At 40.5% G+C, this 144,179-nt stretch overlaps 6 protein-coding genes across 10 annotated transcripts; 3 read left to right on the top strand and 3 right to left on the bottom strand.

The window, feature by feature from the left end:
• The first annotated feature begins 41,275 nt into the window (after positions 1-41,275).
• exoc2 (exocyst complex component 2) lies at positions 41,276-88,016 on the top strand. The gene is made up of 28 exons (XM_067512672.1): positions 41,276-41,344; positions 52,003-52,160; positions 54,114-54,290; positions 55,996-56,122; positions 57,870-57,983; positions 59,057-59,181; positions 65,013-65,093; positions 66,063-66,208; positions 69,539-69,620; positions 69,791-69,893; positions 71,434-71,552; positions 75,221-75,322; positions 75,726-75,850; positions 76,455-76,523; positions 76,655-76,812; positions 76,936-77,057; positions 78,138-78,199; positions 78,442-78,522; positions 79,128-79,187; positions 79,721-79,782; positions 79,865-79,934; positions 81,241-81,357; positions 83,199-83,340; positions 85,018-85,073; positions 85,168-85,290; positions 85,492-85,553; positions 85,877-85,936; positions 86,059-88,016. Exons 2-28 carry the CDS (start codon positions 52,043-52,045, stop codon positions 86,150-86,152), a joined length of 2,757 nt encoding a protein of 918 aa, XP_067368773.1. The 5' UTR covers positions 41,276-41,344; positions 52,003-52,042; the 3' UTR covers positions 86,153-88,016.
• A 3,959-nt stretch (positions 88,017-91,975) lies between these two features.
• Positions 91,976-98,413, bottom strand: LOC137131431 (interferon regulatory factor 4-like). Of its 2 annotated transcripts, XM_067512673.1 has the most exons (9): positions 98,261-98,413; positions 97,905-98,104; positions 97,161-97,347; positions 96,912-96,988; positions 96,257-96,395; positions 96,067-96,168; positions 94,704-95,081; positions 93,820-93,932; positions 91,976-92,900 (listed from the first exon to the last, which is right to left on the bottom strand). In XM_067512673.1, the coding sequence occupies exons 2-9, from the start codon at positions 98,100-98,102 to the stop codon at positions 92,739-92,741; spliced, it is 1,356 nt and encodes a 451-aa protein (XP_067368774.1). In that variant the 5' UTR covers positions 98,103-98,104; positions 98,261-98,413; the 3' UTR covers positions 91,976-92,738. The 2 variants fall into 2 exon arrangements, with proteins under 2 accessions (XP_067368774.1, XP_067368775.1); XM_067512674.1 differs by having other exon boundaries at positions 97,905-98,387.
• Positions 98,414-99,480: 1,067 nt separating this feature from the next.
• LOC137131432 (dual specificity protein phosphatase 22-B-like) lies at positions 99,481-108,648 on the bottom strand. Of its 2 annotated transcripts, none has more exons than XM_067512676.1 (7): positions 108,458-108,648; positions 108,329-108,362; positions 106,459-106,544; positions 104,188-104,237; positions 103,646-103,720; positions 102,857-103,028; positions 99,481-100,074 (listed from the first exon to the last, which is right to left on the bottom strand). In XM_067512676.1, the coding sequence occupies exons 1-7, from the start codon at positions 108,476-108,478 to the stop codon at positions 99,931-99,933; spliced, it is 582 nt and encodes a 193-aa protein (XP_067368777.1). In that variant the 5' UTR covers positions 108,479-108,648; the 3' UTR covers positions 99,481-99,930. The 2 variants fall into 2 exon arrangements, with proteins under 2 accessions (XP_067368777.1, XP_067368778.1); XM_067512677.1 differs by having other exon boundaries at positions 106,459-106,541; positions 108,458-108,647.
• Positions 108,649-114,200: 5,552 nt separating this feature from the next.
• Positions 114,201-117,390, top strand: bphl (biphenyl hydrolase like). Of its 2 annotated transcripts, none has more exons than XM_067513932.1 (7): positions 114,201-114,500; positions 115,668-115,771; positions 115,892-116,058; positions 116,410-116,566; positions 116,667-116,798; positions 116,948-117,071; positions 117,170-117,390. In XM_067513932.1, the coding sequence occupies exons 1-7, from the start codon at positions 114,412-114,414 to the stop codon at positions 117,258-117,260; spliced, it is 864 nt and encodes a 287-aa protein (XP_067370033.1). In that variant the 5' UTR covers positions 114,201-114,411; the 3' UTR covers positions 117,261-117,390. The 2 variants fall into 2 exon arrangements, with proteins under 2 accessions (XP_067370033.1, XP_067370034.1); XM_067513933.1 differs by having other exon boundaries at positions 114,203-114,500; positions 116,413-116,566.
• Positions 117,391-118,129: 739 nt separating this feature from the next.
• On the top strand, positions 118,130-119,963 carry psmg4 (proteasome (prosome, macropain) assembly chaperone 4). The gene is made up of 3 exons (XM_067513934.1): positions 118,130-118,397; positions 119,198-119,273; positions 119,604-119,963. Exons 1-3 carry the CDS (start codon positions 118,221-118,223, stop codon positions 119,723-119,725), a joined length of 375 nt encoding a protein of 124 aa, XP_067370035.1. The 5' UTR covers positions 118,130-118,220; the 3' UTR covers positions 119,726-119,963.
• Positions 119,845-139,889, bottom strand: LOC137131976 (solute carrier family 22 member 23). 2 transcript variants are annotated; one of them, XM_067513921.1, is made up of 10 exons: positions 138,079-139,889; positions 136,557-136,660; positions 132,192-132,346; positions 126,599-126,785; positions 126,252-126,379; positions 125,090-125,192; positions 124,639-124,865; positions 123,620-123,652; positions 123,413-123,536; positions 119,845-121,715 (listed from the first exon to the last, which is right to left on the bottom strand). In XM_067513921.1, the coding sequence occupies exons 1-10, from the start codon at positions 138,505-138,507 to the stop codon at positions 121,295-121,297; spliced, it is 1,911 nt and encodes a 636-aa protein (XP_067370022.1). In that variant the 5' UTR covers positions 138,508-139,889; the 3' UTR covers positions 119,845-121,294. The 2 variants fall into 2 exon arrangements, with proteins under 2 accessions (XP_067370022.1, XP_067370023.1); XM_067513922.1 differs by lacking the exons at positions 136,557-136,660; positions 138,079-139,889 and adding an exon at positions 136,312-136,550.
• Positions 139,890-144,179: the final 4,290 nt, after the last annotated feature.

Raw genomic sequence — 144,179 nt, 5'->3', positions numbered from 1 at the left:
TAAACCAACAACCTGTCTGCTAGACCCTATTCCAACTAAGCTGCTCAAGGAAGCTTTACCCTTAATAGATACGTTCATATTAGATATCATCAATCTATCTTTAGAAACAGGCTATGTACCACAGGCCTATAAGGTAGCTGTAATTAAACCATTACTTAAAAAACCCTGTCTTGACCCAGGTGTTTTAGCCAATTACAGACCAATATCTAATCTCCCCTTTATTTCTAAAATAATTGAAAAAGTAGTCGCAAAACAATTATGTGATCACCTTCATAGGAATAATTTGTATGAAGAGTTTCAGTCAGGATTTAGAGTTCATCATAGTACAGAAACAGCACTGGTAAAAGTCACCAACGATCTTCTCATGGCCTCAGATAATGGACTCATCTCTATACTTGTTCTGTTAGATCTTAGTGCCGCATTTGATACCATTGATAATAACATTTTATTACTGAGACTGGAACATGAAATTGGAATTACAGGAACTGCACTAGGTTGGTTTAAATCCTATCTGTCTGATAGATTTCAATTTGTTCATGTTAATGATGAATCCTCCATGCACACAAAGGTTAGCTATGGAGTTCCACAAGGCTCTGTGTTAGGACCAATACTTTTTACTTTATATATGTCTCCTTTAGGCAACATTATTAGAAAACACTCCATAAATTTCCACTGTTATGCTGATGATACCTAGCTATATTTATCTATGGAACCAGATGAAAATAATCAGTTAATAAAGCTTCAAGCATGCCTACAAGACATAAAGGCCTGGATGTCCCACAATTTTTTACTTTTAAACTCAGACAAAACTGAAGTCATAGTATTTGGGCCCAAAAAATATCAGAGATATGATGTCCAACCATATTGTTACCCTAGATGGCATAAGTCTGGCCTCCAGTACTACTGCAAGGAACCTTGGAGTTATTTTTGATCAGGATCTGTCCTTTAAGTCACATATAAAACAAATCTCTAGAACAGCCTTCTTCCACCTACGGAACATTGCCAAAATTAGGAGCATACTGTCTCAAAGTGATGCCGAAAAACTGGTCCATGCATTTGTTACTTCTAGGTTGGACTACTGTAATTCCCTACTTTCAGGATGCCCCAGTAACTCCCTAAAGAGCCTGCAATTAATCCAAAATGCTGCAGCAAGAGTGCTGACTGGAACTAGCAAGAGAGATCATATTTCACCTTCACTAGCTTCTCTCCATTGGCTTCCCATTAAATTTAGAATAGAATTTAAAACCCTGCTTCTTACATATAAAGCTCTGAATGGTCAGGCTCCATCATATATAGAAGACCTCATAGTACCATATCATCCCAGTAGACCACTTCGCTCTCAGAATGCAGGCCTACTTGTGGTTCCCAGAATTTCCAAAAGTAGAATGGGAGGTAGAGCCTTTAGCTATCAAGCTCCTCTCTTGTGGAACCAGCTCCCAGTTCAGATTCGGGAAGCAGACACCCTCTCTACTTTTAAGTCTAAGCTTAAAACCTTCCTCTTTAATAAAGCATATAGTTAGTTATAGTTATGCTGCCATAGGCTTAGACTGCTGGGGGACCCACCCCCCAATGCACTGAGCTCCTTTCCTCCTCTTGACCATCTCTCCTCTCCTCTCACCCCGCAATTCTCACCACTGTATGTCATTAACTCTGTGTGTTCTCTCCCGTAGTTGTCTTTGTCCTCCTCTGTCCCCTTCTCTCTGTCCCTTTCTGCAGGTGTCCCCCGGCTTTGAAGCTGTGTGTCTTCCAGCGTGAAGCTACTGATCCTACCAATCTGCCAGATGTTTTGTTGTTGCTTTTGTTGCTCTGTTCTTTTCTCTCTCCCCTTTCCACTCACCCCAACCGGTCGAGGCAGATGGCCGTCCACCCTGAGCCTGGTTCTGCTGGAGGTTTCTTCCGTTAAAGGGAGTTTTTCCTCTCCACTGTTGCCTATGGCTTGCTCCAGGGGGAATTGTTGGGTTCTCTTTATATATCTTTATAATCTTGACTTTATTCTGTAAAGTGCCCTGAGATGACTTTGTTGTGAATTGGCGCTATATAAATAAAGTTGAATTGAATTGAATTGAATTAAATACAGTCAGTGGTGATGTGATGTGTAGCAGTCGCCTTTTTATTTAGGTGGAGCAGGAGGGCTGTGGCCTCAAAGCTTCCTGCTGTATTTACAATCTGTCAAACAGCTAGAGGGTCCCTTGCCTCACATTCTTTCCTAAGAGCCTCTGATTGGAGTGTGAATGTGTGTACATCGACTGTTCGATTTAGCTGCACACTGACATGTTGGCAGGGCATTAAACGTTTAGCATACGCTCTGCTGTATGGCACACTCCCATCACCTGTGTTAGCTTTCATAATGATTTTCATACCACACAGATCCCTCATGACTTTTCTCATTTCAGAGGTTGTTGGTGTGTTTGTGTGTGTGTATGTGTGTGAGAAACTACCACAACGTAATGTTGACGGTTTATTTCCATGATTTTGGTGCAAACTTTTGTCTTACCAAATCACTTGACTAATGTCCTGTAGATCCACATTCATTTTCTTATTTTTAACATCTCCTGCATCTGGCCCTTTGACTGCTTCACTTCCTTTACCGCATTTTATTTCCAATCCTGCTGATCTCTGCTCACTATTGTGTGTCCACCTTGTGTCCCACAAGCAGCTCTGCGAAAGATACATTCCTAGTGCTTTCGATGGAAGCTGCTGCTACCACACCTCTGAAAAATGTTTAACTTACCAATCAGGTAAATGCTTTCTTCATTCCACCCCCAGATGTAGCCTGGTATGACCTGCTGGGCTTTTGTCCTGTTAACAGGCGCTGAATGGGAAAAACAAATATATACATATGGTTTAATTATGAGGAAGAAATAATGTATTTTTAAAAACTAAAGCAGCTGCAAATTTCTGGGTTTTGTCTAAAGGCTACAACCAAGTAGGAAATACAATATACACAATGAAAACAAACCTTCACTCCACCAATGACAGATTTCTGAGTTTCGGGGTTGTGTTGACCAAGACATTTACATTTACATTTTACATTTAGTCATTTAGCAGACACTTTTATGCTAAGCGACTTACACATGAGGTACAAGGCAGCAAAAAGTCAAGGAGAAAAACATCAAAGCAAAGTCCTATGAGAAAAGTATTTCAATTTCATGAGATGCAAGTGCAAGAAAGAACAGAGAAAAAATGTTTTATTAAATAGATCTAAGTGCATAGAAAAGTATGGAAGAGTTCTGTCTTTAGAAGTTTTTTGATTCTTGGGAGTAGGTTTGCTGAACTTGCAGAGTTTGGTAGCTCGTTCCACCAGCATGGGATCATTGAGCTGAAGAGTTTTGCTTGGTGTCTTCTTTGCGGTGCTGGAACCACCAGCACCGTTGGCAGACCCCAGCGGACGGGAAGGATTGTAGACCTGAATGAGGGAGTTGAGGTAAGTAGGAGCTGTTGAGGTGTTCCCCCTGCAGGCGAGAGACAGAGCTTTGAACCTGATGTGAGCAGCTACAGGAAGCAAGTGTAGAGATCTGAAGAGTGGCGTGACATGAGTCATTTTTGGCTGATTAAAAATGAGGCATGCTGCTCTATTTTGGATCATCTGCAAGGGTTTGATTGTGGATACCGGTAACCCCATTAACAAAGCGTTTCAGTAATCAAGACGAGATATGACCAACGCCTTTGCAATGAGTTGGGGTGTATATTCCATGAGATAGGGTCTGATCTTTCTCATGTACTGACTAAAAACATCATGAAAAATGCAAACAAGCCCAGAACAGTTTAAATGTAATAATTTTAGATTTAGTCATTTAGCAGACGCTTTTATCCAAAGTGACTTACAAGTGAGGTACAAGGCAGCAAAAATCTAAGTCAACGAGAAAACCTCAAAGCAAAGTCCTATCAGAAAAGTGTTCACAGTTCATGAGATGAAAGTGCAAGAAAGTTTATGTGTCTCTATCCCTCATGGTTACTGCCAGTACTCTGATAGATTTGAATGCCATCTTTCAACATCCCTGAAACTCATGTGTGATAGCTCCCAGGCTACAGTCAATCACCTGATAGGGTCTTTACCTGACAAGATAAAAGGTCCAAGGTCAGTGACAGACCACTTGTGTCCTAACGGAGCCTCAGGGATCCAACTCTGTGAAAGAACAGCACAGCAATCAAACACACAGATCACCCAAACAAGTCTACAGATAGGTGCCCTTAAAACACACACACACTGTTTGACACGTCCACATTACCTCCTCAGAGCTTGTTTGTCCCTAACCTCTGCATGTCTCAGTAAACAGTATTTTGAAGTCAGTGTGAATGAAGAAGTTTATGCTCCTGTCGCTCGTTCTGTTAATGCCCCACACTTTCAATACATATTTATCTAACTGCAAAACACACACACACACCGTGTGTATACACACACCAAGCCTGTGCACAGATTACCTCTCATCTCTGTCAATGGGAGGCTTTCCCCTCTGATTTTCAGGACCTTTTTTGGGCTTTTAAGTAAACTAATCTTTGAGCAAATACCACAGTCTGTTTCTGAAGTCTGCACATAATGAAAAGTCTTAATACATGTGAATAAGAGCAAACACACTCTGCAAGAGGCTCGCTGGAAGTCTGGGATCAAAGCTTCAGGGCACAAAGGCAGAGATTTAGCATGTTAGAGAGATCGTCACTCTTTCACAGCCAAGTATTGTCTCTGTGTTTCTCTCCTCGAGTTCTTTGAATTCTTTCTGTGTAAAACTCGTATTGTTATCCGTGGGTTTTACCGCCACAAATCGTGTACTTAAACTTCTCTGCTCTGCCTTTCAGACTCTTCTCTATTGAGGGAGCGATTGAAAAAAGAAGGAAGAAAGAGCTGGAGAACATCAAACAGAAAGACATTTTGGGATGGTGTTTTTCTGTTCGGTTATTGTCGACACACCTGATCGGGTGCAGTGTGTCTGAGCCGCCTGCAAACACCTGTTTTCTCTGCTTGTGTTTCAAGTGGTTGATGGGCTCAGTTGCCATGTATACTGGGCGTGTTCCAGGTGTATTTGTACAAGATGCAGAGTTTCTGTGGGCATAAGTAGGATCTCTGCTTGTCCCCGCTCCACTTTTCCTCATGAGACCGTTTGATGGTTTTGGCAAAGGTGATGCATCAGTGTGTCACCGTGCATCCTCATGCAGAGTGGAGGCATTGCACAACTCACACTTTAGTGTGAGTTTAAATTATTTTGTTTCCAAGGTAGCAGCCCTGGAGTCACCTCCCACATCACACTTAAACAAACCATCTGTTTATCAATGTTTACCAATCTGTACTAGCCCTGTGCTTAATTTGATTGAGTTTGATTCATTAGAGATGATTACACATCGGCTCCATCCACTCGTATCTGATAAGGGGCTGCGCTGTAGATCGTACGTTCATTTGTCTGCAGTAATCGCTCCTCCGCCCCGTCACAGCGTGTGGGAGGATTAAACCACGGTGGTATTTGTACAACACACCTGTGCAAAGCAGGTTACACATTACCAGTGTGAGATTGTGTGACTAATTGTTAATACTAATACCTGCTAAACATAATCTTGACTGTTTTTGTTATCTGAGGGTTTAATTTTACACAGAAAGGCCTGATTTTCTCCAGTTGAAATGGCTCCACTCAAGGAGCCAAACAAAAAGAAATTGACTTTGGGGCAGATTAAAGTGATTGCAGGCTCGCTGTTCTGCTGCCAAGTGACTGAACTCCATCTCTGCAGTGTTTTTCAAGTCGGAGTCTGAGCTGCGCTGAACTGCTACCATTGTGACATCACAACCAACCATGTAATTGAACCAGTCAGGAGAACTCTGACTGTGGTCTGCTGAGGGCGTACGGAGTGGCACAGAGCACACATCACTTCTGAAGAGTTTGCACTAGCTAACAGTATCTGCACTACGACCACTGTGCTAAAGGTAAACTCCAGTTAAGTTTTAAAAACAGAGACTGTAGCGCTCTGGAACATTTACAGATCACAATATAACCAGTGCCGGTGCAGGCACACAGTTGAACTAGGAAATGACCCAGAGCAGCACTTTGGTGAGGGCGGCAAAGTTTGGCTGAAGCTGAACCAGCTGATTATAAAACGTGTTATAGTGTGTGATTTGTAAAGGAGGTCAATGTTTGGAAAAATGACACTGGAGTTCTTGCACAGAGCTGCCGTGTTGTTTGTATATGCATTTGCTAAATGGCCACATATTACATCATGCACACTTTAACATTGTGCCAACTGTTTTCAGCCGTTGTAGTTCTCTGTACAATGTTGCTCTTTTTAAACCTTCAGCTGCATCATAAAAGAATGTGCATTACCCACAGCCACTCATGAACATTGCAAATGTTATATTAATAGTTTGTGTATGAACCTGCCTCAGTGAGTGGAATTTGGGTGCTTTGTACAGAATCTAAACATCTTTAGATGAACAAAGTGTCACAGATACTGTTCCAATAAGCTTAATATGCACAATATTTATTAAGATGAGTGAATAATGCAAGCTCGTGTCTGTGTGGAGTTTGCATGTTGTCCTTGTGTTTGTGTTGGTTTCCTCCCAAGTCCAAAAACATTCATCTTAGGTTAACTAGTGACTTTAAATTGTCTGTAGATGTGAATGTCAGTGTGAAGAGTTGTCTGTCTGTGTGTCTTTCTGTGTTGGCCCTGAAACAGCCTGGAGACCTGTTCAGGGTGGACCAAGCCTCTCATCCAGTGACAGCTGGGACAGAGTCAAGCCCCCCACGACCCTGAACAGGATAAGTGGTTGCAGATAATGGATGGATAGTTATATGTAACCCAGATGTCTGAGACACTTTTCTATTTAAGTCAAAAGTGAAAGAGTTTACTGGAAGTTCTTCCTGCTTTTCTCTTTTGTCTTTGTTAATCTTCCTTCTTTTAAATGTTTTGGCAGTACATCATCCCCTAATCAGCTGTATGATAAACAAGGCCTAGCTGTAAATTAAAAATTTATACCCGAAGCTTTTCTGCTTCTTTTGACAGGGTTCGATAAAGAACTGAACAAATGTGAGTGGCAAACTGTTGAGCTTTCCATATGTGTGCCCCCACCTGCATCTCTTTAAATTCACAATTTTCACCAGAGCTTGGCAGAGCAGCTGGAGCTTCCCGGCACATGAGAACTTGTTGTTTTTCAGAGGTCAGGCTAAAGGATGCAGGGGAAGGTATGATGAGGCTGTGATTGTTGCAGCATGCCAGAGGAGGTCATGAACCAAATTGGGAATATTTTAGTCTGCTTCACCTGTCTGTTGTTATGTCAGTGCTACTCTGTGTTATTTCTGCTTGTCAATCAACAGGCTTTCAACACTAACAGACCTTTTGAACTTTTCCACCCTAGGGGCCCTGAGTTCTTTGGTTATACTTTGTGCCCCTTAAAAGCCTTTAGGTGATTTAACATGTTTAGAGTTTTATAGAAGATTAAAACATAAATGCACATAAAGTTGCAATACATAATATGTTTCAATATGCATGTGGACACCTCCCATGACTCACTGAGCCATACTGGCATCAGTGCAGAGATGTTTGCTTCTATAGATTTTTTTAGTAAGGCTCAGGCTTGTAAGTGAGGGCCAAACCCTGTGCATCACATCCAGAAGTGAAAGCGCACACAGTGTGTATCTATGAGACATCATGTCTTTGACACAGCGTCGGCATATGTAACATCAGGTGGATTCAATTTGAACCCTCATGCTGCAGCTCAATGGTAAATAGTCGCTTATGTAGCGCTTTTGTCCAAAGCACTTTACAATGTTGATTCCAATTCACACACTCACACACCGATGGCGGTGGCTGCCATGCAAGGTGCTCATGGGACCCACCGGGAGCAACTTGGGGTTCAGTGTCTTGCCCAAGGACACTTTGACATGTAGCCAGGAGCGGGGATTGAACCACTTACCCTGTGGTCCATGGTCAACTGCCTTACCAACTGAGCAGGGTGGTCGTGATCAGGTGCACCTACTGTTCTGGTTTAGATGGGTGCAGAAAATCTCTCTGGAGTGGAATATGATTATGACAGTGACACTAAAACATTCACATCACTGGTCTCATCGCTCCAAAACAACAGCTCAACAAATGTAAAGAGATGACGAGAAGTTCCATTGTTGTGCGACAGACTAGAATATTAGGAAAATTTATCAGTGTCCACTGTGGACAGAAGATTAAGTGACACTGCATTTTGCAGAGATTCACTGAGAAACACTAAAGGAGAAACTTTTCATACGTATAAAGTTGCTTTAAACATAGTCATTTTTGTGCTGATAAAAATACCGCGTCAGGCTGTTGTGGCTCCACTGTTCCTTTACTTTTACTTCCTGGATCTTAACACCAACAGTTACACAGATACACACTGCAGAATGGTTACAGATATATTTAATATTTACATTGTTTATTACAACTAAGGATTTAATTTATCCACTTTGGGCCACTTTAATATTCATTATAAAAACAACTGACTGTGAGGATCCAACAACAGAGTCCATTAGGAAAACAGTACATGTGGTCAGACAGGTTCAGAGCAGGTTCCTGGTTAGTTGTGTATTGTTATGTTAAACCACTTCTTTGGAAACAAAAGCAAAAGTGAATGTACAAACTGTCCATTAGATGCTGCAGAAATGTTTTCAGGAGTTAGCGCGCACTGTTTCACAGTAAGACTGTACTGGGAAAAATCTATAAATTCATTATTAATAAAGACACATCTGAAACCTAGTTGGCTCCTGGATGAAGCACTGGCACAGCCTGCAGATTTGCCTTTAGTTTCCTTTTAAATACATTTCTGATTCTTCCTCTAATTAGCCACATACACCATGTGTATTGCTGCTCAGGTGATCATGACTCGTGGAAAAAATGGGCAGTTTTGATCAAACAAGATCCATGTTGTGAAGCAAAACAATGTTCTAACACTGAACACAATTAAGCCCTGAACTCAGGTGGTGCTGTGGAAAACCATTAAAGGACACTAATGCACAGAAAGCCAGATTAATGGAGAATGCCACGCTTAGGGAAATGAAAAGGAACTCCTGCTTTGTGAAACCAAGGTGTTTGTTTATGTCTATTTATATTTTATTTCATTGAAATTGCTGCTCATTATTCCCCTGAACATTAATTTCCTCGCTTCCCTGTGGCTGTAGGTTGGCACCTCTATATGGCTCATTGCCCTTTGTTTGCACCTGAGCTGCCAGGTTACATCAGACATTCAGACAAACACACACACTCACGCTCGCTGGCAAAAATGCAACTGGGCTGGCGTGCAGCAATGGGTTATGACATGCCTGCGTTTTATATATGCGTTTATTTGCCAAGGAAGACTCCAAGTTTCACCCTGATGCAGAGTGAGAACTCTCCCATGGGTTCACAAAGGGTTCGCCAGCCGACAACTCTGTGTGTGTATGTTTAGAAGCCTATGTGTGCGTTTGTGTCTGTGTGCGCATATAAACAGGTGAGCCACAGGGTGATTATGTTGTCAACTGCTGCTGAGTCATACACATCTCCACCAAGTTAATTAGAGGTGGCAGAGCATACCTGGGTTTTCACACACACATAAATACACGTGTACACACACGTATGCAACCACGTACAACACAAGAAATTACAGAGAGGTAGACAAATGATATATATAAATAAACTTGCGTGCCATCCTTTGGTCTGCACTCGACACCTTGATGGAGTTTGACAGTGTCGTCCATGGAGCATGTGTGTACACCTGCAGCGCTGCATGCCTGGGTGTCAGTGTTTCCCAGGAAAACCCCAGGACTTCTTCTTTAAACCAATTCCTGGTCTAAGCATGGACCTTCTAAGAAACAAAACATCTGTTTATTGTGCCGCCATGTAATGCCCCATAATAAATAGAAACTCTTTTAATGTCAAGATAATCTATGCTTTATTTAGCAAACACTTCTATGTTACGAAGGCCCTTACAGGAGTTTGTCTTGGTATCAACTGAGTGGTTTGAAGCATCAACCATCTGCAAATAAGCTCATTTATGTTCAAATGTATGGCTAGTGTTATTCTGTGTTTCTAATTCTGTCCACAAATGCTGAAGACAATTTTAGAAGGAATGTTCAGCGATCAATTATTATTGATCGCATTTCCAGATGTTAAAAGTTTTACAGAATGGCAGTTGTATGACACCACTGTGCATGATGAGTTTTTGTGTAATGTTTTTTCGCTGTTTCATTCTCTATGTACTGCCTTTAAGACTTTACTGATTTAAAACAGCTTTTGTTAGAATTCTGTTAATATTTGTTACCGTAACATGCTGCAATAACTCTCAACTTGGCCTTTAATCTTGTATATAAATAACATTGTAGTTGAGCCTGTTAAGGCTCTTACCAATAAACCAGGCACTGTCAAATTTACTGTTGACAGTTAAACTCAGACAACTCTATTGGCTCCCAGTCCATCTCTGCATTGCCTTTAAGATTTTACTTCTCATATCCATAACCTCTCACACCCAAACCTGTCAGACCTCCTTCAGTCATATACACACTCACACTCCCGACATTCATCCTCAGCTCACCTCCTGCTCACTCCACACACTCGCCTGTCTGCTATGGGGGCTAGAGCATTCAGTGGCTCTGCCCCCCATCTCTGGAATTCCCTCCCATCAGACCTTCCATCCATAGACATGGGGATAGCCCCATGTTCAAATCCCGACTTTAAACTCACTCTTTCTATCTTTTCCACCTAAACTCAATAATCAAAACATTCTACTCTTTTTAAACAGTTTATTTCATGTTGTTTTTTTTTCTACTACTATCGCTAATCTGTTTGTCGCTTTATCCTGTATCTGTAAGGTGACCTTGAGTGTTGAGAAAGGCGCCTATAAATAAAATTATTATTGTTATTATTGTTATTAAACACACTGAGTGCTTTTTTAACTTATTTAACAAGAACAATGCATATTATTTAATATTAAAATTTCTGAAAACATTTGCAAAAAGTTACATACAGTGTCATGAAATAGAAAACAAAGCTGTAATTTAATCATCACACAATAATCATTAGTCATTACATCACACAATGATTAAAATCATACATGCTCACTAATACTGATTAAAGAAAAAATGTTAATAAAATTACATTTGCAGAAAAAGAGGAAAACTGTCATTGTGTGTTTCGATTTGTTGAAGTCCCAAAAAATAATGCAGTTAAAAAGCAAAAAGCTCTGCACCAGAACAACAAAGCTACACACGTGGACTGTCAAATCAAAAACAGAAATTTAAAACATCTAAAAGGGTTTCATTTGGCATCTACCAGGAAATCATAGTCTAACTGCATATAAATTAAGGTGAATCATACTGAAATATGAAATAACATCAGCAGCCCATGTGCTGCATGGTCATTAAAAATACATGAAACCTTTTAGCCTCCACCACTGTCTCTGGACCTGCTTCAAATAACCTCCTCAGGCCACAGTTTCACCAGTAGTAGCAGGTTACATGATTTCAGCTCTTTGTCTATTACTGGTGATTAAAAAACAGGGTTTACAGTTTCCAGCAAAGGCAGTTTACCCCCTCCCCCAATTTAACTGCTGTGTCACAATAATTCCCTTAAGACGCCCACAATGGCCTGTGGGCATTTTGTCACAGACGCAAAGTCACACCTCTGAAGAAAATGCCGGACGTTTACGTCTGTGGTTCCTGTGGTGTGTGAGGATGTGTGGCGTTGATTCCTCACGTGCACTAATGCGCACACAAGGTAATCATTAAATATGAGCTGGATGCCAAAAATAAACACAAACTCAGACACAGTGTCACAACCCTGTTAGGACTGGACTGATTTAATTACCTGTAGACTACAGCACAGTCAGTTATCGTCTTCACACACAGCAGCTGCTGAAGGTTCTTCATGTTTCAGACTATTTAATGCAACTTCTCCTCATCCTAAATGATATTATTAGCACTGCAAAACCTCTGTGGGAGGAAGTCGGGATGGAGACCACTGTTATATAGTGCTATATAGGTCTGCACCTATTTAGCACTTTTCTTTCTATTGGCACTCAAAGTGCTCAGACATCACTCCTGTCTCCACAACAATGATCATCTCAGCAGAGCAGGTGAGGAGAGAGCTATGCAGACTTCACCCCACAAAGGCTGCAGGTCCTGAAGGAGTAAGCCCCAGGGTACTGAAAGCCTGTGACTCACAGCTATGTGGAGCTAACGTAAGCCCGCCGCTAGAGAGGGTGTCTGAGGGGTGGAAAGTATCATGCCTGGTGCCAGGAGACTAAGTGGCCCACCCCAATATCCCCATACACCACAGATCTATGGCCTGTATACCCCTGACTCCGGGTAAAACTTGGTTCTGCCACCTTCAGACATTTTCCGATGGTTGTTGGATGTATCCAGGGTGGAGATATCACAGAGTATTAACAAGTGTTGGACAGTTTTGTTACCTGTTGTGAGCACAGTCATCTCCAGCTCAACATCTGGAAAACAAAGGAACTGGTAGTGGACTTAAGGAAGTCCAGGACTGCTGTCAATTCTCTCTCCATATGGGGAAAGGGGGTGGAGATGGTTTCAGAGTACAAATGCCTGGGTGTCCATCTGGACAATAAACAGGAAAAAACAGAGCAGGCTGTATTTTCTAAGGTGACTAAGCTCCTTCAAGGTCTGCAGCATCATGCTTCGGATGTTATATGACTATGTGGTACCCAGCTCCATCTTCTATGCTGTGGTTTGCTGGGGCAGCAATATGAAGGTGGCAGACAGTAACAGACTGGACAAACTGATAAGGAGGGAGAATCTGGACCTTCTGCATGTTGTGGCTGAGAGGAGAATGTCGTCCAAACTCCTCTTAATCCTGGACAATGTACTCAGTGTACTCAAACAGCCTCCACAGTCATCAGCTTACAATTCAATAGATAAAGAGAGAATAGCAAGATTTGCATCATGTATGTGCAGCCGACAAATCTGCATCAACTGTGTGATCCTATGAAGTAAATATGGACTAAAATCTCTACAGAATAATTCCTGCATTGCGCTGATTCCATGCCATGAAGAGAGACAAAGGGGGGTACAAACCAGAACTAGCCACCTAAAAAAGTGTTAGGTGAGTATATATTTAGTTGTGTCTTCTGTGTTTGCAGCATTTTTTCTAAATGCATTTGTGATGTCACATTGGTGACAATTCTCTAAGCTTTAATAAACAACTGAAGCTGTACCACAAGCTCGAGGCTTTAAAATCCGTCCACTCTCCTCTGCCCTGCTCTGCTCCACCACCCTCTGCTCAGCACTTCATGTATTATTCACTTAAACTACAGTAAATAAAAGCTGTAAACTGACTAATCAAGAAGAAAGTGTTGAAATTCTCCTGTGATTAAAAGGAAAAATGTATTTTCAGTTCATTTTCCAACTCTAGTTGCTGTGACATGATAATGTTAATTATAGCAATACAGCATATTTGAATCCTGCATTTGCTGTATATATATATATATCTCAATGAGAGTCTGCTGGCGACTAAAAGGCAAAATATCCCTAAACGGTTCTATAATGGCTGCGTTTTGAATTGTAAACTAAAGCGAGGCAAAGCTCTGTTTCACATTTCACATGTTCACTTAAAAGATGCATTTTTCATAACTCCTTGACGTAGCTTTTCCCTGAGTGTGGATGGAAATACAGAGAACAGTCCACCTAAAATGTAAACAGCAGTTTCTCATTTCTCTGCCTTAATTTCAATGTAAACCAAACCAATGGCTTCCTCTGCTCGCGCACAAACCACCAAACTTGATGGTTTCTTGGTGTTCCTTGCCCCGGGCCACCCATTTGGCACATCGACCTACACTGTGTGGCTCATTACTGGAGGTCCCACATTGAAAAAGAGGCAAACAACAGTACAGTAATGGTCTTTTTTTATGGGGGCATTTAAGATTTTTGCCTGTGGAAAGCACAAAGCTCTTCAGTGATCAGTCGATGACTTTTGCTTGCTTCAAATTGGAAGGTTCCAATGAATATGTTAAGGTTGTTGGTAGGATGAAAATCCCACACTGGACTCCTGTAGTTAAATTTGGCCCTTTACTTCCTCTCCATACTTCTTAAGTAAATAAGTACTTTCTCACTGACTATAACTTGTCAAGGGCTGAACCTGAAAATATAAACCACATTATCAATGGCTTTACAACCTTTTGTCTGTCTTTAGACCCTTGAACAGAGTAAAGAAAAACTTCTCCAAAGGGTAAAAAATGGAAGAGACCTCAGGAGAAAGAGGGGAGGGACCGGCCTTGCTCCAGCAAACATGACCTCCTCCCCACCATAAAAACCTGAAAGGAGTCAGGTCAAACTTTCACCTGTGTGTGTTTGTCTCATAATCAATCTGCTCTTTGTGATGAAGCTTCTTCTTTGACTCAGAAAGCTGCATTCAAACGAATCATGCAACGCTGCTAATATGCTATCATGTTACTCCTCTCACTTCATCAAGGTCAGAATGATTTACAGGTCACTGGGTAAACTTCACCTGTCAAAGTTCTTTCAGATTGAACTTATGTGGATTTATTTGGTCACTGACATTGCTATTTTAAATTACAGCCTTTTCTCACAAATCTACTCAGCTTTCACCTTCTGATTTCTGCCCTCAGCTCCAGATAATAGCACCTAAATCTCTCTGGGGACAGAGTATGTGAGACACACTGCTAGATGTGACCCACTTCACACAGCAGCACAAAGACCAGGATGTGGCCTCTTTCCTCACCTACCTGCTCATAAGAGAGTAAATCCACAATGCTTACTGCTTAAACTGCCCAGTGCTGCTAGAATATTTTATTCCCAGCTGTCATCTTGGGGTGCAGATCCAGCACACGCAATTTTCACCAGTCTTTATCATTCATTAACAGTGGCTGTCACTTCTATTTGCACAGATAACAGGATCAATAAACAATGACAATTCAATGTCTTGTAAAAATGACAAAATAAACTGATGGCTGCTGTGACTTTCGGCCATGTTTGATCTGCCAAGCTCCAAAACAAACTGTCCCTGTATTACACAGCTATAAAGCAATCAGCCAGCGATAGCAAGAGCTCTATTATCAGCTTATTGAGCAATACTTTCCCCCACTGTGTCTATTGCCACTGTCTTGGTGTTTGATGTTTTCTCCTTGATTTAGATTTTTGTTTCCTTGTACCTCACTTGTAAGTCGCTTTGAATAAAAAAGCGTCTGTTAAAGGACTAAATGTAAAATGTAAATATAAATGTGTTAACCAATGATGGAATTGACACTGTAAAGCCACACACACACACACACTCACATACACACACACACACACACACACACACACACACACACACACACACACACACACACACACACAGAATAGCTACTGGTTGTGATAAGCTCAGAGTGAAGTGGCTGTTGATTTATATTGAGGTTCACTGGTGGTATTACACAGAAGACAGAATAAATGCTCCTTTATGTGTAAATTTGTTATTTACAAATTTGATTGTTAATTACTTCAGTTGGGTTAAAAGATCAACAACAGTTTAATACGAATTATAAAATAAGGAGAAATGTGTCTTAACTTCTTTGGTTTCTTTCTAGAAACAGTTTATAAAACAGTCTTATACTAAAAAAACTGCTCTGAATGCAGCAACGATATGTGTCAGTATTATCAATTAAGGATGATAAATGGTTTTAATGACCATCTGTAAAGACATTAGCCTGTCGCCACACATGACAAAGGTCACAATTTTATCAAAATCTGTTATACTACTTTACAACAACAGTTTGCCCAGCCAAAAGTCCAACAAAACACCAACAATTAGGCCAGATGTAGCGGTTTGAAGTGTTATATAATTTCTTATTTGCTTAAACAGGAGGAAATGATGCACATTTATATTGTGTTGTGTTTGGTTTTCATTCTGCTGACATGTATCTAAAACTTGGAGGCCAGCAGTGGGTTTTTTCCAGCAGATGTATTGACTGTAACAATATCATACAATCATATCTCCTTTTCTGTGTTTTGCTGAAGTTTAACATGCAGGGAAACCCCCTCCCCCCATGTGACGCGCTGCAGGAGATGCAGTACTGTGAAGCTAAGTGATGGATGGACGGATGGAAGTCACATCCATTTGACAAAAACAGTCTTGTTCCAGTTCTTGATTCAGCACAAACTCTCAAACTGTGATTAGGTGTTAAACAAACATGCACCCAAAAACCACACTTGGTTTGTCTGATGATAACCAGAGAAATTAGACATCCCAAATTTTGTTACCTTAAAAGCTGAGCTAATGATTAAGTCAAAGCAACTTGACCTTGGTCAGTTAAGGTGCGGGTGGGGTCTGATGCAAATTGTTCTTAACTGACTGTGACTGAACTCACAGACAGCTCTCGATCAGGTGATTCATTTTTTGAGAGTGTGCTGTTGTTTATCATTAACCAAACTACCACAATTTAATAATATTTATAAGTTTGTGTTTCATGATGCTGCCTCCGCCTGGGCCAATGTTCGCTGCACAGTATGTACATGTACAAGCAAACAAACATGTACATCATCGACATGCCAACACCAATATAACCTGTCAAGCTGACCAAACAGCCACCGCCAGAGTTCCACTAGTAGCAGTGTTGTATGACACACTGCAGAGAACAGGCTGATGATGGCCGACAGTCGGCTCGGTGTCTCGGCCCTGAGGGTTTCAACACCTAGATTCTTATGTGTAGTTAGTTCTGTCCTTGAACATCTCAATAAAATGTAACTATTATTCAAGGTCACAAAAATGTAAATAAACAACTTGAGCAAGAGTGAGATTACAAAATTCATTCACAACCTCTGGTTCCAGAGATTAGCAGCAAGGCAAATATTTGGAGGATGATTCATGCCAGTTGAGCTGTGTGGATCCTGGTGTAACCTCAGCACCTGCTTAAATCCTTGTGTTGTAAAGTGTACAGCCAGGTTAGTCACACCGCCGAAGCACCTGACCATAAATCCCAGGTGTGTGGACATATACATCAACTCTTTGCCTGTATTTTAACAGCAGGAACCCTCTGTAGGTCCAGTTCTGGCTCCTGGGCTTCAGGTCTAAAATGCCAGAATTTCCCTTGTTCCTTGAATAATGAAACTTGTACATCATTGTACAATGGGAAATATGAGGAATGGCCACAAATTACATGGGCAGGCAGCAAACAGCCACATGACATTTATGCAGCACTGGCATGTCTTTTGTCCATTTAGGTAAAGAGATATATTTTTTACGTTCCAAGGTTGCAGCACTGGGTGGTGTTCTGGCCTCGAGGTTCTCTTTAACCTCCTCTGAAGCTGTTTTGTCCCAGCTCAAAACAATGAGTTAGTCAGATCCTGACTAACACAAGTGCTTCAACATCTGTCTGTCCATACTGTTGTCTGGGAGGTGGATTAATGAAGCTGGGATACTCCCAGCTTTCACAATGCCTGGCGAGATAATAAATAGGAACAACTCAGCAGCAGAAGAAGAAAACGCATTGTTAGCATCCAGCGGCAGCCAAGCTTTAAGAGTCACTGAACTCTGAAACTTTACTCAGGAGCTCCACACAAACACAGGTGCTTGATTAACCAGTCACAGTGGTTGCACTCACTCAAAATGTCCTTCCCATGTGCCGGCCTGGCACTGCTGTGACAGACTGCACTTTGTCTGGACTAAAGCTACTGCAGTATCACTGGAGTAAGCGGGGTTTTTACTTTGAAAATATTTGAATGATCCACGGTAAAAAAATAAGCTGAAGTTGGTATCAACAGGAAGCTTCTAATAATTTCTCTATATTTGGAGCTAGTTGTCTTTTTGTTGTAAGAACGGATAAAAGATTAATGATCCCTGTGAAGAAATTGGGACCTTCTTATTGTAAATATACAAGGATGGTTTTTAGAGTTTATGAGGGTGCATGATGGCAGCAACAACAAAGAGCCAGTTCCCAGCCTTTGTCATTTTAATATGACTCGTAGCGTGTTGGGGTTTAGACTTTGAGAACACATTTCACTCCTTGTCACCGCTGTTGTCTGTTTCCCCTCTTGCTGACTTCTGTTTATGCAGAGGCTTCATCTGCTCCTCACAAAGGAGAGCTGCTCGTGGCATTCTCTATGTTAATGGCTCTCTCTTTGTGTGTGCACTGCACATGTCGATAACTCCCAGCTTTAATCTAAGCCCGTGTCTTGAGAGCGGAACATTCCCGGTGGCGTGCGTGCCAGGATTAGCCGCAAGGGTCGCTGTAACGGAGCCTAATCTACAGCAGGCCTGTTCTTCAGCAACTCGCTGCTTTGAATGCATCTCAATGCAAACACAATACAGGTGCTAGATGGCCCCGCTCTGCATTTGCATGGCATTATGAGCTTTCACAATAAGAGGCAGGTTTTTGAGTGGCATGTAGCTTGTCATGCATTCCCCCAAACCAGCAGGTGTTTGACTGCCTCTGGTGCTTTCTGGACGGCTAAGAGTGAGATATCAAATGAGAAGGCTGTTTATCTGCACCAGCGATCCCTTTCAGGACTGGATTTAGTGATATAATGCACAAACACATGCTCAATCTCCTGCTAACAACAGGTAAGGTCAGCCCTCCTGTGTTAGCAGCAGCAGATAGACCTGATTAATGACTGCAGATACACTTCTTATTCTGCACACTGTGGCACTTTCCTCATTCCTTTGTTTACCCAGTCACTCAAACACATGAAGATCAGGTGGAGGTGCATGGTTGTTTCCCTCCTCTCTCACGGATTGACTGAGGACCAGACGTTCCCTGCTCCCCTCTCCTGTAGGTGAACCAAGGGAGCTGCTCTTGTGTGTGGGTGTTTTACATTGTTCACATGTTAGGTGTATCTCAGGGCATCTGCAGTGTGAAACCCAGGCTGACAAACAGAAAGTCACCCGAGAAATGACTGGTATCAAGACTGTTTACTTCTTTCTTCAAGTAAAAGTTACATTGAAAAGATACTTCCAGTGCTGCACCAAACTTTACTTAAGTACTCATTGAGGCAAAAGTCAACAGCTTTCAATTTATCCCTTCAGAAGTCTCCACAGCAGAATGTGTTCTGCACGTTAATTTGGCATGGGTTTTAATGCCTGATGCCCTTCCTGCCACAACTCTCCCATTTTATCCAGGCTCAGGACCAGCACCAAGGTGGCTGGGCAGGGCCACGACTGGTGGGGTGGATTTGAAACCCATGGCCTTGTGCATTCCAACCAATGCTCTACCACTGAGCCACCAGGTTTGTGAAAACAGTTCCCTGTGCAATCCACAAATGTGAACACAATCCAGAAACGCTGCAATCTTCTCTGGGCCAAAGCTCATTTAAAATGGTCAGAGACAAAATAGACCAAACCAAAACTGTTCTGTGGTCAGATGAAGCAAAATTTTAAATACTTTTTCGTAAACCATTGACACTGTGTCCTGCAGACTAAAGAGGAGAGGGTCCGTCCAGCTTGTTATCAGCAGACAGTTAAAAAGCCTGCATCTCTGATGGTATGGGGGGGCATTAGTGCCTATGCTGCGGGAAGCTTATACATCTGGAAAGACATCAATGCTGAAAAGTACATAGAGGTTTTAGAGCCACATATTCTCCATCTAGACATCACAACAGCATGGCTTCACAGGAAAGGGTCCGGGTGCTGAACTGGCCTATCTGCAGTTCAGACCTTTCAACAATAGAAAACATTTGGTGCATCATAAAACAAAAAATCCAGCAACAAAGGCCCAGGACTGTTGAGCAGCTAGAATCCTGCATCAGAAAGAATGGAACAACATTCCTCTGCTAAAACTCCAGCAACTGGTTTCCTCACTTCCTGGACATTTACAGACAGTTGTTAAAAAAAGAGAGGATGATACACAATGGCAAACATTACCCTCTTACAACTTTTGTGAGATGTTTTGATGCCATCAAATTCTGAATGAACTAATATTTTCCATGAAATGATGAAATGTCTCTCTTTCAATAGCCGATATGTTCTATTGTGAATAAAATATGAGTTGATCCAAATAATTGCATTCTGTTTTTATTTACATTTTACACATCGTCACAAATATTCGTCACAACTATATTGTAATTGGGGTTGTATATTTTTTAATTAGTTGTGTAACTAATGTAAGTAATGAAACATACTCTGTTTTACCTTAAAGAAAACATTCTGTTATAGCATTGATATAATTTAAATTAAGTAGCATTTTTGATTGTGGGTAAAATATGAGCAGATCTTCCAGCTCTGAATCCTTTATTCACATATCTACTACATCATTTTAAAATAAACAATCAATTGTACTAAAAGTCAAAGTCTTTATTATCAAGAGGAAAAAAGGCAAATGTAGGAGGAAGGAACAGTTCTAAAAGCCTGTTATATCAGCTCATCACATACTTTAAGGGCTCAGATGAATCTACTGTACTACTATCATTTATGTAGCTCATGTTTGACTGTAGTAACAGCTATGTAATGTTGTCAAAAGATTTGTGTAACCCTGTGTCTGATGGAGGCTGAAAGCTGAATCGGGGAAGTAAACAGACAAGCAGAAAAGCTGCAGGGCAGGGACGGAGGAGAAACAAGCAGAGAGAAGTTTTCGACACGTCTACAGCAGCTGGCTCTGCCAGTCACGCCATTCTGCGTGGGTTTACCGACGAGCATTACTTCACCTGCTCTGTGGTTGCCCAGTCACACAGCAAAAACACAAACACTTTTTCTTATTGTGTCATATCGTGCTGTCACTATCTGTTGGTAAAGAAATTCGCTGAGAGGTATGTTTTTACAAAGCCATGTTTCTAAAAACCTCTAAAACAAAGAGAAGTCATTAAAGATTCTGTTTTTGAAGTAGTGTTTAGTAGTATTTAGAAATACTGAATACTACTGCCTAACCCAACATTCTGTGTGTGTGTGTGTGTGTTTTTTGATTTTCAATACAGTATCTTATTAATGCCCCATAATGTATTGATAAGGATTAATATGGATTAACCACTTGTCATTATATAAATTGATTAAAAACTGATCATTTATTTTTCCATATTGAGCTGACAGGTAACCTGACTCTTATACTTTTACATGAGGTTTTCTTTTTCATAATTTGTTTGACCTACGATTGTTGAATCAATCTGGAATCCATTTGTTAATTTATACTACAAACAGCAATACATTCAGTACTATTAAAAAACACAGTTTTCCCAGTGAAGTACTTGTTGTTAAAAGGCAACTTTACACATTTTCAACTGCACTGTAAATGTACATGAATGCTAAACTTCCCTCTGACTTCCCTATATGTAAATATTTCCCTGCTTCTTGATGAAAAATGCTTGCAGATGACATCACCCAGACGGGTTTTTCATCATTAGAAGTTTAGACAATGTCATGTGGAAAAGCACTGGAAAAGTAAGTTGACCATGATTACAAACTCCATGGCGTGAGCAACGAGATGACAAAATCTGAACTGAAGGTTCCTCCAAGTGATTTCATCTGGAGGCATTTTTTTAGATAGAAGATAGATGTACTACCCAAACTGGAACCAAACAAACCAAGTTAAATATCAGTGAAAGTAAATTTTACAGCACATCAAAGCAAACGTTTGTACTTTGAATAAAGTATTTGAAATGGTACTTCTACTTGTAGTCGGTGGAATTTGTTTTCAGACAATTACCTATTGCACTATTACCTGGTAATCAGGGATCAGGATCTTTGTAATTGTAAGTTTTGTGTCTGTTGTGATGTGTCCTTGATCAAAGAGGTTTGGTACGTGAGGGACAGCTGGCAACACTAGAGGATGGGACAAATAAACCATGTGGTCCAGCCTCTTATTCCCAGTTTTTTAGTTCCATTTTGTTTACATCATGTAATATTTAGTAACCTTTAAAATGGAGCATGATTACTACTGTTATTATTTTAAAAACGCGTGAAAGAAAAATTATCCAGTAGTGTTCACTTGGACAATTCACTCTTAGTATTTAAATTATCAAAAGTCTATTTTGGAATATAATAAATGCAAACACACGGCACATGAACAGTCTGTTCATGCTGAAAAGGTGTTCATATCTGAATGTTTTTCATGAATAACGTGTTCCTGTTTTTTCCTTGTCTACAGTATGAGACTTACCACCATACTACTGAACATGTGAAAAATTATTGGTAGTTATCAAAAAACATTTTTATTTGTTGAATTGATTGATCAAATGCAGAATCCGAGATGCTGCACACCCAGACACGTAGCATTTTATTCTTTTGGCACATGACAAGAAAGAGGTAAAAATAGACAGGCTTACTTTACAGGCCGAGGCCTCAGGGTATGTGGCGGTTTGAGTATACACACACACACACACACACACACACACACACACATATAAAGTGACATTACCAACAAAGGCTGCCTGAGGGCACATGACTGTCACACAATCCAGCTCCTGATTGACTTCTGACTTGTCGTGCCGTGTCACATTGCCCAGGCTGTTATATAAATTATCAGCATTATATTAAAAAACAACACATGTGAGAAGGGGCTGTGTCACCCGTGTCATCCATATCACCCTTTCACTATCACGCTAACTTGCGTAAATGAATGTCACCCAACACAAACGGAGTCCGTGGGGAATCTGTGAGGCGTCATGAGAGCACTTTTTCAGTATCATGTTCATATTGTTCACATTTGCGCACACTGCACTATGTGCTTTAGGTGTTATGTGTCGTATTTTGTATCACAAAGTGTAAGCAGTGACTTGACTTTAGGCCTCAGTGCATGCGTATAGCTAAAGTGGAACAGAGGAATTTTCTGCTAAATCGCTGTGAATGTTGATGCGTTTGCTGCTGAGCATAGACTGAAATGAAATCTGTTTCTTGGGCCCTTCCAGCATTTTCAGAGATGGACCAAATGAGTCACTTTCATTAGCTCTTCCTGAGGACTTTTGTAGCTTTACTTTGTAGCCGTAGTCTGTTCAAAGTGTGATTTAAAAGTGTTTTTATTTCAAACCCGCTTCCTAACAAGAGCTGGATTCACCAGTTGGTTGACCTGAAAATCCATCTCCACCCAACGGAGACGTCGTTTTTGAACGTATGTCTGCAGAGAGCCATACTTCCAGCTTTAAGTCCTTCTAAGGGTTTTGCTGTCTGTAGAGATCAGTGAGTTCATGACCAGCTAGTGTTTGGCCATGAAAACAACAGGAGCAGACCATCACAAACATGAAGCTAATTTTTCTTATTGATGGCAATGAAGTTTTTAAAAATTTATTGTGTTAGTATTTTGTCCAAAGTAAATGTTATTCTCAATATAAAAAAAAACAAACAAAGAAAAAAAAAACACCACAACACGATTGCACTGCTCTGATTTATTGTTTGGAGCTTTTTGTTTTTATTTTATGGACTAAGTAACAGAAGGAGATGCCGTGATCTGTGAACTTCTTTGGTTTGTGTGGCGATGCTAATTTACATTCCACCTACAGGTGTGTGTCTATGTACGGGCTCCCATGTGTCCTTAAGTAGTCTCTCTGTATGTGAACACTGCTGGCATCAGTCAGGAAATGGAACATTTCTCCAGCAGAAGTCTTTCATAATCAGTGTGAAGCCTCAGGGTTAGGCGGCAAAAAGAGCTGTTTCTCTGTAGGTTATCCCCACCTAGATGGAAATATGTTTGCAAGTGATCGTATCTAGTAAGTATGACACAATGAAAACCCACCGTGTGTAGATGCAGATACACAGTGGTCATCTTAAAAAGTTGAGTACTGTTGAGCAACTTGAAAGAATATTTTTTTTATTTGGTAAATAGTCACTTATATAGCGCTTTTATCCAAAGCACTTTAGAATGTTGATTCCCATTCACCAAAAAATGATCACATGTTTACTGCTATGCAAGGTGCTCACATGACCCAAAGGGAGCAATTTGGGGGTTCAGTGTCTTGCCCAAGGACACTTGTAGCCGGGAGCAGGGATCGAACCACTGACCCTGTGGTCCATGGATGACTGCCTTTACCAACTGAGCTACAGCCGCTTCTTATTTGGGAGTTACTGAGCTTTGGCTGTAATTATAAAGAACAGACGTCTATGTCTTTTTTTTGTTTTGTAGTTGTTATAATTTACCCAATGATTGTTGGTACTGAACCAGAGATGTTTGAGCTTCAGGATTTAGTCTCAGTTTTAGATTTTTTTCTCCAGCCTCTTTGTTTTTTATGTTACATTTTCATCACAACTCTAAACTCCCTCTCTCCTTTCAAAATTGTGACATCAATCATGTGATATTTCTGTCAAAATAAGAACATGTTTGGCTCATAACAACAAGATTATTTTCTCATTTCACGGTTTGGGCTCAAATTTAACTTTATTCTTTATTGTAATTTGATTTATTCTTGTCTTATAAGACACACAAATTATAAATCTTATACTAATTTCAATAATTTTGAAAACTTTTGTTACAGTGGTGTGTGTCTTTTGTGTTCCAGTGCTTTACAGACACGTGGCAGTAATAACACTTTTACAACCTAATAAAAATTCCCAAGTATAAACCATTCATCTTATTTTCTGGTCCTGAACACTATTCTAACATCTGTCAACATGTGATCATTTTGGCTTCTTTGAAATCCTGGTAATTAATTAGATTTAAAAAGAGTTTCCGAAGGCAAAGACAAACATGAAGCTAAGTGAAGCTGAAAAGCAGAAGGATTTGGTTCAGCGTTTGTCCAGGTAGCATGAAGACTTTAGACTGAGTTCATCCTCTACCTTCAAGCCCCTGGACTTTCGCCAAGCCGGGGTGAACTCGGTAATACCATTAGTGCAGGGTGTGTTTGCACACTGTCCAATTTTCTGCTTTGTGTGAATGACTCAGTAGTCACATTAAAATAAATGAGATGACAGCTTTACGGTCGCCAAATAAAGATTAAAATATTGATGAAATGTGGCCAACAGAAACTCAGATGAACCAAAGATCACTTTTTTGTGTGTTGTCATGAATACCTGATCAAAGTTTGAAAAGCGAGTACATTTGTATTGCACAACCACACATGGATTTTGGTTTGGATTCAGTTTGTATGTTACAGCTCAGTGCAGAGAATAGTTTATATGTGACCATAGTGTGAGAACAATGGCAGATAAGCTTAGGGGCAGAGCTGTTTCTTGTTTCTAGGTGTGAACACACCCACCTATCAACAATCAGAACTGTGTGAACGAGATAAGTCGAATGCATTACCAACTCAGGTGTGTAACCATTCAACATGTGTAACACCTGGACTGATAAGTTGCTCCACAGTTTACCTACTAAAATCTTCAGACAAAGACCCAGAGATGGAAATGGTGTCGTTATCAGCATGTGAAATGACAGCCATTTTATTCCAGAGGCAGTTGATAGAGTGTTTTCCATACGGCCGGCATTCCTTAAATACCCTTTGACCCTAATTCATTAGTTTAGCACAGTTTTCTTACTGCTTTGCTCCTGGCTGCACCTGTAAAGGCCACTGACATTTCTTCCTTTTAACCTGATGGACAACTACTTGATCTTTGCTCCATATGGAGAGACAGATTCTTCAAATGTGGTGCATCTAATTTTTTACGTGACGTCTGTCTTTGTCTTTGGCCCACACTGAAACCATTTGAAGTAGTTGTCAGGCCTATAAGTAAATAACAGCCACGTGTCTCTGTGAGTTCCTTTATTCTGTGCTAAACGTTCGCATGACGGTTGGTTGCAGGGAGTGGATGACTGCTCATTTGTATATGATGCACACAAGCCTACTGTTAATGTCAGACCTATACTATCAGTGGGAGACATCTCACCTGTACAAATTCAAATACACGTGTAACGGCTCATGTAAACATGCAACAACTATCACCTGTTGCTCCGAGGACCACATGCATCTGACCGCCTCTTTCCATGGCTGCCCAGAGTGCCGAGGCTGTGTTTATGTTGGGCAGCATGGAGAAGTGATTATATGGATTAGATTCAAAGCAATGGAAATCTGGATAAATAACGAGAAAAACAGCACTGAGGCGGGATGGATTCTTGCAGAAGAGAAACTGAAAAAGAAGTGCTGGGAGTTGGGCGTGCTGCTCAGTGCTGCAGGTTTGCATACATGTATTGTAGTGAGAGAGTGTGCCTGTGCATGCTTGCATGAGCCACGGTGCTGGAATGCTGGCCCCGGGCTCGCAGCAGCTCACAGCTTTAACTTCTGTAAACAAACTAATAGCAGGAGGCTGCAGGACCACACAGCCTCTCTGGAGAAACACTGAGTGCAGCCTTCAGTCGCACACTGCTGCTTCTCGTGACGGTGGACTGATGTTTTTACTGATTCACAGTGAAAGAGGTGTACTGCCTTTGAATATAACATATAGCTCACGATGTGATGTCCTTCCTTTGTGCATTGAAGAAAAAAAATGGATTCCACTGACTGTTTTATGCTCTGATCAAAACTGCTGCAACATTGTCATAGAGGTTTGTTTGACACGATGTACATCATGTGAAACAGTTCAGTTTCAAAAGATACAATGTGACCACAAGGAGCAATGTATGACTGAAAACACGAACAAATCAACTTAAATTGGTGATAAAATTACTAAATTCATTGAGAAAAAGACTTAAAATAGACTCAAAATGACTAAATGCACACACAAAGGTATTCAAAATAGACATGAAATCACCTTAAACACTCAAAATGATCAAAAGAATGGATACAAAAGGTCCAAAATCAAATGATGAAACACAGACACATAACTTAATTTAGACACAGTACATCTCAAAATAGATACAAAATGACTACAAACTGACACAAAATATTCCAAAGCTAATGAAAAGTTACCACAAAAACACCACCAAATGAGGGCGGGGGGCCCTTACCCTGTCTGTGCCCAGGGGCCCGTTTTCTCTGAATCTCTCCGTGGCTCTGTAGAAAAAGGCAAATTTGCGTTTTTCTAACTGCGCACAGGAAGTAGTAACCTGCGTCCTTATGTACTGTTTATCTGTGCAGGTGACAGCTTTTCCTCATCAGGCAAAAATAAACCCGATTAATGCTTGTATTCAGAGAGCTGAAATGTTTTCCAAAATTGTCATTCCACTGAAAGTGGTTCATTGACCGCAATCGCCAAAAGGTTTTTCAGGCCTCTTTGGCCCAAACAGCATGAGCATCAGTGTCTCATTTTCTGGCTGGGCTGGCTGACTTCCTGCTGGCTCGCCGCACACATGAACAAAAGTCATTGACTGATACTTTCCGCTGCATTTTGGACCTAATGGCTCAAATTCTGATTTTCAAAGTCAGAGTGAGAGAAAAATGTGTTTATCATTTTATGGCAAATTATTTTGGTATGATTGTATTTGGGGAAAAAATCGATGGTTGTCACATGAGCTACACATCTGACTGTGATTCACCAAAACCATTGTGAGTGAATGAGAAGGTGTCAGCTTGAAGTACTCAGCCCATTTTCTAAGTAGAAGTATCAGTAACACAGTGTGGAAATAATCTGTTTTCAAATTGGTACTAAAATAAAAGTACTCAGTAACACATTATTTTACAGATAATTTCCTGGAAATCTTCCTATAGCATTCTTAATGTTAGCTGCTGTTTGTCTGTTACCAGAAGTTTGACATCTAAAACCCAGTTCATGCTCCAAAACCTTCACCCACTCAGCAGCCAGACTGACAAATGCAGAATTTCCACCAACTGGACATGAAAAATGTTTAACACAGTTTACATCAGATTAAGTATTTCTGAATAATATGTGAAGACAATCTGCTGATTAACTGTATATAATGAATATTTTTTGGAGTTTTGTTGAGTTTTCTAGAGATTAATTTCTGATATGCAGAATGTCCCCGTTCAAATCAGTGAAATCTAAATACATCCAATTAATGATGCACTCCAGTGTTGATTTAACAGCCTCCCTCTGTCTGATGTGATCACGTGATTTCAAACAATATGAAATTTTGAAATATATGAAAATTGAGACTTTATGTAGCTGCTGTGCAGCTTTAGAAAGTGTGAGAAAATGTAGAGTCAAAATCACATATTTACCTTTGAAATGTAGAGATGTCAAAGTGTGAAATAGCAGAAAATCGTAATACTCATGTATAATTGAAATACCTAAAAGATTTATGTAAGTATACATACAATACAAAACCAAAGTAAATGTGTTATATTACAAAACTGCCTATTTGCAGTATTCAGGCTGTTTCTTTATTACAGTAAGAGGTGGATATGTGCTGAAGTTTGCTCTGTCTGTGTATGTTGGCATTCTTCATGGGTGATGAAGCTCCAACATTTATATGCTGTCGTACCTGCAACTTAAGGAAACTACAAGCTCATTTTCATATGTCATTGGAAAAATCCTGAGCCACCTGTGACAATAACTGCTACATTGACAACACAGTTTATCCATCCACTTCATTCCTATTTTGAACTAAAATGAGTTTACATTTCGATTTATTACCTTAATTTTTAACCCCACGTTGGAGCCGATTCTACTCTGTCCTACAGTGAGGACTTGGCACCACAGAATTCAGGTGTCTTATATATTTTATCAGCGCAGGTGTGGACACAGTCATGTTTGTCCCCAGAGTAAGTAAAAACAAATAGGAACTATGAAAGAGAACTGTAACATTTAAGGATGAATTGTGAGGGTTTTGGAAACAATCCTTAAACAGTACATTTAGAGTATTTTATTACTGTTATTATTATTGTAGATAAAATAGCACAGTTATTCCATGTATTCTAATTTTGCAGATTACCAAATAATAAAATGGTTGGTCTGTGATTGTCTTTCACCATGCTGCTTTCTTGTTTTGTTTTATGGCTTCATGTTGAAAATGAAAGTCTGCTGTTCTTTGATAATTCTGCAGTACATGTGAAGAAGTACTGCATATAAATCCAGGTTGATCCCAGGTCAAAAGCGAGCAGCCCACTGAGGTGTCAGCCTGTCTCAGTCCTGCCTTTGTTTGGCTTCCAGATAACAATCCAACTGTCAGCTCATTATGAGCTGAAACAGGTTGGATGACATGTTACATCCAAGGAACCTCCCTATGCACTCGCCTTCACAGCCATCACACGCTATGGACAGCCTTCAGGTGTCGAAAGATCTCGTCACTGTGTGAGTGTGTTTGTGTAAACTAAGCGCTTACAGTTACACCTACACAAATCAAGGGACTTCTCTTTGTTTATGGGTGTGTGTGTGTGTGTGTGTGTGTGAACCCATGATGGATGTGCATTGAGGAAATCGTTCATCTTTAATGATTCTGTGATTGTTGCACTTATGCAATGCATTAACCAATGCAAATGCATCACATTCTATTTCCTGCTACATTAAAAGGGGCTTGGAAGTGTGTGTGTGTGTGTGTGTGTGTGTGTGTGTGTGTGTGTGTGTTTGGGGGGGGGCTGATGGTAATTACATGTCGTGTTGCAGATTGATCTTTGGGCTTCCTACAGTATCTTTTCCTGCCCTATCACGCAGACCCTGTGCACACATTCTCAGGGTTTTGCTGGTTTCAGGTCTTCAAAGCAGAGATGACATTATGTAACTGAACTGTTCACTTCGAATCTCTTTTGCTTTGCTTGTCTTCTGTCTCACTGCATTTCAGAAGGTCAAATCAAAGCTGAGTAGAGGAGTAAAATGCTTGAAATGATGAAACAACAAACCGTTTTACAGTCTTCCCAGTCGACCCTCAGATCTTTGAAGTGAACTCTTTAAGCATCCTCCTCCAGGACAGATGTAACGGTAAAATCATAATATGCAAAATTTATCAATTATCCAATCCAGTTGTTCTGTCCTGGAGCTGCTGGATGCTTTCACAGCTGTTGCTGGACCAGGGCATGGTTCCTGTGGACAGCTCACAGATAGAGCTGACATATAGAGACACTGACACAGTGCATTCACCAGTCAACCAGACTGCATGTCTTTGGACTGTGGAAGCAAACCCACACGGACAAACTCCACATAGAAAGGCAGCAGCCAGCCAGACTGGAGTAGAAGCATGGAACTTCTGACTGTGAGGTGTCAGAGCTGATAGCGGAGCACCTACAAGAAAGAAAATGGGAAGGTGTGTTTGCCCCTTTTTAAAAACCCATTGGATCCATCACAGTGTTTGCAGAAAACCAGTGAAAATTGTGCTGATCTGATCCATCAAGTCCTCTTTGTCAGACTGACAGTATTGACATACATTTAATAATTTCACTGACACTTTTCACAAAGCAGCTAAACAAGGAAAGAACACACAAGAGTGAGAACTGAGGGTTCAGTGTCTGACCTGACCAGACTTTGTAGTTCAGAGAAGCTGGGGATCGCCTTGCTGAGCCACCAACATCTAGACCTCAGGGTTTCTCTCGGTCTCCTACTTTCACTCAGCATGTCCAACTGTCAAAGTCTTTGGTGACTTCATAGACGTTCTAACGAACGTCCCTTTGATCCCTGCTTATAAGCAGAATCACCCAAATGACACTGTAACGCGTAATGAGGAGAGATAGAATGGAGGCAGGAATAATCCAAGGCTGCCGCCTTTCTCCCACAGTCCAAAGACATGCAGTCAGGTTAACTGGTGACTGCACTGTGTCTCTATATGTCAGCCCTATTTTCACAGCAGATTTCTTCACTTGTTATATGCACTGGTTATGAATGACATTAGCAGTGGTTCTGATCTTTGCTGGTGTCCCTCTAAGCTGTGACGATGCAACAAAAAAATAAATAATAAAATAAGAGCTAAAATGAGTTTTGTGTGGTTCAGGTTAAGCTCGCGAGCTCAGGGTCACCGCAACAGATCATTGGTCATCACTTTTATTTGGCATATTTTTACTGCAGATGCCCTCACTGACAGAACCCTCTTCAGGACCTGGGAGGTTTGGGGGTTCGGTGGGCTCAAACGGCTGACCCTACGGTCCAGATAAGGCTTAGAGAAGGCTTAGGCTTAGATGAAGAGTTTTTACAAACTATGCATTGTTTCAGATTAAAGTTCACTCTTACAGTATTTCTCTATGAGCAACCTTTTTTTCATACCTAAGTGTTTATCATTTCCTATGAGTAAAGTGTGAAGTGTTTTGGAGCATCTTCAATGATGGATCGTAATCCTCCTTATCCCAAAGGACGACTGGCAGCATCACAAACACCTGTTTGCCGTTGATTTCAGACTGAGGTTAGCACTGTTCAATTGTAGAGAAGAGTCTCTTTCTCAGTTCACCGACCAAGGTGTTTTTCTGGCTGCAGAGACGTCACAGCAGATTAGTTTAGAGATCCACTGCTGCTGGGACTTGTCCCATTATGCAATAAAGCCGGCGATTCTATCCCCATCCTAAGAAGAAAGGTTGAATGAAAAAGGGTCATTTGTCATTTGCAGTTGTGTTTCTGCACAGGGCATATTAGTGCTTGGGTGTGACACTTCAGTTTGACAGTCACTCACAGTTGAGTACTAATTTAGCAACTTGGTAAACAGCTCTGAACTATAAATCACATCTGCCTTTGTTTGCCATAATTGGATTATTCATGCTAACATTAATCACCTGTTGTGATGAAGAGCATTTCAGGATCTCATTCCTTGTGTGCGTTTGTCCGTAGTGTATGTGAGTCACTTTGCACATTTGTATTGTTGTATCACCAGGTGATTTTATTTCCATCCACCTACTTCTCTAATAAACACTAGCACACACACCTCCCATATTGTCTCCAAATATTACTATAAATCTGTATCCCCCCCTTCCTCCACATCATAATTAACTTTTGAGTTGTTTCCCTCTTTTCACATTTACAACTCTGTGACCAGAATAAATAAAAACCACAGCATCCATAAAGTCCCTGGTGGCTCAGTGTCAAACACAGGAAAGCAAACCTCTCCTTATTGTTCCTGACTTCTATTGAAGTTGATCTTAAACTTCCATCCTGTGGCGCATTTGTTCTGTTTAACACTGTAGAGAAAAGCTTTGAAGTATTTTAGCTCAAAACACAGAAGGGAAGAAAAAAATGTAAAGAATTAAAAACAATAATTGACAGCTCTTTAAATTAATGAGCAGCTTTTTGCAGCTCTTGTCTAAATGTTGTAAATGTATGATTGCTAACAGAGCTGTGGTCCGTGTTTTTACGATGGCCTTCTGCTGCTACAGGTGTGACTAAGAACCTGCTGACACAAAAAACATACTGAACATGTCACGACTCATGTGTGACAGGAGCACAGTCTCCAAAAAGTAAAAAATGACTGGTTTAAAAAAATGCTATGCTAGTTTTGAATTGTTAAACCTGAAGAATCAACACACACCGTGTTTCTGAGGAGCACTGAATGTAAACAATGTAAAGGTCGACACAAGTTCAGCATGTCGAGAAACTCTTGGACTCACAGACCTCAGAGTTTGCCCAAGTGATCGTTATCCAAAATATTTATACATTTAGTAAGTAAATCGTTTTTTGTGTGTCCAGGCACAAATTACCTTTCATATTAAAAAATGCAGACAAACATTATTCGTTTTTATCACCACCTCTGACATTTGTATTTTCAGTTTTATATTATGACTTCTTTTTAGTCATTATTCATTCAGCTGAAGGACATGTAATTCACTTTAGGCTTCATCGTTCTGGTGTAATGACTGTCTATCAGAGCCTGTTCCCTCTCCATCAACCCAGCACCATCCGCATCAAGGCCCAGTTTTATGCATCCCTGGTGGATCTCTGATTGTCTACTATTGTTAGTTGGGCACTCACCCTATAAAACTCCTGAATCCAAGAGTGGACACAGGATGTCAAAGTCTGGACAAATGATTCTTCTGCACTTGCGTTCACTTGCATGTTCACCTTCTGTAAATTTGGTGGGTCACACTGAAATCCAGAGGCCGAATGATGTTTGGAAACTTTATGAAAATGCTTTGTCTTTTTTCCCAAATCAGTTCAGATAACCTGAGATTAACCTGCCCGATCATCTGACTGCTGCTTTTCTTTGCCTCAGTTGACTTTCCATTCATTACTTTGTTGAACAGAGTTATCAGAATGGATAGAAATGGAATAAAAACTACAAAAATAAATAAATAAATAATAGATTCCAGACGCAGTAAACCCAAATTAACCTTTAATCAACCAAATATTCCAAGAAAAGATCTCCACTAAGAGAGTGGGAGCAGCCACCCTGAACCTTTTTCCCAGCAGTGTGGAGACACATCATTGACAAACTGAGTCAAGTCTAAACAACATAATCCCATTATGTAATTATTTTTTGATCACACGCACACACGCATAGTGATTGACATGAACTCAGATGCCTAAGTTGCACATGTGAAAACACACATAAGGCCACACACACACATGGTAACGGTGCATTGCTCCAGGCTTCTGCTCCAATGTCTGACAGGTCGTGGGAGGATCAAAGTTCAGACTTTGAATGCACCGCAAAGGAAAACAACACGAGAGAGGGAATCAGGGAAGAACTGATACAGAGACAAAGCCTTGATAAAGTCCATCAGGATTTATATTACGAGGAAAAAGGAGGGGGATGATTTACAGAACAGTCTGGGTGGGGATGCCACCAGAGTTTTACAGAGGCAAGAAAATAAGAGATTATATTTGTAGTTAGAGAAACAGTTTGTGCTGCATCAAGCCAGTCAGGTAGAAAATGGAGCTCTCTTCACACCCCCTTCTTCTTCTTGGCGAGGGAAGCAGGATGTCTTTCATGCAGTTCAACTGAGGGATCAAAGTTGAGGGTCTACTCTGCTGAAACTCACATCCATTTGCTCTGCTGCACACTCCACGCTCTTCCAACATACACAACCCTATAGTTCCCCTTTCACCCCCCCAACACACACACCATCATCCTCCAATGAATTACTCACATGCTATTTTCCCTTCCTGTATGCCACACTGCCTCATCCACTTAACACAGGAAATCTCTGACCTCCTCCAGCACACCAATAGAAAGTGAACAATCTCCACATTAACACTGTGACATATTAAACTTTAACCTGCTCTATTTGTACCATGCTGGATGTCAGACCTTCTCAGAAGTCACTTTCACACATGTGCTGTGCATATAACATAAAACTGGTGTTTTTGTTGCTTAAATAACCTGTTCACAACAGTGACACTGTGCTCTGTGCTTCAAAGAGCAGCCTGTGTTTAGTTTCCTCTCTGTGTCTTCTTCCTCACTGTTTTTACTACAAACAGCTTCTCTGCTTCCACTCCCCTCCCACCCACACACACACACACACACACACACACACACACACACACACACACACACACACACTGTAATGTATACACATACAGTATTTGTGTACACATATACACATACTCTCAACCGTATGTATTTATGCGTCCAAAATAAAAGAGGATTTTTTTACTCTGAGTTAAAGCCACATCACTTACAAGTATAACGTGTTGTGTTTTGGACACAAAACACAACAAGGGTGCAAAAAAAAGCTTTTCTTTTCTTTCTATTGTGTACATGTAATATTTCATTCAGTATATTGAATATTCTACAGATTAACTTGTGGTTTCGTGTAGCTAACATCTGCATGTCTCTATAAATGTGTATTGACTGTGAAGCACAGGTGATCACATGTTCCCAGTTGGCTTTGCTAAAGTATATCTTTATCATCATATTGATGAATGAAATTAGCACTTATCAGATTAACAAGATCACCCACTTAAAGCTTTAAATTTGTTTATACTATATGATACCCTGTAATGTCTTACCAAAAGACTGAAATGTGTCTATGTTTGCTGTCACATGCGTTATTTAAGATTTAAATGAAAATTTGCCAGTTTAAGCCTTTGTGAACTTTAGCTTCTTTAGTATCAAATCATATTTTTATATCTGTACATACAGTATCAAAAAAAGTAGTACTTAGTATGGTGCAAAGTCAGGGACACAGGGACAGGCAAAAAATCGAACAATGTCCAGCATTTATTATTATTATTTATTACGTATTTACAGTTTGGGGGTTTCTTTTTTGATGCGGTTTATACTTTTACGATGTGGTCACACATTACTGTTGTAAGCATGGATGGATTCCTGTTTAGGTCAAGAGGGACCCCAGAGGTCGCACAGCTTTCCAGCCACAGTTCATATTTCTTGTTTGGATGAGCTTCATTAAAAGACATATGAGAGAAGTGGAATGGCTTCAAAATAATGAAAATCCAACACTAAGGAAAAGGTGACCAAAAACTGACACTAACGGGGCAGAAAAAAGCTGAAAATGCCTAATAATCTGCAAACATTTGTCAGTCATTTTTCCATTGTCTTTTCCATGTTTTTTTCCTCCTCTCCCATTCACATCCATCTGTTGCTCACCTCCACAACCGACACCACAAAGAAGAGGTTGACTGCACATATAACATTCTTGGGCGCCCCCCTCTGGGCTGTAGCTGCATTTCCTTTTCTGGAAATGCTTTGCAGAAAAAACAGAGAAAATCCTAAGGATATACAAAGACTGCCAGTTATGGCCTGGATCCTTACTGTCATCATTTTGACAAAGGAAATGAAGACATATTATTAAATCATAGTTCAGAAAGCCAATATGCTGCACATTAAGTCCAGTTAATATTTACTGAGGCCAACCAAGTTCCTCAAGAGTGTGTTAAATCCTCACAAGCCAATCCAAACCCATGTGTGGCATTAAGTGGGCTTGTACAAGTTAAGACCCCCTCTTCCTTTCACACAGTGGAAAGTAAGATTTTATTTTATTTTAACTATGTGTCATGTGGTCTTTTTAATCCCTTGCATTTCTTTTTTAATCCGTTAGTTACGTTAATATATTTAAATAAATCCATTAATGTTCCAATTTCTGTATAGTATTACCTCTGTGCTCACTTGTTTGGGTTTATGAGATTTATTCAAATCCTCTGTGTTTGCATTTATTTTGTCATGGGGCAGATATAATTACAGAGAGGCTTTATAATTAAAAGCACCGTATAGACATAACAAAAGCTTAGATATAAAACAATGCAATACACACTCAGCCAGGTGTTCCAAACTTCTTCATCTTTGCAAAGAAAACTCTTGCAAGATATTCTCTCCCTTTTAAATGAAGCGATGCAGCTACAATAGGAATGGCTCACAAAAGGATGCAATCTTGCTAATAAAAATGTGGGAGACTTACAACAACCGGCAACAAAACATCTGATCAATGACAACAGAAAACCGAGCCTGAGTGTAACACATCATCTGGGTGGGTAGATCATTTTATTATTCTTCCTCCTGATTGCGATTGGCTCAGGCCCATCAAAACAACATCCAACTCCCCAAGTTGTAACCAAGTCCACCTGTTTTTGTAGACAAACAGTTCTGAACATACTCCGACCTATCAGATCTCATCAAAGACTGAGCTGCAGCGTGCACTGATGGCTTCAGCTGTTTCCTGTCAGCGTTTCTCACTGGAGGGGGATGAACATGCAATGGTAAATCACAAGGAAGTATTACAGTACACAAGAGCTTTTGTGTCACAGGAAGTCATCTTGGCTCTACGGTCTGGTTCAGCACCTTTATGTTTTAACTTTCTAAACTTTTCCCAGAGAGTCTTTCCCCACAGTGGTCCAAGTCAATCCTGTCTATGCCTCCTGAGACACAGTAGTCTGTTGTCTTGCCTGGGGGAGCAAAGGGGGTGGTGTTATGAGAAGGAAGGGAACATGTTATGTTAACCTGGCTGGTAAAAGCCTGAACATATTTGTGTAAATGCCTCTTTATACCCTCTCACGCCCACTCTTTCTCTTCAAATTTAACTGGTAATTCTCTCATCTTCCCTGATAATGGAAATTACTGATATTCATATCCGTCTCCGTACCCCTAATGAACTGTTGTATCGTCTTCATATTTTCTTCATTTGCTGTGTCAAAGCCCTTCATGTGATTTCATGACATGAATCAGGTACAGAAATGCGAAAAATTAAACAATATTTAAATGGTTTTCCACCTCAGCACAAGCTGTAAACATATCACCTCATAAAGCTAATAGAGGTGAGAGGTGCCAACATTTCCTCACTTATTTACCCAACAGGGAGACATGGAGTAAAATTATTAATCATACACAGACCTACAGTATACCGGTAAGCTGAAGCAAACCAAGCTGTTTGTAGAACAAACAAAGAATAATGATCTGCTGCAGCTTAAAAGAGGAGTGTTGAGAGTAGTAAGACGGAATCAAACAGTTCTTTTGGTCACTGAGGTTTTGTGCTGTATGTGGCAAAGTTGCAGGTGATTAAACTAAATTGGGTGAATGTGAAGTAGAGTGAAAGGCTTTGGCTACTGCTGAGTAGAAAAGTGCTGTGTAAGTCCAGAGCATTTAAACTAAAACCATAAGATGATAGATGCCAAAAACACTGCAGGCTCAAGGTTAAAGGGACACTGACTTTAATTTGTATCAGTTTAATAATGTTGTATGTTTAATGCCTGTTTATTGTTATGCCACTAAAGTATAATTTTATGATCATTTTTAGACATTTTTGTCGGAAGATTAGTTGTATTTGTGTAGCCATCATTATTTAAAAAGAAATCAACCACCTGCACTGTAGGTGTTAAAGAAAAAACTAAAAATGATTGCCTAGTACTGAAGACATGGACCTGGTGTTTTCTGCCCCTGATTCCCAGCTTTCTGTGGAAATACTTTCTACCGAAGAAACTGTCTCTGAAAGCCGTGGAAGCTGTAATGATCAGCTGTGGCAAGTTGTTAAATCCATTTAATCAATAACTGTACTTAAGTACATGTTTGAGTTATGTGTAGCCTACTTTACACAGTTAAGTTACTTGTACTTTTAATCCACTACAATTCACAGGAGAATGTTGTACTTTTACTTCATTCACGTTTATTTTACAGCTTTAATTCATTTTTGCAGATGTGGATTCTTTTAAAATTATATTAATAGATGATAGTGTAATATAATGAATTTCCAAATAATTTCAATTCTGTTCCACACCAAAGGTAACATACAGCTTTGACCCTTTACCTTTATTATAAATGTGCCGTTTGCTCCTTGGCCATTTTTTCACCTTTGAGACTTTGTGAAACAAATGTGGACTTGTTATTAACGGCATCAAATTCATTGGCATTTCCTTTGTGACATAGTTGTACTTTTGTACTTCAAGTAAATTTAGAGGATACACTGTACTTCAGCTGGAGTAAACCATTTGAAATGTAATTTAGACAAGTACTTGCACTTAAACTTGAGTTTAGAGTTTGTCACCTCTGGTAAAGAGTGTACTGAGAAGTAAATGTTCTTTTTTCAAATCTTTATTGCCGGTCATTTGATTTGGTGTGGTAGCAACAATGCAGACACAATGCAGACACCTTGAAACAACAACACTCAAGGTAAGTGAGGTAAGAGTTTTGGGTGAACAGACTCATTAAGATCATGTAACCATATTATCATAGATGTAATTTTTTTTAGCACCTTTGTTGTAAAATCTTTCCTGTCCCCCCACCTTCATCTCTCCCTTCATCTCTTAGTTATGTTATTCAGCCTCTGTGTCAAGCAATGTGTCAGCACTCCGGCTGAAAGGCTCTCTGTTCCCCTAAACTCTCCCTCTTCTATTGTGTTCATCTGGACGCTTTTCCAAGCTAAGCCTGGCACAGGCTTGGATTTCCGGAGCCCAAAATGTGAGCCCGAGGAATTGGAATCCTCCGGGAAAGGGCAGCAGCAGGAGACACAGCGCCACTCAGAAGCAAAACAAACCTAAATATCAGAGGTTTATTTAAAATCTCCTTGTCTTATATTAACAGCAGCGCTACAGGCTAATGATTAGCCAAGCGTAGGTCAAGGGTTCCTAAGCCTCACTTAATTTCCCTTGGAATCCCTATTCTGTGTGTTTTATGAGATGCAACATATAGGCAGGGATTGGATTCATGCTCAGTCATTAAAATATATCATTGCTCATTTAAAAGTTTTACAAACTGACTAAACTAAAGCTATGGGAGAGGTGTGGTTTGAGTAAATAGAGCAGTATTTCACTTGCCTGGGCCACTTTTTCTAATAAATTGCAGCTTTTTGTTGGCACACTGAGGCACATATGTAGATATTATTCTATTCAATGGGCTTTGCAAAGAATTGAGACCTGCTCAGGTTATGGTAGTGTCAGCTCTGAGCACATGATTTCATTACAGCCATCTCTGACATTGAGGGATTTATAATTGTTTGATGTCCTACAGTTGAAATGCCCTACACAGGAAGGAAGTGCTCACCCACTGGTCGCCTGCTATATCTTCAGGAGCTCTATGGGAGGGAGGGAGGATTTCAGGGCAATATTTACAGTGACCTTTCCTCCCACTGGCCAGAGGCCCATGGGAAAAAATTAGAAGAAGACAAACAATGAACAATAGAGTTCAGGGATGAGCAATGGTACCAACTCAGCATGTGCCATTACGGGATGTGTACTGGAGAGGATTCAGGGGGTCACAGAAAGGATCAAGGCTTGAGCAGCGCCCAAATGAGCACCTGGGACACCTGCAGAGAAATGTGTGCTATTAAAAACCATCCAACACACTTTTCTCACGAATTTAAAATACTATCCACAGGGGGTATAGCAGTTTGAAAAAAAAAAACAATTCAGTGTTTGGAGAAATAAAAATCGTCTTTTTATGTCTTTCTTATAAAAATGACGCCACAGCCAGCAGCTAGTTGGTCTGGCACGGATCAGCTGGTGAAGAAATTATGCACCACTTAACAGATTAAACTAACAAGATAAGATATGTCATTTAGAGATGTTATCGTGATAACAACATGATAGTTGTTTCACCTTGATTCAAGTGTTTATCGAAATGTAAGGTAACCAGCGGTATGTCAGCATACGACCAAAATGTTTAAATAACCTCTTGACTGAAAATGGCTCTGCAAATGTGATCTATGATATCTAACCTTAAATCTTTTTTAAGAATACTGATCTAAGAATATATGGATTTGTCATAGCAGGATACTTGTAGTGGATGCAATTTATCTCTGATTTCAACATTCACTAGGTGGTGTGATTTGGACTGATGTCCTCATTCACTGGCAGAGACTGAACCACTGAGACCAAGATCAAAATCTTCCACCGTCTGTGCTTTGAGTTCATGTTTATATAGACAAACAGCCACCATGTGCATCTGCATCTGTGCAAACTCCCAAGTCACAGTTTGATCCTCAATTACCGGATTACCCTCTCTGATTGGACAATAAGGTTTCCCTGGGGAGTGGGCCCTGCCTTATCACAGAAATTCTTTCTGCCCTGCACAATTTGGTGAGATAAATGTAATGGTATCTTGGTGTTCAAATGTGTGCCTGGGTGGTCCCCGTTGCCTTTCTAATGGTGCTGCGCCTTTCCCAGAACAAGTGGAAATACCTCAGTGATGCACCGTGAAAAGAGAGATGAGGAAAGAAGCAAGGCTCCCACTGGGTTTTACAGTTCTTATACAGGACACTTCAGAGGGGCATGCATGCAGACTTATAATGCTGCATCTTAGATGAAAGTACCAATATTAAGACTGCATAGAAGAATGCTTACACAATCGTCTTTAAAAAGGACCTTCAAAACAGTGGTGCGCAATCAACAATCCATCAAACCAGCTGTTATTGTGGCAAATTAAAAATGGAAACAAAAGTAATTTGGCCAGAGCATGGCTCACTCCATCAGAGAGTATTAAGCAACATTAAATGCTTACTGGGCCCTAGAGCTACAGGAAGTATCCTTCAAATGAAATGAAATGGAAGACCCACAGCATAAAAATAATCAGGTGCCTTAAATTTTACTTACACAGCATTTAGAAAATGTGGTTGAATTGAGATAAAGTATAACAGAAGGGTAACAAAGTGAGTGGTAGGAAGAAGTACATTTACTCCTTAACTGTGCATTTTTGGACTTCCCTTAAGCATATAATTACAAATATTTATTTGAACGTATTAGATACTTAGATAAGTAAAAGTACTTCTCAAGCAAAGTGTTTTTTATGATAGGCTAATAATGATATTTACTAATGTAAGCAACATTTTATTGTTGTAGCTGCTTGAGATGAAAATGTTAAATGCTTGTACGCTGCTGGGTAGTATAATTTATAGCAATACATTATATTTTGTACGCTGATTGTATGTTTTGGTAATAAATAACAATAACAATAACATGACACAGGTAGCACTGATATTTAATTTTCTGCATGTCACTATTTAACCAATAACTTTTTCTATCTTATGTCCCAGCTTGTTTTTTGCTTTAAGAACTTCCTTTCAAATCATACAGATCCATCAAAGCATTATTAACTAGGACGTGTAAATCAAACCGCATAGTGATAAATCCGTAAACTAGATGCACAGCCTATGATTGAGAAACAGTTGTAAGACATAATAATTAGGCGTGTAATTAGTTAGTAAAAATGTCTGCGACAAATACATTTACAGTTTCTTAAATCACTCCGACATGAATTAATGAATACATTGCCGACTGTGAACTCTTTCGTTTACTTTACTTTGAAAGTTGTACTAAAAAACGGAAACCGGAAGTAGTCAGTGGGCTGAAGGAAGCGGGCGTTGCAATTCAGCTGCTGTAAACTGTAAGTTACCGTTCCTTTTTAAATTAATGTTCTCCTAAAATACCTAAGTAGAATCAACGTAGTTGGGAAATGAGAGCCATGGATGTAAGCGAGCTGTAAGGTCACTGCGAATGCAAATGGAAGCGTCTTTTAACTCTTCCGATACAGCAAATTGGCTTGCTAGCTTGTCAGTTTAGCTAACGTTAGCTATCAAATTTGTCAACAAAGTAGAAATTATTTCTTTAAATTGCTAAACGGTTGGTATGTGGCGACGAGCGTCTGCAACGTTTGTTATTGACAGCATTAATATAAACTGCTGACAGATGCGGCGACTGTTGTTATTTGCATTTAGTAGCTGCAATACGATTAGCCTCACCAAACTATTGAAATATCCGTCCACTACTTTGTTGCAGTTTTCTGTAGCATGACATGTTTTAATTTGGTAATATAATGAATTTTGGTTAATTATGCGCCTTAACTGTAAGGTTAACCTTGTTGTCCTTATAAGCTGCAGTTTTATTTCTCAAATGCTTTGTGCTTCTCTCTATCTTTTTCTAATTTTGTGTATATATTGCTTGTCCTCAGGTAGCTAATCGACCATTTTTTAATTTGCATGTAATTTAATTCAATTTAATTCATTTCAGTTCAATTCAACTTTATTTATATAGCAGTCATCGCAAGGCACTTTACATAATAAAGTCCAGACTACACAAGTATGTAGAGGCAACCCAACAAATCCCCCTTGAGCAACTCTTAGGCAACAGTGGATAGGAAAAACTCCCTTTAACGGAAGAAACCTACAGCAGAACCAAGCTCAGGGTGGGCGGCCATCTGCCTTGACTGGTTGTGGTGAGTGGAAAGTGAAGTAGGAAAAGAAAACAGCAACAACAAAACATTATACAGGTTGGTAGGATGAGTAGCTGCACACTGGAAACACACAGCTCCAAAGCCAAGGACACCTGCAAGAAGGGACAGAGAGAGGGAGACAGAGGGGGAGAAGCACAACTACAGGAGAGAGAAGACACAAAATTAATAGCATGCAGTGGTGACAAATAAATGTATAGAGAGAAAGAGGAGAGGAGCTCATTGCACTTGCGGGAGTCCCCCAACACTCTAAACCTATAGCATCTTAAGTAGGAGCTAGTACAGGTTAACCGAGCACTTTTAACTATTTACCAGCAAACTCTCCAAAACTATGTCCTAGTTATGCTGCATAGTAATCCACCTGTTAAAAAATATTTTGCCTATTAAAGTATGGTATTCCCTCCAAATCCAAGATCTACAGAACAAACACCTCCTTCATCCCTACATATCACCCTGAATACATCCTTCACTTTAGGTGAAAGGTGTGAAATAGTCTTGTGTGATAACTTCAAGGGCTGTTTGCATGAAAGAACCTGGAGTATCAGTATTACTTATTAATTTTCTTGTGGGATGATTTTTCGCTCAACTTTTATAAATACAGCACAAAAACAGATTAAGCAACCACTTTTAACACAGAATTAATGCTTGGTTAATAGGCAGCCTATTAAAGAAAATGTGCTGAAATTAACAACTTATTAGTACTTGGATAACCTTTAATGTGTACAGATGGGAACAAATAGAAAAGAAAGAAATGGACTCACGTGGCTCAGAAAGGCAGCCTTGCATTGATTGGAAAATACTTGATGAAAATAAACATCAGTATAGTTAAAGTGAGATTTTTAAATCAAATGTTGTTAATATTACTCTTTGCATATGACACATTTCTGGTTTATATATAGAGTAATATCCAATAGTCTGAATTTTCCATTGAGCAGCTTCATTACAAGTAAAACTGTTTTCAGTGTTTTCTCACTGCCATGTCTTTGCCATACACGGATGGTTGATTATCCGTACTGAACCAAGATATTTGTTTATCAATGCCGTCCCCTCCTTTTTGGCTTCAGTCCTATTCTTCAGAATTGATTTTGTTATTTTTACTGTAAAATATTTTAAGTCTGCTTATTTAGGCTATGTGAAAGTGTCACCTCTCCCTTTCCCCCACAAACACATGCTTATCTGTCGTAGGTCATTTTAAGAGGCATAACTATATGTAACAATTAAGCTTGTATTTTAAGCAGCCATAGAAGTGGATTGAGCTCAATATTGCATATGTAGGACTTACTGTTTAAGAGATTGTTTTTCAAAACACAATACGCAAATTATGTTAACTATTGATATAATTATTACAGGCTATATAAATTGTTTTAAAATAGAGAAAAGGACTTGTCAAATTACCTAAAACTCCAGGAGCTCTATTCAAATTGCTTGTTTTATTTGAGCAACAAACTCTAAAACTCAAAGTTTGCTGTCATATTTGACAAACAAGCTGCAAATATGAGAAGCCCTGAAGTGGGCTTTAATTTTGTGTTTGTATTAATAAGGTCATAACAAGCCTGTACTACTCTGAAATCTAGAAAGCACAGTTCCAGCTGTCATTGCACATTCTTATTTTCTAGTAGTTCTATAAGACATATTTAATAAACCTAAAGACCCTCTGGTTGTGATATAAACACTTTCCTCACCTCCAGTGTTTCCAGGCTAAGCATTTATAATCCCTACTCCTGTGTGTCTTTATCAAATACCATGTGTGTTTGTTCATCTGATTGATTGTATGAAAGAGTGAATGAGATAAATTTATTGACAAGTTGTCCACAGGCATGTGCTATGTCACAGGAATATGTTGTCATTGAGCTCATCCATCACTTGTGTTGACATCTAAGATAGCAAGTCCACTAAGCTTACAGACCTATGTGTATCAGTTCTCTTTCTCTTCCACACAGTAAGCACTACTGAGCTGGGGGATGACAGGGGCAAGGCTATGTTGATCCATTTCCTGCCCCCCTTCCAATGCTCTAATTGAAAAATTTGGGTGGCCCTGCTTGTTTGTTTTGGTGGAATGTGGTGGGTTGTGTTTTTGAGGCTTTTCCTCAGCATTGCTACTCCGTAGACCTCGGGGTGAATCGAGCGACTGGAGTCAGGCCACGCATTGTTTGTGAAGCAGCATTTTTCTCTTACCCCTGTCTGCTCTCTGCAGTCAACCCCACCTGGTAGCCTCCATCCTGCTGACAGGCTTGCTGGGCCACTGGTTTTCACAGTATGGTTTCTATGACCCAGTCAGACCTGGACAGACAGAGGAGCTTTGGGCTGGGAAAACAGATAGCAAGACAAATCGAAGAAGACAGGCTTAGAATGATAGGAGTCAGTTTATTTAGTGCATTTTAACACTTATTGAAAAGAACAAATTTAATAGCTGCAATTCATTTGCAACTATTTTGATAATAAGTGAATTTTAATTGTTTCCTCTTTTTCCTCATTGAATTTCTCTGTGTGAGGATGGACTGATTTTATTTTATTTTATTTTTTTTTTAATAAAATGACTTATTAGGCACATAATTGGCAGTGCAATTGTAGTTGAGCGATCTTCAACACTTTTGTATTAACTGTATTTTGGCTTTGAGAAGTATGAAAGTTCTTGTTTAATTATTATTTTCTGACATTTTGTAGATTAAAACGAAGATCAGAAATATCTGTAGATTAATCACTAATCAAAACAATAGCTGAAGTCCTAGTTGATTATATAATTTGTACAGTACTCGGCACCAATTTAGTTCATAATTTATTTTTTACTGACCAAGGAAAAATCGAATACAATATTTTTTTGTTACAGCCTTTCAAAGGTGAACATTATTATTTTTTTCTCTGTTTAATCATTATAAATTAAACATCTTTTTGGATTGTTACTTAAACAAAACATGCTATGTCTAAATGGAGTCTTGGAACGTGTGAAGGGCATTTTGTGAGTAATCAATATTGTAATCTTTAATTGCAATAAATGAAAGTGCTGATTTGTACTGTAAGCAGTGGTCTTGTTATAATTCATAACAGTATGTGACTGTGGCTGGTTCTCACGCTGCTGATGTACTTTTTATGTAAAGCAGCTGGGACAGCAGTAAAATAGCCTCACTCATAAAGGTTCAAATCTCTCCATTTCGCCATGTCACTGGGCAAAGCCGCCTGTCTCCAGCCTCTTTATCCTCTGAAAACATCTTCCTGCATTTGCGGACCCATAGTTTCTATTTCAGTTTATTGTTTTAGGATTTTTAGATGGGAAATTGGGAACTTCACTTCGTTAGGCCTAAGTCTGAAAAACACTTGAGACTGACAAACAAACAAACAGGCAGCCCTAAAGATAACAAACCCTGCGGGCAGACATCATGATGGCAGGATTGTGAGCCAGAGGCACACATCTGATCATTCTTTGCCATTTCTCTGTCATGAAAGAGTCTCCATGGCTGCTGGGATCTGCTGCATGCTGACTCATTTTAAAAGCACTTCATGACTGGACAGTGGTCGCAGCATCTGATTTCAAACAGAACCTGCACAGCGCATCATATGAACATATAATCAGTTTATATGACACATGACAATTGATATATTTTATGGTTAATTTTTGGCTACTAGCTTCATTGCCCTAATATATTTTGGAGGCATGTGGTTGCCCTGGTGTGAACGAATACTGAGGACGATTGTTCAAAACTCCACCCAGCCGTGTGATCAGAGCAGTCATCTCAGGCACAGCGATGTTTGGCCACTCTGTGCATTCAGAGAATTTGGGGGGGATCTTTGATGGAGTCTGGTGTTTGTGTAATGTTGGGGAGTATGGAGTGAAATGGTATTAGTGTGAGGAGGACAGCCATTTCTGAGCCGCTGGTGTAGTGAGTTGATGGCTCTGATGGGTAATGAAGGGGGTCGGGGGTGATGAGCTGTCTAAATGGGTCCCTTTGTGCCCCCTAAACCCATCACACTCACACACATATGCACACACCCTTGCCAATCATTGACATATGTGAGTTACGTTTGAGCTCAGAACAGCAACTGATCTAAGGTATGAAGGCCTCCTTCACTAGATAGTTTGTGTGTGTGTGTGGTGGATAAGGTACTGTGGATGGATTCCCATATCTGTAATGATTGTTATGTTATAATTATTCTGACGATTGTCTTGTTTATGTTGTCCGATAAAAGTTAGCCAAAGGTCAAAATTCGGAGGGGTTGTTGTGTGACATTGACTCTCACATTTAAATCCCAACAGTTGGTTTTGGTAAAAACTTTTTTTCTTTTTTTTTTATAGTTTAGTATAGTTTTTTTTTTATTTTTATTTTTTGTTTTTTTTTTGTTATTAGTAGAGAACAAGAGGGACAGGAATTACCCTCTCAGTTGAACCAGAGTTATTGCAACCAATGGCTTGAGTGAGAGATTGTAGCAGTACAAACTCAATTTAGGTGACTGTGTAAGGTTTTACCTTAAAAATACTCCAAGCAAAAGGTTTTTTTAATTTTTGCTCAAATTAAAGTACATGCTGTATAATTTATTTACAAGTACAAATAAACAGACTCTCAAAGGTGAAAGTTGTGGCAAAGAAACGTTATGGTTATTGCAACCAATGGCTTGAGTGAGAGATTGTAGCAGTACAAACTCAATTTAGGTGACTGTGTAAGTTTTTACCTTAAAAATACTCCAAGCAAAAGGTTTTTTTAATTTTTGCTCAAATTAAAGTACATGCTGTATAATTTATTTACAAGTACAAATAAACAGACTCTCAAAGGTGAAAGTTGTGGCAAAGAAACGTTATGGTTATTAATGAAAAAGTTCCACAGTTACCTCATATCAAAAACGGCACAGCTGGTAAAGTTATATTACAATTATTTTATTAAAATTAATTATTACAATTAAATGTCATAGTCGTCACACTTTGTGAAAGCCCCAAGTGATCTCATTCCTAATCTCAGTCTTAATTTGTCTAACCAACAGTCTAAAACTTTAAATTTCTGAACATACAATTATAAATTTGGAGAATGCAGATGTTTTGCATTTTTATGTTTTAAATGTTATAAATGGTTGTTAGATATTTTTACTAAGAACTACTTACTACTTCAACAGTTTATGTACTGCTTATGTGCTGTCACTGTATTTCTAAACCCTCCTTTTAATCCAGCCGTGGCCATAAACTCTTCAAAAATGACTTTTATAACTGAATTTTCAGAAAAATAGTGTCCCAGTGTGAGGGTGACCTTAGCACAGACAAACCTAGTCCAAACATAATTGAGGATTATTAATCCCTGCTCCTAAATGCGTTTGACCCAAATAGTCCCATAGGTGAGAAAGCACAATGACCAGTAATGGTGTGATGATTTTTGTGATGTTAGTTATTAAATTATTGAGCTGCCATGTGGAAAAGAGCAGCAGTATGAATAATAATCATAATAATGTTTTGGAAAGTAACAGAAATGTTGTGTAAAATAATTTTTATTATTTATATTATCCAAAGATACATTTAGATTAATACAAGGGAAATTACTACTTCCATCTCCTGAACTGACAGTAAAATATCCTATAGTCCTGAAGACCTATTCTATTTTTTTAACTTTTATAAAAGACAAACCCATTGCTGCCATCTAGCCCAGACCCCTCAGCATAGCATTTTTAGGTTATAGTTATCAAAATAAAATGGTATCATGTGACATAAAAGATTTGTTTAGACCTTTAATGAGAAGCTTGGGTACTCCAGCACAGCGCCAAAGAAGGGTTGCCACTTGTTAGCAGGGCTGGAATAGGATTCCAAGCCTCTGACTTCCACAGCTACCACACAGATTAGAGCCAACCCTGCTGTTTGTTAGTCAGCTTCCAAGGAAAACAAACCCGCCTTTTTAGCCTTGTTACCAGAGAGAGGTTGGGGCTGGTGGCTAATATCATCATTGTTGGAAGACATCTTAGAGAGAGGGAAAGAGGCAAATCGGCAAATCAGATTCTTTGTTGACCTTGATTAAATGTGGCCTGCATAGTAAGACATGACTAGACACATATTGGAAGAAAGTGGGGTATAATCTAATAGGGATCCTCTGATGCCCCCTAGAGGTTAACACCTTTATCCCTCCTGTGGAAAATGCTGTCTTCCTCATAGGTTTCCACTTGAACTGCTTAGAAACCTCTTCTTTTGTTTTCTACTTCATATTCCTTTAAGGAAAAATTTGTTCACAGTTAGTCCCCAGCCTGTATAAAGTTATAGTTTCTATTACCTAGTTTGCAGGGTATTTGTGATGGTGCATGCCACGAGACTTGTGCAAGATTACCCTTAGTTTCTGTGTGCAAGTGTGTGTTTGTGCACATGTGTGCGTGCACACTAGTGTTATAGAGAGGAGTCTGGGCAGTGTTCCCGTGTCCATGCACAGCCCCCGGAGTAAAGTAAACACAGCGGCTCTTTTCTCATCCCAGCCGTCAGCAGGCTCTCCCCAGGCCCGCGCCAGAGACCACACACCCAGACCACACACACACACACAAACACACACACATTCACACACATACACGCTCATACATACACACACTGCCCAGACCTCTTCGCGGATCCTTCCACATACTCGCACACACAAAGACCACACAACACCAGCTCGGGCCGCTCGCACGCAACCTAGCTGAGCTGTCATTCTGCCCTGGGTGTGTGTGTGTGCGTGTAAGAGGGCAGGTTAGCTGTATGTTTGTGCACGTGCATTTCCAAGATGGGATGTTGGGGGAGGTAAGATAGAAACACTCCTGAAAGCAGAATCAGAATTGCGAAAAAATAAAGATCCCAGTCTTCTGCCAGTCACCACTCCCACTCTAAACATGTGGGATTGATGAAGGGTATACCAAGCTCTTGTTTTAGGCCTGTTAACCTCTTATCTTCTTCATGTTAGATCCATAGCCCCTCCATTTCCTCTGACAAGCACGGGGCAGCAGCAACAACATGAGGTAAATCCCGTTGGAGTTTACTCATTAACTTGAGGAAGTCAAGGCAATGGAGGCAGTAGGCTGTGGTAGAAAAGTTTCTCAGAAAGGGTCCTACTTGTGATGGTTTGTAGGTCAAGAAATGTGCTGGTTTCCCACTGCTGCTTAGGTCTGACCTCTAAGTATTAATGGGCCAAATATTTATAGTTGATAAATAATATCCTGGTGGTACTTAATCTGGGTTGAGGAAGTTTTCATGTGATTAGTATTCAAATGATTAATCTCTCAGATGATTTGTCAATTACTCATTAAAAATGTACTGACTGATTAATCCAAGAAGCTTTTGTATCTTTGTAATTAATGAAATTTAAAATAAAATGCATTGTGTGACCTAAGAGTTTTAAAACTAAAGCTCAGCTCTTTTATTCCGCTCTTCTCATTTAAGAATATATAAACAATACTCCAAGATCGTTACACTTGTTTTTAACTATCCCCTTTTTAATGTAGGGCACTGCATATAAATACTGTCATTATGAATGTTTGAAATTGTTTGATTTGTTTAAATGTTTTTATTTGTAGGTCTTTTGTTTTTGGTGCCTCTTAACCAGGCCGCTATTGTCAATAAGAATTGATTCTCAATTTACTCACCTAGTTAAACAAATGAAAAATAAATAAATAAATAGATAAAACCATGATGACGGTAATAATTGTTTCATATCACCATCTTTAATTAGATGGTTTTTACTTTATATACAATGGTGCTTAATGCCAGCTTGCATCAGGCTTCTTTAGGTTTTATGATTGATTAATCTTATGATTGCTTTCTTTATAATGAGTTGAATTGAATATTTTTAGTATATAAAATGACAGAAAATAATACAATATTTTTGTCTGATTTTGCTTGCATCAAAACCCGAAAACTTTGGAAACCTGAAAGTAGGTAATATTTCTAATATATAGTTAAAAGGGGACATAAATGATTAATGAATTAAATTAGCTTCCTGCCAACTAATTATTTCAGCTGTGTCTTGAAAGTGATGGTTTAGGGTTCAAGTTCAGGGGGTAATGCAAGATGTGTCAATTAGGGAATTTTGTTTTAATTGATTTAAAATGTTGACTTAAATTAGTTTAATGGAATAATTTTTAAATCAAGCTCAATTAAATTTAATTTAGCTTTATAAGAATTCAGTTTCCAGTATATTTAACATCCTTTTTTAAGGTATCCCTATTGGGTCCTGATTCCCTGAACACAAAACATTAGATTCATTATTCAAGTAATAAGTAAGAATAGACTCCACCTTTTTTCAAATGTAAGGATTTTCATAATTTTCTGACATTTTAGATCATTGTTAACCAAATTTATATACTGATTTTCTCCTGTTGTTTGACCCAAACTATCAATCTGACGATTACCTTTAGGATTTTTTGATTGACATGTTTGAACATGTAACATTTTGTAAACTAAACAATTTGTTAATTAATAAAAAATTCAAATTTCCTCACATTGCTTGATGATGAAAAGAATCTTAAAATGCAGTCATAAACATGCATTCCAGCGGTGTATAAATGCATTGGCTGCTGTAGAGCTTGAAAGTCTTGTTACAGGAAAGTCTCTCTAACAATGTTCTGTTCTGTCAGTTTTGATTTCCTTTGATATTAGAATCCCTGTTGGCTCTGCACCTCAGTTGTGCGCATACACCTAATTAGTGACCATATTATTGTGTGAAGGGTTACCACCGTGAACGTGTTGCAGGAACAGACTGTGTGAACTCCGGCATTGTTTGTGCAGAATGTGTTTTGGCTGTGGCGCAAAAGGGCGGAAGCCTCACTCACGCTGTATAGATTGGTCAGCTTTTTGAAACTTGTCTGTAATTTATTAGCAAACATCTGTGCTGCTGAAATACATACTTGCAGGTTTTTCACTTGGAATCTTTCTGTCTTTTCCTTTTGCACAGCCCCAACATGAACTGATTTGTATGGGTGCTCCTTCTCGGGTACCATAATCTGTACTGTATTGTGTGGGTTTATGTGGAATGATTGGGGAGGCCAGGTTTATTTATCCTTTGCTGTGAGGTTTACATTCTTCCTTTCCTCCCTGCTCTATGTCTGCTCCCTCATTCTTGGCTCCCTTTTCTATTTTTCCTAATATCTGAGAGATAACTGCTGCAATGCATACATTGTTTGAAGACCTACTGGGTGGGAAATTAACAGCCAAATGTTGCTCATTTTTTGCTGTCCCCAGTCATTTTCACATCTGGCCACTGGTGGCTAGCATTAAAAACACACACACACACACACACACACACACACACACACACACACACACACACACACACATATACATATATATAAAAGATTTCATTTAAATAGAGTTAGGTGTTTAATGGTATCATGTTAATATTAACATAGATTTTTTTTAATATCTAAAAGACCTGAAAGCAGTAAATGTTAGTAAATTAACCCTAATTTATACTGCAGTAATTAGCTATATCTTTGTAAGCTACCAGAACAAATGTATGTTCGTTTTTTAACTTAACAATAAGTTTTATTTTCTCTAAAGATTTAAAATAATGACCCATGTGCATTACATATTATTAGAGTTCTTTAATTTGCTTCATAATTAAAGGTATAAAGTAAAGAAAAAGAAAGACAAGGAAGCAAAAAATTGTCAGACTCCACAATTTATAATCCACAAATTTATATAGGCTGTTTATACAGACACACACACACACACAGTAAAAATGTAATCTGTTCATTCTAGCTGTGACTTGTTCATTTTTAGAAGTCCTCTTTTATGTTAACTGAACTTACATTTTGTGTTAGTCACAGAGTGAGTCCCCTTTATGTACATCTCTATGTGCTTGTTTTATTTGTTTTGCTTTTCTCTCATTGTCCAGGCGCGGATTGATCCAGTGTTCCTGTCTACCTCAGGCCACCATGTCTCGTGCCCGACAGCCCCCGTTAGTCACGGGCATCTCGCCCAAGGAGGGTGCGGCTTGGACCAAAGTTACCATCCGTGGAGAAAACCTGGGTACAGGCCCAGCTGACCTCATCGGTAATAGTTTCGTAACCACACAACTATCCACACAGGCACCTCTCTCCGTAACATTTTGCCATTTTTATGTTTGTTTAAAAAAATATTTAACTAAAAATATTAAAAAAAAAAACTCTTTATTTCATGGAGAATAGGGGTATCTAAGTTTATTCTGGAAGCGTTTCACAGGCTTCCCCTTGTTCTTTGTTAATGAAATATTAAATACAGTAAGTACATAAATGAATCAAGATATGTAAATATTTCATTTGATAATCATGCACATATAAAAATATACAAGATGTCAGCACAACATGTAATTAACGTTTGATTGTTTAAACGTATATATTAATTGATTTTGCCTTCACATTTAAATGTCGGAGTCACCTCTGTTAACTACTGTAATAAGGATACTGATATTTAGTAAATTAGAAATATATATTAAACATATTTATTTGTTTGTTTGTTTGTTTTGACATGTAGAGTATTTGTCACCTAAACCATATTAACATGATTTTATTAACCTTTCCATCAACAAACCACTGCAGCCCCTTTTTTAAACACGGTGCTCAACAGTTTGTTTTTGTATATAAGATACGTAAGTGGACAGGATGCCAGGAGTTTCTTTTTTCTCCATCTTTGGAATAAGAACTTCATCACTGCTTAGGTTTTACTATTAGAAACATTTTTATCTTAATTCAGGCTTTTTTATCTATACTGTTTTAAAATATCTATATGTTTTGCATCGTAACAACTTTAAGTGTAAATGAACAAAATTATATTGACACAAAGCAATTAATTCATGTTTTTACTGTTTAATTTTGCAGTTTAATTTAGATATGTTCTTTTGAGTTACTTTTAGCCTTTCTTTTAATTTATGTGAACACACTAAAATGATAACCCCACATCCTTGGGGTATAAGCAATTCTGTAGCAAAAGCACATTGATCTAAAAAAAAAATTAACCAAAAAAAATAACAGACCTACCAAACACTAAGTTATTTTACTGTTTTGTGAATTAAGTTAACTTCTGTTGATAGTCCGTTTGTCAGCAATCTCTGCAACACACTAAAAACACAATTTTCTGTTATAAATATTTACATTACTGTATGCCTAATTTGGGAACCTCAGCATGCATTGGTGTAAAAATAAAATTGTTGTCAGATTTTCAATAGCCACACATTTATAATGGGTATGAGCATGGCAGTTTTTCTATGCTGATTCTTTATGTTCACAAGTTCTTCATCTACTCTTTTTTTTCAATGGAGGTGGAGAAAGTGGTGGTGTATGAAGCCTGTCCAAAGGACTTGCAACTGCCCCTCAATTTGGAAGCCATGCTCTGGCCAGTGATACCGGTCTATTCCTGACCATGAATGTCCCTGGGGCCTAGAATTAGACGATTAGATATGCACAAATGTTAGTGCTTATGTATTAATACAAAGTGGCCTGTAGAGATGCAAACAGCTGCAGGAAATGGGGCTCTAATTGGCATATTATTCACGGTTTAATGGGCTATTTGTTGATCAGCTCTAGCAGCCTTTAAAGTTGTTTGGTTGTACACACATGAAGCTTTCTGAATTCCCTCAGCTGGAAATGTCACAATAATCCTTGCATCTGCCTTTCAGTATTCGAATACTTTTCAAGAAGGTTTAAAAAGAGGATGAAAAATGTAGAGCCAGAGTTCACACTGTGCCACTAATGAGGCACTTAGAACTGTAGTGACACAAGTTAGTTTAAAGGAGCTGAGTGATAGGAAGGAAGGTCATGGCCACCCACACCCTTCATGACCCCAACTTGAACTTTGAACCCTGGTGACAGTTTTACTAAACTTGCTGAAAAGCGGCAATTCAGTCTGAGTGTTACTCGCTCGTTAGAGATGTGTCCATGTGTGTCTGTTCTACACTTTGTTTATTTATGCTGTCACAGTGTGTCTATATCTCTAACCTGTTTCACCCTCTACCCCTCTTTTCTGCCTAAGGCCTGTCGATCTGCGGCCATAACTGCCTGCTGACAGCAGAATGGATGTCAGCGAGCAAAATAGTATGCCGCGTGGGTCCTGCCAAAGATGAAAAGGGCGAGATCATTGTCACCACAAAGTCTGGTGGTCTTGGCACCTCCACAGTCTCCTTCAAACTTCTAAGACCAGAGAGGATCGGTAAGGCTCAGATGACAATAAAACTGGTGTGACAATGGTAAATAGTGAAGTGTGCCTATTGCAGTGTCCCAGATCCAACAGTGACTTCTTGAAATAGATTTGTTTAAGCAACAACTCAAACCTAATAGATATTACACTTGACAATCATGTAAAACAAAGAAAAGCATACAGTCTCGGAACTTAATTTAATGAAACCATGGGTTTTGTTCATAGGCAAACCTAAGTTCGTTAAAAACTCTGCCGCACCACTTTGAGTTTAAAAAAAAAAGTTTAACACGAGAAAATTGAGAAAAGCACTGTCCAAAAAATGTTATATACAGCATAGATGCCGGATTTGCATAAGTAAACTACACAACCAACAGGCTGTCAACAATGAGCGCAATCATATTGCAAATTTACAATTAGTTGATAGAAATAATAGATAGATAAAAATTTAAGGTACAATGATCTGCTGGGGAGATCTCAGCCAGGCACCAAAACCTACAGATGAGTAGGTACCAACATGGGAGACATGCAGAGAGAGAAAAGAAAGTATGCAAAAAGCAAAGATCACACATTAGCTGCTGGGACTTATACAATATGCGTCCATCTTGAATGGATCCTAATCAAAGTCAAAAGATTTGGCCCATTTCTAGAATTTAGGCTGGTGGTTGTTTCTATTTTAACTATTGATTACGTAATGTTATTACCTAACTGTGTTCACTGCAGCCATGTCTTCCCTATGCCAAAACACAAGCTAGCCAGTGTCAGTGCGCAAATGCATGAAATGTGATACACTATATACACTACTATACAGTAGTGTTATACGATGGTCCACCTCTCTGTATGCTTATGAGCCCAGCCTATGTATTTAGGGAAAAACACCCTTAAACTCAATTTGGGGTGTCCATGAACAGGTCTCTGAAAGCGGCTACACACTCTGAAGGAAGGATGTAAATCTTAAAAGCAGCTGTGTTGGGAAGTGAGCTGAGCTGCTCTACTGACCAGTCAGAAACAGATTGAGTCAGATGCTTAGATCGTGGCCTCCCAAGAGTTAAAAGAATGAATAGAAATAAATCAGCTCTAATTTTCAAATTTTCTTTTTTCTATCAGACGTTATATTTACATTAAAAAATAGAGTACAAAACCTTAATTTTACATTGATAAATAAAAACACAGTTTAAAAATTTTAATTCAGTATTCTTAGTTCAGAACTAGAAAATGGAACTGATAAGCATTAAACAGAAAAACAGTTTAATAATACCTCCTGTAATTGATAAAACATAAATAAAAACAATGTTTGTTTTTTTTATGCTGCGCACATATAGTCAGATTGGTCAACGTATTTATCTGTATTGCTTTTGTTTTTCTTTTGTAATAATTTTACCAAACAGAAAATCCAAATTAGCTTGTATTTCATCCATTTAAAAGTAATGATTTGAGCTTTCTTGGACACTCACATGCAATTAACGCTGAATGTTTAGAGTAGTGTATGTAATTCAAAAGTAAAACAGGTAAGATATGTAAAGTAAGGTTCAGGAAGTATATCATTAAGGAAGTACTAAATTTAAGAAGTGCCGAGCCAAGTGTTTCTCTTATGATGTTGGGTTTATTTGATGTGCATGTTTGCAGGTTTGTGATAGAAGTGTGTGTGTGTGGGCACACATCTGGAACGTGTTGTCGAGCTCAGTGATTTGTGTCTCGCCTGTCCTGCCCTGTGCTGCAGGTATACTGGACCAGTCTGCTGTGTGGGTGGACGAGATGAACTATTACGACATGAGGACTGACCGCAACAAAGGCATCTCCCCACTCTCCCTGCGACCCAGCAATCCACTGGGCATCGACACAGACAAGTATGGAACACAGAACATAAGAATACACACGCTCAAATCGCTCAACACAATCACACCACCATAAACACAAGCACTCCAGTCAGTGACTCATAGTTTACATCCCTAAACAGAAACAAACTCTCCTCATATGCAGGCGTTTGAAATATTATGCCAACACAGCAATGGCTGAACAGCCTCTAACCGCTGTACACAAGGAGTGGAAACAAAATAACTGTGTACAGAACAGGCATGATGTCGATAGAAAGGGATTTGGGAAGAAGTAAAGCAGCGACCCACACAAATGTACATGTACTGCTCCATAGCAGGCAGAGTGGTGCTGCCTCCCACGCTCCTGGAAGCGAGTGCAGAGTTTGTAATGTATAGTTTGTGTTGTCAGGTTCTGGCATTTCTGGCTCAGTGTTTGTTTGGTTAAGAGGGGCCAGGGCAAGTGACCGCTCGTGGCTAGAGTGAAGACCCCCATAAAAAGGTTATACTATTCACTCCCCTCCTAGGGTTTCATTAATCATTCATTATACATAGTCTACACAATTCCCATTGACAGAAGTGTACGAACGTACACAAAAGCGTGTTTTGTTTGTTAAAAAGCATCACTCTGTTGTCTGTTCTATTAGAGTGATTCTGTAAATCTTTGTGTTGTGATGTCACTTATTCACACACTTGTTATTGATAGTTAAAAACGAGAAACTGATTGAACTACTACTAGTATAGATATTAGCTTGCTAATAAGTAACATTACAATTTACATTTGGACATTAGGCAAATACTTTTATCCAAAGCGACTTACAAGTGAGGTACAAAGAAACAAAAAGTTTACATCTAGGAGAAAACATTACAGCTCACTGCTTTCAGAATACATTTTTATATTGTAAGATAAGAGAGGATTTAAGTGCAAAGTAATCCTGAAAAAACTGCCGTATACAATTACATACCATTTGCCAAAGGTCAGTAATGAAATTGTAGCTTTGGGTAGTTTGATATTGAATACAATTTGAACTTTATGCACAGTTATTGTGTTACTTATTTTATGTTTGCTAATTTTATAATATTTTAAAATTTTTATTTGTGAATATGTGGAGCATACAAATATACACAATACAGACCTTTGAACAAGCACAGGCTACTCTATTGCTTCTTCTGGGTTTATGTTATTGATTGCTGGCTGGTTGCACAGGACTATAGATGTTTCCTTGCAACCAAATAATATTGCCAAATCATTTTTTTCAAGTATTCTTTTTGATATATGTATCAACTGTATACATTTGTATGGCTATTCTGATCTCTACTGTCTGTCTGTTGGCTTTTGTGTGTATGCTACAGAAGAGGGGGTGGGTTGGTTAAGATGGGGGGAAGGGTTGCTTTGGTTTGTGTAGGCCACGGGTTATTAGTAGAGATCAAGCATTCCTAATGAGTACTGGGTCCTCCAGGGACACCCAGGCGTCACACACTGCACTTCCCACGCCAAGCTCTCCTAGCCTGCATACTTCTTGGCTGCACACTGCCCCCTGCTGGAAAACCTCAAGCCAACGTCACGCTAAAAATGTCTCTTACCTTGTACACAGGTCTTTAGCTAACTACTTACATTTTTTTAACAATACATGTCGTATATGTATATATTATTCTTTTTGCTTTGTTTTGTTTTTTGTTTCAGAGTTATGACAGGGTGATCCTTATTTTTTCTCCCTCTCTACTGTTACAGTACATCTTTTCATACAAATGAGTTTTTCTCTGTTCATCTTTCCTTGCCCAGAGGCAAAATCCCCCAGAAAGACCTCGAACTTATATTTCCAGGGATGAGTGGAGACTTCACCAGTGAGAACTTCTCAGCCACTTGGTACATCATAGAAAACCATGCAGGCTCCAGGTAGGCCCTTTTGTTATCGCTGGAAAGGGGTTGGAGGTACAAAGCAAAACATTAAAAAAGGATGGAAATCCCAGTGAAAATATTTCAATTTACAGACCCACCAAGCATAATGTTGTCCTCAGATGAAGGAACTAGACAAAAGATATGGGAGACAGAGGGTGAGGGTGGAGTGTAAAATTGCTAGCCAAGTTGCTTATTCTATTGGCTAGGCACTCTAACATTAAAGGGATCCTGGCACGTCCTAGAACTGTTGCTGGAAACAGGGCTTGAAACCGGGCTTGTACATTTACAGTACCTCTTCTTGCTGGCTGGAGTGATATGTAGCAAAAGAAGGTGGCAATGACTTAATGTAAAAAGAAAGTGATGCCTTGTTTTTTGACTTCTATTTTGAAGATACATTCTTTTGGTGGATTCACACTATGCTGGTTAGTTGGTTCTTCACGGGAATGTGTATGAGGCAGTACCCAAAAGGGCTGGGGCCAGTTGCAGTCATGTCAGGGCAGACAACTATTTTATTTTGGACTCTCCTGGCTTCCTCTCCCCCTGCATAGCCTTCCAGTAACCCGGGCCCCAAAGATCCAGCATGACCAGGGGCCTCTGTTTGGACCTCGCTGGGTGATTGTTTCTTCCTGCTGAGGAAACCTCATTCAGGACACTGACACACAGACACACGTACTTACTTTGGCCAACAGATGTGTGTGTTCAAAAAGTTTCTCTGCCCAGACATATGCCCCTGTGTGTTGTGCTGCATATTGATAAGCAGTATAGTTAGACATTTGACAACAAGTTAGCAATATAATAATGTAATGTAGAACTGAAATAACTCTTCAGTCAGTTAGTTTTAGAAATGTTGATAAATCACAAATGTAATAATTAATTGACATTTGTTGCTTCTGGCTCTTTAAATATGAAAATTCGCTTCTTTGTGTGTTTTTCCATATTGTGATTTGAACACCTCTCTTTGGCCTATAGAAGAATGAATTGGGCATTTCCTGACAATTTACTGTCTGAACAATTAATCAGATGCCTGAACAAATTGCAGCTTTATTGTAATAGCATGTTTTTCCCCACAGTTTTGAACAGTTGAAGATTGCAGCCAGCAATCTTAAAAAGCAGGCTACTAAGAAGAATGAAGGGAGTTTGGCCTATGTGAAAGGAGGCCTCAGTACGTTCTTTGAGGCCCAGGACGCTCTAGCAGGTGAGAGGGATTAACAAATTTTTGCGTGCTGTGTAATTGCACCACACTGTCTACAGTTAATTAGCAAACTTCCAAATCATCACTCTTCATCTCCACTCAGAAAAGCGTTAGATTTTTTTGGGAAGTGTGAGTCTTGAATTTTTTTTCCCTTGTCCACATGCGGTTTGCAGCAGTTGATTAAAGAGGCTCATTTGGACGCAGTGTGAAACCTTCCATTTTGTACTACAGTTACACCAGCCAACTACAACACTGCTAATTCACCTTCATCAAAATGAGATCAGCTCTCACCTGTCACATACAGTCTCCTAAGAACCTGAAAGTGGACACACACACACACACACACACACACACACACACCCCCACACACACAGAGAAACACTGACATTAAGGTTCCAAAACGATTTCAAGGTAGCAAAGAAGCAAAGACTGACTGCTGTCGCTTTGCCAGGTACCTCAAATCAATTGTTCGCTTCATCATTCATACTTTTGTCTGTTTACTCTCTGCTCCCACCATAACCGCTCAGTTACTTCCCCTTACTATTTATACGTACACTTTTCTGCCTCCATCATTATTATTATTGCTTTCCGTATGTTTGTGCCCCGGTTGGGAGAGAAGCAATGTTTTCATTGTTAGTGGCTGAATCTAAATAAACGAAGCAGCCCAACACAATGCAGCCCAGAGTATTAGGACTGATAGTGCTGATAACAGACCCAGTATGACCAATAGGAACAATGCATAGTCATTCTCACGTTCAAACTGAGCGTGCCTACTGTGTGCCCACTGCCCCAATGGGAAATGTACAGTCTCCAGAAGTGGAGGAAGCAGTGCACCGTGGATGGACTTGAATGACCTGTGAACCACAAGGGCATGCTGATGCTTTATATAGTATATAGGTAAATTGCTCCAAATTGCTCCGTTATTTTCTATTTTCTTTTAAAGAGGTGACTTCCGACTGAAACATGATAGCTGGATTTTGCATGCTTTCCACAATTCTAGATGTATTGCCAAATGCTTATTGAAAAATGCATAAATCACTAAACAAAACCAACAAACATGAAAAATATAGACATAAGTTGTTGTTGACCTTTCGGCTTATCCCGTGAGTTCTTGGTCGCGACTGGGGATCATTTTTGCCCGCATGTTGATTTGCACAGTTTTTATGCCGGATGCCCTTCTTGACGCAACAATCCCAAATTTGGACCGGCACTGCACAGCTGAGGATGGTAATGGGCTGTTGGGGGTTCAGTGTTTTTCCCAGGGACACATATATTCGACATACAGCCGAGTCCGGGAATCGAGCCAGTGACCCTGTGCTCCGTGGATGCATAGGATACAATTATCAGTTCAATTCAAATCTTTAAAGCAGTTTCTTTTACAAAACCGGTTAATCATAGATAAACTCACTCTTTATGTGGAATGTTTTAATGGTGAGCCTGCAAAGAATTTACCTGCCCTGCAGCAGGAGGCAGCTGGAATTATTGAAAAAGTTCTAAAAGCTATACTATATACTTTCTGTTGGTTAAAAACTTGTGAACATATTGAAGCATTTATCTAGCCAGATATTTCCCCCAAAACTCGGTGTAAACTAAAGCTGAGCACAGAGGTGAGTTAATATAACAGAAGCCTTGGCCTGAAACACATCTTAAACCTAATCTTGATAAAGTGTTTGTTTGCAGCATCTTTACCAAAACAACTTTGTAAGTAACCTTCAAAGGTGCTGAGTTAATATTTACAGAGTGTGTGACCTCGCACAAGAGACCAGAAAATAAAACTTTTAAACATACTTTTATAAAACTCTGTTTGGCTTGTCCATGTGTCTTTTTAAATCTGGCTAGCAGACATTTCTTTATGACAAAGCATTTTAGTACAAGTCACGATTTTCCGTTAAAGACTGACTGACTCTACAACACTACAAGCAAACATGAAAATATGTCCTACATTATTAACGGTAAACCTACGACTGTGACACACGTTTTAATGCTTATTTTCAAATGTAATTTTTAAAAACTGTGTCCTCTCTGTCCACATTGTGACATTTCATTATGTCACATATTCAACAACAACTTCACCAGCATAACTTAAAAGTTCATTTTTAAACTTTTTGACTCCAGTCTTCTCATCATGACTCATTACAGCACTAAACATCCTTTCTCAGCCAAGACTTGGCTCTCTGTCATAAAAACTGAAGCGGTAGCCCAGAATGGATAGTTCAAGTGAAGATATTGTATATGCTAGGTGTGGTCAGCCAAACCAACATACCAGTCGGCATGCTGCTAGCAGCCAGCCAGCTTCAGACAGCTCTGCTAAAGCTCACTGCCAGGCCTAGTTAGCACAGCTGTCTGAGTAACTGTGAATCCTTTCTTTGTCTCTCAGCAGCGTTTGGCAGGTCTCTGTTGCTCTGAGTTGGTCCAAATGAACTTCACCTGAGATGTAACTATGAGTATTTAAAAGAAATTAGCTGGGAAAAAAGAAATGAATAGGGTGGCTATGTGTTCTGCTTGTTCAGAATTTCAGTATTTGAAGTTGCTGTAATGCTTCCAGCCTTCTCAGTCACCATCGAGAAGTTTTTGTCTTCTCTCATGTTTATTTTCAGTGGTGCAAGCATGTCAGATTTGGATACTTTACTGATGACTTTAGTAGAAGTATGGAGTTTCTAATGCAACCGTACTTCGGCAAAGTAGAAACGAGAGAGATGCCAAATCTGCAAAAAGAATTGAAATAAAAATATCTTTAGAGAAAACAGCAGGACTCTGACTTCAATATCTGTAAGTTTTTTTTGTCCCCACTAATAGACTGATAATTGCTCTCCAGTGTATGAAAACAACATCCCATGTATCTTTTTAATGAACTATGAAATGTGTGCTTTAGCAAAGTGTTTAGAGTTATGCATCTGCAAACTAACTCTTATTAATTGCACGGCTGTTTAAGTTAGTTAGCTAATGTCAGTTTTAATATGCTGCAGGCAGCATATTAAACTTGCGGTGAATTTTACAGATTAGTAAGGTATGATTAGGTTTCATGGCCTTGTAAAATTTGCATGGTGTAAGAAATAAACTGGACCCAGATAAGCATTGTTAATAATTTCCTTTCTTCAGAAGCACTTATTCAAATGGCACTATTAGCGATTAAAATCGTAACCACTGAATTAGTATAGGAGCCAATGATGACATTATTAACAGGACTCTTATTGACTAGATTGACCAATCTACATAATATAGCAGTTTGTTTTTTGTCCATCTCACTGTGAAGATTTGTATTTCATTACTACATTTGTAAGGTTATTATAAGTAAATAATAATAATATCTTTCTTGTCATATTTTAGCACTATACTGTAGTAATTTATTGTGTTCCTTTTACATAAATATTACATAATATTTACATAATATTTATATAGTAATAATTAAATTTTAGCAAATGGACTAAGGATTTTGGTGTACGAACTGCATCTGCAGATATGTTGAGTTGAGGTATAAGATTTTGGGAGAAAGAACTATAACTGGTGCATTGACATATAAAAGGAAAATAAGGTTCACTGCTTAAAGGAAATATATCAAAGTAGGTGCAGGTTTTAAGTAAACAAGAACATAGACTAACACATTTAAGAAGGAAGAGAGAAGAGTCAGTCATAAATAGGATGCTAAGAGTGGATAATACTAAATGTTGTTTATTAGAGTGTAAATTGAACTCTAGTTCTGGTTAAAGTGATGCCATACTGCTGTACCTGATATTTTGACCCAGTGTGATTCACTCACATAGATGTCACTAAATAATCTTCTAGGCATAAGCGATTTTTATCTTTGTCATGGTGCCCTGTAGTTATGGGGGTGGAAAGTTGGAGTGATGTTATAGGACCAACATGGGGATTTTTTAAAATAACATAGTTTAGCATCTATATTTGACATTTATGAAGTTTCATGGGTTTAGTAGTGGCCATTTTAATCTAGTTCAACAAGTCTCATCCAGTCATTTTTGCTTACTTCATTGTTTTTTGTTTGTAAAATGTTACTTGTTTGCTGAAGGGATTTTTGCAGCGAGGATACAAGTGGTTCTGTAAACACTCCACGTGAACAACCCCAGACTGGTGAAAGAAATGGAAAGTTTTGGCTATGGCGACTGTTTGGTAACGGAGCCTCAGTGACGAATTGAGCTTCTGAGATAGAGCCACGCCAGCTGATTGACTGACTGACATTCTATAAGGGGGTCCAGGGTTTTTTCTACGAAAGTGTTGAAATTTGAGGTTTTTCATTGTTTTGTGAAAAGGAAGTCTCCCAGTGATGCAGGAAACGGAACGGCTACCATGTTCCAAAAATGCCAGATTCCCAGGGCCTATTCCCTGAGCCCCCAGCCCCGGCAGGAGTCAAAACATCTCCAGCTTTAGAATCCAGGGACACTGTATTTTTATTCTTATTCTTTTTTTTCTCTTTCCTCAATGGTTCCAGGAAGTTAAGCGGGAGCTGCAGCTCTTCCTCAAGTCCTGTCTGTTATCCGGACGCTGGCTTAGTGTTTAGGTTAGCCGTGACGTCATCAGCTCTTCAGTGTGTGACAGATGCAGAGGACACACAGCTGCCAACAGGGCATGTGGAGTGTGGAGATGTGAAGCAGACGTGTGCGTGTTTTTGTGTGTGTGTGTGTCTTTCTGCGCGTTCGGCCCATCAATCCTTTTCTCTCTCATATACACTCCCACGTCTAGATGTTTTTGTCCAAACTTGCATCTGGCCTTATTCTCTGCTCAAGGAGAGGTCCAGAAAAGGGCCAGCACTGTCTGTACTGATTACGCACTGGCATGTTGGAACATTGTGTTTGAGGAATACCTCAGTCTCTGCCTTGAGGCTTCTGTCTGTCAAAATGGACCCACATATTTATTTACAGAGCTCTCCCCCTTCACTTTGCCTCCCACTCCCTCTGCTGTGTCTAAGCTCTAACAACCAGCATTTGTAGTAGAACTGTGAGAGAAAAAGTAAGGCAAAGACAGTATAGGCAAGATGTTTATCCTTTTTCTTTTTTTTTTTTTATTAATGTTTTTATCTCCTATTGCATTCTTGGTGCATATTTAAATGACTCCACAAGTCTGTATGAGATAATCTCCTAAATCTTCTCCACCTCTCTTTCTCTCTGAAGCCACACTGCAGCTCTCAGAGCCTTGCCCACTACTATACACCATTTATTTATTCACGGGGGTAGACACACAACTCACTGAGCCTCTTTTTCTCTCTCGCTCTTTTCCCCTCATTCCATTTTCAAATTCTCTCTCCCGCGTAATGTTCTTCATGCTAAGTGATGAATACAAGCCATCAAAGAATTCCTCCCTCCCCCTGTAGCAGTCATTTTTGGTATCCAGACCTCCAGCTCTGTTCTCCCAAATGTTATTGTTCAGACAGTCGAAACATTTTAGATTCACATTACCTCCAGGTCAAAGGGCTACAAATGTCCCAAGACCACAAAGCTGTGCTGTTAATGGCTTTTAGTTAGGTGAATTGATCCAATGCAGTCCCCAATACGACGAGGTCAGCTCCTTGTTGCGTGGGAACTGGCAGAAGGGGGTATGAATTCCAAACGCAGCATCTGTAGGTGGAGAACAGACGAGGTTATCTCCCATCTACTACTGGGTTAGAGCCTGTTTATTGTTTTACCTTGAGTTCCTGACGTTGAAAATGTTCCTGTCCCTGGGAATTGCACATTGGGTACTCTGTAAAGAAGAGAACCTTAAGATTATTTTCTGGTTTTCCACATTTCTTAAAAGATCTGTGTTCATGCAGATCTTTATTTTTTCTGTGATTACACTGTATTTTGTCCCCAAACATAAAATCCTTTTACACTTTTGTGTCGCAGCCATCCACCAGAGACTGGAGTCTGATGGCACAGAGAGAGTGGAGGGATCGATGACCCAGCGCCTAGAAAACATCCTCAACAGTAAGAATCTTTTTATTTGGAGACCAGCCGAAAGACCAGCCATCTTGCTTTATGAGAAGATGGTGTTGGCATTTTAGTTTTTTAAATTATAAAATTTTAAATCTTTACAAAATGTATTTTTAATAAGTAGCACAATTTTGGGTATTTGCTGTTATCTTACTTATTACATTATAAGTTTTCAGAGTAAATTGGCGGAAATAAAGTTACTGCCAACCTTTAGTACCCAACGGACAACAACATACAGTAGTACACTGTTATCAGAACAGATTTGCAAAGTCCAGTCACCTTTGTGTGTCTTCCTCCAAGCAGATCCCTTAGCAGATCATGAGTTCCCACCCTTTCATTTCATACATGATAATGTGACTGCTCTAATGGAGGGTCAATGAGCAGGTCCTTTTCCCTGAGTCTAGAGTAAATAAACCTCCCAACCGGATGTAGCTTTCATCCCCACAACTTCAGTCTTGAGGGCCCACGGCCTCCTGGGCACAGACCACCATTTACCCCCCAAAACCCACGCAGCACCAGTCTCCCAATCACAAACGGGAATCTTAGCTTCATGACAACTCAGATTGGTGAATGAAATATGTGAAAAATTCCTCTGTTCTGTTTCATGCTGTTTTTCCTTTAGGGATTTTGTTTTGGGGGCGTGGGGTTTTGTTTTGATTAGAAGAACTTGGGTTTTTCCTATTTGAAGGCACATCCGAGGCCACCCACGAAGCCATTTAGTTGGGCAAAGGTTCCACAAAGTTGTATGACAAAGATGTAGCTGTCACTTTCTCCTTAGCAGCTCTCTTTCTACTTGTGGTGGACTCTCATACAGAGCAGGAATGTAACTAGAGCCAGCAATAAAAGGGAAATGTGGTATCAGTATTTATTTATATAGTATTCCAGTTTCTCATTTTCTCCTGTTTCTTTACTCTCATTCCTTTTCTTTCTCTCTCTCTCTCTCTCTCTCTTTCTCTATCATAGGAGCGAGTGACACAGCAGATGCCCTTTTCCAGGAGGTCTTGGGGCGGAAAGACAAAGCTGACTCCACACGCAATGCACTCAATGTTCTGCAACGTTTCAAGTTTCTCTTCAACTTGCCACTTAACATTGAACGTAATATCCAAAAGGTATTATTCACGCATTTCCATACATGTGATAAACACAGCAACAATAGACGCCAGCATTTATACTGTATTAATTTTAACTGTGTATATCATACAAAGTAACTCTGATTCAGCCCAGCTTTTGTCCTACTTGTAAAGCTTTCATATGACTTCTAAAATGTGTGTAATCAGATTTTAGATCATTCATCAAGAGAGAAACATTTTCATTACTCTTTGTTCTACAGTATGCACTTAACAGCCTCCCTATTAGTGTTATTTGGTTATTATAAAACCCAAGTAAGTTATTGCCCCATGTCATTAGCCCATGTCGTTAACACCATGTGCAAATCTTACCTTATCTAATCTAAAATCTTATATCTGATGCTCACTGTTGGACTTGTTACTCGGAAGTTGTTGTTACTTATCTCTCTGTTCAAAAGAAATATTACTTTGCTTATTAGTCCCTGTCAAAAGAAACTTGTCACATTAAGTTTTTTTTCCGTCCGAAAGACACATTTAACAGAAAATAGAGGTGGAGTGACGCACCAATGTAATCGGTCGCGAAAATACGTATCATGCCTTGCAAGCAGGGCTCCAAATTAATGGTGTCCCGTTGTCCCGGGGACAGTAAAAAGTGCACCTGGGACACAAAGTTTCGGGATCTGGGACAGTTTGGAAACAATAAAGAAAATGAGCTCAAAGTGCATGCATTTAGTTTTTAAAGGTTAAGTACTTCACGAAGAAATACATCTTTGTGTTCTGACATAATTTCATATGAATTCTTCAAAATACCACTAGATTTGTGAACCAGAAACTAAACATGTCGAGCAGATTCTTCTCAAGCGAGGGCGGAGCTCAGCCAAGTGTCCCTGTCTGCAGCAGAGGCAGCCGACTCGGGTAAAGTCAAAGTGACTTTTTAATTCGAGTGGACAGCATTAGTGTTCCTTTAGGTACCAGCGTAAAAATGCTCTGTAAATTAACGATCTATTAGAGGAAATGATCAAAACACCTGTTAAATGATTAGAAACCTGGAGAAAATCCATCCACTCATAGGTGCACTACAACAAGCTCTGTGGTTAATTTCTAACTGCTGCAAACATGTTAGTTTACATCCACCTAAAGCTGGAAGTGAGAAAAAGCTGGATGTTCAACTTTTTATGCATCATGCTCAAAGAATGTGTCACTATCACAATTCAGACTTCAATTTTGATTCAATTAATTGTTCTATTAATTGAAAAATAGCTTAATTGGAAAACAATCTATAGATTAATTGACTGATTAATTAAAAAAATTATTGCTATATTAATCAACAAAAAAACCCTAAGAATAAATAATAGCAGCTTTATTGTCATCATTGCATACATATACATGTTACAGTGAAAGTAGTCCGGTGGATTTAACTCATCCTCCTGGGGGGAGCAGTGGGCACCCACAGGCAGGGAATGGGGAGTTAGTACTGACACACATGGTGCATGGGCTGGAATTTAATCTGGAGGACTTCTGTATCCCTGCCTGATGTTCTACCCGTTGAGCTTTACTTGTGCATTTCAAGAGGTTTAAGGCCATTACCACTACCTGAATACAACCTAAATGTTACTATTGGTGATTTTTCTTTACTCCCAGTGCGAGAAACTAGAAACTATGGATATGCTTTTTATACAATCTGATGCTTTTCTACCCTTTTAATGTTGTTACATTATATCACATCTTTTTTGTGATATTCTACAGCAGCATCTGCATTGTAACTCATTTCAAGAGTAAAACATGAACTGCTGGTAAAATCCTGAAGACAGATGGAAATAAAGTCAGCTTGCACAGAATTAATTTACCATGGAAATCCAAGGTCTTCCACAGGTAGAATGGTGACTTCTAACCAACGTAGAGTTCCGTGTAAGAGCGTGTGTGCTTCCGTTGTGGCATTCGTTTTTCATTTGTACCTGATTTATTGAGGTAAACACAGTGGATGGCAGTACACACATCCACTATATAATTTGCTTTATTTGATAAAATCCCCAACAGTGTAATGTTAATTATGAAAACAAAAACACCAAGAGCCCAGTTTATGTTCATTATGAGTTTTTTTTTTCCCCCCTTCCTTTTGGCCTATCCCGTGAGTTCAGGGTTGCCACAGCGGATCATTGTCCGCATGTTGATTTGGCTCAGTTTTTATGCCGGATGACACAGTCTGACGCAACCCTGCCATATTTTTACTGGGGTGGGACCAGGACTGCGCAGCTGGGGAGGGGAATGGGCTGTTGGGGATTCAGTGTCTTGGCCAGACATATAGCCGTAACCCGGGATCGAATCACTCACCTTGTGGTCTGTGGACGACTGCCTTACTAACTGAGCTACAGCTACCCCCATGCTCATGTTTGTCACTCCTCCTATCCACAGAAGTCTACAGACGATGATTTTCAATGTCAGGAAACAGTTGGAGAAGTGGTTGTTATAAGCACACAAACTTCACATGAGGAAGAAATGTGTTTAGGCTACGGCTACGGGCTAATATATCGTTTATCCCAATTTATCCCTAACATGTAATTTTTCTGTGAGTGCTCACCATTTCATGGGATTGGCTCCTATACATGTTACAATAATTTTCTTATGACCTTTCATTCTGACAAAATCTGTACTGTGAACATTGTAGGAACTTCCATCTTTGTGGTGACAACAAAGCAACATTGTAATGGGAGAGAGAAACTAGCATTATTACTGAAAATTTATATGTAACGTTTTACACTGTTATTTGCTAGGAAAAGTAATATTTTTAATATTTTTCTGATGCTTATGACAACGACTTTGAATAATAATTAACAGTTTTTCATTCATAAATTAATTGTATCTTCAGTAATCTCTATACAGACAATAAAACCAACATTGAATAGGCTCTGCTCACATTTATTATCTGTCACCCTACAACCTCTGTCCAAAATTAAACACGCTTTGACCAACAAGCTAATCCATGTTGCAGACGGAGAACGCTAAACGTTATCGTTTAAACACAGTGGTAACTGTTGAGACTGTAGGTTTTGCGTCCGCCCTGTCCATGTCCAAACCAGTTGTGATTGTTTTAGAAATGAACATCGGGTATTTGAGTTTCTGGGATTTTTTTTTTTTTGCTGCTTTAAATTACAAGTTAAAGGACATTCTTCAGCACATTGCTGTGCAATCATTGAGTGTTATTTCAAAGTTGAAGAGCTTTTTTTTCTATTTCTCTTTCTTTTCTCAATATGTGCAGCCTATTTGGTTAAGGTTTTGATGGATGTCATCCAGAGGGTGGAGCTAGAGAATCTGAAATACACAAAGTGTGTCATGATTGATAAGTTTTTTAAAAAAAACAACTTTTCTTTCCAGGGGGATTATGATGTGGTGATCAATGATTATGAGAAAGCCAAATCTCTTTTTGGCAATACTGAGGTTCCAGTTTTTAAAAAAGGTAAACTTTTTTTTTTTCTTTTTCCCCCTGATTTGTTGGGTTTTTAATTTCAACAAATTAATAAAAGTAATTGAAATACAGTGTAACTGCATATCAAACTTAAAAGGTTTCTAAAAATTGATTGTTGCCATTGTGAATAATGTTATTTTATGTACCTCTTTTTTGTGTAGTGTATGCTGAGGTAGAGACAAGAATCACATCTCTGAGGAGTCTCTTAATGGAGAAATTGCTGCAGACACCATCAACACTTCATGACCAGAAGAGATACATCAGGTCTCTTTGCAGTTGTTATAGTTTAGATTTCAGTCTCTTTGTATGTCTTACTTACACCGCTATTTGTTGTTACACATCTTTATATTTTGCATGTTTTTGGTTTTCATCTTTATGTATCATACAGTCTGGAATCATCAAATATAAAGTCCTGACATCACTTTCATACTCTGTCAGTATACCTAATTTCCTTTCTGTGATGTCTGTCTGTCATTGCTTAGCAGAATAACATCCTACATCTATGCTCTTCTGTCTTCCTTTCACTTTTCTATGAATGCTCACAACAAAGCTTTTCAGCTTTCTGTTGTCCCACTTATGTTCCTGTTTTTCTCTCTCCCTTGCCTTTCTTTTCCAGATTTTTTTTTCCTTTTCTTTCCCCCCTTCATCCATCTGTTCTTTCATACTTGTGGTCTTTCCCGATTTATTATTGTTAAGACCAACCTGTCAGGATCACAGAGACCAGCTCTCAACCACATGGCAACATCTTTCATCCTGCTGCATTAGGCACAGCTCTGAACGCCCACTCAGCTCCTGTTTATTCTTGCTGTAAATGGTGGGAGCTTTGTGTCTGTGTGTCTGTGAGAGAGTTTTGCTCAGACTTTTGAAAGATGCCACCTAATGAGAAACAAACGAGCGTCTGGGACATAGGATGACACTAGAGGGATTCAGGCCACAGCGCAGAGAGTGAGTCATCTGAGATCGTACTGGTCAGTGAGTGATGTCCAGGACATAAAGTCCTGGGAGAAGAATCATTAAGGGTAGAGATGGTTACACTGATGAAATCCTAATCCAGGGAAACAGGGTCAATTTAATTTTTATTTTGAATGCATAGAGTACATCCTTCTGCATCTACATTTACCTGTTTGTCACTAACAAGTATCTCATCTCTTTGCCACTTTGACTAAAGATTTTCCACTAGTTTTTTCATGTGGATGAATTTATTTATTTTCTGGACACAATCACATTTCTGGATTTTGTGTCAAAATACAATATCTTTTAAATTATTCTGATTAACCTCACATACCATAAGCCCATACCAGTGTGTGAGAGTTGTTGATAAACTTTACTACATCTATCGTTAAACATCTTTTATCCTTTATAAATCCTTTTATAAAAGATTAGCTGTCTGTCTTTTTTGCTGCTTCCACTGGAGGGTGCCAATGTCTGAAATTATAATTATTGTTTTGTTAACCGAGAATTTTATATCTCTGTTTTATATTTATGTTCTGTTGAAGATTTATTGTTTAATAGGTTTTTACTGTACTTTTAATTAGCAGATACACATTACACATGTATTTTCCTGCTGGACACAAGGTCATGTATTAACATGGAAATTATGTGAATTTGTTAACTCCTGCATTATATGTTTTTCAAGGTGTTTTTTTCTTTTACTTTACCACCTATCTGTCAAAATCCTATCATGATAACATTTATAGAATTTGCACTTGCAAAGCAGCCAACACTTTGCAAAATAGGTGTGTGTTTTCCTCTATGTAATTTCTGAATATTAATTTTCATGCATCTTGCGACATGCACCTTATAGATACCTGTCTGACCTACACGCTCCTGGTGACCCAGCATGGCAGTGCATCGAGGCTCAGCACAAGTGGATCCAGAAGCTCATGTTTGACTGCAAAAAGGAGTTCATCAGTGGCCAGAGAGGTGACTAACACTCACATGTCCAAGCTGAGGGAAAAGCCCCTATTTAACATTTCCAATCAAGCGGCTGGTGGATGTCACATGGGTCTGAAGGTAGTTGAGAGAAGAGAGAGCCAGCTGCCTCTCTGTTGTACCAGCTCTCTGCATTCCCCTCTCCTTCACCGCCCTCCCCTGCCTGTTCGAGGCCCACATGTTTATTTTTTCATGAACGTATGAATAAGATGAAAGTGAGGGAGCATTGGCTTTGGGTTTTTGGTTTCAGAGCTTGACATGTTACTGCACACACAAACTGTCGTTCTCCCTCACACACAACTTCACAGATGGATTGGAACAATTAACCCCAATTAAGCCGTTCCTCTGTTAAATCAGCTTGCAGAAAAATGTGGATGTGAAACCATCAACTCAGGAAGAACAGCAATTCGCTAACCATGCTTAGACACACGCATTCATTCCTACACCCATACTTACACATAGGCACCCACACAAATACATTGTGAGTGGGTGGCTGCTTCACATAGTGCAGCTGGAACATAAACATGTCTAATGCTAAGGGTAACAGTGGTTTCCGGGGCTAGGGCTTGATGGATCTGGGGGTTGGTTTGTTCCCTGGCTCTCCACACTTAAATATCATCCTAGTTATCATGTCAGGGATGTCCCCTTTTCAGTCTACTGATCCCTTCACCAGCAGGGCAATATGTGGCTGAGGGTTGCATGCAAATTATGAGCAACTCAGCTACTTTGACAATTGCTGGTTTGCAAGAAATGTAGAGAATTGTATCATTGTCACGGTCTTCCAAAATATGAATATGAATTTTTGAGATGTCTGAGCTCAGTTTGGGGTTAGCCAATAGAATCTACCTGGTTAAGGTTAAAAAAAATTATCTTGTTTTTAATTTAAAAGACAGCAAACGTGACTAACTAAAGTTGTGGGACTAAAGTTGTGGTCGCTAGTGTCGGGATCCTACGTCTTCGCCTGCCACATAGAGTGGACAGTCTTTTTTAGCACAACCACAAAGGTCACATGCAAGGAAAATATAGATGTAGGTTGTTTTAAAGGTACCCTGTGGAGTTTCCTAAGAAATTCGCACAATTCTTTTTCAATTTGTGAATTCTCTTCTTATCTAACCAGCTTGTTGTAATGTAATGTTTTGTCTTGTTCACTTAATTTTTAAACATTTTGAATTCTTCTGATTTCTGTCATTTCTGGTTTTGTTGTTTTCTGTCTCCTGCCCTTCTGCTGTCTTACTGTCTGCCTCTTCCCCTCACACACACCTGACAGCTATTTACCATCCTCGGTCTTCGCTATTCACCTCTGGCCCAAATACGAAACCAGTGCCTCCTGAAACATCCCTCCGGCAAAACACCCTTAAACATCCACCATCATGAAACCACATTCAGTACATTCCCCTGACCACCTCTTTCCCCCCTGCCTCCCACTCATATCTCTCCTCATGGTCATGTGACCAGGATTCCCCTTACTTGCACCTCACAGCCAGTCCCTCGGATGACAGCCTCCTCATATCACATTTACCACTGTGATGCATTTAGAAGCAGCCTTTTATGTTATTGTCAGCATAACACGTGGCAGGGATTATCCCTCTGGAATAGGTCTGCCATTTTTATTTATTTATTTATTCAGAATATGAGGCTACAGGTCGTTTTAGTGTAGTTATGACTCTGTTAATTACCCTAGAAATTGCCTTGAATGTGAAATAGTCCCATCTATCTTTGCTGGAACAAAATCCTCAAACTGGAGTTCCCTTGCAAAGAAGCTTAGTGCTGCAAGTTGCTTCCGTATGTCTAAACACTCCCCTTGTGCCCTGGTGCTGCAATCTGACTCTGCTGATTTACTTATAAACTGCGGTACTCTTATTTCCTGAACAGTTTTTCATCTGCCAATGTCAATACAATTAGCAGGAAATTTTGTTCGTATGAAAATAGGTTTGTCAGTGAACAATTACATGAATTTCTCGTGTTCATGCATTTGACTAGGAAACATGCGGTTGTGATTTTAGGCTCAGCCAGTACAACTCTAGCAGCAATGTGTTCATCACATTTAGTACACTACACTTCAGTTAGTTTCAGATAGTTGTTCAGTATCTGTGGTGGGTGTTTTTTTTTGTTTGTTTTGTTTTCCAAGAAGTCAAGGAACTCTCAATTTTTATGCTTATTTAGGTCTGTTTTAAAAGGTACAAATACAAGGTGCAAATGCAAAGCAAAATTTAAAATACAGCAAGAACTACTGCTATTTTAGAGGGTCTCTGGTGCTCATTTGTTGAATACAAATTAGTATTTAATTTCATTTTTTTATTTCTTAACAGATTTATTTTTTTACCCATATTTGTTTACTATAAAATATGGTGATAGGTGCTTTGTAGAAGATGAGTATTTTAAACTCTTTTGCCTGAGCATTTTACTTCATTTGAACAAGACTTTGTAAGGTGTGTGTGTAATGTCAGGGTCAGTGATCTCTTGGGGAACCGGAAGTCAGAGAACCTGCAGAGAAGCCTCAGACGAGATGAGGAGGAAGTGAGCAGAAGTTACAGACATTGTCTCAATATATTTAACACACACACACAAGCGTGCACAACAGATACTAAAAAAGACAAGCAAAAAAATATATAGCTGCAATACCTGCCCTTCATAATGTATAGGCACATTCTTATTTAAACTGTCACACACACATGTTCCTGTGCATTTTGTGGAGTTTGACGCTTTGTCCACCCAGTGGATCCACAGCAGCTCTCATTTCTGTAAAAGAGAGGAAAATGTCACAGAGAATGAGTCTGCACAGCTTTATATCGTTTGTGTGTGTCTGTGAGAAGGTGTACGTGATGTGAGAAACCTTTGTCTGTTTACAGATAATCTGACTCAATTGAAAATTTCCTTACATTTTCTAGACTGGATGGGTTGTGTTATATGTACAGCGTTGTCGACCGCATTTGCTCCTCTGCTTGGGGATTTCTCAATACCTGCTTACACTACATTCAGCCAGTGACTCACCGGTATGCCTCTATGTGTGTCAGACATATGTTTTGGAAATGTGGCCATCCATCCTCCTTCGTTTAGACAAACTACATGTAGGCGTATTGCAGCGTTGCACAAACTTGTTTCATTTTCATTGTAGTAAATTCGATCCCCTTTCAGCACTGTGGTGTTTCACTTTCATTCCTGTTCAACTTTCACCCCTTCTTCTCTTATCCTTAAGATATCTCAAAGTGTAATTGCACTAAAGTATCTCACTATCTGAGATACAACTCCAGGACTTTCTCATTCTTTGCTGCACCACAGCTCCCTGTTGCCATCTAGTGGAGCTCTGGGGCTTTCTCTAAGGTTTGATATAACTGAAGCCCTGTGTGGCCCATGTAAACCGATTTTACCTCAGCTCTCACAAAGCCCCACAGCTCAGTTACCTCACCCTGGAAACAACAGGACATTCTCTTAGCTGTGGGCTAGGGCAGAGATGGATCCCAACAAAAATAAAGAGAGGCAAAGAGTTCCGAGGAAGGATTGTTTGGTGTGAAAGCCTGCTGAGCTTATTGAGGAATGTGGAATTATGAAAATGCCTTATTTGATATCTCCAGTTTATGGTTCATCTCCCCCCTTGGCTTACTTGTCATCTCTTGCCTTCCCTCCCCTCCTTTCATTATGTCTGACCGTGGCTGTTGAAGCTCTGGACCTGGAGGGGGATACCCGTCCATCAGCTCTCGGCAGGCTCAGCCACACTACGTCTTTGAAGAGAGGGGGCAGCCTGCGAACACCGAGACCTAGCAGTGAGTACCACATTGCTTTACGGATGCTCCCACACGTTCGGTGTCTGGGAGGGGCTTCCCTTGCCTGAGGTAGTCTCTTATTGTGCATTTGTTTGTTTGTGAGTGTGACACTTTTGCCATTTACAGTGAGAAGGGGATTCACATATAAGAGTGTAAAGGAATTGTGGTGAATCTCTTTACATCAGGCGATGCGCTAACAGCACAAACAGAAAACAGCCTGCTGTGCCAGGAAGTTCAGCAGGTTATTCTTTGAATAACATGTGTTGTTATATTTTATACTCAGTGGCATGTGCTATGATATGTCGTCTACTACTATTTCTAAGTCTCCCATAAAATTGTATTACAGCTTTAGATGACAATGTGGAGAGAGGGAGTTTTTGTCATGTGTGTATCTTTGTTCCAGCCTGGCGCATAGAAACCCCACAGCAGGTGCAGTTTGTGGAGAAGCTGTCAGATGTGGTAATTGGTCAGCTGCCCAACTTCTGGAAGCTTTGGATCTCTTATGTTAATGGAAGTCTTTTTAGTGAGGTAAAAATACCTGAAAGGTCCATGCAGTCAGAAGACAAATACACAATATAGTCAACCAGTCATTTCACTTAAATGTTTCACTATGTTTTCTCACTTTCCTCAAGTGGTTATAAATAGATTTTTTTGCCTAAGTTTTGAGAAATGCTTCTCTGAGAACTTTGTAACTGTCCCAATAAAATTGAAGTGAATTCTCTTGTGGTTGTCAGAGTGAAACAAAGCAGATATCCAGAAATCAATGGCACCACATCCTTTTAGAAACAAAATTCCTCTTATTGCTCACTACAGCTAAACAACACACAGACACATTTTTTTCACACATAATGCAGTGAAGGTACTGTAGTATATTATTTTCTGCAAAATACTTAAGTTATGGTCAATTAACATTGATGGTCCATACACTTGTTAATGAACAGTTAGCAATAAAACACAACATCAAAACATTAGAAATTGAGGTGATATGCTCGACATTGTCCCTGCTAAAAGCCATAAAAGCTGTAGCTGTAGCTTTGGCACTTTGGCATTATATTTTCGCATCATGGAGTAGTTTTACACTCTCTTTGAGTTGTCTACCAATGAAATTAAGAACAAATGTTTTCATTTGCAGACTGGAGAGAAATCTGGGCAAGTGGAGAAATCCAAGAAGAATGCCAGACAGAGACAGAATGACTTTAAAGTAAGTAGCTTTTCTGACACTTTTTATATGTTGTGCTTTTGTTGTTTGTATTTCTATTTTTAGCCAACAGTTTTCTTTTTAAATAGATGCCATAACTGCTGTTTTACGCACATGCTGTATGTTTTTTTTAGAAAATTATCGAGGATTTGAACAATCGACTTGTGAAGCTTATTCGGGGGGCAATCCTTCCCACTACTCTACCGCAGAATGACAGGAATGACTATGGAGGCTGGGAGACCAAAACTGATCTGTCTGGAGCTTGGCTTACACAAATAATACATACTGTCAGGTTTGGCTTGTTGGTTTTATCTCACTGATAATGTGCTAGAATGTTTGACTAGTGGCTATTTTAGTGACTGTTCTCTGTCCTTTTCTTTCTCTCATGTGCTTTCCTCCTCTGTCTCTCACCCAGGGGTTGTTATGAGGCTCTATCGGCATTGGAGATTCCAAACGATTTGCTGCAGGCGATCCAGGATCTACTGCTTGAATTGAGAGTTCACTGCATCATGATGACTCTGCTGCACACCACTGAAGGTGAGGCCAAGATTGTTGGAAGATGGATGCTAGCGCGTGTTGTTTCTGTTGTAAATTTCTAAAATATCAGTTTAAAGATGTTGTAGCCATAGGCACACAAAGTTTTATTGATTTCTTGTATACAGAGCTTTTACAAGTGTCTTTTTCTTAACAAAAAAAGTGATTTTAAATATGTAGAATCAGTGTGTTAGTATTATTTATACTACTAAAGATATGTGGAGGTAGGCGTTAGAGCAACAGGAATATATTGTAAAAGAGTACTGTAGTTATCAACGCAAACATATTTTTTGCGTTGATAGCAAGTTTAATTGGAACTGTCATTCTGAAATCACAGTTTGATTTGCGTCCGTTGGAGCTTGTATTGTATCATTTCCTGTTAGTTAAAAAGGAAAAGGGACACAATTTCTTGCATACTAACTGCAAAAACAGTACACTAAAATAAATACTTAAATGACACATGTATACACATTGTATGTAGCATAGAACTGGGAACAAGCAAATATTTGTATTTTATTAAATGTGAAACTTCCTTCTTGGGAGGACCGGACAAAGGGCAAGATTACAATTCTTCAGAATGTAAAAATTAATAATACAAACAAAGAATAATATGAAAAGCAGCTAAACTGTCTCAAGTCTCCTCGACACAGGGGGGATAAAAATGTCACTTGTAGGCACAAGGTTTTCTTGGTGGTCAGTATCCGTAATGGTCACCTTAACCTCATATAACTTCTAGGGTAGTAATGGAGAAAGTGTTATGAGACCAAAACCAGACATGCTCAGTTTCATTTGTGGTTAGACATGGTCATTTTGAGAAGAGTGACTACTTTTCACTTAACTCTCCCCCACACTCACACTTAAATTGTGGTCTGGGGAGAAGGAATGTGATTTTATATCACATTGTGGTTTACCCTCAGAAACTCTTTATTCTGTTTATATTTTCATTTTAATAACCTTGTATGAAACTGATCATACTTCATATACAGAAATGATTTTTGTTTTTGTTTTGGAGTTCAATAGACTGCAGAGAGCTTTCAAGTAATTGCCCTTTCAATTCAAATGTTGTGCCTTTTGTGCAATTAGATATCAAGAGGCTTGCTGAGAAGGAGGACTGGGTTGTAGATAATGAGGGAATCACCAGCCTGGTAAGGATATGTTATTGCATCAAGCAGTGCTTCATGGTTCATAATGAAAAAAATCAGTTTTACCTTTTTAGTAGGCAGCGCAGATGTGTAGGCATTTTTCTTGTGGTGTTGTTTAAAATGAATTGTTTTAACCCATGTTGTGTCAACAGTTGCTATTTCTTTAAAGGGAAAATTGTAAGACGTTGTTATTGTGCAGTCCGTGTAAATGATTTTGTGTTTCTGATGTTGGTCTGTATTTGCAGCCTTCACAGTTCGAACAGTGTATGGTCCAGATGTTACAGTCGCTTAAAGAGCCCCTGGAAATCAAACCTGGAGAAATGAATGTAAGAGAATCCCCTGCAGTAGTTGTGGTGCAAACCATAATTGCAAAATGATTTGATATAATTTGTGTTTAGTGTTTTCAGGGGCATCTCTGCATCAAGTGCTCCATATTAAAAGGTTAGCTGTCATAGGCACACTAGCCAATTACAGGTATTGATAAAATGTCATAGGTCAGAGGTTACTGCACTGTAATTACACACATTTAAGCTGTGACAATTGCAGAGGATAGATTTTCTTAATGCATTAATCAAAAACAAGCCACATGAAATCACATCAGATCATCAGGTTCTCTGAGTTGCAGCTGCAGTTACGAATACTGACACTGTAAAGAGATGAACAATTTACACTTTATGTGGTCAGTAAACTCATTTGGATTTCCACAGAAGGAGAGTCATCATGATTAATTGTAATGATTAGATAACAGTTATGATAAGAACTTTTAAATGTAATCTTGTAGCCCTATAATTATTAGTTAATTTATTTTTCACTCAGTTCAACTCAGTGTAGTCAGCTCTGATACAAACAGTGTAAAACAGATTGTTGTACAAAAAGTCTGCATGTATTATTTAGGCAAAACTGATGCATTATCTTGTGTCATTTTCTTTAGGTGTTGCAGATAGAGCAGGTTCAGGATCAGGCTGCAGAGCTGAGTGTGAACATCATGAGGGTAAGGTCACTGAGCCTTCCGCCAAAATGACAAATTGTATGCCACCAGGGATGTTTTAAAAAATAATGTCAGATTACAATGTCCGAAACAGTATGTAGGACTAGTGCATAGACTTGTGAGAAGCCAGCTGTATGGCCAAAGTTTGTTCATTAGTGTCCTACATTTTCAAGGTATGAAAGGGCCCAAGTTTTTATGAGTTAGCATCTTAGTTTTTCAGTCAGTCTTTTTATGTATGTAGTTTTATGTACGTCATCCCCCACACTGTGACATGTAGTGGACTTGCAGGACCTTTGTTATTGCATTGTGTAGCAACCTGAGAAACACTGTAAAAAACTCTTCATTGTTGAGACATCTTCTATACAGTATTGTCCCTTGCAGTCACCTGTTTGACTCGTGCCTAATATCTAAACTCAGAGTCAACTAAGTGGATGTATAATGTGGATAACAAATGAATGCGACAATTAACTAATCGTTTTTTTTTTTTGTTTGTTTGTTTGATTTGCCTTGCAATGATGTCCATGGATTCAACTCAGGTTTTCATCAAATGCTTGGAGAAACTGAGCACGACGACTGATGGGGTCGTTGACACATCTCAGTATGTTTTTCTATGACTTTTTTGGATTTACATTCTTGATAAAAGTTTGTTTAAAAGACATGATAAAATCTCCTGTGTGCAGCAACATGGCAGTCGACTTGACCTCTCCAGATCGTTTTGTCAGTGTTCAAGAGGGCTTCAGTCCAACATCTGTAAGCATGATTTTTTTTTTTTTTTTTGTTTGGGGTTAATACACCTGAAATCATACATCTGGTGCCTGCTAGCATCACCAAAGCGTGGGCTCTCCTCTACACAACAAGACAAACATGTGTCTCACTCATTTAAACCACGAAATGTTATCAGGCTGTTTCCTGGTTGTGGACAAGAAGCAGATATGTCCTCATTTCCTGTAACTTGTTTGAGGTACTAGTGAAGGGGGTTAAGTGCAGGGGAGGAGGAGGATGAGGAGGAAGAAGAGCTCGTTGTAGTGTGCTTCTGGTAAAGGGAAATAGAGCAAGGTGCAGAAGGGGTTTCCCCAGCCCCAAATATGAGAAGCAGGGTTTAGGCAGCCCGATACGCCGAAGTGAAGCTGACCAAAGTTAAGAATGGTGTCACTCTTGTTATAAAGTTGTGTTTATCAGTATATACAAACCACCTGACTGATTTTAGAGAACATCTGCCCAGTGAAGCCTCTTATCTTGTTTGTAGGTCTGTAGTCTTGGTTAATAAGCATGTAAAAAAACAAATTGATGCAAATGACAAAATCAAATTTTGTCAAACTGTAGGCTAACCAATCTTTCATTGCTCCAGTCCCTATTTGTGTGCTCATGCTTATTAACCGGTATGTATTATTGTGTGTTTATGTTTTTGTCTTTTGTTTGTTTGTTTGTTAGTTTTAGTCCCTGGAAGTTTAAAAAGTTAGGATTCTTTAATTAAGACTTTTTAGGCAAATTAGGAGATTTTACACAAACGGTGTCCTCGGTGTCCTCTGTCCTCAAGGTCGTTTAAGAAAAGGAGAACATTTTATGAAACTGGGCATGAACTTTACAAAGTGGGGTAATTTTATTAAAAGTAACCAACAAATATTTTGAACAGAGAAATATTTAGAAAAGTGGAAACATTTTAAGTATTAAAAATATAAATGTTTTAGAAAAAATAGGATATTTTTGGGAAAATATCTCTTACTGAAAACCAAAAACATTTTGATAAGGATGGAAGTGGAAGGGCACTTTGACAAAACATTTTAGGAAAGTGAGAACATATTTGGTAAGTGGGGAGTGTTTGAGACAGTAGAGAAAGATTTGGAAAGCTACAGCGGCTCATTTTTAAAAGCAAGGACATTTCTGTAAAGTGAGCACATTTTTGTTGTCTTTTCATGTCTTCAAAGTGAAGACTAAATCTCCCTGGTCCTTACTTTGAGGTAAGACATTTGGGGTGTTTTTTTACAGTAGACAGCAGTGAATGTGCCATGTTTTTTAGAGACATCCTAAGTGTCAAAAAAAATTTTTGTGTATGTAGGAGCAGCGTCTGCTGATCATTCTCAGTAACTGCCAATACCTGGAGAGACACACCTTCCTGAACCTGGCCAATCACTTTGAGAAACATGGCTTTACAGGGACAGAAAAGATCACACGAGTAAGTACCACATTTCTTACCATTTGGTTACTACAGCTGTGAATTGTAAGGACTTCAGATAAAAAAGGCAGTACTCAGCTCTGTCTCACACGGTTGATGAGAAGTGTCTTGTCATTAACAAAGCTGAGCAGAGATGCTGAATGTCCCTTATATTCTTCTGAGCAGAGAAATGACTGTTTTCTTCATAAAATAATAATAGTAAAGGTTATTTTTTTGAAAGATCAGTTGCACATTGAAGTCTTGTCTCTTCTTCACACATACACACTGACACACTCACTGAGCTGCACACAATGACTAATGGCTGAATCACAAAGCAGAGAAGTATTCGGTTAGTTTTCCAGTAAAAACAGGTGATTGTTTTTCTTTGAAAGATTGATTTAGTCTGCTTGTGTTGTTTCTTTAATATTTAGAAAGCAGAGTGGGTAGAAAATTTGTCTAGATTTATATCTTCAGATATTAACATAGCGATGAACATGACTATAAGAAATAAGAATTCCCCTCTTATACATTAACCACACAAGTGTCTAACTGGTGTAGTAATGCCCTCAAACATTACCACTGTAAAATGTACAAACTACTGTAAATGTCGTGAACACTAAAGCAGTTACATGTTATATTCTGAATAAAAGTTTCTTTCAGCTTTTTTTGATGGCATAAGTACGTAATATCCTAGACAAAAATTTTATATAATAAATACTAATGTTGAGTGGAGTCATGTGTCATGATACCATATTAGTTGTTTTATAAAGGTTGAGCAGTTGATTTTGAGATGCACCATCTAATTTATATCATTGTAAATTGAGGATCTTTAGGTGATGACAAAAAGCAATTTGGAAACATCACCCTGTGAAATTGTGCCCCTTTGTTTCCATGAAGGGATGTGCATGTTCAGTACTGTTTAGGGATGTAAAAAGAGAACGGGATTCAGCAGACTTGGCTGCCTTCTTTTGTTGCTCCATGGTCCAGTTGTGATACTCACAGGCCAACATGGGTCGGACCAGACTGCAGCTCCATTTACATCAAAGTGCAATGCACTGTGTGTTTTGATACCATTCTAGCAAAACCAACATTACCTTTTTTTGGTACTTTTTGCTACTATAGCTATTCTGCTGGATCAGAATACATGGACAAGACCTTCACTTCCTTCCGCATCCAAAAGTCGAAGTTGCTTCACATCCACATACGCTTGCCCATGTTTCCTGCTTCCAACACAAACTGCTCACCTGCCCTCTAATACATCCCACCTACCACCACATGCCGTTGTAACAAGATGATGTTATTCTTTTCAACTGTCAGTGGTCATAAGGTTATGGCTTATCACTGTAGATATCATGAGACATTCAAGAGATATAAAACTGTATATACGGTGGGCCTGAAAGTTTGTGCACAGAGGGGGAATCGCCCACAGCAATAAGTGTGAATGCATCTGATACTGAAAGTCTCCTGATGTGTCCTGCATGCATGAAAGAGCAACTCTGGACATTAACCAGAGTTCATGTGAGAAAACTGCTATAGATGTTCACATACTTTTGCTGCACACAAATAATAATGATTGTATACTTTCCTTAAGCAAATAACTTTAATAACTAACAATTTGTTTCATATTCGTTAGATTGAGTTTTCTTTGATGCAGAAATAGAGACATTTCTGAAGCATTTGCAACCTTTCAAGAACCATTAAATTCACAGTATATTCTTAAATTGGCGTACAAAACTTTTGTGTCTGTTGATGTATGTGTCCTGCTTAGGGTCACAGATGCCAATGAAACAGTATTATGTACCAAACTTTTTATGTACTAATCCAATGTTCTGTGGTTACATGATCTGTCCTTGAAACGCCAGGTCAGTGTGGATACTGTGCGGGATCTGGACAGGAAACTGTTTGAAGCCTATATCGAGAGAAGAGCTGACCCGATTGCAGGCTCTCTTGAACCTGGTATCTATGCTGGATACTTTGACTGGAGAGACTGCCAAACACCCACAGGTATCAAAGAGCAGAGGCACATTCAGTACATTTTCCTTATATGTCACAATGATAAAACCTGGGATGTCAGGGTTGGACAACTAGGGGTGGGTCCACCCACATTAACCACTAACTGACCCCAGCATTGTCATGAAATGCCTCTGACAGACCTGTGTGATCTGGGTTGTTGTGGTTCCTATGTGTCATGTGTAAAGTACAAGTCTTTGTTGGATTACTGTAAAGACTAATGAGATCATTCTATTTGTCCCCCGTTTAAGATCTCGTGACATTTTGGTTTAGCTGTGGGGGGTTGCAGCAATGTGTGTGTAGATGAGTTCAGTTGGACTTTTTGCTCACCAGATGCACTACAATCCCAGGTGAAACTTAAGTGCATATATGTGGTTTACCTTAGCACAGGATGTGAAGCAACATGTGTGAGATCTAAGTTAATTTTCAGAAGGCCAGCAGATTATTACTTAGTTTTAAAAGGCAGCATTGATCGAAAGTTGGGCCTTTCTCTGGTTTGTTCCTGTCGGTGAGAGTTTGTGCGTTGGGCTGTATGTGAAAGAGGAACATTTTGGACAGTAAACCACAGTTCTAGGATATGATACTTTCACTTGTTGCACTTTCTGTATGCGACTCGTGTTAGCGTGTGGGTGCTGCAAGGCATTAAAAATTCAGTTTCAGTGTGTTGTTGCTTCTTCATGTTGTTTTACTGTTAGAGTTTACTAAATGTTGTATTTATACTTCCAAGAAGAACATTAACTATGGTCTCTACTGATCCTTCTGGCTGCACCGAGCTGTGTGTCTGGAGTATTCCTTTACATTGGTTTCTGTTGCTCTAAGACCCTTTATAGAGTCAAATGAACAATGATCATTAAGCAGAATGAGTAATGATTTTTCTCACTTAGTCACATTTCAACACAAATGATGCTGGTTCTGATCAGTTGTTAATCATCAACACTATGGACATTTCACAGAAACGTTACCTACCTGCTTTGATCAGTTATGGTGTTTATTCTAAGTGTAGCTCGTTAAATAAAACATGACAACACTAATGTAGGCAGCTCAGCTCCGGTTAAGACCTACAGTACAAAGACTAGTCTGCTGACTTATTTAATTTCAGTGTGCTGGTTCTCTACAATCGTGGATAATTAAATGTTGGGTGCTTTTGTTGGTGAACTGGTATTTTTTGCAGTGATTTCGACATTCAGAGCTGCGTATCCTGCGAGGTGCCACTACAATTCCAGGGTTTCAGTACAATTTATTTATTTTTTATTATTATTTCAATACTTTTACTTTAGGAATGTTAAAAGGTCAGAGCCAAGCGTATCTGGTGACCTCCATTTATCTAGCATTCAAATTACAATGTGATTTCCAAGACAAGCAGTCACTTGTTTCGAAAAATCCAGGATCTATCAATCTTTATATCTCCATCATCTCAGATCTGATACTCTGATTAAATTGTTATCTTTAGATTTTATTTTTATGTTTATATGTCAAGTTCTTATGCACAAGTTCCTAATCTTGCATGGAGTATCTGGGATGAAAGCAATTTTCCCTCAGGGTTTAATAAAGTTTTCTGATTCTGATTGTGGGGCTACTGTCATCTTCAAAATCTGTGACGTGCACACTCTAACGTCACCAAGTGTACCTGGAGTTATGATCTTAAGTATGTGGTGCACTTTTCTCCTTCAGGTGTAAGGAACTACCTAAAGGAAGCGCTGGTCAACATCATCACTGTTCACGCTGAGGTACGACCAACCTACACACCTGCTATACACCTTTTGTATTTTTATTTTAATCCATGTTAACACAGTTTTTATCCCTTCATTTTTTGTGTCTCAGGTGTTCACAATCTCTAAAGATCTGGTACCTCAGGTTTTATCAAAAATTGTTGATTCGGTTGCAGATGAGATGTGCCGCCTTATGCAATGTGTGTCGTCCTTCAGCAAAAACGGAGCCCTGCAGGTACACGCATGCACACACACACACGCGGCTATAGGCCATTTTCTCACTCATAATAAGACCCTGACTCATAAGTCGACCCCTGCACTAGAAGGGGATTTTCCTGTCGTTTGTGATAATGCCGTATTTCAGTCGAGCTACCAACTGCTGACAGTTGAATGTGTTCATCACTCTGTTGTCGTTTTTTTGGTAACTCCTCCTCAGGCTCGACTTGAACTCTGTGCTCTGAGAGACGCCATAGCCACATACCTAAACAGTGAAAGCAAGTACGTGCAGCACAAAGACACATTCACATAGTGGCAGAAATGGGAACTCGCACATGTGCCTGGTGATTTATGGTAGTGAATGTCAGACATAAATCTTAGCAGTCGCACATCCCTCTCTACAATCCCTATTTATGTTAGTTGGTGGGTTACACAAAGGAAGTGAAAGTAATCTGGTTCTGCTGTGTGCATACTGTGTGGTGTGTATGTGTGTGTGCGTGCATGTTTGTGTGGTTAGGTCAGTGCACATAGATACTTTTGAACTGTATTTTTTGGTTTTTACTGTGAATAAATGTATTAAACAAACCTTAAATGTCTTGTTCTAGTGCCAGCTTCAAACTAGCTTTGGATGCCCTGCCTCAGTTACAGAGCGGAGCCGATAAGAAGTGAGTCTCATACTGGTCCCTGTTGCTAATAAAAAGGAATTGTGACCTTTGGGTGTTTGTTTCATGATTGAAAGATTAATTTCACATGATTCATGCGAGGTTTTTTTAATTTCTTTCACTAGGTTACTGGAAGAGCTGCTAAATAAGTTTAAGAGCAGAATGCAGCTCCAGCTCACCTGCTTCCAGCCGTCCTCCGTCCATCCCATCAAGAGATAAACTCAAACTGCCCTGACTACTGCTATTCTGCACTGTCTTTGTTTCTTATCTATGTGGAATCATTTAATGAACTTTAACTATATCTTTTCAGTTATCACTTTAAAAAAGATGAGTAAACACTCATCTTTTATTTTCAGTGTCACTTTCAATTTCTGCTTCACTATTTGAATCAAAATGTCTGTTCATCTAATCTTGTAGACACTAAATGAGTTGATTTCATTGTTACTGTGTAGGACAGTCCCACTTAAGTTGGTTATGCTAATCATGTACGGTCACTTGTGTAGCTCACAGACAGCGTGCCGAGTGGCTAACTTTTGTGTTGCTGGGTCAGCAGACTTTAAATATCTATGATACTTGGAGAAAATTGCTAAAGATTTAAAGTGACTGTTGATGCTTTGTCATTTTATCTCCAGAATAAACAATGGCATCTTCTAATGCAAACAGTCCTAAACCCAAGATATAATTAGTTGCTTGCTCCTGAGCTTTTGACCACATGTCATGGAACTCTAAGTACTTAAACTTCCTGCTGTTGTGAACATTTCTAGAGTGTCTTGTCCATTTTAGCTAAATGTAGTTTAACGTATCGGAGACTTACAGACAGAAATTGAGGTAACTTAAAATGGCAATTTGCTATTTTTTTTACTGTTTACATTTATAAAAACCTTAGTGGATGTGTATTTCCCCCACAGAGACACAATCCTCAGCATCTGAATCCAGATTGGCCTAAATGTACAGAGTTATGAAGTCATGATGATTAGTTGATGCCATCCTCAATTTTTTAAGAGAAACCACAAACAATTGGCTGATTTAAGAATGTTGTTATTAAAGTGCTACTCAGTTAGTCCTTGACCTGTCAACTAACCAACAAATAGAATTGGGGTTTTCTTGTTGCAGATAATCACTGTAAGTCTCCCCTTTCTGTAATTCAATAAAACTAATTAACTCCAACGGTCTAACCACCTCCCTAACATTGCATAGGTCTTCCTCATTCCTTCAAAACAGCTCTGACCCCCAGAATTCCACAGGACCTCTGAAGCTATCCTTTGGTATCTGGCACTGTCTTAATCAGCAGAGGGTAGGGCAGGGATAGTTGGAAAACAGGCAATACAGTGGCAATAGAGGACAAAGGTTGCCCACTGCCACTTTTCATCCTTTAGGTTGCAAGATAGAGCATCTGTAGATTGGAGTCCCATAGTTCACCCTGTGACCATCTCTTCCACCGGTAAAGGGTGTTGTCAGATCAGGCTGTTACCATTGTAGCATGGGAAGTCCTAACAAACTTTTTCTGCATCAAAACATCCCCACGCCCTGACAGTTGCGATTGTAATGCAATACTTAGTGTATATGGATGAAATTATGCTAAGACAGTCTGTTTTCATTTTGTATTCACTCAGTGTACTTCAGAGTAATCAACTGAGTACAAAAACACAGCTCTTTTATTTAAGACTGCTAGCAAAATTCATATTTTTTCACTGTGTTGCTTATGGGAAATTGTGCTACCTAATTTAAACAAATTCAATTCTATAAAAAAAAAAATCCTTTTTGCTCTTTCTTGCACTTGCACCTCATGAATTTTGAACACTTTTCTGTACGACTTTGCTTTGATTTTTTCTCCTTGACTTAGATTTTTGCTGCCTTATACCTCTCCTGTAACTTGGTTTGGATAAAAGCGTATGTTAAATGTAAATGTCTAACAATAGTTGTATGGACAGAGAGAACTTCATTAATCTGCATAGGCAAATGTTTTTGGACTGTGTCCAAAATCATCCCCTTAAACACTATAAATCAAAAACAAAACAACAAAGGTCTGAATACACACATTTAAACTGCCTTCATTTAAATAAAAACATTGATTCAAAAGTTGTATAGGCATCAGGAGTTGACTATAGAAGGAATCTGATGATCCTGTCATTGAGAGGAACGTTATCCCAACAGCAAAAAGAAGCGACTGTGGCGCAGGAACGTAGAGTGGTTGTCAGGTCAATCTCACAGTTGTTGGTTCAATCCCCAGCTCCTCTGTTCACATGTCGAAGTGTCCTTGAGCAAGACACTGAACCCCAACCTAGTTGCTCCCGGTGAGTGTTGGCTGCATAGCAGCTCCCCCATCGGTGTATGAATCTGTGTGTGATTGTGAGTGTGAATGGGTAAATAAGAAGCAGTGTAAAGCGCCTTGAGTGCCAATAGGTAGAAAAGCGCTATATAAGTGTAGACCATTTACCATTTACAACACTTATTAACAAACCGTTAGCATAACCTGGATTGTCTTTCTTTTTTTTTTTCTTGAACACAGCATGAGCTTTCTTTGACTAATTTAATTTAATTAATGTTGATCTTCATCAGTCACAAATGGCAAACACACCTTTAGCTGATAGAACACAATCGCAATCTGTAATGTCTGTTGGACAAACCAGAACAGAGGCGTGGTTTAGAGCTACCATGACATAAATCCACTGATGCGGCAGCACAGTGACCCTAAACACTGGAGTAAATCTACTACAGAATGACTTCAGAGACACAAAATCCACCTTTTGGAGTGGGCTAGTCAGAGCCCAGACCTTAACACAATAGAGATGCTGTGGAATGACCTTAAGAGCCGTTCACACCGAAGGTCCTAAGATTATGGCTGAGCTTCCAGGAAGAATGGTCCAAAAGTCCTCCTAATTGTTGTGCAGGCCTAATACACAAATACAGGAAGTTCTTGGTTGAGGTTACTGCTGCCAAAGGTTCATCCATTTGTTAAAATGTTAAGTAGTTTTCCACCATTACTTTGTCTAATGGGTGTGTTCAATAAAGACATGAAAGATCATAACTCTGTTTTATCAGCTCAAAGATAATGAGTTTGCTGATGTTTGTGACTTTGCCAATTTTTGCAGAAAACCAGGAAATGAGTTGTTCTTGCAGCTGTATAACAATTTAAATTGCTTATATATTGATGAGAGTTGCAAAATAACTTGCAAACTTGCAAAAATAAAACTAAACCTGCACAATACACCAGTATAGACAAGGTCTCAGAGTGGTCAGTGCAGGGTATACTTGTATGCATGGTATCTTTTTAAACATAATATGGAAGCTGCACAGAGTCGCTCACTTGGTTAAAAAGTACTGATGTTGAAATTTCTGCAGAGATCTCGCTTATGAGTATCCTTTAGTCTTTTCTGGATGTGTGTCACACTCATGAACCAGTTTGTGTTAACTCATATTTGCAGTTTGCTTGCACCGTGGTTCAAAGCAGCGGGTTTATACATTCATCTCTGGAGCTCCTGCTCACCAGTTCAGTCACGCTGTCTGGCATGTTAGCGTCTGGTCTCAGGGAGGAGATGGAGCTCAGGGCGTGTGCAGGGTGGGGTTGGTGCAGGCCGTTATTCGGGCAGCCAACAGAAAAGGCTGCAGCTGAATCCAGAAGGAAGGCAGCGGCAACAGAAAGTGTGATTACTGCCGTGGGTGGAACGCCTCACAGAGCGAGCGGTGTGATTGTGGTGGGACTAGTCACTCAGGCAGAGAAAAGATGGTGACACTCCCACACCTCAAATGAGAAAGTTTTACTAGTCATTACAAGAAGGGTTATCTGAGGACACTGTGAACATGCTGTTGTTTTTTTAGCAGGAGATGGATGACCCATTTAAGCTTTTCAACATCCAAGCTACACCTGTTTGTCAGTTATCTTTGAGCTACAACTTTCTGGTGTCTCATTCATGCACCTCAGACTTTTTTTATGCCTCAGTTTCCCATCTGCATGTAGGGGAAGGCCATGCAGGGTTGGCAGTAGTTGTTTTGATTGTCTGTGTTCTAAACTTAGCTCTCTGCCCTCCCACGGATTCATTCACAAAATATGTTCAAAGCCTCATCCGTTCTCCACCAGCTCTGTGTTTACAGTAAGAGAGGTGAGAAGGGGGAGTTTTTTTGTTGTTGTTTTTAATTCATCGTTACTCTGTTCCGTTCAGGAGATGATGACGAGACCTGCAAGAGCCTAAAAGACGCAAAGGCTTTGATGTGATTTTTATTCAACCTGAGTGGGTAAATAAAAGGATGGAGAAGTTTGATACATCAGAGAAAATTCGACTGTGCTCACTTTGGGTGGAGAGTAAACGTCATTGTTTTTCAGGCAGATGTTGTGCAGCTGGATTTATAGAAAAACAGAAACACGATTAGTAAGAAAGGGAGTCACATCTCAAAATGGAAATATGTGGCATTTCATTTGTCTTGGTTTTAAAACACATTACAATGTAGTTTGATAGTTTCACAGTGAATTACTTCACAGTACCAGCAGTTCTAACTTTTCCTCCAGGTAATTTTTTAAACTGGGTTTTATGTGTTCATGCTCCACTGACAGTGTTTGCCCATAGGAGCAGGTACAGCTCTTGACAAGAGCAGAAGTAATGTCTTAGCTGCTCACACCTACAGTACGGTGTGTTAGAAACCATTTAGTGAACATTTGCACGTAAACTAGGTGCTAAAGTGCTTTTTTTCCAATCAGGCAACAGTGTGTGAACTTGTATATGACATTGGTGCATTATTTCCGGTGTGGTTTCATAGGCCAGGTTTCTGATATGTTAAAGGTAACATGTTGTTATGATTGTGATTGGATAAAAGTACCATTATTCCTGACTTTTGCTTCAGAAATTGAAGCTCTGGTGTGTGATTTCTCCGCTGGCTGAGGAAACGAGTGCATTCAGGTGTCTATCTGCTAAAGAAAACACAGTGTTTTGTGAGCTTCTGTTTGGAAAAAATGCACATTTTCTTACTTTGTGTTATCGTGATTCTAATATACAAAAGACCACAAATGTTACTGATGAAGTGATGTCCCAAAGAAGCTGTTCAGTGGCAACAGGACCTGAATGGCTTCTTCAGTTCTGACTGTGACTTCTGTGTTTTTGCCATCTGTGGTCTGGTGAAGTTGCCAACACCTTAAGGAGTGTTAAGGTCACAAGGGGACGATCGTTCCACCCAAACACCACATGTATTAAAGTGTCAACAGCTAAACTGCCTAAATGATGGTTGGTCCAGTTGATGTAGATGACCTCCTTTACTCCTGCTTCAGTCCATGTGTTGTCTTTGGATACAATGTGCACATTACTGTTCTCACATATACCAGTGTACCCTACAGAGATTTGAAGTTAGTCCTACAAGATTAGTAATTTGCGGAGCTTGTAATTTCATACCGATGGCTAGCTGAAGGGCTGGAGCAGATCCATTCAAAGTCTTGTGCTGAGTGCATACTGTGTCTTTAAGCACTAAAGGTGATCTAATGCTTTTTTTTTGCTATTTAGCAAAGACAAATGCAACAGTGTGCTGGACATCTTTAATGGTCAGGGCTTTTTCATGCAATGATTTACTGCTTTTCTGTGGTAACTGTTACAAATTTGATATTGATGGATTTGAAGGAACATTTAACTCAATGGTTAGTTGTTCTGATGCACTGTGGAAAGGCAGCAGACTGGTTTTCAGAGTAAGTTGATTTTAAAAACAACCTCCTTGGGGAGATGACACCTTCCTTTCTCTTCTTGTAAATTATTTCATGGCAGTGACAGAATGTATTTGTGGCTTTTCTTCATGCTTGTTTTCCATGAAAGTGGAAACAAGACTCTAATCTATGAGTAAAATCCAGGAAGGGTTTCTCTCTAGCACAGCACGGAAAGCGTGGCCAACCTCTTCCTCTCTCTCCACCTCTCGTGATGTCACCACTTTGTTTGTGATAGCGTCGTCTTTGATTAACCAGCTTCATCCTGCATCTGAACCACACTTCCTGTCCATACGTGCACACAGTGCTGACGTTACCCAGAGAGCTCTCACAGTTATGAACAGAGGATGTCACACACGTTTACAACTATTTATATTTATTTATTGGTTTGCTTTTTTTGGAACATGTTAAAGAAATAAAAAGCTAAAAACATTTTCTCAGATCTTATGCACACTTACCTCTATAAAAATACATCTGTGAAATATTAGGTACAAAAGTAAGTTGGAAAAGCTTATCTAAAATCACTTCCCTGAGAGTTTCCCTCGCAGCCGGGCACAAGGCATTATTCATAATTTATTTAATGATGCTTATAGTGTCTCCTAGCAACAAAAAAATCTAAATTATTTACAAGAAAAACTTCCTTCTAGTTTGGAATATTAGGAGATACGTGTATTTGCTTTGGATGAGAGGCCCGAAGTCCCAGGTTGCACAGTGGATATGAAGCTGGAACCAGCAGCCGATCAGCGAAGCTCAGAAGCTGAAAAATCCTCCTTCAGAAACTCTACAAATCTCATGCGTTATGTTGGGGCAGGGTCTTGGGTTAAACTAAGCCAACCAGCTGCAGGCCACACAGACTTGACAGTAGGATCAATCTCTCCATCGCACTCAAGCCAACATGTCAAACTATATGGAGCACACAAACTACTTATACAGTTCTCTTCAGTACAATCACCTAAGCTGTCAGTTTGCTCGCAGAGGAAGTATTAAGAAAATAATACTATAAATTTGTTTCAGCCACACACACAAGCATCATGCTCACTAAATGTCCATTGTGTGTGTGAGAATCCTTTGGTTGCAGAGCGTTCTGCTCTCGTGTGTGAGAGCAACAGTCACATGAACCCGGACAGGTCACTCCTGCAGGCTGCTGCTGTGATGGTGTGTGATGGCCCTCTGGTAATCCTCGGAGGCATTTATGTGCTCCGCAACTCCCGGGTGCTCGTAGCCGCGGTAGTAGTGGCCGCCTGTCTGCTGGGCGTAGTAGAGGAGCTGCCGAGCGAACAGTGGCTCCACCTGCAACACAGGAAGGTCAGAGAGGTCAGTGAAAAGCTCAAATTCGAAAGCTTAAAAAGTGAGTTCTCACTCTTTGCTTTTAACAGCCCCTCTGCTCTCACACTTTATGCTTAGACTAGTGTCTGTTCACAGCTCCAGAGCTGGATGAAGTTTGCTGTTTTCAAGCTAAAGGAAAAGTTGACACTCGAGTTCGTCCTGCAGACATTTGACACGTTTGTTCCTGCGGTTGAAAACTGCTCTTTTTTTAAAGAGGAAAGATGTGAAGCGGGAAAACCCATCTTGTACCCAATGACATGACTAATAATTGTCCTGAAAAATAGCTCTGAATAACTCCCCACACAGCTCCGATTATTTCAGAGATTCAGACCAGTTTGGTGTTTCCCTGATCAGATTGAGATTAAAAATCAGAATGCTGCTAGAAGAGTGCCTAGAAACTGCCAGTGTTGTGGCTGTGCATTGGTTCCTGTAATTCAACATCAGGGCTGCGACTAATCTTATTTAAACTGCCACGATTAAAAACTGGGCTGATTTTTTTAAAGCCCACACTTCTTCCATTTGACGCAAAACAAACACTGAGGCTTGGATTATTAAGTTGCTTCATCTGTAATGAAGGACTGATGGTCGTAGGATCAGTGATGAAAACCTACCAATCATAGCAACAGCCGCAGCAGTTTTTGTGTGGTCTGAATCAGGACTGTGACAGGCTTTGAAAGGAGAAATCCTGCTGCTTTTTTTGTTTCTGGGATTTTGGTTGAAAACTCTGGGGTCAGCTGAGGCTGAGAGATCAGCTTCTCTGATGTGGGGGGATGTGGAGGGTGGCATTAGACACGTTCCTACAGACTTTAAAATCTTAATTTTGAATCCCGTCTGAAGGAGACGCTGCGGGATCAGATCGTAGTGTTACAGTGTGGACAGTCACCTGGACAGTAAGGCTCCGTCTCTGTCTCTGCGGGTCCAGGTAGTCGTCTCCAAAAATCAGCAGGACCTGGAGATGAGGCAGTGGCCGGCCGTGGAGCCCATAGCTTTGAAGCTCTGGCAGTGGGGAAATGGACAATGAGACGTTAACATGACAACAGAACTGGTAAATTCAAATGATTTCAGAAGAATTTCACCTGAAATGCTTTGACATTTGGGTGGATGGGAATGGAAAGTCCTGGTCACACTGTGTATGCAAATACAATTAGCTGACACTATGCACAGCTGGGGCTGCTTAAGCATGTGGGTGGGGATGATGTGTCTGTGTGCAGGTCATGTGACTGACACCTTATTACTAAGTACCACAGCGTATTGGCATCGGGGGCTTTTGTTTTCCTGCAATTGGGTTCTGAGGTGGCATTCATGTGGACTGGCTTCCAGTAAATGAGCTGTACTTGTCAGACTCTCACTGCTCAAAGATGCTCAGCCCCACTTTGTTCCTCACATGTGACTCTTCTAAAACACCTGATCTTTTAAAAAACCCTGACCTTTCCCCTGATCTGAGGGTCCTGTCAGGATCCTTTGAAGCCATCTGGATCAGTCTGTATACCTTTTTGTTTTACCATTTGATATTTTCACTCAAAAGCACACGTTCTCACTCTGCTTATGTTTTACTGAAAGAACTGACAAATAAATAACTCAGACACGAGCCAAACAGTAACAACATCTTATCATTGAGACACATATGCAGTAAAGTGAGTGTGGTCCTGATGGGACAGTTACACCTGAGCAAGCCCCATCCTTCAGTGTCGTCCTGTCCCGCACTTTGCTGAGGACTAAGGGCCACTCAGAGCTGTGGCTTTGTGGACAAATGAAACATGGTCTCACCTGTGAGGTAGTCCTGTGTGTGGAGGAGCTTAGTGGTCACTTCTCTCTCCAGCTTGTTGGGCTTGTCTCCGTACAGGGACAGTCCTCCCTGCCAGTACACTCTGCTCTGACACTGCCGTCGAGCGTAGAGTCCATCTGTGCCCATCCACAGTAACACCCCCCTCTCCAGCGCTGACGGGGGACTGGGAGGACACTCGTCCGATCTCCTCTGGACTGAGAGGCCTTCCAGAGGCAAAGGGATGACCTCAGGCCTCCCAGGCTGCAGGTAGTGCTTCTCCTCTGGGGAGCACGGAGTGATGTGGCAGCCCTCCGGAGTGGAAGTGGTCACCTCCCTCACCAAAGTGTCCCGGTAGAACACAGACACGTGCAGGCGGTAGTCTGGACAGAGGAGACAAGAATACAGGTAAGTGGACAGGATGTTCTTGCTTTTTTTCAGCTTTCGATGCATTAATTTTTAAACATGTAAAGTTTAGAGCAACATCTTCTGCCGCTGACCACACAGCTGTAAGAATGAACAAGATTTAATTTGTTGGGACATAATGCTGGTCAATTTAATCCAGTCTTGCTGAAAAGGTAATTTTTATGTAATGATTAGTGTGTGAAACAGGGGCTGTTTGTTTTAGTTCCACTAACCTGGTTACTGTCAACATGCTAAACTCACCTTTGCCAGGAGCTGGACTTGGTTTCCGTCACAGACTGTGGTGATGGTTAAACACAGCAGTCACTGCTCTAACAGCAGCCTGGTTGGAGTTTTGCTAGAAAGCATTTGAGCTAAGGCCTAAACCCTACACTATAGCACTGCATCAATCAGACTTGCTATTGTATTTCATAGCGCCATCTCTTTCAGACAGGTCTCCAGTCAGTCTCGGGGACAACACAGAGAGACACACACAGACAGACAAGCATTCACACTTACACCTACAGGTGATTTAGTGTCACCATGTCTTCTCCCTTCATTAAAGCTGCAGGTGTTGTCCAATTGGTAACAAAACTGCACATTTTAACACCGAGCAGATTCAGATCGACTCCTGAGGACAAAATCTGTCTCTTTAAGTACTGGATGTTTGACCTTGTTCAGCATATAATCTTTAGGTGTATCGATACACGTCGACAGCTGGTTTATGCAAATGGAGAGAGTGAACCATGCAGGCTTTAAAAAACTCAGAGCAGCTTCACAATGATGACATGTCTGCTGGAGTCTGGGTTAACACGCGTGTGGACTTTATATTTATTGGGCCTGATCTATGGCTTTGTGCAAAAATATTCTCAGCTAAATAAGAGGATCTGGTCCCATGATCTGTGATCCCTGCTCACTGTGCAGTGTGCAGAGAAAGAAAGTGGAAAATGAAAGTGTTTTTTGTACCTGAAAGTGCCTCTGCTGATCTGATGCTGGCGTCCAGCGTGAAAGGGGACGGCTGGCTGTCGGCAGGACCGTACGAGTAAATGGAGGCTCGGAGCTGGTATCCTGTGCACACAAGCGAACGGGCACAGAGCTCAGCATGAGCACAAGACAAAGGTACGTGCACATAACTGCAAATATGTCAGCACCCTACCGTTCTCCATGGACGGGCCCTGCCAGGGCAGGCTGCGGGGGGGACAGGGACACTGAGCAAAGGGCAGCTCAGGGAGCGAGGCCTGCTCCGGACAGTAGTCCCTCCAGGTGCACTCTGGGGTGGCCATGTACTGTGGCATCTACAGACAGAGACAGGAGCAGTGTTAGACGCCCGATCTGCCCCCTTCCACAGGAACATCTAATTCTCCGTGACTGCAAATGTCTTGGGGAGCAGTTTACAAAGCACAGCTGTACATAAAGACTTATTAAACAGCAGAGGGAGGGTGGAGAAAACAGTGAATTTACACATAGAAGAAATGATCACTTTGAGATGTCTCTGTGTGTGAATTCCTGAGATTTCATCAGAGTGACAACAGAATAACTGGTGTCACCATCATGTTCTAAAGTGCTTTGATTGTTGTAGATAAATGAACAGGATGCAGTCAGCATCAGTGAGACTTGGAATGCTGGGAAGCAGCTGCTCAAGCTGTTCTGCTGAACTTCCTCACTGCGCTCTCTCTCTCTCTCTGTCTCTCTCTCTGTCTGTCTCTCTCTCTCTCTCTGTCTCTCTCTCTGTCTCTCTCTCTCTCTCTCTCTCTCTCCCTCCCTCCCCTTTCCCTTTACCACCCACTCATTTCCATGTGCATGAAAATCACCTGAGCCTGCAGGGCCGGGTAGGAGGTGTGGACCTGGTAGCTCATCGGACTCAGAGGACTGTCCTCCTGTCGGGGTCCTGAAGGCGAGACAGAAAAGATCAAGTACACACACAGAATTCTGCACAGACCTGAAGTTCCTGCCCTGACAGTCTGACCTTTACTAGCCACACACACTCGCACACACACACACTTTTCATCTGTTTGTGGTCACACACGTTTACTGTAACTTCAGTTTGAGCTGGAACTGACTTTTCTTTGCGCCCTCGGGGATGATGCGGTAAACTTTGTAGGGGTCTGAGATGTCCAGCTGGCTTCTCTCCACGAGCTCCTCGAAGTCATTGCTTTTGTTGAGGGCGCAGCGGAGGCGCGTCTTCCAGGTCGGCGGGTCCGGTTTGTCGATCCCCTCCCGAAACTTGCCTTTGAACAGCGCCCATGCCTGCAGACAAGTCACCGGTAAAAGTGGACAGGTGAGCCAGAGGGGAAAGGACTCGACGTTTTATTAGAGAGGAGGCAGGAGGACGTTTTTATACGCGTTGGGACTTCAGTAAGCGGATGGAGACAGTTCAATCTGTCACCGCGCAGTTTGATCATAACGTGTTTTTACAGACAACGTTGCCAAATGTTTGCGGACTCCAGCCTCTCACCTGCTGAACCTGTCTTCTCTGAATATCCGGGGTTCAGAGTCGGACAGAGCGGTTTTAAAGACAAATTCAGAGGCTTGGAGCGCATTTCCGGGACTTATTTTTTTAATTTTTTTTTTTTACCATGAATCACTGAAGCGTTGTATGCACGTTTCTGCACACATAACCACGGTTATCTGTGGTTTTACGCGCCGCAGCGACGCACAAAGCTTCAGTGAAATAAAGTTTTGAAAGTGAGTGACAGGGGGACGATGCCTTATTAACTCTGCGAGGTTTCAGCATCACCTGATGCTGTGCAGGAACTTACAGTACGTTTCTCAGCGGTCGGGACTGTGCTGGTACGGGCTCTTACCTTGAAAAGCGCGGCATCCTCGTCCCGGTTGTAGTCCTGTTTCCCGGCGTGTTTCCACGGTATCCTGAAGATGCTTTTCTCGTCGTTCTCCCACACCAGTCCGGGATATTTCCCGCAGTCCACCTGCTCGATGAGCCACTGGCGCAGCTTTCCGTTGCCGCTGCTCCCGGATCCTCCGTAATCCACCTCGGGGTTCATGTCTGCCCAGAAAGACACACCGTCAGCTCCTGTAAAGCAATTTGATGATCTGACAGACAACTATGAGTCTATCCAGGTGGGGGTACGCGCACTGAAGGTTAACCCCCCGCTCTCCCACGCAGACTGTGCGCCCTGGGAGCGAATCGAAGCGGTCTTACCTGTGAAACTCGAAACCCGTCGAGTTTTGGAATCAATCAGCTTCAGAAAGCCCTCATCATCACGGCGGGCCCGCTTAAATCCTCCTCAAGCCTATAGAGAGCAGCGGGGGGGCGGAGACAGAGCTGGGGATGCTGAGAGGACGCACCTGCTGCGGCCGGTTCTCTCTCTCTCTCTCTCTCTCTTTCTCTCTTTCTCTCTGACTCTCTAACTCTCTCTCTCTCTCTCTCTCTCTCTCTCTCTCTCTCTCTCTCTCTCTCTCTCTCTCTCTCTCTCCTGCGAAGCTTATCAGCGAGCACACAGCGGCCGATCTCCAGTAAGACACCGGGGGAAACCCTGTCGGCGTCAGCCTAAGTGTCACACGCCCGCACACGTGGAAAATCATGGCACGGAGACAAAAACAATTCTTTGAAATGATAAAGCCTTACGAAAAGTAGCCGTACAGTGGTCCTGCAGCAAAAACAGCAGCGCACGTTTTTCCCTTTGGAAGATTAAACAGAGAAAAGTGACGATGCCACAGTCAGTAACAGCAGATAAGATTATTCTAAAGTGTGTCACTGCTCGTTAAAGAAATCACATGCTGACAATTTCTCTGAAGGTTTGTGCACAATAAACAATCCAAATTCAAACGCTTTCTCGAGTAAAATAAAGTTATGAAAATAATATGAAAGTAACGTATTTAGTACTGAGTAATTTGAAGTAGAAAGATGCAATTTTTCAAGGTCATACAAAAACTACACAGTACATTTCAAGTATAAATGTGTAATAACTAATCATCGGCAGTAACAGTACTTCTTTGTATTATTGTTAACTGAGACTCATTCTGACAACTGAACCTACAGTACTGCATCAACTGAAGTAACACAGACTTGTAAAAGAGGCCATTTTGTGTGTCTTTAATCAGTTTTGCTTTTCTTGTTTGTAGTTTGTCTCTGTAGTTACTTTATGTCCCCAAGGCCCCTGTGTAATCCATCCATGGGTGTAAAGTAGAACCTCAAGTTAAGTACAAGTACCTAAAAGTAAGTGTACCATTATAAGTCATTGTAGGTACATTTACACAAGTTATGTACTTGAATGCATCACACAGATATCCTGCAATACTGAATTACTGAATAAAGCCAGTGTTCACTGATATTAATCTGAACAGAACATGTGTGTTTACCTCCTCCTGGTGACGTTACAAATGTGCAAACTTCATTGAGAGTCTACAAATTAAAGAGTGTGAACCAAAGCGAGCACTCGTTTAATTGAGGGATACTGCAGCAACACTGATAAACAAAAGTGCTTCTGCTCTTTTACTGGAAGATACAGTAGTCGCCAGCTTTCACAATGTCTATAGAAAGTCCTACTCATATTTTAAGTGCAGGACACAGCATAACAGAAGTGACGGTGGGGTGGGGGGTGGGGGGGGTGTGTTCACACTGTGGACTGTATGTACATATTTCCCTGGTGTTGCGCTTGACTGCCCTTGCATGTTGTTTTGACAGTTAGAGGCAAGGACATGACATGACGAAGGGGACTCGTGATAATGCCATTAAAAACCCCCCATCACATGATTGCGCAGCTCATCTGCAAACATAATTCATTGTATTCTATCTGTATCTTGACAGTAGGTGTTTCTGTTGTAGCTGGACTCTGCAGAAATCAGGTGAAGATGGCACAAGGTGTTTCTTCAGGTGCCTCTTGTAGTCAGTGCAGGACTGATGCTGTCTGTGATGGTTCTGCTGTTGGTGGATTTCCCAGTTAGAAGCGCTTCTATCTCCTCGTCATCGTTGAACGAGTTCTTCCCGTATCGATCCTTCCACCAGCCTCGATACTGCAGGGCACAGAGCACAGGGGGTGTCAAAGTGTCAAGGTCAAGATGCACAAATGAAGTGTCCAACTTCAGCAAAAAGGAAAGGGGGGGGGGTCAATTTGGATTTAAGCTTTAATGGGACATTTACTGTCAGGTCATCAAACACCCCTCAGGTCACACTGTAGATGTCTGTGAAAACTCCTAATGTCATGAAATGATGAGGACATAATGTAATAAGTGTTTGCACATTTGCTGAGACAAGTGTTTATATTCTGTAATAATAATTAATGCTATAATAATATTCTTATTACATGAAGAGTTTCTTTGTTGAAAAAACATGTGACAAATGCACATTGAATGCTTTAAGGTCCAGTATACAAAGTATTTTATACCAAATACTTTTCCAGCCTAACCATGAGCCTGCATGACTCACACATAAAATTTCCTTAAAGTGACTTTTCAAAATTAATGCAGCATCTTTCCCAGAATTCACCTCAGAAAAGGACTGACGTTAAAACATTAAGCAGATATTGGTAAATGTGGTTCTGTCTATTAACACACTGCGTTTTAACCTGAAGGTGGTTCTAATGTTGTGATGTGTAGCATATGTGTCAGCATAGCCCATGTCCTGTTGTGAAGCAGTGTGTGTTCGGACACATGTACTGAGTCACACCAGCAGGACATATTCATGTTTGGCTGATCGGTTTAATCTGTGGTGAGTGTCTAAACCTCCAGAAATTGGGTGGATGAGTAGTGAGAGAAACTGTCTAATCCATGAAATTTAATGTGCAAGAAAATTCAGAGAAAGCTCTGTTTCATAAAACTTAACAAAAGAAAATGTTAAGTTTTGTTAATAACAGTTCATAATAAGCACATACTGACATAAAAAATCAAAATGGAATCAGCTGTCAAACACTTGTCAAATTATAACACAAATTATGTTAAAATTACCAGATGAAAGAAACGTCTTTGAACCCGTGAACTCATGTTTTGTCTTCTTGTGTGTAAGTTGTGTTTTAGGTACTTTACTTCTCCTGTTTGTGCAAAAACGATCCCTGAAGAATTTTTCTGCAAAACTGCTGCACTTCATGTCACACAATATCAAACATTTACATAAAATCCATGCCTCGGATTCAAAAAAAGGACATCAAAGTCAAGTTTTAAAGCCTGATCTTTTACATCAATAAAGCATATTTTAAGTTTTTCGCAGCAAATCTCAGTTAGAACACTGATGCACCAGTTTGCTGCCGTGACAGAACATAAAGCTGTGCTTTTCTCCTACCCCAATTAACATCACACATCTGATAATTAAATGGGGAAAAGTGAAATATCAAAGTAGAGACACAGTAAATGTCCATGTCCAAGGAAAGTGATGTGACTGTGACTGAAGTAGCAGCAGGTACTGAGCCATTAAAGCCACGATATTCATGGCAGTGACCACATTATTGTATGATCACATGTCTGAAGATGTGACAGGAGCCTACAAACACAAGTTTACCGCTGAGCACAGTTTGAAGAACAGTTCATTCTGAGAGAGATTCTTATCGCATTTCAGCAACAAATCACACTTTACTTAAACATCTGTGATTTGCAGAAACATGCTGAATACACTCACAAACTCCTGATGGTTGTTTGACCTACAACTGCTTAGTCCAGAAATTTTCGCAAAGATTACTGAATTATGGCTAATAATTTAGTTTAAGGTTTACAGGACTGTAGCTAAAAAGAGGACAACTCCCAATGAGATAACTGATGTCCACGGTCCAAATGATGCAGCATGGCTGAAGGTCGGCCCTGACAGTGAAGCCGCGCTGGAGTCTCACATTGCCTCAACGTTCTCCTGACAGTAACGCTCTCGTAGTGCTGGCTGAAGGAAATGAATGGGAGGAACTACCTGGAATGGCACTGTCTCTCTGTCTCTTCACTATCTCTTCAGCTGCTGGTGCTCAGAGAGGCCCAGAAGAATCAATGTCCAGGAGTTGTCTAGAGATACAGGACTGTGTGTTCATAGACACCAAGATCCGGTGCATGTTTTTCTGAGGTTAATTCTGGGACTGAAAATGTTGGATGGTGAATACAAGCGGCCAAAATGAGTTTCCTCTGTAGGGTGTCCGGGCTCAGCCTTAGAGTCAGGGTGCAGAGCTCAGAATTCCAAAAGGAGCTCAGAGTTGACCTTTGAGAGATTATGCGTCTTTTCTGGCCTGGGAACTCCTGGGAATCGCTGGTGTGGAGAAGGATATGTGGAAAATCTTAATAAGCCTGCTGTGATCTGAAGTGAAGATAGTGTTTGAAAGTGTGGTACACCTGTCCCTCTACTGTAAGTGACTGCATGACCTCTAACTGAGGTCAGGATGTAATGTGTGTGCAAACCAAACCAGGTAGCCAGGCAACAGCATCACATCCTGATCCACTAGACCCACAGATGTCTTAAGTACAACTGGATGCCACATTCAAACATGGTAAGTGATTTGTTCTCCTCTCATCACATTGCGGCATTTGTGAAGCACAAAGAAATAATCACAGTTTTATAGTCGCTGGTTTTCCAACGACAGACATGGGGTCTCGTGGTAGTGTAGTAGTGTAATAACTCCACAGCCTGGAGCTGATCTATATTTGAAAAAGAGCCGTATTTATAAACTCAGCATCACTCTGCATCACAAATACATAATTTAGTGGCAGATACTGACTTAACGTGCAATGAACGGCTGTTGGTTAACAGAGGCCCTTCATGGCATCAAAACCTCAGCTTTTCATAGAGAAATCAAACTGCAGCTTTAAGCCAGAACAGCAAAGCGTCACTTACTTCTGCCAGTTCGGTGTTTTCAAACTCCTCCAGCTGCCGCAGGAAGCCCGAGTTGGGCCCCGCACACGGCCGGGCCGCCCTCACTGCCGCCAGCGACTCCACCCAGCCGCGGCCCGTCACCGTCATTATGTAGGCCACCACCAGAGTCACACTGCGAGAGACTCCTGCCACACTGAGAGAGCAGAGCATCAAGCAGCAGCTTGTTTAGCTGTCGGCACACAGACTGCTGCACAGACTCTCTTCTTTAGTGTACAAAGAAGTGAAACCCCATCTTTCCTAAAGTTGTGGTTAAATGCCTGATTTTGCACGTTTGATTTCAGAGAACATGAAAGGTAATGAAATGTACTATGAAAGTTTTAACCCAATTTAATGTCAGGCAGGTCCTGATGGTGAGTGATGTGGCTGAAAATGAAAGTGGGGTTAATAAAATGTGAGGACCTCCAGCCTCTGATCAGTGTGAGGCAAATGCATATTGTTCTCAACCAAAAAATCTGCCCAATTTCAAAATTAATGCTTCTTCCTTTCAACGCTGTCGCATGCAAATTACACCGGTTTCATATCCCGTGCTTTTTTTTACTGCATATTACAACTTAAAGTTTAAAGTTTATTTTAAAGTACAAATACAAGTAGGGCATTAAATGTTACACTGATGCTTTTACTGCAAAGTATTTTTTTTAACGAGACATGAAAGCAAAACGTTGCTTCTGCAGCTCGTGGTAAGATTAAATGTTTAACAAAGGAACAAGCCAATAAATAAATAAATATATTTTTTTATTTCTTTTTACTGACCAGTGGACAAGGCAGCCTTCTCCTTTCAGACGGGACTCGTGGATAAACATGATGCTGTCTCTGAAGTACTGAACTCTGGCAAAACATCATATTATCAGTAATATACAACCTTCCAAAGCCATTTTTTGTGTATTATGAATTATATTATGACTGATTTAATGTGACTTTTGTGACTTAACATCATGTAAAATATCAAATGCAACTTTACTCATTTAGGAGACGCTTTTATCCAAAGCGACTTACAAGTGAGGTACAAGGCAGCAAAAATCTAAGTCACTTCAGCCAAACTCAGGAACTTTCTGCACACAGCTGTTTGAGTAAGAATACTTCAAATAACCTTCATAATATATTAAATTGTAAATATCACACTTATTCTTTATGTGAAGCTGTGGAAATTTAATTTAGACTCTTTGCTTGATGGATGTTTTTGCACTTACACTCAACATAAGTCACAACATGCTAAATTTATCTGAGGCACTGAGGACGATGGTTTGGGTGATGATTTGATGTTTGTCTATGTACATCATAATTGAAGTACTCACAGATTTTGCTTAGAGCGGTCAGCAGCAGGGATACAAAGATACGTCATGTCCTGCAGTGCAAAAGAGGAAAGAGTTTACACCCAAAGCACTGAATTAGTTTTTTACTGTACATCTCACTGTGGGTCACTTCCTGTTTTGCCGGTGTGTGGGACAGCCCCCGAAAACTTGTCCCCCTGACCCTGCTGCTCAGCGCTGGCGTGGCAGGTCACGACATAACGATATTTGTGTATGTGTGTGTGTTTCTGTGGGCTCTGTACAGAACACCTGGCAGCTGATGGTACACTACGTGCAGTGGACAGAAACCACCTTGTCCCATTATGACTGCACTGCTGCAAAACCCCCTGAGCCCTCTGGGACACACTGAGCTCTGGAAGAGCTGTAGACAGGTCTCCACACACAAGGTGCTCACACAAACTTTAAACACCAGAAAACATGCACATGTCGGTGAAACATGCAGTCCTTCTGTCAGTCAATTGTAAATTTTTAACAGGAAGATTCAAAAGCTTATGCAAACAAATACTGAGAAGGACTCCTATCTTTGCACCATCACTCCTCAAAGCCATTATGACTGTGGCTCAGTGATGCTATTTGTCAAATCAGACCCAGACACAGAAATCACGAGCACACTCACAAACAAAGATATATATTTAGAAAGTTTCTGCGTTCCATTAAGCTGACCCGTCGTTCTCTTTTGTAATAACTTAATCTACAGATGTGAACAGAAAAGGGCACATCCGACCATCCGGAGGTTTGGTGGTTGCAAATTTTTACCTTCCTCTCTCAGGACCCACCAAGCTGTCTTCCAAGAAATCGATCAGTCAGCAGTTTTGACTGTTAGGTATGCAAATAAACCATCCCATCTGGCCATTTGGGCCCCACTGCTTGAACAGACCTGAGTCATCATTGTGCCACAGAAAAAGGCTGCGTCACACCAGTGAATGTGACAACAATCCTATGATAACCATTAGGATTTTTCCAGCGGCCTGGATTCATGGGCTGCGGGGTGAGCGTCAACACAACTCACACAGCTCAGTCTGTCGGCTGAGACTTCGTCTCATGCCCAAAACCTTTTTAAAAGTTTTGGTGGTTGACCAGTTTGGGTAGTGATACTGTAATACAAGTTGCTGTTTCTCTTCAGTGTTCAATGAAACAGGCTAGCATGGATGGAGAAAGTGTAGAGAAATCTCTGAGCACTTTTCATCCTCGCTTTCAGCAAGAAAAGATGAAAGTTGTGAAAGCGGGCACTGAAGATCTCAGACGAATTCAGGATTTTCGCCAAAGTAGAAGCATGGAGGAACATTTCACACAGCAGCAGGTTTGATGCTACTTTACATTCAGCTACTTCTCCCCTCCTGACACGTACACACAAGAAAACACCTTCCCGCTCTCTCATACACAAATCGTCACGTCTAAATGCAGCATTGAAAAGCCAGAAACCTTTTTTTTTAAAATGCAGTTCCACTTTCAAGACTTTATGGACTTCAAGCTGTTGAGCTAAAAGCATCTTATGTGAAACATATCCCACAGTTTGTGGCCTGCATCTGCATCACAGCTGCGAAACAGAGTGCACACTTAAGCGACCATTTACCCCTCAAACGGAAAGTGCACAGAGATTCGCTGGGATCCCACACAGTCCGGCAGCACATTCAGAAAACAAGTTGCTTGGCAAACGCTGGTGAAATTCAGGTGCTGTAACTGACAGGTCAAAAGGAACTTTTCAAGCAAAAGAACATGGGACTTTCACACTTTTTAGAAGTGGTCGTTTTCTGTGTTTGAGCAAATCTGACATGTGCTTACTCCTTCACATCCAGACCAACCACAATAACATCGTGTGAAATAATGTTCGAAGAATCCATGTGGTAATTGATGAATGAATTGCCATTTTCAAATCTGCTGGTTCCACTCTTCCAGCTGTAAAACTAATCTCCTCTTCTTTGTCAACATCTGTTGGGAGAGTGAAGCGTCACAGTGACTTACAAATGTTTGCGGTTTTGTTAACCAATTTTGTTTATGACAAAAAAAATGTATCGCTAAACTGTTAATATTAATTGGTTGCAGCCCTGTGAAGACATTAAGTAAGGGAAATGCATTGTGCAGCACCTCAGGTCTGCAGCCAACATCACACACTTTCAGAATGACTATGAAGCTGCAGGGATAAAATTGAAAGGTGGCAAGTTCGAGGTAGGTTGGGTACTTTTAGTGTTCGTGTCAGGGGGTCACACAGGTCCATGTGGGACACACACACGCATGCACACACAGAGGACAGGCCACCTCCAGGACGGGTGCAGCTGCGTCATGGATCGACAGGATGTGGGTGATGTTGTGCTGGGTCAATAGCTCCCTGTCTCGTGCATCTGCTGGTGGCAAAGAGAAGGGTTTTAAAAATTGCAAATATTTCTCCGTCCAATCACAAATCGTCACATGCAAGCTTTAGCCTAAATTAAGCATATTTCTACCCAACAACCCCCCCCCTCCTGAATGTCTCCCAAGCAAATGTGTCTTTATGGCTTCAAGGTTTTGCTCTTGTTTGGAACTGAAAGAAAAACCGGAAAACCAGTGTTTCTAAAACAGTCCAACAGCTTGTCCCAAAAGCAAGAAACAGTAATTGTTTTAATCAAATTTTGTTCTTTCAAAGGAAGCCAAATGTTTTCTACCTTGGACAGATGTGTCTTGAGCACTTTTTTCTCATGCTTTGCAGGTTTGCAGGATGCTGATGGTGCTACCTATGTGAGACATAGGTGGGTCTGTACTGGGGCCTTCTGCAAGCCAAATCAATTCAAGTCTTTCTAATAAACTGCAAGACTGACAGCTTATCCGCTGTAGCTTAGAAATAAGTTAGAAGTTAGAAGTGTCCACAGTAAGGAGACATAATCTTAAGTCACTGTAAGTCAGACATCAGGGTCAAACAGTGGCACAGGTTTCCCAGTGTGTTGGTGATGAAACAGATATTTTTATGAGCCATCAGGGTGTTGATATCAAATAAAATGTGGCAGCACAGAGAGCTGGTTTTCTGCCAGGGACAGACTGGGACATTGAGCGGCCTATGAACGCTAAAGTACCACTGTTCTGTTCAGTGGGTAAAACTGGAACCATACAAATGTCTATAAAACAATAAGCAGAAACTACACAAAGTTCATAAAAACAGACTGGTGCTGTTAAGCCAGAGAGCACACATCCTCAGCTGAAGGCAAAACACAGGTTGACTTTTCCCCAGCTGAAACAAATATCCATTTACAATATTATCTTAAAAATTCTCCTGGTTAAACTGCTAATGCAACTAAGAGGAGTGGAATTCATGAGAAACCTTTAATGTAAATCTACCAAACTGAAATATGACAGTGATTTTGAAGTAGAAGAGCAGCCAGAGACTCGACCAGACTACGAATCCTAGAAATAAAAAGACACAGCTAATCAAACAAATGGAAACTTAAATAACACGTTTGCTTTGTAGCTACAGAGTTTAGACATTTTTACATTTTGAGGTGAAATAATCATCTAACAATATTTCACATGATGCATAGCAGCTGCTCTTTAAACTGTTGCCTAACTTCACTGTTGTGCTCGGTCAAAAAGATGCTGATGTCATGATGATATAAGATCATGGTGAACATGACAAAAGAGTCAGGTTTCCTGTTTGATAGTGATTCCCTGAACCTGTCATGTTAACCAACAGCAATCCTGGTTTTTATGTCATTTTCTGTGTAAACTGAGTAACATTTAATGTGTGTGAAGTCTACATAAAAAAAGCTCATTCATGATTAAATTTGCTACTTTGTGGAAACGTGTGGACTGCAGTGCACAGTGGGGACACCCCCACGCTGTGGGGCATCCCCTCCCACAACCAACCCTCGTGTGCTCTCTGCAGCACCAGCCCTGAAAAATAATTAGTTTCCTCCAGCTGCTTACACACACACACACACACACACACACACACACACACACACAGAATCAAGAAACGCGCTGCATTTTTTACATCCAAATACGCAGCTCCACACTGTGACCTCCCCACTCTATAGAAACTAAGCTCAGCGTAGCATCTCACCACATGCCCCTCTGTATGAGGAACTGAAACATACTCGACTATATTATCCTGAAAATAAATCAATTCGTCCCTCAGATGACAAAGGGTTCGGAAGCTGACCTTTTAAATTTCCCAGGTAAAGATCAGGCAGGACCTGAAAAAAGGTAGAAGTTTAGTTACACGCAGAAAAGGGGAGTCATCAGAGTAAAAACATAAAAAATATAATTTTTACACAAAAGTGAATCCTACCTTGTTTATTCCATTACCCATGTCTACTGAGGTTTTCCCAAAAACAAAGCTGAGGACGAAATGGAGATTATTACGCAGACTGTATCATCCAAGCTTCCCGCAGTTTCCATTATTAGTGCATCCCAGCATTGCACAAGCCTTCAAAGTGCTGCTGGACGTGTGGTCCTGCGACGCCAGCAGTGAAACACCCTACGTGGATATTTATATTTAGAACAAGAGTGTGTCACGGGGCGCAGATAAGCACATACCAACCAGACAAAGATAGCTGAAATCCAGCGGGGGGCCAGGCTGGACCCGGACGATCTCCTGAGGTGCTGCCACAAAAGCTGCCCCTGTGAATGAAAAAACGTGCCACTTGCAGTCTCAGCTTCTGACAGAAGGAAAAGTGTGCATGTGTGTTTTCTGTGAACATCAAACTGAAATTACAGGGCCTGACAGGACTCACCTCATCCATGCTCTAGTTGGAATGTACAACAGTAAGTGAATGTCTGCACGGTGATGTCTGTTGTCAATATTTGAATAAATAAACCTTTATTTAGTCAATAGGGACCAACCAAAGTCTTTGAGATTCTTCCTGTGGGGATCATGAAAATCTGTGTCAAATGTCTTGATAATCAAACAAGACAATGTCGCGGTTTAATCATTAAATGTAACAACATTTTAAAAACTCAATCCACACAGTCAGTGTGGATCCATCCACCGGGAACAATGAGCATCACTGCCAGGTTTATCCCTCAAAATATTCAGTGGATTATGACCATTGAAAGATTATGAAATCAGGGAAAAGCAGAATATCCTTCAATTGGAGAAGCTGGAACCAGAAAATATCTGTGTTTTTGTTGCGGTTGCAGGCTCTTTTGAACACGTTTTAATCATTGTGACTCGTCCTAAATGGATTGTGTTTCACTGTAAAACAAGACTGTCCGACTCATAGTGGATCACCAAGGTCTAAAGATTTCACCCTCAGTAAAACAGCTGATGGGTCCTATGCCTCGAGTAGAGTTGCACTGCTAACAAGAATTTTTCCTTTTGCCAATCAGACCGAAGCACTAAAACTTTTTCAGCTCCTGATGACTCTTATTGCTTATAAACAGAACTAAGAATTCCCCCATTTATTATAAATTATGTGTCGACTCGGTGGACATGCACCGAAATCTGCACCAGTCACCACGTTTCCAGTAACTCATGCTAAGTCTCCAACACATCGCTGTGAGGCCATCGAGGTATTTTTAGCCAAGCTGTGTGTCGTTGTCTTCTGTTCCTGTGTGTGGTTCAGTGTGTGCCACAGCTCAGACGCGCTGACAGGCAGAGGAGGGTGGGGGCGTTTACAAAAAGCTGCCTGCCTCAAAAAAGAGAGTAGTGGATCAAACCCATTGATAAGCCAACACACACTGGGGAGCTTTTTGAATAGATGCAGCATAAGAACTATCCTCATCAGTGTGTGTCGTGTGTGTGGGTGAAGGGGTGTGGGGTTGCGCTGTACAGATACATGTGAGATGTCGATGATTAAATCACTCTTTAAAAAGAGGAAGAGGGTACATTACCTCGGCAGTTACTTTCTGTTTTGAAGTCACTTTGTTTTTTGCACCCAGCAGACGATCACTGCAGTGGGTCCGAGACACGTGTGTGTCTCGGACCCACTGCAGTGATCGCAATGAACCACCCTCTGTTCAATGATTTCTACTGACACTTTTTAAAGGAGTGAAAATTATTTGTTCAGCTTATGTTGATGTCAAACCAGCAAAGAGCAGGTGATGGGTCACAGGCACTGATCCTTGTCCTTACATATGCCATTCAAACTGATAATTTAACAGTATGTCCTCATAATTCTTTTCTGTCTGATCATTTTCTAAAAACATTTGAATTTAGAATAATAGACTATACAGCAGTTAGAAATTAATTCCACTACAGCAGATGCTTAAAAATGCTGTGAACAAATTTAAGGAAATGATTCTTTCATGATTTGCTTCACCATATGTCAAAACAATGGAAAGTAGCCACCTTAATGTTACTCCTGCACAAGTTGATTATCTTGTTGACAATTCTGCAGCCTCACTACGTACAATACTCAATAGTGTTTCCCCTCTGAAAAAGAAGGCAGTAAACCAGAAGAGGTGATCTCCATGGTATAGTTCACAAACACGCAACTTAAAACAGGCAACACAAAAGTTTGAGAGGAAGTGGCGTCCCACTAATTTAGAAGAATCTCATTTAGCTTTGAAAAACAGTTCAATAATATATTTTTTAAAAGCCCTCTGTGATGCCAGAACAGCATATTATTCATCATAAATAGAAGAAAACAAGAACAACCCCCGGTTTCTATTCAGCACTGTAGCCAGGCTGACTAAGAGCCATAGTTCTGTTGAGCCTACTATTCCCTTAACTCTGAGCAGCAATGAATTCGTGACTTTTTTTATGAATGAAAAAAATTCACCAGATCCTCCCCCCAAATATTACAGATAGATCTTCATGTACAACATTACTAGAATCATTGGTAAGGCCCCACTCCCTCTTAGACTGCTTTTTACCCATAGATCTATCTGAGCTAACTTCAATTATTACCTCATCTAAACCAACAACCTGTCTGCTAGACCCTATTCCAGCTAAACTGTTCAAGGAAGCTTTACCCGCAATAGATACGTTCCTTTTAGATATCATCAATCTATCTTTAGAAACAGAGTATGTACCACAGGACTATAAGGTAGCTGTAATTAAACCACTACTTAAAAAACCCTGTCTTGACCCAGGTGTTTTAGCAAAATACAGACCAATATCTAATCTCCCCTTTATTTCTAAAATCCTTGAAAAGTAGTTGCAAAACAATTATGTGATCACCTGTACTGTCTGAAAAGTCTTCATTTGTATGAAGACTTTCAGTCAGGATTTAAAGTTCATCATAGTACAGAAACAGCACTGGTAAAAGTCACCAACGATCTTCTCTTGGCCTCAGATAATGGACTAGTCTCTATACTTGTTCTGTTAGATCTTAGTGCTGCATTTGATACCATTGATCATAACATTTTATTACAGAGACTGGAACATGAAATTGGAATTAAAGGAACTGCACTAGATTGGTGTAAATCTTATCTATCAAATTGAAGTCTATCAACTGATAGACTTCAATTTGTTCATCCGCCATGCACTTGTAAATCCGCCATGCACTTAAAGGTTAGCCATGAAGTTCCACAAGACTCTGTGTTAGAGTCTTTAATTTAATTTATATACTGTATGTCTCCTTTAGGCAACATTATTAGAAAACACTCCATAAATTTCCATTTCTATGCTGATTATATCCAGCTATATCTATCTATAGAACCAGATGAAAAAAATAATTTAATCAAGCTTCAAGCCTACAAGACATAAAGGCCTGGATGTCCCACAATTTTTTACTTCTGAACTCAAACAAAACTGAAGTCATAGTATTTAGGCCCATAAATCTCAGAAATAGAACGTCCAACCATATTGTTACTCTAGATGACATAAGTCTGGCCTCCAGTACTACTGCAAGGAACCTTGGAGTTATTTTTGACCAGGATTTGTCCTTTACCTAACATATAAAACAAATCTCTAGAACAGCCTTCTTCCACCTACGGAACATTGGCATGTTTTGTTGTTGCTTTTGTTGCACTTTTTCTTTTCTGTCTCCAGTTTCCAGTCACCCCAACTGGTCAAGGTAGATGGCTGCCCACTCTGAGCTTGGTTCTGCTGAAGGTTTCTGACGTTAAAGGGAGTTTTTCCTCTCCACTGTTGCCTAGGACTTGCTCAAGGGGGAATTGTGGGGTTTTCTTTATACATCTCTATAGCTTTTATTATGCAAAGTGCCTTGAGATGAATTTGTTGTAAATTTGCGCTATAAAAAAAAACTTTAATCGAAGTGATCTACTCATTTATCATTATTATGTCTTAAGTATTACATGACATTTACTTCAAATATTGAAATCGGTTCAGAGTCTTTATCAGACAAACAGCATTTAGATTAACTCTCTTATTCATCATTATATAATTTTTTGTGGCTGTTTTAAATCACTTAATTGACTGTTCTGATAATTACCATCTATCCATCATCTGTCGCCACTTATCCTATTTGGGTCATGCGGGGGGGTCAGGAGCATCTTCCCAGCTCTCATTGGTTGAGAGGTGGGGGCCACCCTGGACAGGTCTGCAGTCTGTATCAGGATTCAATTCAATTCAACTTTATTTATATAGCGCCAATTCACAACAAAGTCATCTCAGGGCACTTTACAGAATAAAGTCAAGATTATAAAGATATATAAAGAGAACCCAACAATTCCCCCTGGAGCAAGCCATAGGCAACAGTGGAGAGGAAAAACTCCCTTTAACGGAAGAAACCTCCAGCAGAACCAGGCTCAGGGTGGACGGCCATCTGCCTCGACCAGTTGGGGTGAGTGGAAAGGGGAGAGAGAAAAGAACAGAGCAACAAAAAGCAACAACAAAACATCGGGCAGATTGGTAGGACCAGTAGCTTCACGCTGGAAGACACACAGCTTCAAAGCTGGGGGACACCTGCAGAAAGGGACAGAGAGAAGGGGACAGAGGAGGACAAAGACAACTACGGGAGAGAACACACAGAGTTAATGACACACAGTGGTGACAATTGCGGGATGAGAGGAGAGGAGAGATGGACAAGAGGAGGAAAGGAGCTCAGTGCATTGGGGGGTGGGTCCCCCAGCAGTCTAAGCCTATGGCAGCATAACTATAACTAACTATATGCTTTATTAAAAAGGAAGGTTTTAAGCCTAAACTTAAAAGTAGAGAGGGTGTCTGCTTCCCGAATCTGAACTGGGAGCTGGTTCCACAAGAGAGGAGCTTGATAGCTAAAGGCTCTACCTCCCATTCTACTTTTGGAAATTCTGGGAACCACAAGTAGGCCTGCATTCTGAGAGCGAAGTGGTCTACTGGGATGATATGGTGCTATGAGGTCTTCTAAATATGATGGAGCCTGACCATTCAGAGCTTTATATGTAAGAAGCAGGGTTTTAAATTCTATTCTACATTTAATTGGAAGCCAATGGAGAGAAGCTAGTGAAGGTGAAATATGATATCTCTTGCTAGTTCCAGTCAGCACTCTTGCTGCAGCATTTTGGATTAAATCAGGACCAACCATTCACATTCACATTCACACCTATGGACATTTTAGAGTCTCCAGTTAACCCAACATGCATGTCTTTGGACTGTGGGAGGAAACCCACAAAAACACAGGGAGAATATGAAAGGCTGCAGCCGGCAGGTGGATTAGAACCAGGGATCTTGTAGCTGTGAGAAGGTAGCGTTAACCACTCCACCACCGTGCTCCCTTTTTTAGCAACCAAAAAACAAACACGTATTCTGTTGTGCTCAGGGAAACTTCGGCTCACTGACATCCAACACAGAGAATAAGGAGCAGCTTTTTCCCACAGGCCCTTAAACATGGTCTGATCACCTGGGCCCAAATACACTCTCCACATCAAACCACATCAAACCGCACTTCTGTATCATGTTTTTTCTTATACTGTATATATAAGTGCACCTTTAGGGTTCTTTATTTGTTTATGTCACACTCTGTGTGATTGTGTATGTGACACAAAATCTGCATTTCAAAATGTTTTAATGAACCTTTGTCACCTTCATTAGACACATGGGCCCATATTGTGGTGAAGGGAGGGGGTGGGTTTAAACTCGACATGTCATTTTACTGTGTAAGTGCAGTACACACTAGTATTTCGCTGGTGTCTGTTCCAGAGTGTGTTTCGGTGCACAGCAGCTCGGCTCAATGCGCAGACAATGACCCTTCAGGGCCTCCGTACAACTCTGCTTTGTTTTTCGTGCTTTCGCTTTAGATGGGCAGAGAATATGACGGGGTGGGAAGTGTGACTAAATCTAGTTTCCTGAATCAGCTAAACCCAATCCTGCAGTGCAGACAGACCGGGTCCAGGCTTTAAACCCCCTGCCGCGGAATGGCCTTGCTTGTACTTCGAGGACGTTTCTGTCGGAGAAGGACTGTGGTGGACAGAGCAGCTGCAGCGTTGCTGACGTCCTGCTCCTGGTAAATAGTAACTGACTGTGTGATTCACTCTGACAGCTATTCGTTCATATGCACGGTCCCGTGCTGCAGTCAGAAAGCAGGAAATTGCTGCTCTGCTGTCAGCTGCGTTGCTTTATCTAAAGGCTGGTTTGATGTGAATCCACTAGATGGCGAAGTTTGTCCAGGCAGTGCATGGAGACACTTGGGAGAGGGGACACCCGCCAGTCCCCCCTGAATCAAATGTAGGCTCAATCAATCAATCAATCAATCAATCAATCAATCAAACTGTAATGGTAATTCTGTCATTTAAAGTGTTTCAAAGATGAAAGGAAACTTAATACTGCTTCTACTTACTACTACTAATAATAATGAGATAAAAGTGAGAGTAAATATGTTAAAATAGTCTGAGTGAAATAGAGATAAAATGAACACAAATATGTAATGGTTTATGGTTTTTTAGCATTTATGCTTTTTTAGCATGGCATGAGTTTTTATGCTGGATGCCCTTCCTGCCCAGCCAGGCTTGGGGCTGGCACTCTTATTGGCTGGGGGGGGGGCACAACTGGTGGGGTAGGATTCGAACCTGCGTTCTTCTGAATCCCAACCCAGTCCTCTAACACCGATAGTGGAAGATATAAATCATTATTTTTAGCTTTGAAATTGTTTCTGCTGTAAAAGACAAAATATTTTTTTCACCTTTTAATCAGTGACTACATTATAAAAAACACTGTTGCTTTGTTTTTTTGCTTTGGGATAAAATGCTCCTACAGGATGTTAGCTCACAGTCAAAGCCCTGTGTACTTTGTGCTTTTAGTGAATACTTTGGTTCTGATTGTGATACCAATGAAGAGGATAAATATGTCTCTAGGAAATTTTTATGGATTTTTAGCTGCAGGTTCTGATGTTGCAGTTTGTGTGCATCCATGAAGCTCCAGTGCAGCTTTGTGTTTTGTTAAAATGTCCCTGCTGATGCGTTGAGGACTGCATCAGTAGACCCACGAGCACTGCATCAGTAGACCCAGGCAGAACAACACGAACAGTGCAAAACCAAGTAAAAAGTCCAGAATCTAGTCAAAATCACATGAATGTTCAGTCATTGTGGGCTACAGCTACACACTAATCTCATGTTGTTGATTGAGCTAAGCTGTGCTCATTACTGCCACTGTCCCCCTGTCTGTGTCCCTGCAGCTCTACAGTTTCCTCGGGCAGGCAACATGTCAATGGAGTGGATCTGTACTATGAGAAGTCAGGCAGAGGGAAACATGCTGTTCTGTTGCTTCCTGGTGCTCTGGGTAAATACGACTGCTTTTTTCTTATAATGACAGAGCAGAGACTCTCTGGCAGTTTAGGAAGAACAAAACATCTCCTCTACTCATCCCATAAGAGCTGTTTGTCTCTTTATGCCACCACAGGAAGCACGAAGACCGATTTCAGTCCCCAGCTCAAGTCTCTAAACAAGGAGCTCTTCACTGTAGTTGGCTGGGATCCCCGAGGTTATGGACAATCTCGCCCCCCCCACAGAGACTTTCCCGCCGACTTCTTTGAGCGAGATGCAAAGGACGCAGTGGATCTGATGACGGTAAAATCAGTCATTTCAGCAGCTCTTGATAATTATTACAGAGCTGAGAGAAATCTCCCCACTGAGCTCCATCAGGGGTCCCATGAAAGAAATAAATGTGGGTATTGACCTGTTTTTAACAAGCCTGTGTTAAATTCACACATGCACTACTGTAATTTTCTCATCGTACAGTTGTACAGGCGTTACTTAATTGAGCACATGGTTTGTTAGCACATGATCTCAGTTTATTTTTGCATGTTTACTGTTTATGTACACCACTGTCCTGTTGTGATATCAGTTTTTGCCTTATTTTAAAAAGTGGAGGTTGTGGCATTTTGCATGTACACTAAAAACAGTACAGTTTGTTTTCAGCAGGGTCTGGGCTTCAGCCAGTTCTCTCTGCTGGGCTGGAGTGATGGAGGAATCGCTGCCCTGGTTGCAGCAGCTAGGAACCCCAAGCTCATCAGCAAGATGGTCGTATGGGGCTCCAATGCTTTCATTTCCCAGCAGGACCTCCAGCTTTATGATGGTACTCCTCCACTTTTGTTGTCTTCGCTAACTGTGCAAAGTGTGCATGACATCATTTTTCCTGTTTGTGTGCATGGTTTACTTATTGTGGGAACACCCAGCGGTCCGCGACGTCTCCAAGTGGAGTGCAAGGATGAGGCAGCCCATGGAGGAGGTTTATGGAGCAGAAGTCTTTGCTAAAACCTGGGAGGCCTGGGTGGATGGGGTCTCACAGTTTGCCCACAGACCAGGAGGTGATAAATTAACGCTGCACAAACCAAATAACCCCCAGAATTTATGAAGCTAACAGATGAATGACAAGTTTTTTGCAGTCACAATAAGGAGAGATTTACATGCTTCTTAATTTTGTGTTGATCAAATAAACGTAATGTGATGTGGTTAGGGAGCATTTGCATGGAGCTTCTGCCCCAGATCACCTGTCCAACCCTCATCATCCATGGAGAGAAGGACCCCATGGTGCCCAGCTTCCACCCACAGTACCTCCTCAAACACATCAGGGGGTCACGGTGAGAACATTCACACACACCATTGTCATCACAGTGTCTTTAAATGTATTTATCCTGCTCGACTCATGCTTTAAACTAAATTTCCACCCATAACCCAGATTACATCTGATGCCAGAGGGGAAGCACAATCTCCACCTGAAGTTTGCTGACGAGTTCAACAAACTGGTTCAAGACTTTCTGCAAGAGTGAAACAACTCAAATAATGACAATAATGTGGTTGAATTTCAAACACATCAAAAGACGTTAAGCTGTATCATGGCTTTGTGTGTATTTAAGTTAGTTAAAGAAAGTTTGTCCTGATTAAACTTTTGACAAAGTGGCCCAGTTGTTACTTCATCCTGAACTTGAGTTATACGATAATAAATCCTGACCTCTCCTTCACAGGAGATACACACCCAAACTGGAGGAGATGCAAACATGTTTACAATTGATGTCTTCTCTCTTTGGACTTGTTTTATGTTTCTCTGTGGTTCTTGTACTTTTGCATGTCACTACTTGTATTATGTTCTTTCCTATGTCTCTGTGGTTGTTTAGCCCCTTTAGCAGCTGATACACACTTGTTTTTTTCCTTTCTGTAGCCAATTTATATCTTTCTAGTGCTTTTACACCTTTCTACTCACTTTGTGTCTCTGGTTTTGTGTCTATGTGTAGCTATTTTGTATGGCTCTTTGTAGTAATTTGTGTCTCTTTTTAGTTGTTTTTGTAGCTGTTTGGATTTTTTTAAGGTTGTTTTGTGTCTTTTGTGACTGTTTTAAGTTTTGTTTTAGTCTGTAGCCATTTTATGTCTTTCTCTGCAGTCGTTCTGGTTATTTTTGTCCCCGTTTCAGGGACATTTTGGGCTTCGGCCTTGTATAAATCCAACATTACTGCAGTAGTAGATAAACACAGTGGCCTTTTCATGTCAACCTGCATTTGTTTTTTTTAGTGAGTTATAGCAAACAATATTTTATCATTTTTCTATTTAAATGTATTTTTAGAAACGTCGTTAAATTTACTTTATTTCTTTCTTTGTTACCAATCCGTTTCGCCGGTTCTGCGTAGACCAGCAGCGGTGATCGATTGCTTTGGGCTGCGGATTTCAGGAAGTTACCGTTTCTGTTTGCAGCTAACACGAGTTTCTGCTGGTAGTTGGAAAGAAATCAAACAAAAATGACCCAAACACAAAATGGAGCAGCGTTTGACGCCATCTCGGTCCACAACTTCTCCGAAAAGATTTTGGAGCAGGTCATACATTTCCACGTAATGAAGCTCAGCGGCGGGTTCTTCCTGTGGGTCGGTTCGAGCCCAGTTCTGTCCAACCTGGCAGTGTCAATGAGCAGCAGATTTGTAAGTAGGAGACACTTAAACGGCCTAGAGAGTGTGGTCCTGGAGTTTTTGGTCCCGTGGGGCCAATCATTTTAATGCCCTTGTAATTGTATTAAAAATCAGAATATTCAGTTCTATCTGGGCTCCGTTAGGTTCCGACCTATGGCCCCAAGACAGATGGCTGCAGTAAATACAGAATTATGTTGTTAGATGGACAGTGTGTCCATGGAGACTCTAAGGAAAGTGAGGATGCTTCCAAAAATAATCAGTGGTGGAAGATGTTTTTGGTAAAATAGCAAAGAAATAATAATAATACCATACAAAAGCATTGGCACAAAAACTACTTATAGTAGCAGTTGTAAAAGTATTCATTGTAAAGAACTGATTTTAGAGAATTTATACTGTTTTAATGGTCCTATGTTTGGATAATTGTAATTTGAAGTAGCTGAAAATAGCAACATTAGCAGAGACAAAACGTATACTTGCAGTGTCCAGTTATGAAGTAGCAGAACATAGAAATACTCAAGTAAACTAGAAATATTTCAAAAAGTACAGTACTTAGTTACTTTCCACCACATAAATAAACAATAAAAAGATATATGTATTATTTACCTTTGTTCAAAGTTCAGTAAACATTTTTTTAAATCTAAACATGTTGGACATGATGAGCATTTTCTTTGTCTTTTACAGTAATAAATGATTTTTTTCCCACAGTGTGATGATATTTGACAACTCCACCAAATAAATGCATCTTGATGATTGATTTAAATGATTTAAATTTAAAATGATATTTCCTCAATTATGTATTTCCCTGTCTGCAGGATTCCATGCCGCTATCTACTTTAGTCATTGGGGATCCATCCAACACTGCTCCAAATTCCTTGGCACAGAGATTAGGTAATGTGTAACTTCAGTATTTCAGTATTTCTCCCAAAGAGCAAAAGACAGTCAAAAAGCTGAGATCTTTTCAGTCATCAGTACTTGCTGTGTTTTAGATTTGGCCTGTGTTAAATGGTCTGTTGACAGAAAAGTCTTTTATTTTATTTGTTACAGCTTTGTCTTGAATTATTTGTATTAATTTCATTGTATTTCAGAGAGATTGTAGGTTATTTTAGTTTTTTTTTAAATATTTAATACAGCACATATATGTTTTAACCAAGCTTTGCTTTATTTAAAACATACAGAGAAAAAATGATCTTGGCTCTCCTGTTTCTGTATGTTCTGCAGCAAAGAAAACCAAAAAGCAAGTATTTGTGAGTTACAGTCTTCCAATGACAGACTCCAACCTCAGTCTTCTGGTGGAGGACAGAATCAAAAAGGAGCTGGAGCTTCATCCTGAACATTTTTGATCATTAACTGAACTTCTTTTGAAGAAGTAGAACAACTAACAGGTAGCTCCTTCTCCTGCTGTTCTTGTTCTGAACACACTCGTCCAGACTACACTCAATAACACAATAGCCACAAAACATCACATCACGTGTTCTTTTATTGACGTAATAAATTAAGTGGTTTATTATCAAAACATGTAGGCCTATGGCTTTTTGTACAAATGCATCATATTAAAAAAATAAAACTTAGAAAACAGCATTAGTGGTTGAGTTCTTTTGTTTTTTCTTCTAGTGTTTAACAGTTAAAAACATACAAACTACCAAACCAGACAGACTGCTCCAAATACGTGCTGAGTACTACAAATAATGTCAAAATTGAGGATGTTTGAATGTGTGGGTTCAGGTTTATTTGGACAAAATGGTTTATGGGATGATTTATCAATTCAGTGTGCTTTTATCCTAAAAAAAAGGTTGCTGATCCGTATATTATGAATTATGGCACATGAACACAGAGCTGTTATGCACTCCTAAGTGATACTTACGTAGTAAAGTGTTTAAATGTACACTAATCACAACTACACCAGGTCTATGCACACTATGATGCTCTATTCTATTCTTCACAAATGTTAATTTCAAAAAGCTGTAAAATATTGTGCTTTCTGGCTAGAGGTGCATATCCCAGGTGGAGGATTACAACATCACCACAGTACAGAGGACAAGGGCTGAGTTGGAGTGGAAATGTTTGCTAAGTAAGGAGGTATTTAAAGCAACAAACTTGGCCTTGGCAGCCTGACAAAATGAATACTATTTTTTTCTTAAGTTACATTCTCTGTTTTGGTAAAATAACAGAGCCCTCATGATAAAGCTGTTTACATGCTGAGATGCATCATAAGACATACACTACGACACCGATGTCCATCAGCTCTCACATATGTTTAACACAATCTGCCAAGGTCTCCGGCTGTTTGTCACATCAGACAACCATCATATACCCACATCACCTCTGAGGATAAAGTGCCACATTGGACTTTGAGTAAAAGGACCACAAATAAAAAAGGAAAAACACAATCTGTGTCCTTTCATGCAAAAAATAAGGAGTGGTAGTGGTTTAGCCAGGCCCTGGATCTCCAATGTGTTGGCTGTACATCACAAACACTTGATTGTGTGTCTGACATTTAGTGCAAAATATAAAGGAGTATAAGTTGCAGTGACATCCTCTTTCATGGAGTCAAAGCTATGAACAGAAAACTCACAGAGCACGCACTGTTGACAGCTACTCTACTGGACCATTTCTCTTTGCTTGCTTGCGTCTGCTTCTTGTACCTGTACGTAAATCGCTTACAACAGAGCGGACGCCAGTGCAAGAAAATCCCTAACACAACTGAAGTCTTTCATATTATTAAACACACACGGACTTCAGATAAAATTAGTCCAGTACATTATTTTTGGCAACTCCTGAATGAATCATAATCACTACCAACTACACAAAAATCACTGTCGTCGGCATCTCAACCAAGCATTCATCTGGTGACGAAGTACAAGTTCATTGACTGTTCAGTGAGGTTAATGTTGGAGCATTTACTGTGATGCTCACACGCCATTGGCTATGGCAGGGTTTCCTATGACCTCCCCACCAGTTGCCAGTGCGTATGAAGCAGGTACCGCTGCCAGAGCGGTGGCTGCTGCCACTGTAGCACCCCCAGTCATAGTGAGATGTAACGGCGTGTCGTGGACGCGGGAGTAGTCCCTGTCGGTCTTGGACAGTAGGAGGTGCTGCTCTCCCGGATGGAGCAGGGTCTGACGTGTAAAGGTCTCTCCATCAGCCAGGCTCTCTGGCAGGGGTTGGCCCCGTGGCTCAGGCAGCAGCAGCAGGCAGATGATGCACAGTAGGGTGCAGCAGGCGAAGATGACGTGATGCAGAAAGTAGCCCTTCTGATTGTGGAGCTCCATGATGGGGGCAGTGAGCATGCCAAAGCCGGCACTAGCCAGTACCAGACCCAGCCCCCCACCTCTGCACAGAGAGAGAGAGAAACAGCAGATAGGTATGTGTTATTGGCCTTTTACATGTAGCCTTGTTGTCACCTTTTCTATTATTATTATTATTAATGTTACAGTCTGTTAATTGGTTATTTTAACAGTTTATTTTTTACTGTTTTGACTCTTTTTCTTGTATTGTCTTTGCTTAGTACACCTTTTTATCAACTTTCAATCATCTGTAAAGCACTTTAAATTGCATTTATCTGTACGACAGGTGCCGTATAACTACGTCCAGCTACATCCCGCACTTTTTATAACTTTCGGAAACTAAAAATAAATCAGATGATTGATCAAAATGTGCAAAGGAGAGAGAGACAATGCTGCTTTTTAACTTCTCCCTTAATGTCTCTGCCATTGTTCACCCAGCTCCTTACATTACAACTGAACAGAGAGAGAGAGACAGTGTGGAAGGATTGACTTTTACCCCCCTTTTCTCTGGAACAACATGTAGAGAAAATAAATACTTTTGTCTTCGGTGCCTTAGCCCAACACTCTGTAACGACTACCACCGTTCTATAATATATATATATATATATATATATATATATATATATATATATATATATATATATATATATATATATATATATATATATATATATATATATATATATATATATATATATATAATAATAATAATAATCAATACTACAGTATTTACTGAATCGTCCTTTCTACTCACTTGTCAGGAAATAGCTCACCAACCAATAGAGCCAGTAAGCAAACGTTACTTTATACCAAATGCCATACTATGGTGACTCAGAGCTCAATGTTCTGTGCAATCACACTATAAGTCTAATGTGTTTAGTCTGAAAACATGAAGCATGAACCTGCCAGTGAGGATGGGTATACTTGTCATTTGTAGTTATGCACTTATTTACATAAAAATGACACAAATAGTTTCATAACAAATAAAAAAAGATGTCAGTGCAATTGTTTTTTTGGTTTCAGAACATGAAAGTGGTCGGACAAAGCTGCCTTCACATCCAGTGTCAGGAGGTTTGGAAAAATATCCAGCCTAAGTCATTGTCACAGCATTGCATGTTTGCACTCGTAAATCAAATGTACTGTTGTGTACCAACAGGACAAAAGATGCAGGCTTCTTTATTTTCTTTGTGAATTTAATTGTGTGTGTCAATGTTTGGCTCCCCTTAGCTTTAATTACAATAAGCCTAAAACAAAGATCAAAATAATATTTAATAATATTAAGTTAGTGCAAATGCTCCTTCATCAGAAATATAATCTACTTAATTTATCAATGGAGATGGAAACTTTTGCACTGACATAATTTTCATAATTTCCCAGAATTAGTAGGAATACTACGTAACTGAGATGTTCTGTGGGTCCACGATCACTGTCTCTCCAAATGTTCGTTATATTTGTTTATATAAACAAATATTAAATATTTATATAAATATTATAAATAATTTATATTAAATGTTTATATAAACATAAACATTTAATGCCGTTTTGGTTCCATTGCAGGGCACTGGTGTAATGCATTAAAGTTAACCCTGTAGAATTTAAATTCTCTAGTAAATTTGCACAATGTGAACAAAGTTTCCTGTGGGTGGTTGAAGCTGCAGGGGGCTAGAAATCGTCTGCTGTGCATCATCAGTTAGTGTCTGTACACATGTAAAGTACTGTGTATTTCTGATGGTCCAAGCTCACCTGATGACAGTGGGGGTAATTTCAGCACAGAAGAAAATGCTGAGTGTGCTGACAGCATGAGAGGAGAACATGCCGATGATGGAGAAGGCCACCGAGAATTTCCTGTTCAGGGTGTCTCGTAGAACTGGTCGACAAAGATGAAGGAAGTGTAAGCACGTCAATGACACACAACGACACACAACAACACAACACATACTGTCCCCGTACCTGTGTCGTGGCGAAGGCTGTACTTCCCAATCACTGGAATCCATTAGAGAGCAGCACAGGGGGGAGGACAAGAGGAAATAGAGCTCATCATTAGTCAGCACAAAGGGCAGCAGCACACTCCAAACAAGCAGAGTCGGAGAGCCATCATGAGAAAACTGAACACTGAAATAATGGCTACATACTGCAGATGAAGGTCAGAACGGGAATGCTGTTTCACTGACACAGGATTGCATTTCAACTTGTCCAATTGTATTTTAAGGATTGTAACTATGCTGGGCAGGTCTGGAAAGTTTAAAATATTCTTCAACATGCCAATTGAGCAAAGATCAAGAACAATACTGTTCAGTTCACTCTGGTGTTTTGTCCAAGTAGAGATTTTCTTTAGTAAAGTGCACTAGTTAAAATAAAAGCCTCATCTTATGTGAATTCATCTTCTAATGTCATGGAACAACTCTGGGACTAACAGGCCTCATCGCAAACAACAACACCCACACTGCTGCTTAATGCTACATGGCCCACAGTATGTAGCCATCAAGTTCAAACTAAAGCAAGATTTCCCGTTTTAAACAAGGCAGCAACAACATACAAACCTCTGTTAGGTTGATTAACAACCTAACAGAGTCAGTACTGAGTAGAAAATGTTTCTCCTAAAGTTTGTCAAGCTAATCTGGACTCCACATATGTTATTAATATTGTTCAAAATGCATGATTCCTTGTTGGAGTACATTTTAGAGTGTGTACTTTGTACTTCAGCTTGAGTAAAGAATTAGAAGTTGTACTCCCAATTGCAGTAGAGTACTTTCTTACTCCTGTTACCAGTTTCATGTTTAATGTCATCATGATTTGCTTTTGAACTTTTGATTTTTGTATTTTGCTTCTATTGATCCACCAGCTTCTTCACCTTAGCCAAGTGTTAGAAGGTTGACTGAAGTTTGCCCACAGTTTTTATGCACAAATCAAAAATGCGCACAAACGCTCATTTAACCCCCCTGTGTATTTTTCTCTGTGTGGTTACTCACAGTTGAGTAAACCCAGCTGCAATAGTGATGCCAGGGCTGTTATGATCATGAAGGTGAGCAGCCCCCCGCGGCGTCCCATCAACCCAACTGCAGGGCAAAGTGCCAGGCAGGTTGCCACGGCAATGCCAGCCATGGTGTAATAATCGGCGTGGCACATGGTGGTGGGCTGGGCCTCCGGGTCCATCATGCTCCGGGCGAAGCAGTGGTGGATCCCATAACCTGTGAGACTGCAGAAAGACACACAGAGAGACAGTAAGAGATGGGGAAAAGGGAGGCGGTACCTGAGACGTGTCTGCCCCGGACCGAGTGATGGTCACACTCACACGTCTTCATTTCTCTGTGGGGGACGAACTCACGTGTAATTCATGCTCTCTCTCACTTAATACTACGGATGTTTGCTGGGATTAGCAAAGGAAGTGTACAAGCACAACCACAAATGCAACACACTTACGAGTTGACACACAGCACCACAATGTTTTTCCACAGGTTCCTGGTGCTCATCATCTTGACAATGCAGGTCCTCTGGGGTTTCTTGTGCAGCTCCTGTTCCAGCTCTGGTAGGAAACATGAAACGCACACCTTGAGACCTTTCCTTTCAGAGGCTATTGAGAGACCAGCCACTAGGGGACCTGTAGCACTGAGAAGCTAATGTGCTGGGGACCTTTAGATACAGGACATGGCTCTGCCCACACTTATCATCCATCTGCCTGCTCGACCCCTTGGAGAGGCAAGAGCGACAGATCAAACCCCAAGGCAGAGCAAAGGACTGACTGCACAGTGGCTCAACATGCACTACTGGTCACAAGTAGTAGAACACCTCCATTTTTCCAGATCTTCTTGACTTTTAAGTACAGTACTAACAAGTCTAGATAAATGTTCTGTGAAATTAATTCCAAGACTGGAGGAAAATAATCATAGGAGTTTGTAAAAAACAAAAAATTTGAATAGTTAAAGTATATCACATATGTAATAACACAGACTAAACAGTTTAAGTAGATGTGACACCTGAAGTCATTGGATCAACTTTCAGGACAATAATTTGACTAGCATACTTACAGAAAGTCTTATTTTAATCCCACAATTTATACTTAAAGGTTTGTTTTTCTTGAAATGTATATTATTTTCAGCTTTTTTCACTACTGAGCACACTTACTTTTCAGAGACATTCAATCAGAGAAGTTCAACAATTTTTGCCTGATTAGTCAGTTTTTGCAGCTTGACATCACCTTGAGCTCTAGGCAAGTATGATCATTTTTGATGTGTTAATTAGATGAGAAATCTTTAAAATGTAATATTTTTTCCAGTTTAATGACCTTCTAGTTAGGATTTCCTAATCAACTTTGTGAAGGAATGCGTGTTTTATTAGATTGCAATTGAATTTCATCATGTGAGCAGGAGATGCTGCTTGAAGACTCAAACATCTGTGTGTGTGTGCGTGCGCAGGTCAGTGTCTTGTCTGTGGTCATTGCATGTTCATTTCATTAAACACTCAGAAGCAGCTGCAATAAAACATAGATGATGGATTGAAAAAAGGAGGTGCAACAGAAAAGTGGCAGCAAAAGGGATTTTGGATCATTCGTTGCTCTTATTGTCCTTGCTGAAATGATCCTCACCTGTCAGAACTCCATTGGGCTCCGTTGCCATGTCAACCTGGTTTTTCTTTGCAATGTGCAGCATCATGGCTTTGGACCGCCTGTATTGCTGGGTGGCCAGCAACCAGCGCAACGACTCAGGAAAAATCCTGCAGAGAATAAAGTTGGAGAGAACAAAGCAAAGCAGATGAGAACAGAGTAAATTGTGAAAAAATAGAAAATCAAGAAAACAACAGGAGAAAGACAGCATTGTTTGGGGAGCAGAGTGCCCTCAGAGTAATGCTCTGTGTACAAGCCGTTGCCTGGCTCAGTGCGAGAAGGATCTGCCCCCCTCCCCGCTGTGGATTTCCTCAGAGGGGGGGACTTACCAGATGTAGGGCAGCATCACAACGAACGGGCTGATTATGACTATCTGCAGGACTTGCCAGTCATCCCGGTCTGGCCAGTTACGGCACAGAGCGGCCACCCCTGGCATGAGCAGCTGCCCACCCACCATCAGAAAACTGGCCACCATGGTCATGGAGAAGCGCCAGCCTGGCAAACAAAGCTCAATCCCTGAAATAAAGAGACCAGGAGGAGTGTTGAGCTTCACAGAAAATACAGGTTCTTGCAGTGTTGGTGCATCAGAGGAGACTCAATTATTTATAAGATCTGTGTGTGGGGGTACAATCTTAAACTGGGGCCTTAATAGCCTGTAAAGAGTGTGATGTGTGTGTTTGTTTAAGCGTGGAGTATTAAATATCCTCTCTGAATTATTGAGGCCTCCTATTAGCGATTCTTCCCCTGAGAGAGCACTAGTTTGACCAAAGACCTTTTTATGAGCTTAGGATGGAACCTACTTCCACACTGTAATGGTACTTAATCCCCCCCCCAGCTCGGCTGCTGTCCCCTCCCATACTGCCTGTAACATGCTAGCGTCCAGATGGCCCGGCCCATATGGCAAGGTCTTTTTGAAGGTGACCATTGTCAGTAGCTGAGGAGGGAGGCGGGTGACTTGGGGGGCTCCCTAACCTGTCCTGTAGCTTGTTATTGTGGAGAAGAAGAGAAAGAGGGGGGCAGAGGGAAGACTGACAAGAGAAGAAAGTAGGGTGAGTTGGGCAGAATACCAATTAGTTTTTCCTCTAAATCCCATGAAAAAGTCTCTGAGTTCACCAGGAACTAGGGGAGGGGACACAGACGAACAATAGAGAAAGAAAAATGATAAAGAGGCAGGAAAAGGCAGGAAGTACTTTAGAGGTAACGTCTTCAAAAACCAGCTCCAGTTACACTGACCCATAATCCTTCACCCGCCTGCAGGTGTCTCTCACTGGAAACAGGCTTTAAAGACAATGAATAAGTAATGGGTCTAAGGTGAAAAGTGTAATTTCTGGTCTCTTATCACCACCCCGCTGTTACTCTACTGAGCAAGTCATTGTTTTCGTTTTGTTGTGGTTTTCAGTTCTAATGAACCCATGTCTGTCCAGTACCAAACAGCAGGAAGACAAAGTTACCAACTAGCTAGTAAACAAAGATGAGCATTTAGCTGCATATTTAGATTCACAGAAAGAAGCATGACTCAAGAAACGACTGAGCTCCCCAATATGTGCTGCATGTGTGCACAGGAAGCTGTGAGGTCACATTCAAATCAGTTTAATGGAAACACACATTAACATTAAGTGGTGCTGTCCACACGTCCTGTGATGCAGACTCAAAAGAACGAGGCTTCTCTTACCAACCAGTTAGAGAATTTCAACCATTTCCGCTTGATTATTACATTTTAATAACAGCACAACAAGTTGTTCAGCCTGGTTTGTCTGCTTTAGACTCTGTGGGCAGTTTGATCTGTAACGAGTCTTCGACACAGATTAAACTGGAATCTGCAATGAAAAGCTGCTACACTGAGAACAAACACATGTAGTGAAGAACTCTGCTGTCCCCTGTCTGTCTGTCTGTTGTCTCTGTGTTACCCTGTCCTCCACATCAATAGTATTGATTAGAGACACACACACACACTAGCAGGGACATATTGTTCCAGCTGAGTGGCAGAATGGTTCTTCTTGTGCTATCTGGTTCTGACCCTGATTATTGCTTTCAAGTCTTAATTCATGTCTTTAAAGGTAACATCCCAAGTCTTGAATTGCATAACCTGCAGAGACAGATGTTTGTCAACTTGGGGAAGCCATGGTTTATCATCACTGTGACCAGTGTTGGGGTTTTTCTTCTCTTCAAATAGATACCGTCTGCTGGACCAGGTCAAATCAGTCCAGGTAAAAGCAGGACGAAAGAGGTGAGTGATCATTTTCTGTGGGGTCGTGTTTAACTGTAACTTGTTGAAAACTCCTCCACAATGTAACATGTTGATGTGAAGAGGTTGTTCAGTTGGGGGAGAATCATCTATCGTCGTTTTAATGTTGACACAGCCTGGTTCAGTTCGTTCCTGTAGTGGAAACCTACCATAGCTTTGACTTATGTCCAAGCCTGCAGCTGCATCAGAAGCTGTCATAGTTTTTCCAGGACACAGCTGACAACAAGACATCCCTGTCACACCTCTTCACAGCTCTAGAGTTTATAGCTATGTTAGCTACACATTGAGCTTATGGCAGAGAGAGACGGGGAAGCTGCACGAATAGTTTAAGGTCTAATGAGAAGGTTTTGCTTTATGTTCACAGTAAAACGGCGTCTGCATTGAAACAAACTCCAAGCTGACTACAGCTGCCACTTTGCCAGCCTAGAGATGTGCCTTTAAATACCTTCTCTCCAAGAAACATAGTAGATAAAAATAGAATTTTCCAGAGTGGAATGGACCTAAGACTGTGATGAATGCACGATTACACTGCGTACTCTGTCTTCAAATGAAAAGAAAAGCAGGAGCGGTGGGAAGCTCCCACAGGACAGCCCTGAGGTAGGTGCTAAATTACAAAATAATAATAACATCCCAACACACACACACATTTACATTAGCAGAACAAACTGAAGCTTGCAGGCAGATACCCGAACGATGAGAGATTTCAAATGAGACTCGAGAACATATAATAAGTGAGGCTATGAGTGCTGGTAGTAATAAAATGGAGGGAGAAAGAGAGAGAACGGGATGAATGGGGCAGAGGGGAGTGGAGTGAAGCAGATGGTGGAAATGGAAAGAGAGCTGCTGGGTTTGGAAATAGAAATGTGCTACACTGACAATGACAGGATCAAAAGAGGGAGAGAAAAGGCAGGAGGAGTATATTTCTGTAGCACGATAGCCATGATACAGATGGATCAGTGGGACCACAGCGCATGTACACATGTAAACTTAATATACAACCATCCATGATGCAGTAGACATGTGTTACATGTGTGCTCCCTGCTGCTGCTGCTTATTTAACCCTCAGCAGTGTAACAGACGCTCACCCTACAGTAACAGTTTCAGGACAGTGGCTTGTTTTCTACGTAGTCCAGCACGTTCCATTTTAAATGAAGCACTGACTCTGTTGTTAAAATGCTCATGTAATCTGTAATGTGAGGGTGTTAACATCCATGAGGGCTGCAAACATCCAAGCCTGTTTATACCCACTTCCCCAAATTCAGCACAATGTCGCAGGCTGATGATCCTCAACATAACAGGACAGGGCCACCAAGCAATGAAATTTGAACATCTGCAGAAACAGTACAAACAGTGAATATTAAAAACCACTGTGTCTGTGAATTCATGAGTGTGAACACATGTCTATAAATGCGCTATTTTGTTTTCATCCTTATTTTTTTGAAGTAATTGTTCAAGTGAGGGAGGGGCCACAAAGTGTCTGTGCACAGCCCTAAGTACCAGTGACACTGACAAAATCCTGTGAACACACTCGTGATAGTAATCAGAGTAGAATTCATACAGGTTTGTGCTGTTAAAACAGATGTCAGGAGAATCTGACATGAAATGCTCACGCAAGCAAGTGAGCAAGTCCAGCTTTCACCCAAAATGGATGTGAAAATCTTCAAATTAAAGCTGAAAGTCTGTACTTTAGCCTGGTAGTGATTTTTCATTAGAAATCCAATGAAGCAAACTAAGAAAATGGGGATCGGCTGCACGGTTTGTGTCCTATAGGGTAGAAGATGTGTATCTTTGAAGAGTAAAGTAAAAGGTGAAATGAGTAGAGACAAATGTCACTTCAGAGTCTGCTCTGCGTGTAGTTTCAGTTTGTAATTTATAATGTTTGTAATGTCACAGAGTGACTTCACTCTTTTTGTGGATACCAGCCGATGACTCCTCCTACTTTGTGCATCCACACACCACAAATGCAACACAGCACATGCACTCTCACACATCCCACCCTCCTCTGAACAGGAACTGGACCCGTTACAGGTTTGACGAACAGGCTGCAGTAACTAGAGAAGGCGAGGGTGTGTCATGTGAAGTAGCCAACCTTGGCAGCAGGTACTGGAGCAGAGGAGGAAACGTGCTGGACTTACAGTAAGGCCACATATGTACCTGTGAGACAGAATTTTTAATTTTTATCAAGTCTCCAATGTGCCCAAATTAGTTTAAATGAATGTTTTAGCATTTAACTCAAAGCACTTAAACACAGCATCACAGGGCTGCTAACATGACTTTAGACTGTCTACTCTGCTACACATCTGCTTCACTTTTTACCCTACACCAGGTAATACTCAGGTGTTTTTCAATCTAAACTAAATAAATAAGTTAGAAAACTGTTGATATGTTCTGATTGGTCAGAAGAGCCTCAAAGACTTTAATAAGTAAAAATCTGTGCTGCTGCTAGCGATGTTCAGTGAGTCCGAGTCACATTTTGGAAATTTCTGCCAAATAATTCTTTCATAAAATCAGCTGAAGGTCTTTCTTTGTATCTTGGTCATGGTTATTGGAGCCTATAGGCTGGGAACTCTAACACCACAAGCTTTGACAGCATTTCTACTTGGCATAAACACTAACTCCTATTGTTTCACTGCACTTTTTATCCTTTTGGTGGTAGAAGCCAGTTTGTCATTTCTGCCCCTCTTCATATACAGTGTCATCGTCTTCATCTTCCTCAAAGACAAAACATCACTTTTGTTTCCTTTGCCTCTGTAAACTCAGCTCTCTAAGGGGTCCCTCAGCAGACTGCTCAGGGCGTCCATTTCGGTTTTTGGAAAAGCACTTGGGCTTCTGTTGGATTTATAAAGAACCCCTGCTGATAAAGACAAAGACACACAGACACAGATACTCATTCAAAGACCTGTGTCAGCCCATGCTTATAAACTGTAAAATGGTCGGAAAATCAAAACCAGACATTCTGAGGTGAATCGACCTGAAACAAACAAACAAAAAAGAGTAGGTTCCTCCTTTAACACGAAGAAGCCTTTTGTACCAAAATCAGTGCAAAGACAAGACTGTGGGGGGGGATAGGGACTGAATTCAACAATAACCTTTATCATGTTTCAAGGTATAAAAAAATAACTCTGAAGCTCTTAAACAATGTATGCTGGGAAGTCTACTATCGGGCTAACTTTAAATTATTTGACTTAATTTTTCTACATTTATTTATTCAACTTATAACTCAAAAGCCATGAATTCAGAACAACTTTTGAGGCAATATGACAAGACAACAAATTCACTTCATGCAAACCCACATTGATACACACACATCTCCTGAGTTTGTAGCAGCCCGACTATCAAAAGATACAAACATTTACTTGTTTACATTTATATTTGAGTCGTATGTATTTGTTTACAGGCAAGACTTGCCCTGTCCAACATTGCGGCAATACTAACGTGTGTTACGGCAGGCGATGCAGCACCTATGTATACTGTATATGAGTTCTGACAGTAAAAACTGTAATCAAAATTAAGATGTGAGGGTTTAGAGTGCAGGAATTATTCTTGCAAACACTTTCACTTTAAGATTTTGTGAGAGAATAAATCTCCCATGTAAATAGCCTCCTGTTTCTTCTCAGACACTGGAATAAATAAGCAGAATTAAGGACGGAGCGGAAATGGTGGGAACGAGTACTTACTGAGCACGTAGAGGGAGAGAGCGAGGCCCGCCAAGCAGAAACCCTCAAAGAAGCGCAAGGTGCTGAACATGGTGACGTTTACAGAGAAGGCGACGCTCAGACCAAACACGAGCATGAGAATCACGGAGAGAATCAACACCGGGTGTCGGCCAAACCTTACAAACAGAAAAGGACAGAGAAAGAAAGAGAGAAAAGCCCAGCAAAGGGTTTAGAAACTGTTACGACCGGAGAAAAGAAGCTCTTGATGTGCAGCAGAGCGAAAGAGGGGGTTCAGTAGGCCAGTGGGTAAGGTCAGACCTGAGGCCTGCACATTTCTTTACTCTGTTGCCATGGTTACTGATCCCAAACACAATGCAAGCACTTTTTTCCCACGAGGCAGTTCAGGCAGTTTGAATGCTGCAGACATGAGAACAATTAAATGAAGGGAATCACAGCTTCTAATAACCCAGTCACAAAAGAGTCTCTGGAGCTGCTTTCTACTAAAGAAATAACAGGAGACAACGGCGTCTGTGCATTACCAAGACCAACCGAGACAGTCTCTGGAAGGAGTGATACCTGTTGACTTTCAGGCTCCGTGGATGCTGATGTGTCTGCCTACACTGAAATATATCAACATAGATCCGATGCATTGGAATCAAATGTAGAACAGACATTTATGATCCCCAGATAATTTCGACTGACTCGCCAGAGCTCCCACCTGCTTCTGTAAGATCAACATGTGCTGCCTGCTCCTTTACCATTTCTCTTTTGTTCACCTTCTGGTACTAAAATAAGTGACACAACTAGCACAGCTTTATCAGCAGATGGTCCAGGTTTGTCCCAGTTTGTTGCTGTGGGAAAACTCGCAAGAGAAAGCAACCAAATGTGTGACCTGGTCTGCAGATGGACCGTGATCCAGTCAATATCCCTGCTCCCAATCCTGATGGAACAAGCGCACACTATCACTGGTTACTGGTTATGCAGGACTAAAGCTTCTGTTTTTGGCTGTAACCCTTAAAGATCCTTACAAAAGATGTTTCCATTATAACTGGTCATGGCCAAAAAGTCCTTCATCATAGCAAGCGTGTATTAAAACATTTAATAGACAGTAACCTTCAAGATTAGTCACATTTTTAAAAAAAATTCTTCCAAAGCTTCAGTGTTTATGGCCTCTTGTTCTTACTTTCCTTCCAGCTCAAGCTTTGGCCATTTTCTAAATCTTTTTACTCCCCCTACTCCCCACTGCCTCCATTATTGTCCAAAAAACACAGCAGAGATGTGATAATGGAAATCAGGAGCAACTGTGGAAAGAAGCCTCGAGTAATTATTTGGAATGAGGAACAATGTCACCCAATGGATCAGGCCAGTGTGTCTGACTCAACAACAACTGACTTTTGTCAACAGTCATTGAGCATATATACATATTGCAAATATATGTTAAAATGAATTCAATGAAATAAAGCTTTTTCCACAGTGCAAATTTACAGACACTAAACATAAGTTGAGACTGTTCATTGTTGAGTCTTTTGGACTTGGTTGTTAAAAATACAACACAAATTCCCAAAACGTCGGTTGGGACGATGTGTAAAATGTAAATAAAAACAGAATGCAATGATTTGCAAATGTCATCAACCCATATTTTATTCACAATGGAACAGAAACAACATATCAGATGTTGAAACTGAGACATTTTACATGACACATGACATGTCATCCATGACATTTCATGGAAAATATTAGCTAATTTTGAATTTGATGGCAGCAACACATCTCCAAAACATTGTAAGAGGGGCAACAAAATGCTGGAAAAAAACAAGTAAAACAAATGGAGGAACATTTGACAACTAATTAGCAACAAAGGAGCATTTAAGAGAGGCAAAGCCTCTCGAATGTAAAGATGGACAAAGGTTCACGAACCTGCAACAAACTGCATATAAATATTGTGGAACAACTTCATAAAAATGTTTGAAGATCCCACCATCTACAGTTTATAATATCATGAAAAGATACAGAGAATCAGGAGGAATCTCACAAGGGACAAGAACGAAGGTCAAAACTGGATGCATGTGATCTTTGAGTCCTCAGGCAGCACTGCATTAAAAACGGGCCTGATTCTCTTCTGGACATCACTGCATTGGCTCAGGAACACTTCCAGAAATCACTGTCTGTGAACATGATTTGCCGTGGCCCAAAGCTCATTTAAAATGGTCTGATGCAAAATGGAAAACTGTTCTGTGGTCAGATGATGCAAAAGTTTAAATACTGTTTGGAAACAATGGACACTGTGTCCTGCAGACTAAACAGGAGAGGGACCATCCAGCTAAAATCAGTGGACAGTTCAGTGCATCTCTGATGGTATGGGGGTCAATAGTGCCTATGCTGTGGGCAGCTTACACATCTGGAAAGGCTCCATCAATGCTGAAAAGTACATAGAGGTTTTACAGCCACATATGCTGCATCCAGAAAATGTTTATTTAAGGGAAGGCCTTTCATATTTCAGCAAGACAATGCTAAACTACATACTGCATCCATCACAACAGCATGGCTTCACAGGAGAAGAGTCTGGGTGCTGAACTGGCCTATCTGCAGTCCAAAGCTTTCAACAATACAAAACATTTGGTGCATCATAAAACAAACAAATATGCAGCAACAAAGGCCCACGACTGTTGAGCAGCTAGTATCCTGCATCAGACAAGAATGGAACAACATTCCACTGCTAAAACTCCAGCAACTGGTCTCCTCACTTTCCAGACATTTACAGACAGTTGTTAAAAGAAAAGGGGATGATACACAATGGTAAACATCACCCTGTTCCAACTTTTTTGATGGAAGAGGGTTGAAGAGAGATTTGTTGTTGCCATCAAATTCTAAATGTGCTAATATTTTCAATAAAATTGTAAAATGTTTCAACATCTCATATGTTGTTTATGTTTTATTGTGAATACAGTATGGGTTGATGAGATTTGCAAATCATTGCATTCTGTTTTTATTTACGTTTTATAGTAAATAATATAAAACATAGTCCCAACTTTTTTGGAATTAGGGTTGTACAATAACTTTAGAAAATGACTAAAGTTATACTTATTTAATAAGCTTTAGTTACACATTACAATAGATTACTGAAGACATCAGTGCCATTGAAAAGGCTTTAATAAGTAATTGCTGTGTGGCCTTTGTGAATCAGAGGAATAAATATAGCAGGTCAGACCTCTTCCAGTCCTCACTTGGGATCTAACTATAGTTTCAGGTGGACTAGAAAAACTGTAAACCCATCCTTTAATTCGCTGGTGTTAAGTAGGGTCACAGAGAAAACCCAGGCACACTCCACCACTGGTTTAGCAACATTTTAATGCACAGATGAGTCAGAAATCAAAAAGAAAGACTCACCAGGACCTGTCAGTGTGGCTGAAACATGGGTGGGTACTGATTCAGTGTTTCTGGTGATGAAGGATCAGTCCTGCAGTGAGGCTTTGGGGCTACCAAATCCTTAAATTCTCTGTTTGCAACGTCAAATAACTCCTGCTGCTCTTTTTTAGATAAAAGTGTGATGCTGGTTAGTGGCCCTGCCCAACATAGACACCGATCTGACCTGGGAGCAGTAACTCCAAAGTATCCCCTCCTTTAAACTGCACATTAAAGTCAGCACAAAGACTGCCTTCTCTTACCACGGCTATGGCTAGAACTTATCTGTCACAGAGACATGATCATTGTTACACTTTGTTTTCAGATTTGTCCAATGCTGGTACTGAAAGTTCAGGGTAGTGTTGAATAGGTCCAGCACATTGTACACAAGTAAAAAAGACCAATTTTAGCCTCCCTTAATTGCCTCAACCTAAATAACTACTAAACTAACTAAATCTCATTCTTATCCATCCACTTTCAGTTAGAGGCTTATTCATCCACCCCTCTGTCTCAGCTAATTTTATATGTACAGCAGGTCACGTGGACGTTCTCTCATGATTCCAAACTATACTTCGGTCATTCTGATGGTCCACGCTTGAGAACTTGGTCTATTCTGAACATGTGATCCTGTGAATGTTTGTCTGAGTCAAGCCTCTAAGATCAAACATAGTACAGGACTTGATGCAAATTTCAGATTTGTGGTTCTGGTCATCTGTAGTGAACATTCACATCTGTTTACCTTTGTTTTCTCTTCCACAGATGTTTGGTTAACCTGAGCTTTGGTTTTCTCCTGTTTTTTCTGGATTTCTTTGTAGCAGCGTTGTTGTTCCCACATTTCATCTGATGGTTTGGTGAGTAGGACACGATCATAACCTGCTCAAACCTACAAATCTAAGGTCCAAGCTGTGTTAAGCAGAACGATCCTTCACGGCTAACTAACACATTGTAGAAAGGCACAAAAGAGAAATGAAGAAGGCGGTGTACCAGTCAGCCATGACACCCATCACCAGGTAGCCAAATATGGAGCCCACCAGCAAAGAGAACTTGGCAGTGTGCACCTTCCAGGCAGAGTCACACACCAGCTTCCACTGAAACAGAGACAAAAACAAACAGACGAATGTTAGGCAGCATTCTTTAGAAAAGGCCTCAGCAGCTGGCCACGTGTAATGTGGCATCTTTCACCAGAAGTCGGTCAAACTCTGCTCGCTCTGTGACTTCCTGCCGATAATTCATGAAGGCAGATGAGTGTGCACACATCCAGCGAATGCTTCTGAAATATTCAAGTGTACATCTTAAAAAGAAGAGAGAAAATGCAAGCATGTGTGGAAATGTGGCAGTGTATCTATGAAAAGAGAAATCGATGGTTTTCGACTCTTCCCTCTAAGCACATGGGTCAGTGCACACAGTTTCAGCATCTGAATCTCAGCCAAGGATGAGTCGTGCTCTGTATAAGCACACAACCCCGGGAGTGTCTGCAAGAGCCCAGCAGTGCAACTCAGCAGTGTGTGAAAACAGTGTTGGTGTTTAACAGTGATTTACAGACGTCCCTGCTTAGTCTCCAGCTGAGCAGAGAGGTGAGAGCTGAAGGAGATGATCATTGGTTAGAGCTGATTGTAAAACGGCCAGAGGTGGTGAAACACAGTCGGTATGGGCTTATTATGGAAGGACGATTAGCACACACACACACTCACAGAGCCTGAGCTGGATGATTATTGAACTCATTGATTTTCAGTGACATGGAACTGTGAGCACATAGACATCCAAAGTTAAACTGCCTCCCTGTTCTCTGTGCAGTGTCTGTAGATTGTCTCTGCTAGAAGACCACCACTCAGGTCCAGATGTAAGACTACTCATCAAATAGGCACTTTATTTATTTATTTATTTATTTTTATCCCGTGAGTTCAGGGTCGCCACAGCGGATCACTGTCCGCATGTTGATTTGGCACAGTTTTTACGCTCCTTCCAGACGCAGCCCTCTCCAATTTTCTACCGGGCTTGGAACGGCACTGCACAGCTGGGGAGGGGAAACGGCTGTTGGGGGTTCAGTGTCAATAAAGGTGTTCAAGCTGGATTTTGATACAGGGCCCTGCCCAGAACTCACACAGGAGCCTTTAAATAAAAGCCACTTGACTTGACTTACTGTGGCAGTGATGCAGTGCAGAACGTTCCTAAATAAAGTCTTACAAAGCAGTAAATCTGCTTTCAGACCCCCTGGAATTCTGGACGGTTAAATACACTTCCTGTGATTACAAATGACACTGCTTCACTTCAGTTATTCACTAGTGATTAAGTTTGGTGCTTTATGTCATATTGTGATATAGAAATGTCATAAACGTTACTATTGTGGCACAGAAACACACACTGCTGGACAATCAGCTGAGGTCAGCTGTGCCGGTTCGTGGATCCGACTCTGTCCTGACATGATGATGAAAACATGAGGAGGTGAGGACGATTATGCTAAAGACTTTTTATTTTAAGAGCGGATCTGTTCGGAGCTACTCGTTACCTTGGTAACCACATTCTGACTGAGTCCCGTCTGCAGCTCCAGCTTCCACTCCTTGCAGGCGCACAGCATGCCGTTCCCGTCCCCCCGTCCCTCCCCCGTGCCGTTGCCTTTGAGTTGTAGCGCGGGCGTCCCTCCGGTGGGGGTGACAAACGTGGACGCCACGGTCCAATTAGTGTCGTTCGTGAAGGGTTGCACGCACGTGCCGTTGGGTTGTGCTAATAGGAAATAATCCGAAAACTGGCTAAAGCCGATGAACAACGCAGGCATCCAGGTCAGGACCACGAGCTGCTTCTGGTGTTTCCCGAATCCCCCCAGAGACGGCAGAACGAAGCCGTCGATGTGCGGGAGCAGCCGCGGCGCTGGGGGCTCCAGCGACCCGAAGCCGTTTTCGGGCGGGTGGTCCTGAGCCTCCGGGCGGCCGGCTGCCATCACGGCCGGCCACAAAGACAGCAGCTGGGCGCAACAGCGGGTGAAGCAGCGCCCCCGCTTTGCTGCCGCTAAGCCCTTTGACACAAAGGAATCCCAGAGCGCAGACAAATCCTGTATGTGGCAAACAAAAAGTCCTTTCCAAAAATAGCGCGCTCCGGTCCGTGCAGGCGGGCACGAGGCACCGAATCACCGAGCAGTCGCCCTCATGGCGAGAGGGCTCGAAGCGGCCAGTGGATGTCCGAGTGGAGAGGCTGTGTCAGGAGGAGAGGTCTGGACTCGGACAGGCAGACATTCTTACCACCAGCACGGGCTTTATATTCCATGAGCCGCACAGGGTCCATCCATATAGAGCCGAACAGGGCCAGGCCCGCTGCTTGGATCAAAGTCGAGCATGGAACTACATCCACAACGGCATCCACCAAACGTCTGCTGCTCCCTCATTCAGGAGCGCCACAGGTCTCGTACCTGTCCACACCGTGACCTCCAGGTGTTGTGCATCATCTAGTTCCTCAATCCCCGATTGTCCGAGCTCAGGCTCATCACCGGTCCAATTGGAGGCTACTGAGTGAAGAGGCGATGCTCGGTTTGTCGCCGTCTAGTCAATGGGACACGGTGCCAAAACGGGGCTTGGAGAAGACACGAAGGAGGGGGGTAAACCCCGCCCACCCTCGGTCGCGCTATGCTCTGCGATTGGAGAGCCTTCAAAGGGTGACTGCACCACTGACGGGCATCTGTAGGCAACAATGCTGCTCTTTGTGCAGCGTCTGTCCTCTCAACGAATGCGCAGCGCGCTGTAATCCCTCAGGCATTCACCGTCCCATCGATCCCAGATGATTTAAGGGGTGAAGATCAAGTGGGAATCCTGAATAATCCTGACCGGGTTTTTTGTGTGTGTGTGAGTGAGAGAGAGAGGATGCTTCGTGATGATGCGTTTGCTCAACGTCCCGCTGAGGCCGTTTTGCGTCATAGGCGTTTTTTCATAACCGACGTATAAATAGGTAGCATTAGTTACTGGTTTGAGGAGACAATGGGAGGATGTCAGGGTTTGGGGCTGATTTGCTGCCTGTCAACCGCGAGGGGGCGTTGGATGATCACTGGCAGCAGTTTGTCTCCTTTAAATTGGTCCGTCACCATAATGGATGACACGGTCCCACTGTGAGAGGGGATCGGATCTTTAAGGGTCTTTAAGAGCTGCGTCTGTGTGACCTTGAGTTTTCAGTTAGAGAAAGCTTGCAGCTTGTGAGAAGTGTGTGTGTGTGTGTGTGTGTGTGTGTGTGCCTGGCATGGAACTGGTAGTCAGGGTGCAGATGACACTGTAGCAATGAGGTGACAATTTGTATTCAGTTCTCACTCATCTCTCACCTCCTTTCTCTCCCTACTCCTCTTCTTCCTCCTCGGAGACTTATTTAGATTTAAGATGGAGGAGGAATGTGTGTGTTACTGTCTGCCAACCGCACCCACGTTATCTCACATACCAGAGCTCCCTCACATGTTCTTGGTGCCTCTCTGAAAAACAATCCCCACCACACAATTTAATAATCATGAAAAAGTTCCAAGTTAATTGTCAATAAATCCTTCCCATCTTTATTTACTAGTTCAATTAACTGAACAATTGTGGACAGCGACAATCAGTTGCCACACACAAGAGGAAGCATATAACGTTTTGAATATGCTTGCTTTTGTCAGAGTTGGATGATTACTTGATATCGTTATCGAGACAATGTTATTAGCCTGGTGTATTATAAAGTCTGGAAGCTGAGGGAACATTTAGCAGCACCTTTTTTTTAAATTCATACTCGCGTCAAAACTATAAATGTGACAATTTCTGCAAGTGACATACTCTGATTTAAAGCTCAACCATTTTTTGAGTTGGGTTGAGTTTCAGTGACACCTGCTGGATATTTGTAACAAGAGAAACAGCAGCAAGCTGCATACAAGATCTGATCAGGTAAATACAAGTATCAGGTCTGTGTGAGTGTTTTTTAGCTTTGCACACAGACAGCTTCCAGTCTTTATGCTAAGCTAGGCTAAAAGAAGCAGATGCCCCCCAAGCTCTACATTTATGTGGTGCATGAATTTATAGCCCACACACTCTCGAATATAGAAACTAGAAACTGAACATTGAAACTAGGTTTTGAACAGTTCTGGATGATTATTAATTTGAAAATCCACTTGCAGACACTCGACAGTCACAAAAAGTTCATGTCAGCTTTGTTGTTGTGCAACAAAATGTCAAAAATAGATAACATGCTCATAAAAATACATTTGAAAATGCAAAAAACCGCAACATGAATGCTGTATCCAATATTGATTCTCATACTCAAGCTTCAAGTCTCTGTAAAATGATTGTTATAGTGTAGTTAAATAAATGTAAATGAACAGATGTCAGATAAAACACATATAAGTCTAAACTGCTGCATCAGGCCTTAAAACACTGTGTAACATCAATGAACTGTAGAAACAAGGCACAAAAATGGTGTAAAAGGAAATGAGTTGTGTGAGGAAGTAGGCATCCAAGAATTTTCTAAATGTCCCCAAATCAATAAAAAGTTTGGATTTAAACTTCCTGGAAGCCGGAATAAGTGAGGCCCGCCTGCTCTCCGTCAGGTTTGCTGATCATGCTTCAGTCCTACTTAACTTTCTCTGTGTGCTTTTGTTCTACTTTATTTACTTGTTTCTTTTCTCTTTAGTTACCTTTCCACTGCACCGTATCACCAAGTCAAATTTCTGCGACACTACACATTTGGTGTGTGAAGCAATTCTAATGATAATTGTCTCAAAGTGAATAAAAAAAAAAAGCAGCGCCACCGTCCACTATCAGACCTGTAGTGAAAGAAGTCCTGTGTACACAGAGAAGAGGTGGCGTAGCATCGTTTGCCTCCATGAGAGCAGTGACCCACATTAGTTCAGGTGTCATGTGACACATCTGTGAAGGTCCCTCCCTTCCATTCACCTCCCCCCTCCCCCCTCCTCCCTCCCCTCTCCTGGCTCTGCCTTCATACCCTCAGGAGACATATCCATGTCAGCCTGATCTGAATCAGCCTACAGAACCAGCGTCCTGCACTATACAGTCTTAGGTCAGAAGACCCATCACAACAGCTCCAACACTTCTATACACAGTAGTTAAACTGTGTGTCTGCAGTTTTAGTGCTGGTGGCAGAAACAGAAACATGGAGGATACACAGGGCAGCCGTGTTAAAAAGCTGCCTCATATCATGTCTCGGCCTCTTTGCATTTTTGCTGCAAACCCCCTCAGGCAGTGAATGACTCTTGTCTTTGTCATGTCTCTCAAAGGCTCGTTCTCTGTCTCACACCTGAACAGGTGAAAATCCATGACAAAGATTAGATCCTATTCTCTGTTTTCAACTCAATGTGCATGATTCAGTGGCTTGTTTAATAATTTATAGCTTTCAAAAAAAGTCAGTAACATTCTCTTTGTACAACTGTGTGTGTGTGTGTGTGTGTCAACATGTCTTTCTGTTTCTGGTTGCTTGTACCCAGCTCCACCCTGCACTATAAAGTCCGTATCACCACATTTAAAGTATGCAAATAGTCTGTGTGGACAAAACAAGTCAAACTGACAAACCTTTACAGTCAACCTGTGCAGTAATTAATGTGGAAAAAAAGAATCATTGATGAGTCAAACTAAGTGGATGCAGATTACTCTATTAATCTGCTTCCACATTATTATACTGATATATTGTGTTTAAATAAGCAGTGTCTCCAACAAATTTGTAAGATTGTTTGAGGTTCCTTTCCCTCAGAAATGACGTGACATTTTTTCAAATGGGCACATAGGAAAGGGTGACAGGCAGGAATCAGTCTAAAATTAAGAATTTAGATTAGGACAAACTATATTTAACATAAAATTACAGTAAAAAAGCTACAATTTGAGTGAATAACAAATTATAAATGTTCATAATGGGTAAAAATAATAATAAAAACTAAGGTTTACTTTGTGAATAGATATGCACAGTGTATATTTTGTCACACCTTGAATAGCAGCTATTGTAACTTTTAGAACATTAGTCATCAGCTGAAAGTGAAAATAGATTTGATAAGAGCTTAAAGGAGATTTAGATACAGTGCTGGTTATTATTTTAACCCTGGTTTTATTTTGAAATGTGGAAAAACAATTTAGCAAAAAAATTATAAGAAAATGAATGCTCACACACCAAACCTGCAGCTAAACTGTGCACCGTTAAAGGCTAAAAACAGGAGGATTAACATGGTAAATGGGTTGTTTAACCTGTGGTGTTCTGACTGCTTCATATTTAACAGACAAGAGAGACAGAAATTAAGCTGTTAATACTACAATAACAGAGCAGAACTGTTTTTCCTAAAATGTGAAACTATTTCATGCTGTTGGTCCTTTTACAGTTATTATTCTTCCTTATCTAAAGACAACCTGCTCATCCAGGTGAAGGCATGGACGGTAAGGACAACAGGCCATAAGCCTCGAGGGAGTGAAACACAGAAGACACCGTAGGGCTGCGTCCATGCATGAGCACAGACCCATTTCTGTAAAAACATGCAGAAATAAGCCTGACAGACAATTTGGGCATTTGTTCAGCTTTAAGTGTGTAGAGAACCAAGACAGGGGTGTCCAATATTTGAAGTATATTGTCCTTTTTACTGCACAAGTCACAGTTTTAGTACAACTTCTCAGACTGATTTGAAACATGAACTACAGCCACATCATTACCACACAATGACATTTTTATGTTCCTCGTTTCCAGTAATTTCTGTGAATACTGAGAACAATGCTCGACCAGAGGTCACACCCTGAACACCAGCTACTCTAACCATTAGTCATCATCACTGTTAATCCCTCTGCTTAATTACTGAAAACTTTCCTCCTGCACACACACACACACACACACACACACACACACACACACACACACACACAACTTGCAGTCTGAAGAGGCCATGAACCTGACAGGATGAGACGGTGGCACTAGATAATGGAAAAACAAAACAAAAATAATGAGCCACACACAGTCAGAGTGAGAGGAGATGAGCTGCCTGTACTTGCAGCCATGTGGTCTGCTGACATGAAGAGATGGCTGTGTGTGCATCACAGGTTCCTCGACTGGAGAATACAATTAATAACATCACTCCTCCCTAGATTCCATCCAATCATGGGTGTGTTCACGGGTGTAGCCTGTATTCATCCAGGTGTTTCCCTCTGCTAATCTGTGGAACAAATTTGAGCAAAAGCAGTTAAACCCAAGAGTGATTCATTCAAAGAGTTTTTAGAGAAACTGAGAGGCAAAAGGAAGCCAGTTCAGAGATGTGAAGAGCGGTGTGTTACATTTGTTTTTAGTTCGTTTAGAGGTTTGACTGTGCACGCTGGGCACTGCAGTCATCAAGGCAGGAAGTGCATGTTCAGAAAAACTGTGTAAATGTACAGAAAGTTCAGCTCTTGGTTTGTGCTCCAACATATCCAGAGAAGAACAGTTGGTTCTGATAAAGGTGATAAACTTTCCCTTTTCCTCACAGCTGAGCGTGTGTCCAATGCTTTTATCAGGGACTTATTGTAGGAAACAGTAGGAGAGCTGAAGTATTTCTGCAGTAAATATGCTGTAAAGCTAAAAGAGACTAAAAAGCTCAGGAAACCGGCCCAGTCTTCTTAACTCAGTGCTTAAAGTAATCAGGTGTCAGTGAAG

This window comes from Channa argus, chromosome 8, assembly GCF_033026475.1.
Source record: "Channa argus isolate prfri chromosome 8, Channa argus male v1.0, whole genome shotgun sequence".
Lineage (NCBI taxonomy): Eukaryota > Metazoa > Chordata > Actinopteri > Anabantiformes > Channidae > Channa > Channa argus.
Note: the sequence above shows the minus strand (reverse complement) of the source record. Positions and strands in the feature narration are given on the sequence as shown.

Bases quoted from the DNA above. Each gene is read 5' to 3' on its own strand.
- LOC137131976 (XM_067513921.1), bottom strand. From the start codon at position 138,507: ATGGCAGCCGGCCGCCCGGAGGCTCAGGACCACCCGCCCGAAAACGGC. The intron at 126,786-132,191 runs GTAAGTACTCGT...TCTTTATTTCAG, and splicing joins TCTCTCCCTCTACGTGCTCA to GGATTGAGCTTTGTTTGCCA. The intron at 123,537-123,619 runs GTACGGGGACAG...TTTGTCGACCAG, and splicing joins CAGCCTTCGCCACGACACAG to TTCTACGAGACACCCTGAAC.
- bphl (XM_067513932.1), top strand. From the start codon at position 114,412: ATGGCCTTGCTTGTACTTCGAGGACGTTTCTGTCGGAGAAGGACTGTG. The intron at 114,501-115,667 runs GTAAATAGTAAC...GTGTCCCTGCAG, and splicing joins TTGCTGACGTCCTGCTCCTG to CTCTACAGTTTCCTCGGGCA. The intron at 116,799-116,947 runs GTGATAAATTAA...TGATGTGGTTAG, and splicing joins GTTTGCCCACAGACCAGGAG to GGAGCATTTGCATGGAGCTT.
- LOC137131431 (XM_067512673.1), bottom strand. From the start codon at position 98,102: ATGAACCCCGAGGTGGATTACGGAGGATCCGGGAGCAGCGGCAACGGA. The intron at 93,933-94,703 runs GTGAGACCATGT...CCCCACTGCCAG, and splicing joins CACACAGGACTACCTCACAG to AGCTTCAAAGCTATGGGCTC. The intron at 92,901-93,819 runs GTGACTGTCCAC...CCTGTGTTGCAG, and splicing joins GACGGAGCCTTACTGTCCAG to GTGGAGCCACTGTTCGCTCG.
- psmg4 (XM_067513934.1), top strand. From the start codon at position 118,221: ATGACCCAAACACAAAATGGAGCAGCGTTTGACGCCATCTCGGTCCAC. The intron at 118,398-119,197 runs GTAAGTAGGAGA...CCCTGTCTGCAG, and splicing joins TGTCAATGAGCAGCAGATTT to GATTCCATGCCGCTATCTAC. The intron at 119,274-119,603 runs GTAATGTGTAAC...TATGTTCTGCAG, and splicing joins TTCCTTGGCACAGAGATTAG to CAAAGAAAACCAAAAAGCAA.
- LOC137131432 (XM_067512676.1), bottom strand. From the start codon at position 108,478: ATGGGTAATGGAATAAACAAG. The intron at 108,363-108,457 runs GTAGGATTCACT...ACCTTTTTTCAG, and splicing joins TGGGTAATGGAATAAACAAG to GTCCTGCCTGATCTTTACCT. The intron at 100,075-102,856 runs GTAAGTGACGCT...TGTGCCCTGCAG, and splicing joins AAAACACCGAACTGGCAGAA to TATCGAGGCTGGTGGAAGGA.
- exoc2 (XM_067512672.1), top strand. From the start codon at position 52,043: ATGTCTCGTGCCCGACAGCCCCCGTTAGTCACGGGCATCTCGCCCAAG. The intron at 66,209-69,538 runs GTATTATTCACG...TTTTCTTTCCAG, and splicing joins TTGAACGTAATATCCAAAAG to GGGGATTATGATGTGGTGAT. The intron at 75,323-75,725 runs GTGAGTACCACA...TCTTTGTTCCAG, and splicing joins GCGAACACCGAGACCTAGCA to CCTGGCGCATAGAAACCCCA.